Raw genomic sequence first — 144179 nt, forward strand, 5'->3', positions numbered from 1 at the left:
GGGTATATACCCAGAAATGGGATGGCTGGGTCAAATGGTATTTCTAGTTCTAGACCCTTGATGAATGGCCACACTGTCTTCCACAATGGTTGAACTAGTTTACAGTCCCACCAACAGTGTAAAAGTGTTCCTATTTCTCCACATCCTCTCCAGCACCTGTTGTCTCCTAACTTTTTAGTGATGGCCATTCTAACTGGTGTGAGATGGTATCTCATTTTGGTTTCGATTTGCATTTCTCTGATGGCCAGTGATGATGAGCGTTTTTTCATGTGTTTGTTGGCTGCATAAATGTCTTCTTTTGAGAAGTGTCTGTTCATATCCTTTTCCCACTTTTTGTTGGGGTTGTTTGATTTTTTTCTTGTAAATTTGTTTAAGTTCTTTGCAGATACTGGATATTAGCCCTTTGTCAGATGGGTAGATTGTAAAAATTTTCTCCCATTCTGTAGGTTGCCTGTTCACTCTGATGATAGTTTCTTTAGTTTCTTTTGCTGTTCAGAAACCTTTAGTTTAATGAGCTCGCATTTGTCAATTTTGGCTTTTGTTGCCATTGCTTTTGGTGTTTTAGACATGAAGTCCTTGCCCATGCCTATGTCCTGAATGGTGTTGCCTAGGTTTTCTTCTAGGGTTTTTTTTTTTTTTTCTTGACATTTATTAAATAGACTAAATTTATTTTAATGGCAATACAAACAAATTACAAGGCTAATTAGTCTTCTACTTTAGTATTTTTACATTATTTAGTGCATTTATAAGTGATCTAACAATTTTAAGAATTTTACTACATAAAAAAGCACTTTGTAATAAAATGTGAAAATAAAAGAATGAATAAGACATGATTCTCGCTTCACTCATTTTCTACTCTTCTAGGGTTTTTATGGCTTTAGGTCTAACATTTAAGTCTTTAATCCATCTTGAATTAATTTTTGTATAATGTGTAAGGAAGGGATCCAGTTTCAGCTTTCTACATATGGCTGGCCAGTTTCCCCAGCACCATTTATTATAGGGAATCCTTTCTGATTTCTTGTTTTTGTCAGGTTTGTCAAATATCAGATGGCTGTAGATGTGTGGTATTATTTCTGAGGGCTCTGTTCTGTTCCATTGGTCTATATCTCTGTTTTGGTACCTGTACCATTCTGTTTTGGTTACTGTAGCCTTATAGTATAGGTTGAAGTCAGGTAGTGTGATGCCTCCAGCTTTGTTCTTTTGGCTTACGATTGTTTTGGCAATGTGGGCTCTTTTTTCGTTCCATATGAACTTTAAAGTAGTTTTTTTCCAATTCTGTGAAGAAAGTCATTGGTAGCTTGATGGGGATGGCATTGAATCTATAAATTACTTTGGGCAGTATGGCCATTTTCACAATTTTGATTCTCCTTATCCATGACCATGGAATGTTCTTCCATTTGTTTGTGTCCTTTTTTATTTCATTGAGCAGTGGTTTGTAGTTCTCCTTGAAGAGATCCTTCATATCCCTTGTAAGTTGGATTCCTAGGTATTTTATTCTCTTTGAAGCAATTGTGAATGGGAGTTCACTCATGATTTGGCTCTCTCTTCGTCTGTTATTGGTGTATAAGAATTCTTGTGATTTTGGCACACTGATTTTGTTCCCTGAGACTTTGCTGAATTTCCCTATCAGCTTAAGGAAATTTTGGGCTGAGACTATGGGGTTTTCTAAATATACAATCATGTCATCTGCAAACAGGGACAAATACACTTCTTATATTGACTAGTTTCTGTTTGTATTACATTTTAGTTTTTTACCTTCAATCCCTGTTGATTTTATTCATTCCCTCATTCATTCATTCAACTTGAAGTGAAATATTAACACTTCCAAAAGTGAAACCTACCCAAAATATATACTCAGAGAAGTATCACTCCACTCCCCTATGCCTTTCACTCACGTGCATACTCTCTGTTCCTCTGATCTGATCCCATTAATTCCCTGTAGGCAACCAAGCTCACTCTTTTCTGAAATTTCTCTCTGTGTTTCTTTTTTGTAATGTGAAACACATCCTTACTTGCATTCTTATTTCTTCATTTTCTTACATAAAGGTTAACTATAATTAACATTTTTAACTTTTTTAAGTTAAGCATATATTGTGGCAATCTCATCAGTTCATAGAAAGCTTGCTCATTTTTTTATACAGTTGCATAGTTCTCCATTGGTGGACATCTCATAGTTTACTCAGCTAATCACCTATGGTACAGTATTTTAAGCTGTTCCTAATATTTTACAATTACAAACGATGTTGCATTTAATAAACTTAAGCATGTATGTTTTTGTGTTCTGAGAACTGTGTCTTCAGAGTTAATTTCTAGAAGATGATTGCTAGGTATTTTATATTACTAGATTTTTTAAAAATTGAGTCCATTATGAACTCCCTAAATAAATCCTACTTGTGTATAATTTATTACTTCACTAATATGGTATTGGATTCTTTTTATTAATATTTTATTTTGTATTTTTATAATAATAATATTCACAAATGACATTAGTCTGTAATTTTCTTTTATTGTACTAACCTAATCAGATTTAAATTTCATTGTTATACTTCCTACTAAAAAAGAATTAAGAAATATCCCTTTATTTTCTATGTGCTAATTCACTTAGCTTTGGGACCATCTAGTTTTTGAAGGTTTAGTGGAATTTTCCTGTGAAAATATCTGACAATAGTGCTTTTGTGTGAAGTATTTCCTAAACAATTTTTTCTGTTTCTTCTATAGAAGTTGCTATGTCTTCTAAACACAATATCCAACCATCTAGGTTTTCAGATTTTATTTGTAGGGAATGTCAGCAAATTAGTTTGGTATGTGTTTAATTTAATCATTTTAAATATTTATTTCACCCCTTGTTATGTATTATGTGAGATTAGGATTTTCTTTCATTTTCCTCTTAGTGATTTGTTTTGTTAATTTTTCTCAAAAAGCAAAACAGGATTTTGAATACAATAGATACACTGTTTTCAATCTATCTCATTTATTTTCTGTTTGTATACTTATTTCTGTGTGTGTGTATATGTGTTGCTTTGTTTTGTGCTCTTTTACTAGCTTCTGGGGCTGGAAATTATATAATATTCATTCTTTCATTTTCATTAATACAATGGGATGTTTTCTGAGATACGAGTTATTAGGGACCAGGCACGGTGGCTCACACATTGGGAAGCTGAAGTAGGTGGATCAATAGAGGTCAGGATTTCAAGGCCAGGCTGGGCAACATGGCAAAACCTCCTCTACTAAAAAATACAAAAATTAGCCAGGCGTAGTGCCGGCCTGTAGTCCCATCTACTCAGGGGGCTGAGGTATGAGAATCACTTGAACCTAGGAGGTGAAATTTGCAGTGATCTGAGATCATCCAACTGCATCCCAGCCTGGGTGTCAGAGTGAGACTCTGGGAAAAAAAAAAAAAGAAAGAGAGAGAGAGGAAGGAAGGAAAGAAGAGAGAGAGAAAGAAAGAAAGGAGAGGAGAGAAAGAAAGAGACAGAGAGAAAAAAGAGAAAGAAAAAGAAAGAAAGAAAGAAAGAAAGAAAGAAAGAAAGAAAGAAAGAAAGAAAGAAAGAAAGAAAGAAAGAGAAAGGAAGAGGGAGGGAGGAAGGAAGGAAGGAAAGAAGAGAGAGAAAGAAAGAAAAGAAAGAAGAGAGAAAGAAAGAAAGAGAGAGAAAGAAAGAAAGGGAGGGAGGAAGGAAGGAGAGAAAGAATAGAGAGGAAAGAAAGAAAAAGAAAGAGAAAGAAAGGAGAAAGAAGAAAGAAAGAAGGAAGAAGGAAGGAAGGAAGGAAGGAAGGGAAATGAGTTGTTAGGTGATTCTGTCATTGTGCAAACCATATAGAGTTTACTTACACAAACCTAGATGGTATAGCCTACCACACACCTAGGCTATGTGATATAGCCTATTGCTCCTAAGGCTACAAACCTGAACAGCATGTTTCTGTACTGAATACTGTAGACAATCATAACACAATGATAAGTATTTTTGTTTCTAGACATAGAAAAGGCACAGTAAAAAAAATACAGTATTATAATCATATGAGACCACTGCTATATATGCTCTCTGAAGTTGACAAAGATGTCATTATACAGAGCATGACTGTATAAGTATATAAAAGTTATACATTTTCTACTGGCTATTGCTTTAAATGCATATCACAAATTTTGAGATGTAATTTTTTAAACTTCTGATTATGAGATAATTGTAGATTCACACGCACTTGTAATAAATAATACATAGATCCAGAGTATCCTTCATTTAGCTTCCTTCAATGCTAACAACTTGCTCAACTGTATCACAATAGCACAACTAGGAAATTAACATTAACAGAATCTATTAACCGTATTCAGATTTTACCAGTTTTGCATACATTTCTGTGTGTGTTTGTGTGTGTGTGTGTGTGTGTAATGGTTAATTTTATACATCCATTTGACTGGGCTGAGGGCTGCCCAGATAGCTGGTAAAACATTATTCCTGGGTATGTCTGCTAGGGTGTTTCCTGGAGAGATTAGCATTTGAATCAGTAGATGAGTAAAGTGGATCCACCCTCACCAATGTGGGAGGGTGTCATATAAAACTGTTAGGCCCAGATAGAATGAAAAGGTGATATGAGGGCAAATTCACTTTCTCCTCTTGAGCTGGTGCATCCATTTTCCCCTGCTCTCACACATTGGAACTCCTTGTTCACAAGCCTTCAGACTCCAGGACTCACACCTGCAACTCCCTCCCCTGGCTCTCAGGCCTACAGCTTTGGACTGGAAGCTGTATCATTGGGTCTCGTGGTTCTTAGGCCTTCGCGCTCAGACTGAATTACACCACCAGCATTCCTGGTTCTCCAGCTTGCAAATGGCATTTAATGGAACTTCTCAGTTCTCACCACCATGTGAGCCAATTCTCATAATAAATCCCCTTCTATAGGGATGTGTGTGTGTGTGTGTGTGTACTTAATTCAATTGATTCTGTTTCTCTGATGAACCCTGGGTAATGCAGTGTGTGTGTGTGTGTGTTTGTTTAATTCTATGAAATGTTATCACATATATTTGTATGATTGTTATTAAAGTCAAGAAACTGAAAAGAAACTGAACAGTTCCCTTAGCATCTCTTGTGCTACCATTTTACAATCACAACAAACTAGATTTCTCCCTGTCTCCTTACCCATGGCAACACATAAATCTGTTTAGTGAGTGATCCAGTTTCTTTGCATCCTTGTCAGAATTTGTTATTATAACTATTTTTTTTTTAATTTCAGCCTTTCTGATATGTGTGCAGGGCTAGCTCAGTATGGTTTTAATTTGCATTTCCTTAATGGCGAATAATGCTGAACATCTCATGTGCTTATTTGCCATCTGTATATCCTCTGCTGTGAAATCTATGTTCATGTCTCTTGTCAATTTTCTATTTGGGTTTCTTATTTTTATAGTTAGATTTGATAATTTTATTTTACATATTCTAAATACAAGTTATTTTTTACATATGTGGTTTGCAAATCTTTTCCCACAATCTATAGCTTGTCATTTTATCCTTTTCACAGGATAGAGCAAAAGGTTTTGTACAGTAAAACTTTTTTGTTTAGCAAGGTTTATAACTTTGATGAGGTCTATTTTTATCAATTTTTACTTTTATGGAATATGCTTTTGGTGTCAAGTCAAATAATTTTCACTTAGCACCACATCCCAAAGATTTTCTCTTATGTTTTCAGTAAAATTCTGTGGTGTTACATTTTACATTTAAGTTCATAAGCCACTTAGGTTAATTTTTGTAAAAGGAGTGAGACTTTAGATTGAGATTTTGTTTTAGTGTTTTTTTTCTACAGTGCTCAATTGCCCCAGCACCATTTATTAAAACATCTATCTTTCCTCCATTGTTTTTTGTCTTTGTCACTAATTAGTTGGCAAAATATGTCTTTTCCTTTACCAACTCCACCAACACCACACAATCTTCATTACTCTAGCTAGACAGAAAGCCTTAGTATCAAACAGGATCATTCCTTCCACTTTATTCTTTATTTTTCCAAAATTCTTTTGGCTATTTCAGCTCCAGTACCTTTCTATATGAATTTTAGAATATGTTTATGTCAACAAAAAGTTTACCTGGGATTTCTTATAGGAATTGCATTATACCTACAGATCAGTTTGGGGAGAATTAACTTTTTTTTGTTTTGTTTTGTTTTTTACTGTAAGGAGATTTCAAAACAATGAACATGGAATGCCTCTTTACTTATTTAGACCTTGTTTGATTTTTTCATCAGCATTTTGGAATTTTTACCAAACATATATTGTAAATTTTTTAGATTTGTATTTAGGAATTTCATTTTCTTTGGAGCTAATGTAAATGATTTTGTATTTTTTTTCAGTTTCATTCTTTGTATATGAATAAATTTTTGTCTGTTGAGCTCGAATCCTGCAACCTGAATGACCTGAATGTACTTGCTAGATCTAAGAATCTCTTTTTGTAGATTCTTGAAACTATTTACATAAACAATTATAAGTGGGTATAATTTTAGTTTTCCTTTTCACCTATAAACATTAAATTCCTTTTCTTACCATATTGCACTGGCTGGGGGTGTCTTCATTATTATTATTTTAGTTGTGCATCTCCTTTCACCAATGTATTAATTATGTCTTTTTATTCCATATTTTTGATATCTTGGGGCCTTGCTGAACCTGGAGGAACTGCCCCTCTCAGGGCTAATTCTTAGACAAGGCATACAACTCATCTCTGAACACACCTGTCATGTGCAACCAACCAACCCTCATACCCCCAAACCACCTCCTTCATTGGGCTCTCTCACACTTTAGGCAAGTATCCACCTGCCCTTATCACCTCAGGGCCAGGTACCAAACAACTTGGGGCAGTCCCTATGTCCCAGAGCCCACTAGAATTACTCAAATTAGCCCAGGCTAAACCTGCTTACCTTGCCTTGCCTGTCTCTTTCTACAGAAACCACAATAAAGTCTCTTGCCCATATTTTCCCACTCCACCTGCATCCTGACCATTCTGGTGCTTCCCCATGTGGCCTCCCCATGGCAAGGCATGGCCCCTCCTCCTGGGATCTGTGTATATAACAAGCTGTCTTTCCAACGGCAGTCATCTCTTGATCTCTTTGCCTTGCCATACCTAAATAACAATAAAACTTTTATTTTTAAACAACAGAAGAGTTTATCAACAGAAGATTTTTATTCCTGTTGGAAATACCCTTTTGATTTTTAAGTCCTGTAACTACTTTCTAGTTTTATTGCATTGTTAGAAAGTGTTATTAGTCTATTCTAGTTTGTCAGGGCATAGAGATCAATATCTAACTATAAGATGTATTTAGTTGATTTTGTTGTGCAGGTCTATATACTTACTTGTCATCTTAATCTTAGAGAGATATATAAAAGTCTCCAATATTCAGTATGTTTCTACCAATGTCTTCTTATATTGCCTGTAGTGCTTGCTTCATAAGGGTAGTTATTTGGTCCATCGGTGATCATAACTATTATATTTTTTATTTTGAAATGAAATGTGCCTTTCTTTGTCCTATATAATAACTTTTGACTTGAATTCAACTTGTCTGATATCAGAATTGCAATCTACACTTTCTTATTATTTCCATTTGCCTGTAATTCCTTTGTCCATCTCTTTGTTTTGAACCTTTCCAAATCCTTTTGTTTAGGTTTGTTCTTATATGCATTAAACAGTTGAATTTTGCTTTATGAGTTAAACTGAGAATCTCTTCCTTTCAATAAGTAAGTTAAACCCATACACATTTATTAAGATGATTGATATGCTTAGTCTCTACCCTGCCCAATTATTTAAGTTATAATTACAATATCTGTTCTATTTGCTTTCTCTATGTAATATGTTCTCTTTACTTGTTGATTTTAAAACTGAAATAACATTTTATTTTTTGTCCTAATGGCTATCTTTACACTTTTAAAGTGCCCCTTTGTTCTTGTTTTCTTATCTAACCTTTTACTGGCTGGTCAGTTTGTGATGCTATACTTTGACTACACCTATTGCCTATACAAAAATTAATGAATTTATTCTACTTGCCTCTTTTCCACTTCCTTGTCCCCTTTTTAGCTGTATTATTTCTTCTGTCCAAAGGTATATTAGTATATTATATTTTAATACTCATCTCCACCCTTGTTTTAGTTTCAGATCATCAATTTAAAATACTAAATACATATCAGCTGGGTTTTTTGGCTGAAATTTCCTCCATTATCCTTTGATTTGATAAAGCTCATCTTCTCTTAGAATGCTCAAGAAATAAACCTCAATATCTTGAATGTTTTAAATTTTTTATTTATAGCCTTCACACTTGAAGGATAGCTTACCTAGGTAAAAAAGCTTTGTTCAGACATTCTTTCCTTGAGTGTCCTGAAAATGGTGTCCTGAAAATGTTACTCGTTGTTGTCTTTATTTATATGCTGTTTTGAGAAGGCTGATAGTCTAATTTTCATGATGGGTATTTATTTGTTTGCTTGTTTATTTAGGCTGAGGCATGGGGGGCCTTGGTCATATTTTATTTTTAAAGTTTAATAGTTTTATAAAAATATGTCTATGGTTGGATTTTTCTGAATCAATCTCCACAGGTAATTGGGAAGCCCTGATGATTAATGTCATTTTATTTCTTGAAATTGTTCCTGTCTTATATATTATATATACTAGTTTTGTTTCTGTGTTTTATTTTTCTTCTTCAATAATTTCAAATTAAGCTTATGTGGATCTTCTTTGCTTGCATATTTCAACCACTTTTTCTCTGGCCCAATTTACTTCTTTCTTATCTCAATTTTTGTTCTCTTTGATGTTTTCCTACTTTTGTTTCTCAGGCATCTTGTAATTTAGTCTTATTATTATAAAATTTTCTCTTTTTCTTCTATATCTTTCCTAAGATCAATCAAATACCATTTTATTTCTTGATGGTTTGGGTACATTTCTGTCCTTTCTAAAATTGCTAACCTAAGATTGTTGGGTTTTTTTAATATTAGCAAATGTTTGAGAATATGTAATTTATTTCACAATATTGGTTACATTTCTGCTGTGTGTGGTGGGAGGGAGAAACTTTCATTAGCTAAAATAGTTTGATTCTTGTTTTTAATTTTCTCTGATAGTGTCTTTCTGGAAGTCAAAATTTATTTTGCCATGAATTTCATGGACAGGACTCTTGATTTAGGGTGATTTAAGACATTCTTAAAGAAGGCCTACCCCACTCTTTGTCATGGTGAGAAAGTGCAATTTCTTTAATTTATGGCAGTTAGAGGACAGGTTTCCTGTTTTGTGCTCTGTTATTTTATTTATTTATTTGAGACCGGGTCTTGCTCTATAGCACAGGCTGGAGGGCAGTGGTACAATTGTAGCTCACTATAGCCTTGAACTCCTGGGCTCAAGCAGTCCTACTAACTCAGCCTCCCAAGAAGCTGGGAATACAAGCACCACCACACCTGGCTAACTTAAAAAAAAATTTGTTTTTTGTAGAGACAGTCTAGCTATGTTGTCCAGGCAGGTTTTGTTCTGTGATTTTTGTCTTTTCTTTTGTCTTTCAGTATTTTAAGTCCCTACTTGCTCTGTTTGTCTCTTCACTGCACAATTTTCAAAGTCTGACTCTATCTTCTTTCTTCCCTTATTCTTCCCAGAAGAAATAGCTTTCCAAGACTGTATCCTTTTTATATCCCTTATCTGTAGCCAATGTACTGATATACAAGGCTTTTTTTCAGTATTTTGGCACTTAACATGGACTTTCTTTTTTCTAGTGATAATGTTAGCTCAGTCATAAGCCCTCCTTTTGCTTCTCCTATCTTCCACTTGGTTTTTCAAGATGCCTACCGCTTACTCTCTGCAAAGGTCGGTGGAAGCTCAGCAAACAACTCTATGAAAGTGATGTTTATAGTTCTATTTATAGGTAATTTGAAGCAGTGGTGTTCCCTGTTTTTTACTTGAGATTTGTGGGTTTCTCTGTTGTTGTTCATATTGAATTGTATTGTTTTGAAGACTATGTTGGGACATTTTAATTGAGATGGCCACCATTACTTTGGCTATTCCAATTCCATCAGTTTACTTGATGTGGTTTGGCTGTGTCCCCACCCAAATCTTATCTTGAATTTTAGTTCCCATAATTCCCAGGTGTCATGGGAGGGACAGGGTGAGAGGTGATTGAATCATGGGGGTGGTTACCTTCATGCTGTTTTCATGATACTGGGTGAGTTCTCACATGATCTGATGGTTTCATAAGGGGCTTTTCTCCCTTTTGCTTGGCACTTCTTGCTGCCGCCCTGTGAAGAAGGATGTGTTTGCTTCCCCTTCCACCATGCGTGTAAGTTTCCTCAGGCCTCCCCAGTCATGCTGAACTGTGAGTCAACTAAACCTCTTTTCTTTATAAATTACCCAGTCTCAGGTATATCTTTATTAGCAGTGTGAGAACGGACTGATACAGTACTTTTTAAAAAGTTGTGTTTCATCTATAGACTCTTAATTATTGCAGAAGAAAATATAAGCTTCTCTAGATTTTATTCAAAATTCTTCACAATATGTCTTAAATTTAATTTTCCACCTTCATCAGCCAAATCTTGCTCCTAGCCCTGCATACCTATCTTCTATTTTAATAACTTATGCCACAGTTTTTTACATTCCTTAATTTTGCTATGTATTTCTCATCTCTATACTTTTGCTGTGCTCTCTCCTCCCCTAAAACTGCCCTCCATTAACTTATTCACCACTTAAAAGTATTATTTGTTTACTAGGTTTCTGCCCTTTCCTCCTAGATTTAATTAAATTTTTACTCTATGATTATATGAAGAGAAATCAAATCAGGAGTCATTTCCCACTCTTGAGATTGGTACCATGGGGTGGAATAGCTAGATGCAACATTTAAGCGAGATAATCTTTTTCTCTATTCCAAAACTAATTTCAAAGGAAGGAACAAATTCAACTAAATCAATCATTTATGATTCATTAAAACTGACTCCCACTTAGCATTTTGGCAACATATGCTAACCTTTTCCTTGGTAAACATTGTGATTATGAAGTTTCAATTTCTGTGATATTTCGTATTCTCCCAAAGAGAGGTTTTTAAAACATCAGACATTTTAAATAATTAAAGGTGAATTTTTCACAGCATAAATATTTTCTTTCCTTGATTAACCATTACATGAGACATAATTAGGAGGCTGGATGTCAATTTTAAATTTTAAAAAGAAGATATGCTTTTTACATAAAAAGGCACTTTGATATTTTCCAATTCATAACTGCAGGTGTTGACTTCTACCATCACTTGTCTTCATAAACTAGAGTGTCCTTTGAATTATATTTAAACATCTACAGCAGAATATGGAGGAAATGAAACTTTGGGGAAGTGTCATTCACCGACAACCCATGAAGTACCTTATCAAGAACTTCTGAAGAATCTATTGCCTTTCAGTTCCTAACATTTCTTATACTGTGGGGATTGGCCTACTCTAGTTAAACTAAATTTATGAAGCCCTTGTAGTTCCAACTTGATGTTGTAAGTTTGTTGCTGATTTGGGCATATTTTGCTTACTGAGGGACTTATTACTGAAATAATTTGGCTAAACTTTGACGTAAAATAAAATTAAATATAGAAATATTGAAACCTTATTCCTCATAGGCAATATATTTAGGTAAATACCACATTATCCACCACATTGCCCCTTAGAAAACTGACATTCGGAGTTCTTCCCTTTATGTGCCCATGACCCTCTAAATGGTATTTTCCCAAATGAATGATTTCACTGAAGGAGTGGAGGAAATATTTATAACCAATGGAATTTTCCTAATACACCTTATCAGACTACTGTGCAGATAGCTGGCCTTAATATCAAGATACCAAACACATCAAATAATTTTGGAAATCAAATTTAATGCTCTTTAGCTGATGACAAGGTAATGACTTCTTCTCTGGCTTCCTTTCCTACTTATACATTTCTGTCCCTCTACTTTGCCCTCAAGTATGTGCAACACAAATTGGATTTTCTTAGTCAGGTTGGAAGATACCCCTGTCCAGAAAACAAACTTAATTGTTTTCTTTGATGAAAAAAGTCTGTACATTAATGAGAACATTTTGTAGAAGTGATTAATATGAAAAATTAGAGTGAAGCAGTCACAACTCTTACTTTTTCAAGGTTATCTTTCCTGTTGCTTTTATCCATGGCCCTCCATAAGGATGACTGTCCCTTTTCCTTCCTTCTTTCTCTCTCCTTTTCTCCCTTCCTTCCTTCCTTGCTTCCATTAAGCAAGATAAACTTTTTCTCTCTTCCAAAACTAATTTCAAAGGAAGGAACAAATTCAATAAATCAGTCATTTATGGTTCATTAAAACTGACTCCCACTTAGCATTTTGGTAACATATGCTAACCTTTTCCTCTCTCCCTCCCTCCCTTCCTTCCTTCCCTCCATTCCTTCTTTTTCCTCCCTCCATCTCTCTCTCTGTGTCTTTCTCTCTCTCTCATAGTCTGACTTCTCACTGAAGAAACATTTATATTAGGTGGAAATTATATTTGAAAGCCTAGTTCATCTGGGCTGGCAAAAGAATGATGAAGAAATGTTTTGTCACGAGATCGTTCTCTGCAGTGGAAAACATTGATTTCAATGATTTGTCTATCAACTGCCAATATACCAAAAGTGTATTAATTTGTTTTGTCATAAATTCTGCACATTTCATATTTAATATAACAATAGATTTTTTTTCAAAAAGATTTGATGAGCATCTCATTGGAGTACGGATACAGAAAAAGATTTCTATGTGTTTTATTGACTGTGTTTTTTGAAGCAAGTAGTGAGTGAACAATCGAGGAAATAAAAACTTGAGGAAGTAATGTCTGTAACTGATATTTAGCTAGTTCCAAGGTAAACTTTATAACTACAAATCCATCAAACCATTACTAAGATGACCTTAATAGAATTTAGATTATCGTCATATACTTTTAACTTGTCTCCCCACTTTGACTCTAGACTCCTCCATTCTTCACACAGCAGTCCAAGGGATCTTTTCATAATCTAAATCAATTCATGTCATGCTTGTGCTCAACACCACCCAATGGCTTCTTATGTCAGAGCCTACTCATATTCCACCAATGCCTACTAACTATTTTGGGGGAGTAATTGGACCCCTGATGTATTCATGACTGATTAGAATAAAAACTACATTTTCTTCTTTATCTCAGACCTAGAGGTAACCATGAGATGAAATGAAATTCTATTCAATGGAATGGAATCAGAAGTGTCTTAAACACTTTCTGGGACATAACTTTTTAGATAGAGGTATTTTCTTTGCTCCTTTGTATTTTATGATTGTTGAAATACGGAGTTGATGACTGGAGCTCATTCAGCCATTTCAGTCCCTGAGGCAGAAGTCATAGTCTGAGTATGATTGAACAGCAAGAGAGAGGATATTAGGTCCCTGACAATTTTATGAATTTCAACAGGATGCCTATATCTTGATGTCTTTATATGAAAGTGAATGAATCTTTATCTTTCCTGGAAAGAGACAGAGAGAGAGGGAGAGGGAGAGAGGGAGAGAGAGAGAGAGAGAGGGAGGGAGAGAGAATATACATTATATATATATATATATATATATATATATATTCTAGTGCTTCTGCTTACATTCCATCGAATAAACTTCTGCTTACACTTCTGCTTACATTCCATTAAATAGAATTTAATCTTGCAGCTAACTCTAGCTCTGAGACAAAGTAGAAAATGTAGCTTTTGTTCAAATTATTTGTGAATACATCAGGTGTACAATTTCCCAAAAAGAATAGTAACTATGCATTGGACGAACATGAGTAGACTCTGACATAAGAAGCCATTGGGTGGTGTTGAGCACAGGCATGACACTAACTGATTTAGATTATGAAAGGATCCCTTGGACTGCTGTGTGATGAATGGAGGAGTCTAGAGTTGAAGCAGGGAGACCAGCTAGAAGTCTATGATAGTAATCTAAATTCTATCAAGGTCATCTTAGTAATGGTTTAATAGGTATCTAGTTATAAGGTATATAAATTATAAGGTTTACTTTGGAACTGGACAAATATCAGTTACTGACCCTACTTCCTCAAGTTTTTATTGCCTTGATTATTCACTTAATATTTATTTCAAAAAACACAGTAAATAAAAAATGTAGAAATATTTTTCTGTACCCCTACTCTAATGAGGTACTCATTGAAAGATAGAAGATTCATTCACTTCCATATGTGTGTGTGTGTGTGTGCACACGCGTGCACATATGTGCGTTTGTATACATATATATTTCATTGATGCCTAATTCTAACTTTTCACAAAATTGAGAGGGAAATGTAAAATCTTCTTCATGGCTTGTATGTTCCTATCTGACTCAGTCCTTGGCTTTGTTATTTCCTAACCTTCATCCTCATTCATTCTAGTACAGCTATGCCAAACTTCTTGCTGCTTCTTAGAGCACACCACACCATAAGTTTGTCCTTTCTCCCCTTCAGACTGCAATGCTGTTTCCCCAGATACTCACATAACTTTAGTCTGAATTCTGCTTGGATCTTTTCCAGAAATGCCTTCTAGTCACCATATATTAAATAAAAGCACAAGTTAGTCTTTCTTTGCCTGCTACTTCTTTTGTGTACTTATTAATCTCAGCTAATATATTATATATTTTATTTGTCTTTTACTTTATCTGTCTTCTCTGTTAGAAGGTAAGTTCCATAAGGGTAGGCACTTCAATTTGTTTACCATGCTATCTCCTAGACCAATAACTGTTCCAGGTACAGGTGTCCAATATACATTTATTGGCTGTAAAAATGCATAAATAATTGATTATACATTAACTTACCCATAAAATGTTCTTATACTATTCTTATAATGTAACAAAGTATGCATCCTATGTACTATACCCAGGACATCCAGGATACAGTTAGGCTGGTAAACTGATAAGACACTGATCATCATTTGGATGGTCAGTTTGTTAAAGGACCCCTTAAGAATCTTCAGAGTGTTACTTGGTGAATTCTTATGTTGTTCTGTGAGTTTTACATACAGAAAACAGGAAGAACTTTGCTGATATTACACCCTAAGTTCAGTTTTTTTAATGGGAAAGTGACTGTTACACCACAACCTGACCTGGACAATTTTTGACTCAACATGATCCTATCTAACATTATATAATTCAAAATTCTGGAAATATACTGATTTCACACTACTGTGGGATTGTTTGGATATAAGTGTGTTATTGATGGGAGTAGAACTTTCCCTCATGAATATTCCCACAGTCAATTATACTGGACAAGTTGTCAATCCTGGGGAAGAAAATTCCTCAAGAGCCTCAAGAGGTGCACCACAGCTGAGAAGTGTGAACATCTTTCATTTTCTCTAAAGGTTTTGGACATTTGGCCTAGACTCAGTGAGACACAGGTAGTTCCCACATTGGTGGAGGCAACCTGGATGTAAACAGGAAGAAGTGGGGTTGATAAAAACTCTGCAGTATAGGGCTGCAATTGCATAATAATTGTGAATTATTTTCTATGCTGTATTTTCTTCTAGTGTGTGGTCAAGCCTTCGGTAAAATCTTGATAAATGTTCCCTATGACATGAAGAAGTAAGGAAAAGGGACTATTCTACATATTAGGATAAAGCAGTCAGAGAGAAAGTAGAGTCCCTTTCCGAAATTCAGAGAGCTGGTCTCTTGGTATGGATGTGCCCAAAATAGTGGCAATTAACCCAGGTGATATAGCTGAGACAGCAGTGCCATATAATAATAACAAAATTGGAGGGGCAAATCAGAAGGACCTGAAACAAGAGCCAGAACTCTGAAAAAATTTTAGAAATTGTTATGCCTCAGAATTTGATAAAGTGTTCATTTCTGCACTAAAGCCTGTGGGAGGTCATTCCATTTTAAAGAAGGCTACCTAGGTAAGGTCTCCTTTATATATTCTTTTCTATTTATATACCAGAGATCATTCATTTAAAAAAAAAAAGAACATTTTTCACATTATACTGAAAATTATTGCTTTTTACCCAGCACTAGCCCATACATTCTTTAAAGACAGGAACTGCCTCATTTATCCATGTATTCCCAGTAACCAGCACACTGCTAAGCAAAGTGAACCCTCCATAAATATTTGTGGAAGGCAGGAACAATTTTTTTTTTTAGAATGGCTACTGTTTTGTTTTGTTTTTAATTTTATTATTATTATACTTTAAGTTTTAGGGTACATGTGTACAATGGGCAGGTTAGTTACATATGTATACATGTGCCATGCTGCTGTGCTGCACCCATTAACTCGTCATTTAGCATTAGGTATATCTCCTAAAGCTACCCCTTCCCCCTCCCCCCACCCCACAACAGTCCCCAGAGTGTGATGTTCCCCTTCCTGTGTCCATGTGTTCTCATTGTTCAGTTCCCACCTATGAGTGAGAATATGCGGTGTTTGGTTTTTTGTTCTTGCGATAGTTTACTGAGAATGATGATTTCCAATTTAAATAGCATTTACACTCATTCCCATGATTTGAATGAAATAACATATACAAAATATGTGTCTTAATAATGTTAATTGAATCTTAAGTTCTGCCAAGGGCCTTGTATAAACAAAAACTAAAAAAAAAAAAAAAAAAAATCAGCAAGGAATATTTTAGAATACCTTTATCGCAAAAGCACTTGTGCATTGTTATAGAATAAGAGGTTAAATGACATGAAAATAATGCTCTACATCATTAAAATTCAATAATTTTCTTCTTCACATTTTTACAATTCCTACCCTGTCTTTCAAAATTACAAAATGAGAATTTGGAGTAGAGAAGAGCCTATGGAAGAAACATGAGAACAAAAAGGTATTTTTCTCTCAATCCAACTGTGACCTAATTCTAAGAAAACACACTAACTCTAAATTATGATCTCTCTAAATACGTAATTTTCTTCCTCAAGTGTAAGTTCTTGGGTTTTTTTTTTTCTTTTTTTTTTTTTTTTTTTTTTGAGACAGAGTCTCTCTCCACCTCCTGGGCTCAAGTAATTCTCCTGGCTCAGCCTCCCGAGTAGCTGGGATTACAGGCACATGTCACCATGCCCAGCTGATTTTTTTATTTTTAGTAGAGACAGGGTTTCACCATGTTGCCCAGGCTGGTCTTGAACTCCTGACCTCAGGTGATCCACCCACATCGGCCTCCCAAAGTGCTGGGATTAAAGGAGTGAGCCACCACACCAGGCCAGTTGTAGGTATTTCTAAGGCTAAAGCAAATGATGGCTGATGCCCGATCCCTCACTAGATACTGGTTAGCAACAGTTCTGACAGATATAATGTACCAAATGCAACCACATTCTATTGTGTGTAGTGTAAAAGGAAAATTGGTAAAAAAACAAACATCTAAGTTCTTATTTATGATCTTAGCAGTTCAAAGGTTATGAAAGGAAAACATTTTGCCACAGTTCTCAGGAATTTGCAAAAATTCAATTGTGTCATAGTTCATTCGTTTGGCATCCTTCTTTCTTAAGTCAGCCAAATGCAAGGACATTCAGCTCCTGTCTTCTTTTAACAGCAATCATTTGGGCTGAGAAGCTTCCAGCCTAAGCTCTATCTTATGGATATTGATTGCTTTTCTGAAACATACTATTGCATTAATTGAAGCCCATTTACTCTGTGTACACACGGATACACAGACATAAACATTTAGTACTTTGGCAAATTGATATGATTAAAACAGAAAAGTAAGAATGACAGATGAATTTCATATGTTTTAGAGTCAGATTAATAGCCAAAAATGAAATAATGCCTGATCCCATTATATAAGGGAACATCATTGTTTCTTTCTACAACCGATTTTAATGAACAAGTTTTGGGATCTGAGCTCGAATTGTACTTCACCAGGAATTATTAAGCTCAGAATAACAGAAAATAGTAAGGCACTACTTAATAAGTGTAAGAACAGAAATTGATGTTTCATTGCCAAGGATTAATTTTCTTAACTGTGGTTTCCTCTGTATAAATAGATTTACAGTTTCTGTCATCTCTATGTACTTTTATAACATTAAAAATAAACTTGGAAAGAGTGATGCCCACAAGATGGAAGAATAGGAAGTCCCAGCGTTTAGTTCCCCCACAGAAAGAGCAAAGAATAATATATACACGAAAATACCGTTATGAGACGTCTACAATGTAGGTAAACAGTTGCAGCACACCACATGAGCACAAAACCAAGAAGAGCCACACTGAAATGGATATGAGTAATTTCACTTTATCCACATCAGCCTTTCCCCCAAACTGGCACAGCTCATCACAGAGAAAGATCGCCTGGCCCATGACTTCTACAAAGGGAGTAAAGAGAGGGTGAACCATAAGCCTAGCTTCCCAGCTTTTCAATATGCTCCACAAGAGGCTAGTTTCAGTGTTACCTCATACAAAGTGCTGAAGGAAGCAGCATACCTCAGATTACTGGAACAGCTTGGAACAAAGAAAAAGGGGTGGGCACGGCCCTACAGCTAGCACAGATCTGCAATATTGGAAAGAGTACAGAACTGAGACTTCTCCCTCAGGAAAGAAGATGAGTGGAACGTGACTCCAATGTCCCATGACTCCAATGTCCCTGGCCTTTCAGCACACTACTCAAGGAGTCAGTGCCTGTCTTGCCTTACACTGAGCACTAAAGGAACTGACATAGTCTAACACCAGCAGGAGCAAGAAATCATGGGCTTTAAAAATAAAAACACTGGATGCCCGAGCAGCTAGGAACACAGGCCTGGAATCCCTAGCCAGGCTGATCAGGAAATTTTTTTCTGTCAAAGCCAGTCTATGGAGAATTGCTAGAAGAGTTAGTTGTTTCCTCAAATGTGTAGATGTCAATATAAAGTTACAAAAAATATGAAAAGATCAGGAAAGCATGATACAATCAAATAAAGAAAACAAATCTTCAGTAATGGATCCTAAAGAAAGGGAGATATAAAAACTATTTGACAAAGAATTCAAGACAGTCACCTTCAAGAGGCTCAGGAGTTGCAAGAGAACACAGACAATTAAACAAATTCTGAAAAATAATACATAAGTAAATTAAGAATGTAAACAAAAAAATAGAAATAATTTTTTTAAGAACCAAACAAAAAATCTGAAACTGAAGAATATAACTGAACTAAAATATTCAATGTAAGTGTGCAAGAGTATATTTAATCCAGCAGAAGAAAGAATTAGTGAACTCAGAGGTGTGGAACCAAGATGGCCAAATAGGAACAGCTCCAGTCTACAGCTCCCAGCATGAGCAATGCAGAAGACGGGTGATTTCTGCGTTTCCAACTGAGGTACTGGGTTCATCTCACTGGGGAGTGTCAGAAAATGGGTGCAGGACAGTGGGTGCAGTGCACCGAGTGTGAGCTGAAGAACAACGAGGCATCACCTCATCCAGGAAGCAAAAGGGGTCAGGGAATTCTCTTTCCTAGTCAAAGAAAGGGGTGACAGATGGCACCTGGAAAATTGGGTCACTCCCAACCTAATACTACACTTTTCCAACGGTCTTAGCAAACAGCACACCAGGAGATTATATCCCATGCCTGGCTCAGAGGGTCCTATGCCCATGAAGCCTGCTCATTGCTAGCACAGCAGTCTGAGATCGAACTGCAAGGTGGCAACAAGGCTGGGGGAGGGGCGCCTGCCATTGCCAAGGCTTGAGTAGGTAAACAAAGCAGGTGGGAAGCTCAAACTGGGCGAAGCCCACCGCAGCTCAAGGAGGCTTGCCTGCCTGTGTAGACTCAACCTTTAGGGGCAGGGCACAGCCAAAGAAAAGGCAGGAGAATCCTCTGCAGACTTAAATGTCCCTGTCTGACAGCTTTGAAGAGAGTAGTGGTTGTCCCAGCATGCAGCTGGCGATCTGAGAACAGAGAGACTGCCTCCTCAAGTGGGTCCCTGACCCCTGAGAAGCCTAACTTGGAGGCACCCCCCAGTAGGGGAAGAATGACACCTCACATAGCCGGGTACTCCTCTGAGACAAAACTTCCAGAGGAACGATCAGGCAGCAACGTTTGTGGTTCACCAATATCCAATCTTCTGCAGCCTCTGCTGCTGATGTCCAGGGAAACAGGGTCTGGAGTGGACCTCCAGCAAACTCCAACAGACTTGCAGCTGAGGGTCCTGACTGTTAGAAAGAAAACTAACAAACAGAATGGACATCCACACCAAAAACCCATCTGTACATCACCATCATCAGACCAAAGGTAGATAAAACCACAGAAATGGGGAAAAAACAGAGCAGAAAAACTGGAAACTCTAAAAATCAGAGCAACTCTCCTCCTCCAAAGGAATGCAGCTCCTCACCAGCAACGGAACAAAGCTGGATGGGGAATGACTTTGACAAATTGAGAGGAGGCTTCAGACGATCAAACTACCCTGAGCTAAAGGAGGAAGTTCAAACCCATGCCAAAGAACTTAAAAAGCTTGAAAAAAAAATTAGACGAAAGGCTAACTAGAATAACAAATGCAGAGAGGTCCTTAAAGGACTGATGGAGCTGAAAACCAAGGCAAGAGAACTATGGGATGAATGCACAAGCCTCAGTAGCCAATTCCATCAACTGGAAGAAAGGGTATCAGTGATGGAAGAACAAATGAATGAAATGAAGTGAGAAGTTTAGAGAACAAAGAATAAAAAGAAATGAACAAAGCCTCCAAGAAATATGGGACTATGTGAAAAGACCAAATCTATGTCTGATTGGTGTACCTGAGAGTGATGGGGTGAATGGAACCAAGTTGGGAAACACACTGCAAGGTATTACCCAGGAGACCTTCCCCCATCTAGCAAGGCAGGCCAACATTCATATTCAGGAAATACAGAGAATGCCACAAAGATACTCCTCGAGAAGAGCAACTCCAAGACACATAATTGTCAGATTCACCAAAGTGGAAATGAAGGAAAAAATGTTAAGGGCAGCCAGAGAGAAAGGTCGGGTTATCCACAAAGGGAAGCCCATCACACTAACAGCTGATCTCTCAGCAGAAACTATGCAAGCCAGAAGAGAGTGGGGGCCAATATTCAACATTCTTACAGAAAAGAATTTTCAACCCAGAATTTCATATCCAGCCAAACTAAGCTTCATAAGTGAAGGAGAAATAAAATACTTTACAGACAAGCAAATGCTGACAGATATTGTCACCACCAGGCCTGCCCTAAAAGAGCTCCTGAAGGAAGCACTAAACATGGAAAAGAACAACCGGTACCAGCCACTGCAAAAACATGCCTAATTGTAAAGACCATCGAGGCTAGGAAGAAACTGCATCAACTAACGAGCAAAATAACCAGCCAACATCATAATGATAGGATCAAATTCACACATAACAATATTAACCTTAAATGTAAATGGGCTAAATGCTCCAATAAAAAGACACAGACTGGCAAATTGGATAAAGAGTCAAGACCCATCAGTGTGCTATATTCAGGAAACCCATCTCATGTGCAGAGACACACTTAGGCTCACAATAAAGGGATGGAGGACGATCTACCAAGTAAATGGAAAACAAAAAAAGGCAGGGGTTGCAATCCCAGTCTCTGATAAAACAGACTTTAAACCAACAAAGATCAAAAGAGATAGAGAAGGCCATTACATCATGGTAAAGGGATCAATTCAACAAGAAAAGCTAACTATCCTAAATATATATGTGCCCAATAGAGGAGCACCCAGATTGATAAAGCAAGTCCTTATGAGAGGTGGCAGCTTGCTGGCAGTCCTCACAGCCCTCACTCACTCTCAGCACCTCCTCTGCCTGGGCTCCCACTTTGGCGGCACTTGAGGAGCCCTTCAGCCCACCGCTGCACTGTGGGAGCCCCTTTCTGGGCTGGCCAAGGCCAGAGCCGGATCCCTCAGCTTGCAGGGAGGTGTGGAGGGAGAGGTGCGAGCAGGAAATGGGGCTGTGCAAGGCACTTGCGGGCCAGCTGGAGTTCCAGGTGGGCGTGGGCTTGCTGGGCCCCGCACTCAGAGCAGCTGGCCGGCCCTGCCAGCCCCAGACAATGAGGGGCTTAGCATCTGGGCCAGCAGCTGCAGAGAGTGTACTGGGTCCCCCAGCAGTGCCAGCCCACCAGCACTGTGCTCGATTTCTCACCAGGCCTTAGCTGCCTTCCCATGGGGCAGGGCTCAGGACCTGCAGCCTGCCATGCCTGAGCTTCCCACCCCCTCCGTGGGCTCCTGTGTGGCCTGAGTCTCCCCGATGAGCACCGCCCCCTGCTCCAGGGTGCCCATTCCCATCAACCACCCAAGGGCTGAGGAGTGCAGGTGCACGGCATGGGACTGGCAGGCAGCTCCACCTGCAGCCCCAGTGTGGGATCCACTGGGTGAAGCCAGCTGGGCTCCTGAGTCTGGGGGGGACATGGAGAACCTTTATGTCTAGCTAAGGGATTGTAAATACACCAATTAGCACCCTGTGTCTAGCTCAGGGTTTGTGAAGGCACCAATCGACTCTCTGTATCTAGCTACTCTGGTGGGGCCTTGGAGAACCTTTATGTCTAGCTAAGGGATTGTAAATACACCAATCAGCATTCTGTATCTAGCTCAAGTTTTGTAAACACACCAATCAGCACCCTGTGTCTAGCTCAGGGTTTGTGAATGCACCAGTCGACACTCTGTATCTAGCTAATCTGGTGGGGATGTGGAGAACCTTTGTGTCTAGTTTAGGGATTGTAAACACATCAATCAGCGCCCTGTCAAAACATACCACTCAGCTCCACCAATCAGCAGGATGTGGGTGGGGCCAGATCAGAGAATAAAAGCAGGCTGCCTGAGCCAGCAGTGGCAACCCACTCGGGTCCCCTTCCACATTGTGGAAGCTTTGTTCTTTCGCTCTTTGCAATAAATCTTGCTACTGCTCACTCTTTGTGTCCACACTGCTTTTATGAACAGTAACACTCACCACAAAGGTCTGCAGCTTCACTCCTGAAGCCAGTGAGACCACAAGCCCACCAGGAGGAATGAACAGCTCCAGACACACTGCCTTAAGAGCTGTAACACTCACTGTGAAGGTCTGCAGCTTCACTCCTGAGCCAGCGAGACCACGAACCCACCAGAAGGAAGAAACTTTGAACACATCCGAACATCAGAAGGAACAAACTCCAGATGTGCCACCTTAAGAGCTGTAACACTCACTGCGAGGGTCCACAGCTTCATTCTTGAAGCCAGTGAGACCGAGAACCCACTAATTCTGGACACATTTTGGCGACCATGAAGGGACATTTGCTTATCACTAAGCGGTGAGACCACCGCCTATAGCTGAGTGGCGAGACAATCACCTATCGCCAAGCAGTGAGTACCATCGGACCCCTTTCACTTGTTATTCTGTCCTATCTTTCCTTAGAATTTGGGTGCTAAATACTGGGCACCTGTCGGCCAGTTAAAAGTGACTAGCGCGGCCACCATACTAAAGACACGGTGTCAGTCTTTCTGGGAAAGGGCTTTCTAACAATCCCCAACTCTTTGGAGTTGGGACCATTGGTTTGCCTAGAACCAGCTTCCACTTTTCCTGTACTTCGGGGCTGAGCCGAGGGCCGACAGAGAGGAAAGCCATGCAGCTCCAGGGTCCCGACAACAAGTTGGCCAACCCTGCGGCCATGAGTGGAACTCTCAAAGGCATGTCGCCCAAGTGAGACTCGCCCATCTATCCTATCTATCCTGACCCTTGCCCCCTGGGTCCTAATGCCTGCCAGACAAACTTTCTCTTGCCTCTCTTCTCTGAGGCTAGTCCCACTTCTAAGAATTGCTACCTGTCTCTTGTGCTTTTCTAGTTTCTCCTATAAGAATGATTTCTAGTATAAACTCCAAGACTCTGTTACCTTCTTTAGGCACCCGGGCTCACTAATCAGAAAGACATAACTTTTGCCCAAAGACCTGTCATAGTGGGAACTACCTGGAATTTTAGGATCCCACCTCAGACTAATAGGCCTAACAAAAGCTATTCCTGAAGCCAGAATATGAGGAGCCTCAGAAATTGTATCCTTCCTATTCATATAAGTGAGGACAAAAGGTGTCACACTTCCAACCCTGGAGATCACTTCCCTCCCTCAAAGTATGGCCCTCTACTTCATTTCTGGGGCATAACATCCTTATAGGACAGGGGTAAAGTCCCAATACTGACAGGAGAATGCTTAGGACTCTAACAGGTTTTTGAGAATGCATTGGTAAGGGCCACTATATCAGATTTTTCTTGGTCGGTCCTCCTTGTGGTCCAGGAGCTGGGGCAAGTGCCAGCTCATGTCATCACCCTCACTGAGCCCCGGGTATGTTTAACTATTGAGGGCCAGGAAATTGACTTCCTCCTGGACACTGGTGCGGCCTTCTCAGTGTTAATCTCCTGTCCTGGACAACTGTCCTCAAGGTCTACTAAATCCGACCTTCCTCGGTCCTCCATGTGGTCTGGGAGGAAAACTAGTGTTTCTGCTGCTGCGTCGGTGAGTGCAACTATTCCGATCAGCAGAGTCCAGGGACCGTTGTGGCTTCTTGGGCAGGGGTTGTTTCTTCTGCTGTGTCGGTGTGCACAACTATTCTGATCAGCAGGGTCCAGGGACCGTTGCAGGTTTTTGGGCAGGAGGAGAAACAAAACAAACCAAAACTGTGGGCAGTTTTGTCTTTCAGATGGGAAACACTCAGGCATCAACAGGCTCACCCTTGAAATGCATCCTAAGCCATTGGGACCAATTTGACTGGCAAACCCTGAAAAAGAGGCAGCTCATTTTTTTCTGCACTACAGCTCAGCCCCAATATTCCCTTTCTGATGGGGAAAAATGGCCACCTGAGGGAAGTACAAATTACAATACTATCCTGCAGCTTGACCTTTTCTGTAAGAGGGAAGGCAAATGGAGTGAAATACCTTATGTTCAAGCTTTCTTTTCATTGAGGGAGAATACACAACTATGCAGTTTGCAATTTACATCCCACAGGAGGACCTCTCAGCTTACCCCCATATCCTAGCCTCCCTATAGCTCCCCTTCCTATTAATGATAATCCTCCTCTAATCTCCCCTGCCCAGAAGGAAATAAGCAAAGAAATCTCCAAAGGACCACAAAAACCCCTGGGCTATTTGTTATGTCCCCTTCAAGCTGTAGGGGGAGGGGAATTTGGCCCAACCTGGGTACATGTCCCCTTCTCCCTCTCTGATTTAAAGCAGATCAAGGCAGATCTGGGAAAGTTTTCAGATGATCCTGGTAGGTACATAGATGTCCTACAGGGTCTAGGGCAAACCTTTGACCTCGCTTGGAGAGATGTCATGCTACTGTTAGATCAAACCCTGGCCTTTAATGAAAAGAATGCAGCTTTAGCTGCAGCCTGAGAGTTTGGAGATACCTGGTATCTTAGTCAAGTAAATGATAGAATGACAGCTGAAGAAAGGGACAAATTCCCTACCGGTCAGCAAGCCATCCCCAGTATGGATCCCCACTGGGACCTTGACTCAAATCATGGGGACTGGAGTCATAAACATCTGACCTGTGTTCTAGAAGGACAAGGAGAACTAGAAAAAAGCCCATGAATTATTCAGTGATGTCCACCATAACTCAGGGAAAGGAAGAAAATCCTTCTGCCTTCCTCGAGCAACTATGGGAGGCCTTAAGAAAATATACTCCCCTGTCACCCGAATCACTCAAGGGTCAATTGATTCTAAAAGATAAGTTTATTACCCAATCAGCCACAGATATCAGGAGAAAGCTCTAAAAGCAAGCCCTAGGCCCTGAACAAAATCTAGAGGCATTATTAAATCTGGCAACCTCGGTGTTCTATAATGGGGCCCAAGAGGAGCAGGCCCAAAATGTAAAGTGAGATCAGAGAAAGGCCACAGCCTTAGTCATGGCCCTCAGACAAACAAACTTTTGTGGTTCAGAGAGAACAGAAAATGAAGCAGGCCAATCACCTGGTAGGGCTTGTTATCAGTGTGGTTTACTAGGACACTTTAAAAAAGATTGTCCAATGAGAAACAAGCTGCCCCTTTGTCCATGTCCACTAGGCAGAGGCAATCACTGGAAGGTGCACTGCCCCAGAGGATGAAGGTTCCCTGGGTCAGAAGCCCCCAACCAGATGATCCAACAACAGGACTGAGGGTGCCTGGGGCAAGCGCCAGCTCATGTCATCACCCTCACTGTGCCCCGGGTATGTTTAACTATTGAGGGCCAGGAAATTGACTTCCTCCTGGACACTGGTGCGGCCTTCTCAGTGTTAATCTCCTGTCCTGGACGACTGTCCTCAAGGTCCATTACCATCCGAGGAATCCTGGGACAGCCTGTAACCAGGTATTTCTCCCACCTTCTCAGTTGTAATTGGGAGACTTTGCTCTTTTCACATGCCTTTCTTGTTATGCCTGAAAGTCCCACACCCTTATTAGGGAGGGATATATTAGCCAAGGCTGGAGCTATTATCTACATGAATATGGGGAACAAGTTACCCATTTGTTGTCCCCTACTTGAGAAGAGAATCAACCCTGAAGACTGGGCATTGGAAGGACAATTTGGAAGGGCAAAAAATGCCCTCCCAGTCCAAATCAGGTTAAAAGATCCCACCACTCTTCCTTATCAAAGGCAATATCCCTTAAGGCCTGATGCTCATAAAGGATTACAGAATATAGTTAAACATTTGAAAGCTCAAGGCTTAGTAAGGAAATGCTGCAGTCCCTGCAACACTCCAATTCTAGGGTACAAAAATCGAATGGTCAGTGGAGACTAGTGCAAGATCTTAGACTCATTAATGAGACAGTAATTCCACTATATCCAGTTGTACCCAACCCCTATACCCTGCTCTCTCAAATACCGGAGGAAGCAGAATGGTTCATGGTTCTGGACCTCAAGGATGCCTTCTTCCATATTCCCCTGCACTCTGATTCCCAGTTCCTCTTTGCTTTTGAGGATCCCACAGACCACACATCCCAACTTACGTGGACGGTCTTGCCCCAAGGGTTTAGGGATAGCCCTCATCTGTTTGGTCAGGAACTGGCCCAAGATCTAGGCCACTCCTCAAGTCCAGGCACTCTGGTCCTTCAATATGTGGATGATTTACTTTTGGCTATCAGTTCAGAAGCCTCATGCCAGCAGGCTACTCTAAGACTCTTGAACTTTCTAGCTAATCAAGGGTAAAAGGTGTCTAGGTCAAAGGCCCAGCTTTGCCTACAGCATGTTAAATGTCTAGGCCTAATCTTAGCCAAAGGGACCAGGGCCCTCAGCAAGGAACGAATATAGCCTATACTGGCTTATCCTCACCCTAAGACATTAAAACAGTTGAGGGGGTTCCTTGGAATTACTGGCTTTTGCCAACTATGGATCCCCAGATACAGCAAGATAGCCAGGCCCCTCTACACTCTAATCAAGGAAACCCAGAGGGAAAATACTCATCTAGTCGAATGGGAACCAGAGGCAAAAACAGCCTTCAAAACCTCAAAGCAGGCCCTAGTACAAGCTCCAGCTTTAAGCCTTCCCACAGGACAGAACTTCTCTTTATATGTCACAGAGAGAGCCGGGATAGCTCTTGGAGTCCTTACTCAGACTCATGGGACAACCCCACAACCAGTGGCATACCTAAGTAAGGAAATTGATGTAGTAGCAAAAGGCTGGCCTCACTGTTTAAGGGTAGTTGCAGCAGTGGCCATCTTAGTGTCAGAGGCTATCAAAATAATACAAGGAAAGTATCTCACTGTCTGGACTACTCATGATGTAAATGACAGACTAGGTGCCAAAGGAAGTTTATGGCTATCAGACAACCACCTACCTAGATACCAAGCACGTGGGTGGCCCTCAACCCTGCCACATTTCTCCCAGAGGATGGGGAACCAATCGAGCATGACTGCCAACAAATTATAGTCCAGACTTATGCCGCCCGAGATGATCTCTTAGAAGTCCCCTTAACTAATCCTGACCTTAACCTATACACTGATGGAAGTTCAGTTGTGGAGAATGGGATACAAAGGGCAGGTTACACCATAGTTAGTGATGTAACCATACTTGAAAGTAAGCCTCTTGCCCCAGGGACCAGTGCCCAGTTAGCAGAACTAGTGGCACTTACCCAAGCCTTAGAACTGGGAAAGGGAAAAAGAATAAATGTGTATACAGATAGCAAGTATGCTTATCTAATCCTCCATGCCCATGCTGCAATATGGAAAGAGAGGGAGTTCCTAGTCTCTGGGGAAACCGCCATTAAATACCACAAGGAAATTATAGAGTTATTGCATGCAATGCAAAAACACAAAGAGGTGGGAATCTTACACTGACAAAGCCATCAAAATGGGAAGAAGAGGGGAGAACAGCAGCATAAAGAGTTGGCAGAGGCAGCAGAAAGGAAAGAAGGAGACAGGAAGTCAAAGAAAGAGGCAGAGAGGAAGAGACAAAGAAGAAGTCAGAGAGAAAGAGAAACAGACATAGAAATTCAAAGAGAGAGTTAAAAAAGAGATGAAGAGACAAAGAAGAAGTTGAAGAGAGAAAGAGAGAGATGGAAGTAGTAAAGAAAAAACAGTGTACCCTATTCCTTTAAAAGCCAGGGTAAATTTTCTACCCAGCCAAGGCATATCCTACTTATGTGGGTCTTCAACCCATATCTGCCTCTCTAACAGTTTGCAAGAAATAACGAAATCCTTCCTTACTTTACAATCCCAAGTAGACTCTTTGGCAGCAGTGACTCTCCAAAACTGCCGAGGCCTAGACCTCCTCACTGTTGAGAAAGGAGGACTCTGCACTTTCTTAGGGGAAGACTGTTGTTTTTACACTAACCAGTCAGGGATAGTACAAGACGCCACCCAGCGTTTAGAGGAAAAGGCTTCTGAAATCAGACAATGCCTTTCAAATTCTTATACCAACTTCTGGAGTTGGGCAACATGGCTTCTCCCCTTTCTAGGTCCCATGGCAGCCACCTTGATGTTACTTGACTTTGGGCCCTGTATTTTTAACCTTCTTGTCAAATTTGTTTCCTCTAGAATTGTGGCCATCAAGCTACAGATGGTCTTACAAATGGAACCCCAAATGAGTTCAACTAACAACTTCTACCAAGGACCCATGGACCAACCCACTGGCACTTCCCCTGGCCTAGAGAGTTTCTCTCTGAAGGACACTACAAATGCAGGGCCGCTTCTTTGCCCCTATCCAGCAGGAAGTAGCTAGAGCGGGCATTGACCAAATTCCCAGCAGCAGTTGGGGTGTCCTGTTTAGAGGGGGGACTGAGAGGTGACAGTGTGCTGGCAGTCCTCACAGCCCTAGATCGCTCATGGCACCTCCTTTGCCTGGGCTCCCACTTTGGTGGCACTTGAGGAGCCCTTCGACCCACCGCTGCACAGTGGGAGCCCCTTTCTGGGCTGGCCAAGGCCGGAGCTGGCTCCCTCAGCTTGCGGGGGGTGTGGAGGGAGAGGCATGAGCAGGAACCAGGGCTGCACATGGTGCTTGTGGCCAGCTGGAGTTCTGGGTGGGTGTGGGCTTGGCAGGCCCCGCATTCAGAGCAGCCGGCTGGCCCTGCCGGCCCTAGGCAATGAGGGACTTAGCACCTGGGCCAACAGCTGCGGAGGGTGTACTGGGTCCCCCAGCAGTGCCAGCCCACCAGCGCTGTGCTCGATTTCTCACTGGGCCTTAGCTGCCTTCCCATGGGGCAGGGCTTGGGACCTGCAGCCTGCTGTGCCTGAGCCTCCCACCCCCTCCATGGGCTCCTGGGCTGCCTGAGCCTCCCCGATGAGTGCCACCCCCTGCTCCATGGCGCCCAGTCCCATCAACCACCCAAGGACTGAGGAGTGTAGGTGCACAGCATGGGACTGGCAGGCAGCTCCACCTGCAGCCCCAGTGTGGGATCCACTGGGTGAAGCCAGCTGGGCTCCTCAGTCTGGGGGGGACATGGAGAACCTTTATGTCTAGCTAAGGGATTGTAAATACACCAATCAGCACCCTGTATCTAGCTCAGGGTTTGTGAAGGCACCAATCGACTCTCTGTATCTAGCTACTCTGGTGGGGCCTTGGAGAACCTTTATGTCTAGCTAAGGGATTGTAAATACACCAATCGGCACTCTGTATCTAGCTCAAGGTTTGTAAACACACCAATCAGCACCTTGCATCTAGCTCAGGGTTTGTGAATGCACCAGTCGACACTCTGTATCTAGCTAATCTGGTGGGGACGTGGAGAACCTTTGTGTCTAGCTCAGGGATTGTAAATGCACCAATCAGTGCCCTGTCAAAACAGACCACTCAGCTCTACCAATCAGCAGGATGTGGGTGGGGCCAGATCAGAGAATAAAAGAAGACTGCCCGAGCCAACAGTGACAACTGGCTCGGGTCCCCTTCCACACTGTGGAAGCTTTGTTCTTTCACTCCTTGCAATAAATCTTGCTACTGCTCACTCTTTGGGTCCACACTGCTTTTATGAGCTGTAACACTCACTGTGAACGTCTGCAGTTTCACTCCTGAAGCCAGCGAGACCACGAGCCCACCGGGAGGAATGAACAACTCCAGACATGCTGCCTTAAGAGCTGTAACACTCACCGTGAAGGTCTGCAGCTTCACTCCTGAAACCCACAGAAGGAAGAAACTCCGAACACATCCGAACATCAGAAGGAACAAACTCCAGACGCGCCACCTTAAGAGCTGTAACACTCACCATGAGGATCCGCGGCTTCATTCTTGAAGTCAGTGAGACCAAGACCCCACCAATTCCAGACACACTTAGATACCTACAAAGAGACTTAGACTCTCACACAATAATAATGGGAGACTTTAACACCCTACTGTCAACATTAGACAGATCAACGAGACAGAAAGTTAACAAGGATATCCAGGAATTGAACTCAGCACTGCACCAAGCAGACCTAACAGACATCCACAGAACTCTCAATCCCAAATCAACAGAATATACATTCTTTTCAGCATCACACCACACCTATTCCAAAATTGACCACATAACTGGAAGTAACGCGCTCCTCAGCAAATGTAAAAGAACAGAAATTATAACAAACTGTCTCTCAGACCACAGTGCAATCAAACTAGAACTCAGGATTAAGAAACACTCAAAACTGCTCAACTACATGGAAACTGAACAATCTGCTCCTAAATGACTACTGGGTACATAATGAAATGAAGGCAGAAATAAAGATGTTCTTTGAAACCAATGAAAACAAAGAAACAACATACCAGAATCTGTGGGACACATTCAAAGCAGTGTGTACAGGGAAACTGATAGCACTAAATGCCCACAAGAGAAAGCAGGAAAGATCTAAAATGGACACCCTAACATCACAATTAAAAGAACTAGAGAAGCAAGAGCAAACACCTTCAAAAGCTAGCAGAAGGCAAGAAATAACTAATGTCAGAGCAGAACTGAAGGAAATAGAGACACAAAAAACCCTTCAAAAAATCAATGAAGCCAGGAGCTGGTTTTCTGAAAAGATCAACAAAATTGATAGACCACTAGAAAGACTAATAAAGAAGAAAAGAGAGAAGAATCAAATACATGCAATAAAAGACGATAAAGGGGATATCACCACCAATCCCACAGAAATACATACTACCATCAGAGAATACTATAAATACCTCTATGCAAATAAACTAGAAAATCTAGAAGAAATGGATAAATTTCTCGACACATACACCCTCCCAAGACTAAACTAGGAAGAAGTTGAATCTCTGAATAGACCAATAACAGGTTCTGAAAGTGAGGCAACAACCTGCACATTGTGCATATGTACCCTAAAACTTAAAGTATAATAATAATTAAAAAAAGGAAAAAAAAAAAAGAAAAACAAGCAAAGTAAGAAATAAACCTTAAAAAAATAAAAAATAAAAATAAAAAAATAAAGAAATTGAGGCAATACTTAATAGCTTACCAACCAAAAAAGGTCCAGGACCAGATGGATTCACAGCTGAATTCTACCAGATGTACAAGAAGGAGCTGGTACCATTCCTTCTGAAACTATTCCAATCAATAGAAAAAGAGGGAATCCTCTCTAACTCATATATGGGGCCAGCACCATCCTGATACCAAAGCCTGGCAGAGACACAACAAAAAAAGAGAATTTTAGACCAATATCCTTGATGAACATTGATGCAAAAATCCTCAACAAAAAAGTGGCAAACCGAATCCAGCAGCACATCAAAAAGCTTATCCACCATTATCAAGTGGGCTTCATCCCTGGGATGCAAGCCTGGTTCAATATACGAAAATCAATAAACGTAATCCATCATATAAACAGAACCAAAGACAACAACCAAATGATTCTCTCAATAGATGCAGAAAAGACCTTTGACAAAATTCAACAACCCTTCATGCTAAAAACTCTGAATAAATTAGGTATTGATGGAACGTATCTCAAAATAATAAGAGCTATCTATGACAAACCCACAGCCAATATCATACTGAATGAGCAAAAACTGGAAGCATTCCCTTGAAAACTGGCACAAGACAGGGATGCCCTCTCTCACCACTTCTATTCAACATAGTGTTGGGAGTTCTGGCCAGGGCAATCAGGCAGGAGAAGGAAATAAAGGGTATTCAATTAGGAAAAGAGGAAGTCAAATTGTCCTTGTTTGCAGATGACATGATTGTATATCTAGAAAACCCCATCGTCTTAGCCCAAAATCTCCTTAAGCTGATAGGCAACTTCAGCAAAGTCTCAGGATACAAAATCAATGTGCAAAAATCACAATCATTCTTATACACCAATAACAGACAAACAGAGAGCCAAATCATGAGTGAAGTCCCATTCACAATTGCTTCAAACAGAATAAAATACCTAGGAACCCAACTTACAAGGGATGTGAAGGACCTCTTCAAGGAGAACTACAAACCACTTCTCAATGAAATGAAAGAGGACACAAACAAATGGAAGACCATTCCATGCTCATGGGTAGGAAGAATCAATATTGTGAAAATGGCCCTCCTGCCCAAGGTAATCTATAGATTCAATGCCATCCCCATCAAGCTACCAATGACTTTCTTCACAGAATTGGAAAAAACTACTTTAAAGTTCATATGGAACCAAAAAAGAGCCTGCATTGCCAAGTCAATCCTAAGCCAAAAGAACAAAGCTGGAGGCATCACGCTACCTGACTTCAAACTATACTACAAGGCTACAGTAACCAAAACAGGATGGTACTGGTACCAAAACAGAGATATAGACCAATGGAACAGAACAGATCCCTCAGAAATAATGCTGCATATCTACAACTCTCTGATCTTTGACAAACCTGACAAAAACAAGAAAAGGGGAAATGATTCCCTATTTAATAAATGGTGCTGGGAAAACTGGCTAGCCATATGTAGAAAGCTGAAACTCGATCCCTTACTCACACCTTATACAAAAATTAATTCAAGATGGATTAAAGACTTAAATGTTAGACCTAAAACCATAAAAACCCTAGAAGAAAACCTAGGCAATACCATTCAGGACATAGGCATGGGTAAGGACTTCATGTGTAAAACACCAAAAGCAATGGCAACAAAAGACAAAATTGAGAAACAGGATCTAATTAAACTAAGGAGCTTCTGCACAGCAAAAGAAACTACCATCAGAGTGAACAGGCAATCTACAGAATGGGAGAAAATTTTTGCAATCTACCCAGCTGACAAAGGGCTAATATCCAGAATCTACAATGAACTCAAATAAATTTACAAGAAGTAAACAAACAACCCCATCAAAAAGTGAGTGGAGGATATGAACAGACACTTCTCAAAGGAAGACATTTATGCAGCCAAAAGGCACATGAAAAAATGCTCATCATCACTGGCCATCAGAGAAATGCAAATCAAAACCACAATGAGGTACCATCTTACACCAGTTAGAATGGCAATCATTAAAAAGGAAACAACAGGTGCTGGAGAGGATGTGGAGAAATAGGAACACTTTTACACTGTTGGTGGGACTGTAAACTAGCTCAACCATTGTGGAAGTCAGTGTGGCGATTCCTCAGGGATCTAGAACTAGAAATACTATTTGACCCAGCAATCTCATTACTGTGTATACACCCAAAGGATTATAAATCATGCTGCCATAAAGACACATACACACGTATGTTTATTGCAGCACTATTCATAATAGCAAAGACTTGGAAACAAGCCAAATGTCCAACAATGATAGACTGGATTAAGAAAATGTGCCACATATACACCATGGAATACTATGCAGCCATAAATAATGATGAGTTCATGTCTTTGGAGGGACATGGATGAAGCTGGAAACCATCATTCTCAGCAAACTCTCACAAGGACAAAAATCCAAACACCGCTTGTTCTCACTCATAGGTGGGAATTGAACAATGAGAACACATGGACACAGGAAGGGGAACATCACACACCGGGGACTCTTGTGGGGTGGGGGAAGGGGAGAGGGATAGCATTAGGAGATATACCTATTGTTAAATGATGAGTTAATGGGTACAGCACAACAACATGGCACATGCATACATATGTAACTAACCTTCACATTGTGCACATGTACCCTAAAACTTGAAGTATAATTTTAAAAAATGGAGAAATATTTTCATTTAAATGATAATAAGAAAACAAAATATATTAAAATTTATAGGGTTCCACTAAAACATTCCCTAGAGGGAAATTTATGACATTAAATGAATATGTGTTCTTGGTGAGTATTCATGCAAAAATCCTCCACAAAATGTTGGTGAACCAAATCCAGCAGCACATAATAAAGCTGATACACCACAACCAACTCAGCTTTATCCCTAGGATGCAAGGTTGGTTCCACATATCCAAATCAATAAATGTGATTCATCACATAGAGATAACTAAAGACAGAAACCACATTTTAATCTCAATAGATGCAGAAAAGGCTTTCAATAAAATTCAACACCTCTTCAAAAAAAAGAAAAAGAAAGAATTAGTGAACTCAAAGATAAGAAAACAACAGACTTGAACAATGCTACAGGCCAAATTTACCTCAGAGATGTGTAATAAACATTCCTCTCACTAGTGGCAGAATCTGCATTCTTCTCAAGTAAACACGGAATATTCTACAGGATATGTCACATATTAGGTCACAAAACAAGTTTTAACAAACTCAAGGTTGAAATTAAACCAAGTATCTTTTCTGAGCACCATGAAATTAAACTACATACTATAAATGGTAATAAAATAAATGGTACACACACAAAAAATGAAGTTATCCAATGCTCATGAGTTGGAAGAATCAATAGGGTTAACTTGTCCATACTACCCAAAGTGTTCAACAGATTCCATGCAATCCCCATCAAAATTCCAGCTGAATTAATTATATTTTTTTACTGAAGTTAAAACAGAAATATAGATCAAATGGAACAGAATAGAGAGCCCAGAAATAAAATCATGCATATACAACCAACCGATCTTCAAAAAGGGTGCCAAGAATCCACAATGGGGTAAAACAGTCTCTTCCACAAATAGTGCTAGGAAAACCAGATACTCACATGCAGAAGAATAAATTGGACTCTCACCTCACACCATATATAAAAATCACCTCAAAATAAAGACTTAAATGTAAGACCCCAAACTGTAAAACTCTTAGTACACATAGGGGGAAAGCTTCTGGATGTTCGTCTTGACAATGATTTCCTGTATATGACAAAAGCCCAGGCAATAACAACAAAAATGAACAAGTGAAACTCCTTTAGACTAAATAGCTCCTGTATAGCAAAAGAACCAATCAACAGAGTAAAAAGGCAGCCTATAGAATGGGTTAAAATATTTGCAAACCACATATCCAATAATGGGTTAATCTCCAAATATATAAGGAACTTCTACAACTCATTATCAAAAAATAATTTTTAATGGGCAAAGGATTTGAATAGACATTTCTCCAAAGATGACATATAAATGGCCAAAAAATATATAAAAAAGCATTCAAACTGGGCTCAGTGGCTCACACCTATAATCCAACACTTTGGAAAGCTGAGGTGAGAGGATCACTTGAGCCCAGGAGTACGAGACCAGTCTGGGCAACATAGTGAGACCCTATCTCTACAAAACATTTAAAAATTAGCCAAGCATGGTGGTACATGCCTGTAGTCCCAGTTACCCAGGAGGCTGAGGCAGGAGGATCACTCAAGTCCAGGAGATTGAGGCTGCAGCAAGCTGTGTTTGCACCACTATACTCCAGCTGGGTGGCACAGTGAGACCCTGTCTCAAAAAAAAAAAAAGAGTTCAACATCAGTAGTCATCAGGGAAATGTCAATCACCTCACACCTTTAGGATGACTCTTAAAAAACAAGTGCTGTTGAGGATGTGGAAAAGTTGGAACTCTTATACACTGTTGATGGGAATAGTTGATGCAGCCACTATGGAAAGCAATATGGAGGTTCCTCACAAAAGTAAAAATAGAACAACTATATGATCCAGCAACCCCACTTCTGGGTATATATCCAATAGAATTGAAATCAGGAACTCAAAGGAATTTCTGCATTCTTATGTTCACTGCAGCATTATTAGCAACACCCAAGATTTCAAAACAATCTAAATGTCCCTCAATAGATGAATGGATAAAGAAAAGGTGATATATACATACAGTGAAATATTATTTAGCTCTTAAAAAAATTCTACCATATATAAGAACATGGATAAATCTGAAGGATATTGTGCTAAGTGAGATAGCCAGAACAAATGCTGTATGATGCCACTTATCTGAGTTATCTAACGTTAAGTCAATCTCATAGAAAGTAAAATGGTGGTCACTAGGAGCTGGGGGAAGGGTAAATGGGAAGTTGCTGACCAAAGTTTCACTTATGTAAGACAAATAAGGTATAAAGACAAATAAGGTGAGACCCTGTCTTTACAAAATATTGTAAAAATTAGCCAGATGTGGTGGCATGCACCTGTGGTCCAAACTACTCAGGAGGCTGAAGTGGGAGAACTGCTTGAGCCCGGGAAATTGAGCCTGCAGTGAGTACTGTTCACTCCACTGCACTCCAGCCTGGGCAACAGAGCAAGACCCTGTCTCAAAAAAAATAAAAAATAAAAAAAAGAGATCCGGTGTACAACATTGTGCCTATACTTGACAACACTGTATTGTGCACTTAAAAATTTGTTAAGAAGGTAAATCTCAAGTTCAGTGTTTCTGCCACAATAAAAAAATAACTAAAAATTAAAAACAAACTTTGGTTTCTCTTTAGATAAACATACTTATGTTTATATTTTAAATTACCATATTTTATATTTAGGCTAAAGGTTTTTGATTGCCCCAATTCAGGAGACTTCAGAATGTAAAGCAGAATTAGAGTATCAATTGATAATTGTTTTCAGAATCTCAAAAGTTTTAGAAGCATAACATTTTTTCACTGCACAGAATTTTAATGCTTTCAGCACTACCTGCCTCAGCAAAGCACACAGGCTGGCTCATGGTACTATCAGACAGGTGTCCATCTCACTCATAAACATGTGCTGCTGAATGATATCTCTAGCCACAAACTGTCTCTTGCCATTGGAAATCATTGTGAACCTTGATTAAACACTCTTGTCTCCTGCACCACATTTTAGCTACTATAATGGCTCCAGAACCCCTATTCACAGAAAGAAATATATGAGTAAATGTAGTTATTATAGGGAGGTGACATGAATATGAATATTTACTCTGGTGTTTTGTGTGTACAGATATATTTTAGTAAGTGTGAAAGGTTTTGATTCAAACTTGAAAATGTACTTATTTCCAAAATAAAATAACCTTTTTTTTTCTCGCTATAAAGCAGCTATTGTAGCTATGGCTAGATACAATGAGAGATTTAATATATATAATTTCTTTCTCTTATGTAGCTATAGTAACACAAAACAAAGATTATTCTCAAATGATCTTTATCAAGTTTATACATAAATATTGTCAATCATTCAATGATGAAAGGACATTTTAAAACCTGTATTGTCATTTAAATAGAAATAAGAAAGACTTTTTTTTTTTTTTCTCGTAAGGACTATCTGGTAAGACATCTGAGCACGTGGGCTTGTAACTGACTCTGTACTTTGCTTTTATGCCAATAGTTTGAGCTGATAGTCTAGGTTGATTTTCTACCTAAACCAATAATAAAGAAGTAAAACAAAAATCCATATTCTTTTCTAATACTAATCATTTAATGCTTAGACTAATGAATTGATTCGAACATTTTAAAATATTTTGTTTTGAAAAAATTACAGATTCATAGAAAGTTGCAAAGATATTACAGAGAGATCTCATTTTCACCTAATTCAGTTTCTCCCCTCATTCAGTTTCTCCCCATGCTTATATTTTAAGTAATTATAGTACAATATCAAAAGAAGGAAATTGACATTGGTTATAATGTATATGTATTAGTTCTATCTATTTTATGACATATGCAGATTCACACAACCAAGATACAAAACTAACCCATTCCCACAAAGATCTCCCTATTAATATCTCTTTATAGTCACATCTACTCACACTTCCCTGCCCCCGCCCCCCCCAGCATTCCTAACCCATGGTAACCACTAATTTGTTTTCCATCTCAGTAATTTTGTCCTTTCAAGGACATCGTATCAATGGACTCAGATCTTTTGACATGGGCTTTTTTTTTCACTTAGCATAACGTCCTTGAAATCCATCCAAATTGTTGCATGTATCAACAATTCATTCCTCTTTATTACAGAGCAATATTCCACGATATGGATGTACCACAGTTTGTTTAAATGTCCTCCTACTTTAAGATATTTTGTTTACTTACAGCTTTAAGCTTTTATAACTAAAGCCGTTATGAATAATCATGTACAATTCTTTGTGTGGACATAAGTTTTCATTCCTCTGAGATAAATGCCCAGGAATGAGATTTATTGGCCAGATAAGTGTATGTTTATTCCTTTAAGAAACTGCTGCAGCTGGGCGTAGTGGCTTACGCCTGTAATCTCAGTACTTTGGGAAGCCAGGGCGGGTGAATCACCTGAGAGCAGGAGTTCAAGACCAGCCTGGCCAACATGGTGAACTCCATCTCTACTAGAAATACAAAAATTAGTTGGGCATGGTGGCAGGCGCCTGTAATCTCCGCTACTAGGGAGGCTGAGGTAGCAGAATTGCTTGAACCAGGGAGGCGGAGGTTGCAATGAGCCGAGATCGTGCCACTGCACTTCAGCCTGGGCGAAAAAGCAAGACTCTGCCTCAAAAATAAATTAAGAAAAAAAAAAAAGAAAAAGAAAAAGAAACTGCTGAACTACTTTTCAGCGTCTGTACATTTCCACAAACAATGTATGAGAGAGATAATTTCTGTGTATGCTTACCAACATTTGGTATTGTCAGTAGTTTTAAGCTATTCTTATATGTATGTAGTGACATTCATTGTGGGCTTCATTTGCAGTTTTTAATCGCTAGTGATGAACATCTTTGCATGTGCTTATTTGCCATCTATATATCCTCTTTGGCCTGTTTATGTCTCTTGCTCATTTTCTAGCTAGAATTTTTGTTTTGTTGTTATTGTTGAGTTTTGAGAGTTCTTTAAATATTCTAAATGAATCATCTGTAAGATATACGGTTCCCAAATATTTTTTCCCAGTGTGTAGATTGTCTTTTCATCCTCTTAACAAGGTCCTTCAGAGTAAAAGTTTTAAGTTTTGATGAAGTGTAATTTACAAATTTTATTTTTATGGCTTTTTTGATGTCAAGCACTCTTTATCAAGCCCTAGATCTTAAAGCTTTTTTTCTTCTGAAAAATGTATAGGATTTTTTATCCTATCACTTTTTAAATTATAATTTTAAAAACCATAAGACTTGCCATGGTTAAGATGAACTATTTTTAAGTGTACAGTTTAGTAATGTTAAGTATATTTGCATTGTTGTGAAACAGATCTCCAGAACATTTTCTTGCAAAACTTAAACTCTATACCCATTAACCAATTACTCTTCTTCCCTCCCCCATCCCCTAGTAACCATGTCCTTCAAGTTCATCCATGTGACAGGATTCCCTCCACTTTAAAGACTGAATAATGTTCCATTGTATGAATATACCACATTTTGCTTATCCACTCATCTGTCAATGACATTTGGACATGTGCATTGCTTCCACCTCTTGGCTTTGTGAGAAGTGCTTCTATAAACATGGGTGGAACAGGTTTGTAGTTTGCTTTAAAATGAAATCTATAATCCAGTTTGAGATTATTTTTGGCTAATGTGTGAGATTTAAGGTGAGGGTCATCTTTCTGGATATACAATTTTTCCAGGAACATTTGTTGAAAAGACTCTTTGGCAATACTTGCGTGGAACTATTTCTGGTTTCCTTTTCTATTTCATTGATCTGTTTTTCTATCTTTCAGCTAGTACCACACAGTCTTGATTAAGATAGTTATATAATAACTCTTAAAATAAGATGAAGTGATTTCTCCAACTTCATTTCTATTTTTCAAAAATTGTTTCAGCTCTTCTATTTCCTTTTCCTTTCCTAATAAACTTTAAAATAACTTTAGTTTTGTCTTTAAAAAATCTTGCTAAGATTTTTATAATAATTGTGTAAAATATGTGTATTACCTTGGGGAGAAATGACGTTTTTACTCTGTTGAGTGTTCCAATCCATGAACACTGGATGTCTATTTATTTAAACCTTCTTTCTTTCACCACTGTTTTGTAGTTTACATTATAGTAGCCCTGTACATATTTTGTTAGATTTCTACCTAAGTACTTCAGTGTTTTAAAAAGATTATATGTAGTATTGTATTCTTAATTTTAGTTTCCACAGGACAATTGCTTTCATGTAGGAATACAATTAATTTTATATGTTTTACTTGGAACTTTTGGCATCGCTGAACTCATCAGTTCTGGGAGTATTTTTATAGATCCCTTATTTTTTATGTAGACCACAGTGGCATCTGCAAGTAGGAACAGCTTTACATTTTCCCTTCTAATTGATGTCTTTTATTTCCTTTTCTTACCTTATTGAGCTTCCTAGAACTTCCTGTAATATGTTGACTAGCAGTGGGACTGGGAGACATCACTGCATTGTTCTCATCTTAAGAGGAAGGCATTCTACTTTCACCACTAAGTAATATGTTAGCTATAAGATTTTTGTAAATTTTCTTCATCAAGTTGAAGCTGTTTCTTTTCCTTATTTTCTGGGCTTTTATCATAAATGAGTGTCAAATTTTGTCAAATGCTTATTTTGCCTCAATTGATATGACAATGTGATTTATCTCCTTTACATTGGTAATATGGTGAATTACAATAATTGCTTTGAAATATTGGACCAATTTTACATCTCTAGGATGAACTCCAAATGGGCATTATGTATAACTCTGTTTATATATTGCTGAATGCTATTTTCTAATAATTCATAAAGGATTTTTGCTCTATATTCATGAGATATTGGTTTATAGTTTTCTTCATTTTGTATTTTTATTTGGGTATAAAAGTAATATTGGTTTCATAAAATGATTTGGAAAATGTTCCCCCCTTTCATTTTCTGGAAGAAATTGTGCAGATCTCATGTTATTTCTTTTTTAAATGTTTAATGGCATTCTGAGAACCGATCCGGACTCAGATATTTCTTTTTTAGTAGTTTTTAAATGATGAATTTAATTTCCTTAATAGTTGTAGACCTATGCAATTACCTTTTGCATACTGAATAATCCTGGGTAGTTATGTGGTAGTTGTATAGTCCATTTCATCTAAATTGTCAAATTTATGTGTGTAGAGTTGTTCATACCATTTCTTTATTATCCTTTTGATATCTATAGGGTCTATAATTATATTGCCTGTTTCATTTCTGGTATTGGTAATTTGTCTGTCTTTCTCTGTCTCTCTTTTTTTGCTCTGTCAGTTTTGTTGGAGCTTTGCCAATTTTATTGTTATTTCCAAAGAACCATCTTTTTGTTTCATTGATTTTCCCTGCTGTTTGTGTATTTAATTTCATTGACTTCTGCTCTTATATTCATAATTCTCTTCCTTTAGCTTGCTTTGGATTTTTTTTCTTCATTTTCTAGTTTCTTGGTGTGGGAGCTTAGGTGAATTTGAGGCCCTTTCTATTTTTAACATAAGAATTTAACACTATAAATGTCAGCACTGCTTTAGCTGCATGCCCAAATTTTTGATGTGTTAAATTTTAATTTTCTTTCTGTCCCATTTACTTTTAAAATTTCCCCTAAGACTTCCTCCTTGACTCAAGAGTTATTTACAGGTGTGTCTTTTAACACCCAACTGTGGATATATTTGTTATTTCTATTACTAACATCTAGTTTGATTCCATTTTTGTCAGAAAACATACTCTACGATTTCAATTCTTTTATATTTTTTGGTGTTAAAGTCCAGGATATAGTCTATCTTGGTAAATGTTCTATATGTATGTGTGTATTCTGCTGTTTTTAGTATTCTAAATATATAAATTAGATGACGTTCATTGATGGTGTTATTTTATATACTGTGTTCCTGTCTAGTTGTTCTAACAGTTGTTGGAAGAGGCTTGTTGATGTATCCAAACATAATTGTAAATTTGTCTATTTATTATTTCAGTTCTATCAGTTTTTGCTGATGGTCTACCACATATTTTGCAAACTCTATTGTTTAGTCTATATTTTCTTGGTGAGTTGATTCTTTTATTATTATGTAATGTCCCTTTTTGTTCCTGGTAATTTTCTGTGCTCTAACATCCATTTTATCAGGTATCAATATAGTCACTCTTGCTTGCTTTTGATTAATGCTTATATGGCAAATACATTTCCATCCTTTTACATTCAACCTACCTATATTGTTCCATTTGAATTGAGTTTCTTGTAGGCAGCTTATAGTGGGGTTCTTTTTCAACCACTCTACCAATCTCTGTCTTATTGGTATAAGAAGCTTATTTAGATTTAGGGTAATTATTAATTTATTAGAACCTAAGTCCACCATTACTTTTATTTTCCATTTCTTCTGTTTTTCCTTACTGTTTTCCCTTCATTCCTGTTACTAGAACTTTTTTTAGAATTCCATTTTGATTTATCCATAGTAATTTCATTATATTTCTTTTATAGCTTTCTTAGTGGTTGTTCTAGGTATTATATAACTGATTATGTAACTTTAAATATAATTTGTTACAATCTATTGATATTGAAATTTTACCAATTTGAGTGGTTTAAAAACCTTACCTACTTTTATGTCCCTTTATCTTGCTCCTTTATAAGTATCTTCAATATGTCCTTTACATTTACATTACATTGAGAACCAGATCAGTGTTGTAACTTTTGCTTTAGTAGTTAAAAATTATAGAGAAAAATCAAGAAGGGATTTGATGCTTCTACTCCCTCAAGAAAGTGTTATTTCTCCCTTCCTGATGTTCCCCAAATCCTTCTTTTATGATTCCCTGCCTCTTTGAAGAACCTTCTTTAACCATTCTTTTAAGGTAGGTCTGCCAGTTTCTTAGTTGTTTCCATTAAGGATATCCTGATTTCTATTTCATTATTCAGAGCTTCTTTCATCAGATATAGAACTTTGGATGGCCTACTCTATTTTCCTAGGAGCATTTGGAAAATGTAACACTTCTTTTGTCTTCCATAGTTTCTGATGTGAAATCCACTGTCATTCATTTGGTTGTCCCCAGTAGGTGAGGTGCTGTTTCTCTATCTCTGCTTTTAAGGTTCTCTGTCTTTAATTTTCATAATTTTGATTATGATGTGTTTTAACGTGGATTTCATTCAGTTTATTCTGTTTGGGGTTTGCTCAGTTTCTTGAATGTGTAGGTTAATGGCACTTGTTAAAGTTGGAGGAATTTTCAATCGTTATTACTTCGAATATCTTTTCAGCCCAATCTTTTATCCTCTCCTTCTGCAATACCAATAATACAAATGGTATATCATTTGTTACAAGTCTCACAGGGCCTGAGGCTCTGTGCATTTTGCATTTTTTTTCCAGTCTATATTACCTCTGTTATTCAGAATGGATAATCTTTATTTTATTTTTTACATCATCTATTTATTTTCTGTCATTTGCTATTTGCTGAGGTTATTTTTCATTTGTTCCTAGTTGCTCATGAGGCATTTTGATGATGGCTGCTTTAAATAATTGTTAGATAATTCTAACATTTGATTCATTTTGGTTTTGGCATCTATTGGTTTTTTCTTAATCGAGAATTTCATGACTCTTGGTATGTTTTTTATTGAAACCTAATATTTTAGATATTATGAGATTCTAGATCTTATCTAAATCGGTTTAGTAGACCTCCTCTGACACCACATTACTGGGGAAAGAGATACTCACTTCACCTTATTACTGTCAGGTAGAGTTAGAAATCTAAATTCCTCATTCTGCCTCCGTTAAAAATCCAGGGTAAGAGGGGTACCTGGTTCCTCCACATCCACAGTGGGAGTTCAGGCTTCTTACTAGGAATGAAAGGGGTTCCTTTTCACCAGTTCAGGTGACAGTCTTGGATCCCAGCTCCCTACTTGGGGAGCCTTTGCTGCTGGAGGTGGAGGTGGGGACAAAGTAGCTGTGTAAATCAGAATCTTTTACTGTTTGTTTTATAAGACCTAATGTTGTTAGCTGTACTTACCAGGAGGAGTGGGGGAAAGCATATCTACTCGATCTTTCCAGAAGTTGATCTCCCAATTGTTTTCTAATGCAGTCACCAAAAAAATACAATTACTCACTTCCTTTAAACTGGCCTCACATGCTTTAGAACACAAACACTTATTTACCAGTCATTAATAATTTTAGCATATAATTATTTCAAATAAGAGTCAAATAAAATACATAGTGAAATATCGTATATCCCCCCTAATATTTTTTCCCCTTAACTGTTAGAAACATTAAAATGCCCTACTTGGAACATTGATTCTCTTTCGTAGCAGTAGACATTTTCATAGAATATAAATTTTGAAATATTTTGCAAGCATTTGTGCTGAATCAACCTAAACTAACATGGCAAAATTAAAAAAAAAAAAAAAAATGTACCCAGAACAGCAGGAGTCTGGCAATATGGCAAAATAGGAAGAGCTTTGGTCTGCAGCTGCCAACGAGATCGATGCAGAAGGTGGGTGATTTCCACATTTCCAACTGAGTTACATGGTTCAATCTCATTGGGACTGGTTGGACTGTGGGTGTAGCCCAAGGAGGGCGAGGTGAAGCAGGGTGGGGCATCACCTCACCTGGGAAGTGCAAGGTGTTGGGGAACCTCCTCTCCTAGCCAAGGGAAGCCATTAGGGACTATACCGAGCACTCTGGCCCAGATACTGCGCTATTCCTACAGTCTTCACAACCTGCAGACCAGGAGATTCCCTCTGGTGCCTACACCACCAGGGCCCCTGGGTTTCCAGCACAAAACTGGGTGGCTGTTTGGGCAGACACTGAGCTAGCCACAGGAGTTTATTTCTCACACCCCACTGGCACCTGGAAAGCCAGTGAGACAGAACCGTTCACTCCCCTGGCAAGCGGGCTGAGGCCAGGGAGCCAAGTGCTCTGGCTCGGCGAGTCCCACCCCCACGGAGCCCAGCAAGCTAAGATCCACTGGCTTGAAAGTCTCACGGCCAGCACAACACAACAGTCTGAGCTGGACCTGGGACACTCGAGCTTGGTGGGGGAAGGGGCATCCACCATTGCTGAGGCTTGAGTAGGCAGTTTTCCCTCACAGTGTAAACAAAGCCTCCAGGAAGTTCAAACTGGGTGGAGCCCACTGCAGCTCAGCAAGGCCTCTGAGGCCAGACTGCATCCTCTACATTCCCTCTCTGAAAAAAAGGCAGCAGCCCCAGTCAGCAACTTATAGATAAAACCCCCACCTCCCTGGGACAGAGCAACTCTGGGAATGGGCGGTTGTAGGCGCAGCTTCAGCTGACTTAAACGTCCCTGCCTGGTAGCTCTGAAGAGAGCAGCAGATCTACCAACACAGTGTTCAACCTCTGATAAGGGACAGACTGCCTCCTCAAGTGGGTCCCTGACCCCTGTGTATCCTGATTGGGAGACACTTCCCAGTAGGGGCCGACAGACACCTCATACAGGAGAGCTCTGGCTGGCATCTGGTGGGTGCTCCTCTGGGACGAAGCTTCCAGAGGAAGGAATAGTTAGCAATCTTTGCTTTTCTGCAGCCTCCACCGGTGATACTCAGGCAAACAGGGTCTGGAGTGGACCTTGAGCAAACTCCAGCAGACCTGCTGCAGAGGGGCCTGACTGTTAGAAGGAAAACTAACAAACAGAAAGGAATAGTATTAACATCAACAAAAAGGACGTCCACTCACAGACACCATCTGACTTCAAAGACCAAAGGTAGATAAATTCGGGAAGGACAAAAAGGCTGAATATTCCAACAATCTGAACGCCTCTTCTCCTTCAAAAGATAACAACTCACCAGCAAAGGAACAAAACTGGATGAAGAATGAGTTTGATGAATTAACAGAAGTAGGCTTCAGAAGGTGAGTAATAACAAACTCCTCCCAGCTAAAGGAGCATGTTCTAACCCAATGCAAGGAAGTTAAGAACCTGGAAAAAGGGTTAGATGAATTGTTAACTAAAATAAACAGTTTAGAGAAGAACATAAATGACCTGAAGGAGATGAAAAACACAGCATGAGAACTTCATGGAGCATATACAAGTATCAATAGCCGAATTGATCAAGTGGAAGAAAGGATAACAGAAATTGAAGATCAATTCAATGAAATACAGTGAGATGACAAGATTAAACACACTGAAAAGAAAAGAACAAAGCCTTGAAGAAAGACGGGACTACGTGAAAAGACCAAATCTACATTTGATTATTGTACCTGAAAGTGATGGGGAGAATGGAACCAAGTTAGAAAATACTCTTCAGGATATCATCCAGGAGAACTTCCCCAACCTAGCAAGACAGGTCAACATTAAAATTCAGGAAATACAGAGAACACCGCAAAGATAATCCTCGAGAAGAGCAACCCCAAGACCCATAATTGTCAGATTTACCAAGGTTGAAATGAAGGAAAAAATATTAAGGCCAGCAGAGAAAACAGTTGGGTTACCCACAAAGGGAAGCCCATCACACTAACAGCGGATCTCTCAGCAGAAACCCTACAAGCCAGAAGAGAGTGGAGGCCAATATTCAACATTCTTAAAGAAAAGAATTTCAACCCAGAATTTCATATCCAGCTAAACTAAGCTTCATAAGCAAAGGAGAAATAAAATCCTTTACAGACAAGCAAATGCTGAGAGATTTTGTCACTACCAGGCCTGCCTTACACGAGCTCCTGAAGGAAGCACTAAACATGGAAAGGAACAACTGATACCAGCCACTGGAAAAACATACCAATTGTAAAGACCACCGATGCTATGAAGAAACTGCATCAACTAACAGGCAAAATAACCAGCTAGCATCATAATGGCAGGATGAAATTCACACATAACAATATTAAAAATGTAAATGGGCTAAATGACCCAATTAAAAGACACAGATTGACAAACTGGATAGAGTCAAGACCCATTGGTGTGCTGTATTCAGGAGAGCCATCTCACATGCAGAGACACACATAGGCTCAAAATCAAGGGATGGAGAAATATTAACCAAGCAAATGGAAAGCAAAAAAAAAGCAGGGGTTGCAATCCTAGTCTCGATAAAACAGACTTTAAACCAACCAACAAAGATCAAAAGAGACAAAGAAGGGCATCACATAATGGTAAAGGGATCAATGCAACAAGAAAAGCTAACTATCCTAAATACATATGCACTCAATATAGGGGTACTCAGATTCATAAAGCAAGTTCTTAGAGACCTACAAAGAGACTTAGACTCCCTCACATTAATAGTGGGAGACTTTAACACCCCACTGTCAACATTAGACAGATCAATGAGACAGAAAATTAACAAGGATATCCAGGACTTGAACCAAGTTCTAGACCAAGCTGACCTAATAGATATCTACAGAACTCTCCACCCAAATCAACAGAATATACATTCTTCTCAGCACTACATCGCAGTTATTCTAAAATTGACCACATAATTGGAAGTTACCACTCCTCAGCAAATGCAAAAGAAGGGAAATCATAACAAACAGTCTCTCAGACCACAGTGCAATCAAACTAGAACTCAGGATTAAGAAACTCACTCAAAACTCCACAGTTACATGGAAACTGTACAACCTACTCCTGAATGACTACTGGATAAATAACAAAATGAAGGCAGAAATAAGTATGTTCTTTGAAACCAACGAGAACAAAGACACAATGTACCAGAATCTCTGGGACACATTTAAAGCGGTGTGGAGAGGGAAATTTATAGTACTAAATGCCCACGAGAGAAAGCAGGAAAGATCTAAAATCGACACCCTAACATCACAATTAAAAGAACTAGAGAACCAAGAGCAAACAAATTCAAAAGCTAGCAGAAGACGAGAAATAACTAAGATCAGAGCAGAACTGAAGGAGAGACAAGAAAAACCCTTCAAAAAAAAAAGCAATGAATCCAGGAGCTGGTTTTTTGAAAAGATCAACAAAACTGATAGACTGCTAGCAAGACTAATAAAGAAGAAAAGAGAGAAGAATCAAATACATGCAATAAAAGATGATAAAGGGGATATCACCACCAATCCCACAGAAATACAAACTACCATCAGAGAATACTATAAATACCTCTATGCAAATAAACTAGAAAATCTAGAAGAAATGGATAAATTTCTCGACACATACACCCTCCCAAGACTAAACCAGGAAGAAGTTGAATCTCTGAATAGACCAATAACAGGCTCTGAAATTGACACAATAATTAATAGCTTACCAACCAAAAAAAGCCCAGGACCAGACAGATTCACAGCCAAATTCTACCAGAGGCACAAAGAGGAACTGGTACCATTCCTTCTGAAATTATTCCAAACAACAGAAAAAGAGAGAATCCTCCCTAACTCATTTTATGAGGCCAGCATAATCCTGATACCAAAACCTGGCAGAGACACAACAAAAAAGAAAATTTCAGGCCAATATCCCCCATGAAAATCCTTGATAAAATACTGACAAACCAAATCCAGCAGCACATCAAAAAGCTTATCCACCACGATCAAGTCGGCTTCATCCCTGGGATGCAGGGCTGGTTCAACACACGCAAATCAATAAACATAATCCATCACATAAACAGAATCAATGACAAAAACCACATGATTATCTCAATAGATGCAGAAAAGGCGTTTGACAAAATTCAACAACGCTTCATGCTAAAAACTCTCAATAAATTAGGTATTGATGGAACATATCTCCAAATAATAAGAGCTATTTATGAAAAACCCACAGCCAAGATCATACTGAATGGGCAAAAACAGGAAGCATTCCCTTTGAAAACTGGCACAAGAAAAGAATGCCCTCTCTCACCACTCCTATTCAACATAGTATTGGAAGATCTGGCCAGGGCAATCAGGCAAGAGAAAGAAAAAAGGGTATTCAATTAGGAAAAGAGGAAGTCAAATTGTCTCTGTTTGCAGATTACATGACTGTATATTTAGAAAGCCCTATTGTCTCAGCCCAAAATCTCCTTAAGCTGATAAGCAACTTCAGCAAAGGCTGAGGATACAAAATCAATGTGCAAAAATCACAAGCATTCCTATACACTAATAACAGACAAACAGAGAGCCAAATCATGAGTGAACTCCCATTCACAAATGCTACAAAGGGAATGAAATACCTAGGAATCCAACTTACAAGGGATATTAAGGACCTCTTCAAGGAGAACTACAAAGCACTGCTCAAGGAAATAAGAGAGGACACAAACAAATGGAAAAACGTTCCATTTTCATGGATAGGAAGAATCAATATCGTGAGAATGGCCATACTGCCCAAGGTAATTGAAACATTCAATGCTGTCCCCATCAAGCTACCATTGACTTTCTCACAGAATTGGAAAAAACTACTTCAAATTTCATATGGAATCAAAAAAGAGCCCACATAGCCAAGCCAATCCTAAGCAAAAAGAATAAAGCTGGAGGTATCATGCTACTTGACTTCAAACTATACTACAAGGCTACAATAACCAAAACAGCATGGTACTGGTACCAAAACAGAGACATAGACCAATGGAACAGAACAGAGGCCTCAGAAATAATGCCACATATCTACAATCATCTGATCTTTGACAAACCTGACAAAAACAAGCACTGGGGAAAGGATTCCGTATTTAATAAATGGTGCTGGGAAAACTGGCTAGCCATATGTAGAAAGCTGAAACTGGATTCCTTCCTTACATCTTACACAAAAATTAATTCAAAATGGATTAAAGACTTATATGTTAGACCTAAAACCATAAAAGCCCTAGAAGAAAACCTAGGCAATACCATTCAGGACACAGGCATGGACAAAGATTTCATGACTAAAACACCAAAAGCAATGGCAACCAAAGCCAAAATTGACAAATGGGATCTAATTAAAGAGCTTCTGCACAGCAAAATAAACTATCACCAGAGTGAACGGGCAACCTACAGAACGGGAGAAAATTTTTGCAATCTATCTATCTGGCAAAGGGCTAATATCCAGGATCCACAAAGAATTTTAACAAATTTACAAGAAAAAAAACAAAACGTTTTTTTTGATGGTGTATATGTGCCACATTTTCTTTATCCAGTCTGTCATTGATGGGCATTTGGGTTGGTTCCAAGTCTTTGTTATTCTGAACAGTGCCACAATAAACATACATGTGCATGTGTCTTCATAGTAGAATGATTTATAATCCTTTGGGTATATACCCAGTAATGGGTATATAAAAGTGGCCCATCAAAAAGTGGGCCAAGGATATGAACAGACACTTCTCAAAAGAAGACATCTATGCAGCCAACAGACACATTAAAAAAATGCTCATCATCACTGGTTATTAGAGAAATGCAAATCAAAACCACAATGAGATACCACCTCACTCCAGTTAGAATGGCGATCATTAAAAAGTCAGGAAACAACAGATTCTGGGGAGGATGTGGAGAAACAGGAATGCTTTTACACTGTTCGGGGAGTGTAAATTAGTTGTGGAAGACAGTGTGGCGATTCCTCAAGAATCTAGAACTAGAAATACCATTTGACTCAGCAATCCCATTACTGGGTATATACCCAAAGGATTATAAATCATTCTACTATAAAGACATATGCACACGTATGTTTACTGTGGCACTGTTCAGAATAACAAAGACTTGGAACCAACCCAAATGCCCATCAATGATAGACTGCATAAAGAAAATGTGGCACATATACACCATAGAATACTATAGAGCCATAAAAATGGATGAGTTTATATCCTTTGCAGGGACATGGATGACACTGGAAACCATCATTCTCAGCAAACTATCACAAGAACAGAAAACCAAACACCGGCATGTTCTCACTCATAAGTGGGAATTGAACAATGAGAACATATAGACACAGGGAGGGGAATATCACACACCGGGGCCTGTTGCAGGGTGGGAGCTAGGGGACGGATAACATTAGGAGAAATACCCAATGTATATGATAGGTTGATGGGTGCAGCAAACCACCATGGCATGTGTATACCTATGTAACAAACCTGCACATTTGGCACACGTACCCCTGAACTTAAAATATAATGAAAAAAATTTAGCCGGAACAACAAGAAAATTTGTTCTCTGCATCATTTTGACTTAAAATATCTATTTTTATGAAGTTCATTACTGCCTTTTAAATTGTTCAAATATATTTTGGGGCACTTTGAAAATCCCTTTCTGAAAGACCTTTGGCTTGATGTGTTAAACTAGAGTCCCAGCTCTAGGTGCACTTTTTCACTGGGCTTGAGAAGGACATATTGTTCAACATGATTTAAATTACTTGTGAGTATACACAAAGAAAAAAAAACTAGTGTTTTCTGTTTAGTGCCTTTATATTCTCTTTTAAACCACTATTAAAAATAAAAAGCATGACAATGTTTTTCAATACTTAAATTTTTAATTCACAAAGTACTATTTTATTCAATTTAATTGCATATTAGATGTATCTTTTGAGTTACACGCAACAGAAAATGTTTTTTAAACATTCCTATATAGACATTTTCTGTGCTATTTACACAGTACAGAAAGCCCTCAATGAGAATTTAGGCACATATGTTTACAAAGGAAAACATTGTAATTATTAGAAAGTATGTCAAAATAAATCCATGATCCTTGATTTAAATAAAACTAAAGATTATGATCATATTTCTTTCTTTAAAAGTACAAAGACAGTTAATAAAATGCTATAGTTATAAACATGTGCTATGATTTTGCAGCATTAAATAATATTAAGTTACATATGTAATAAATCTAACATTGTGCTACATTATTTTCTAAAGTAAATTAAAAATTAAATAGCAAAATCAGTTTTTATAAACAAAGTTTTTGAATATAATAAGCCAATACATAAAAATAATATACATAGTTGTTGCAGGTTAATCTTGTGATTAAAAGTAATTTTGACAACGTTATTCATGAATTATTTTCACTGACTTCATAAGCAAATTTTATTGTAAAAGCACAATCACGCATTCATGATTCACTGAGAATCACTCAGACATTATTATGATGACACATGAATCAGAAGATATGCAAGCCCAAAGAATTATCCAGTGCATTCCATAGGCCAGCAAAAACATGACTTTCTTTGCCAGCTTCTCTTACAATTTGTGAATCACACTTTTGAATGCCAATAAATCTCAACCTATTAGATGCTTTTGGAAATTAATAAAACTTTAAGCTTACTAAACTGTCTCATTATAGGCAGTTTATAGTGAGACTCACCTGACACTTACTTAAAATGGCTATTTCCCTATGTTTACTAAAAATGGCTATTTCCTTGAAAGTTGATTTTCGTTTATCATTTACTTGTTGCAGATGCTACTGCTGTGTCTATGGCAGACTATCCATAATGTACTTAAATTCTCTCTGCAGGCTAAATGTACGACCAGAGAGTATTTTCTGCCAGTTGTCCTGGGGAAATCATAAATAGCACCTTCTTTCACTTTCAGTGGTTGGATGATAAATTTTATGGCCACCCTCCCAATTTATAAGTAAAATTACAAAAAAAAAAAAAAGAAAGAAAGAGTGCTAAGGCAAATAAATGTGTCTTGATTCCCCAGCACCACTATAGGGATACAAGAGTGGCAAAGAATGGGTTCCATAAAAATTCCATGGAATTTATGATATAACTGACCAGTTGAAAGGAATAAAATTGATATTAAAAAATACAAATTATAGATAATAGCCTCATTTTCTAAGAAGCATGTAATTTGCAGGCCAAAGCTGTTCAACGTGGTGGTTAATCCTAGGTTCCTCAGGAGGACTCCGTGAATGTGAATCTCAGCTCTAAACATTTACAGTCAGGGTGACTTTAGGCAGCTTACCTAATCTCTCTAAGCTGCAGTTTCCTCATCTATAAAAAAGTCGATATTAACTGTTTTTATAGCATAGGACCATTGTGTGAATTAAATGAACAAAACATGTCACAGCAATTTGTACAGTGCCCATCATATGCCATGCACTCAATGTCAGTTATTATTATCCTCAGTGAAGCAGAATTCAATTGGTAAACAGGGCATGTAACTGACCTTCTGGATACAGTGCAGATACATTCCTAAGTATCATATGAAAGAAGGGTCCATAGTTCCATTTTCTTTTTCTCAATACTAGAGTAGGATAAATTCATGGTTAATTAATAAAAATCAAAATAGACATTACATAAATCTGTATAACTTAAGATTCTAAAATAATTGAGTCATTCTTCTATTTTTCATTCATTCAATAAGTATTTATTCAGAATATAGTACAAGTAGGTCACTTTGCCTTTAATTAATACTGCAACACACACTTGAACTTTTTTCCACCTATAGATGAACAATACTAATGAGGAATAAGTCCCCAATTCTTTGCATAAATTCGTTCGATTAGACAAAATGAAAGAAATGCTTTCAGTGATCAAAACTAAACTATGAAACTGTGAAAATAATTATACCTTTTAAGATTAAATTTTGAATTGGATCTGAGATATTCTGAAGTATACTGGCAGGGGAAAGTGGAATGAGGTTAGTGGAGTGAACACAAACATCAACTCTCTACAGTATGATGTAAAGAAATACAATCACTAAATTTCGGGGGGAACAGATACAGGGTCTTCCTCTGTCTCCCGGGCTGAAGTGCAGTGGCAATCATAGCTCAGTGCAGCATCAAACTCCTGGGGTCAAGTAATTCTCCTGCCTCAGCCACCCAAGTAGCTGGAACTACAGGCAAGTACCATGCCTGGCTAATGTCTTTTTTATTTTTAGTAGAGACAGGGTCTTACTATGTTGCCCAGGCTGGTCACAAGTTCCTATCCTCATGTGATCCATCCTCCTTGGCCTCCCAAAGTTCTGAGATTATAGGTGTTAGCCACCACGCCTGGCCTAAAATTCTTTACATTTAAAATCAATGCATTATCTTATTAGAATAAAGGATAAAAATAAGGTTTGCATTTGTACTGTCCATGAAACATGAAGCACAAGGGAAATTTAAATAAGTTGAAAGCAACATAATCTGTGAAATAGTTTAGGAATTAGAACTCGTTTTGCTCACAAGACACTAATTCATTATTACAGAAAATATGACTGGACCTTTATACTATTCTATGTGTTTTTCAAAGTAAAAGAAGCAAATACTGAAGTTATAAAAAGCTTGTTTTACTTTATTAGAATATTTTTTTCAATTCTGATTTGTCACAATTTAGATTGTTTTTCTAAGAATAAGTAGAAATTTACAAAATTTAATTTTTATTTATACATTCATCCATTCAATAAACATTTCAAGACAGCTGTATTGCACCCTTTCAGTGGTAGTTACAGGACAAAGAAAGAAAATAATCCAAGACAGAGACCAACAAATGTATATTTATAACGCAGAGTAATAAACACAAATAAATGTGGAGTTATTTAAGCATGTAAGATGGTACACGCTCTACCAGGTATGGGGGCTTCTCTAAGACACAAGATCAGATTAAGTCTTGAAAGATAATCTGGGGTTAGTCAAGCAGGTAGAAGTGTGAAGAGCACTTTCTGAGCGGAATCTCCATGTGCCAAGCCTAGTTCAAGCGACTGGATAGAGATTAGCAATTTGGAGAATGCAATATTAAGAAATGGCAAAGGTGAGCCTACAGAGATTCCAAAGTTGCATAGTGAGGTTTGTGTTTGAGAAAGTGGACTCAGGCAGCCATGCAAAAGAGGGATTAATAGAAAAGGAGACTGAGGTAGGAAAATCAAGGCATTAGCTGTTGCAGCGGGTGTGGGCAGAGTTGGGGAGGCAACGGGGTGGATTCATGAGCTATTAAAAAGGTCAAAGGAGCAGGGATTCATGACCCATAAGTATTAATTAATACAGAAGAAGAAAATATCAGAATGAGTTCTAAATTGGGGCCTGAGCAGCTAAATGTTGGGATAATAACAAAAAGACTGCAAAAGGAGAAGATTTACACTTTGGCAAAAAATGTATATGAAAGTATCTGGGAATTTTATGCCATCATTAAATCTATTTATTATGCTGAAAATCCTTGCTAGCTGGAAAGACTAAGAGAATTCCCCAAGGTGCCTAATATATAAACTTGGAGTAGTTTTCCTACTTCAGCTTTTATGCGGCTTATTATTTGCAGTCAGTTTATAGTTGGTCAATATTAGTTAATCCATTTATCATCTCTGTAAGATTGGTTAATGGAAGCAGATTAAAATCCAACAGTGGTAATTTTCTAGAAGTCCTCTAGAGAGACTACAAAAAGCCAAAAATCAACTTTAGTTTTTGAGTACTTTTCCTATTTAAGGTTACTGAGATAAATTGTCTTTGCTAGAAAAAAATAAACAGTATTGCCAATTAAAAATTCAATTTACTATGGAAATATTTCTGATCATTTTACCTTTGGGAAGCAATGCTTCTTGCTTGAAAACTGTATCAGCCTCAATGGTTAGTGGTGGTAAAATGGAAGAATGCATACTGCAGATGGGCTACACATTTGTTTCCTTGTGTTCTATATTCCAAGTCACAAATATACTGCTTTGAATTGTATTTAGTCAAACACCAGATTTGACTAATATTTCCCTGAATTCAAATAGTTTAGATTAATTAAGCTAACTGGTTATCTACCATTATATAGATATTACCCAAGTAATGTTGTCAAAATAATAATTAATTAAACTAAAATAAATGTATGGCCCTGAGATCAGAATAAAATGAAAACCAAGAATAAAATAATGTTTGCCATTACCGGGATGTATTCAAGTTCAGCAAACTTATATGTGTAGTTAAGATGCTTTACAACAAAATATTGCATTTTGTTATAGCAACAAAGTATTGAGCAGCTTCCAAGTCATTACCTTATGTGTATTATTCATACTAGTAATATTGGTAAACATTAGTGATACAATTTTCACTACCAAAATTTTATTATATTTTTCTTAGCCACTACATGGAGCAAATTTTTATAAAGTATTTCTTTTCAAATCATTGAATTCCTCCTCCCCAACCTTTAAATCCCCTAGTCGCCAAGAATCTTGGGTTCCACATCACCACTCTTTGCTTCTGTTCTTAAAGTTGCTGCCCTTTGAGCAGTGGGACACTGCACCCACCAGCTCCAAGGACACATCATGGTCATTAATGTTATCTAGTATCCTGTGGCATGATTTTAGTATTTCATTCAAGCATTGACAACTTTTCATGTCGATTCAGATTTTATAAGATTTGATTACAGTGAGTTTATAAAATATTTCAGTTATATATGCAATAGAAACGAAGTATCCTATTTTTGAAGATAAGTCTAAGGCATTCACAGCAATAAAAAAGAAGTACTTTAGTATTTCTGGACTTCAGTCAAGGGAATTATTATTGTAAAGCACTAATAATGCAGGTTTAGATATTTAACCAGCCATAGATACCAGGAAGCCAGGTGTTAAATCAAAGACACCAGGAAACCATGAGCCACAAAAGCATCAGTGTAGCAGTGTTTTAAGTATTACGACTATATGGACCTGCACCCTAAAACATAAACAATGGTGTACCTTATGAAGTTCAAAACACTACTTAAAGATTAAGAAGCACTTTAGCCTGGTGGGGAAAGCAGTGGTTATGACTGGAATAAAGACTGGAAAATTTGCTTTTGTAGTGCAGAGCTTTAGAGCAAGCACAGTTTTATTTATTTGCCTTAAATCAATATTTCCAGATAAAAGGTATATTTTTCTTGTGGAGATTGTAGAATAACTATCATTAGCAAAGGCAGAAAGTATTCATTTCAACTTAGTAAGGACATATTTTTTCACTATCACAGAAAGATGACCTTTACATAAAAATTGTTACATATACTTCCATAGATACTAATAGTAAGCATGATTTTTTTAAAAAAATAACTTTCTGAGACAAATGGCAAAGGTTTTCTTTTTCATGAATTCTTTGGTTATAAACAGGTTTTGAGTGATTTTTGTTCTATGAAGTATTAAGTGATTCTGCTGATATCTGTTCTGTGTGTCCTTTGAAGACCAGAATATAATTAATTTTATTCTGGTCTAACATATTTATTCTGATTTACATTGCTTTTATGAAACATAATTACAGAATGAAAATATACCTTTAGATCTGAGATAGCATATATCAATGATGAAGCTCCTGCTGAGCATGTTGCATAAGCTTTTCATCCTTTTAGAACTAAAAACTCAGAAGCTCTTAATAGGAAGGATAAACAAAGCTGAAATACGAACTCTGTATATCTTCCAATGATTCTCGACATGATGTTTTGTATTCACTGGCCCAGAGAATCCTGAGTTAAATAAAGCATAATCAAATATAATTAGTATGTTCTGGTTATTTTATAGTAACTTACTATCACTTTAGCAAAGCAAAAAATACTGGGAAGTGAGGGATCCAATCTACTGCCAAAACAGAGCTCCTATTCTAATGCTGATGAACTAAAAATTTTGAATGTAATCAGCAAAGAAAGTTAGCTTATATGCATAAGTTTACACCCCCAAATATATGGGAATATATGAAACTAAAATAACAGATAATCCGGAAAATTTTAGAGGAAAACAAATAAAGCTACATGAAAAATTGTAAAAGAAACTAGTCTGTGGTGATAAAATAAAACATGTAGCCATTGCAAAAGATTTACTTCTAGATTGGTTGCTATGTGTCCTCTGGTAGAAAAGGAAAGTATTTATTTTTGTATAACTATACTGTATATTTTCCCCTATATTAGTGTTAACAAGCATATTTGAGCACATCATAAATGACCAGATCTTTTATGGAACTAAAAACAAGTAACTGATTAATAGATAGCCTATGTATATTGAATTTTACCTTTTATTTGGAATATCATTCAGAAGTAACTTACATTTTTTCTATGCCTGGGGACATTATTTTCTATACCATTGCTATCATCTGATTTCCTGTACAGAAAACAAAAAAGAAAATTACTAAATGCTTATATTACATAAAATTAAGTCAGTACATCACTGATATGGCTATCAGGTTAAAATGTAAAATGTCAATACAGACAGAATTCTTTCTTCCTAAAACTGTTTTACTTACAATGTTGAATTTATTTTATGGCATTGCTTGAAGAGGAGCTGTTACCACAAATGATAGTGACAAAGGCTTGTCGATTTTACGCACAGGGAGAATTGCTTCTCCCCAAACATGAGTGAGGACTTGGGCGTAAAGACCATAACTTATGTGTGGTTTTGGAAACATGCAAGGTAATAGCCAATTTGGAGGTCAGCCAACATGTGTGATATTGGTGCTATACGTTTGTATGCTTATTACACTGAAATAGAGGTTAAAAATGGTTCTTTTTCTACCCAAAGTTTATCAGAGCAGGACTACAAATGTGGGCCTCAGATTCTAAAGATTGATGAAAACTAAATAACCAGTATGCATAATGAATACCTTGCCCTTCAAGGTCTTGGGGGCAGGCTTCAATTATCAAATCATAATGCATATCATAAGACAGTGTTACTTACAATTAACTGATAATTAATATTTTCTAAAAAACAAAGAAATCCCACATGAGTGCTTCTTTTTCGTGTGTGTACTCTTCAAAATAATGGCCACTAAGAACATACCTCAGCAACTATTGCAAGAAATGGTTTGAGGGACACCAAAAAGCTCATTGTTCTGAATGAGTTCAAGTGCCCTTGATATTTGTATACAATCTAAAGATAGTGAAATAACCTAAAGAAAAACTAAACACCTTCAGTGATCCTTATGGTGCTGTACAAGATGAGCAAAATGATGTACATTAATCCAATTTTCAGAAAAATAATTCATCTTTTACACTATATATTGAATCCATTTTACATTGTTCAGAAGTGATGGTCCATTCCACACTGTTCTGGCACCATCCTTTCAGAGTGTGTTTTAAATCAGAATGCAACTTCCAAATGTGGGCTCAGAGGAATGGTTAGAGACAGTGGGAGGCAGAGCTCGGAGAATAGAGGAATCCGAGCAAGGTTCTGTTTTCAAATACGTCAATGACTGTCACGTTTGTTATATGATGCTAAGAACAAGAAAAAGGCCAATACGTGGAAATAGGAAAGATTAAAAGTTCAAATCAACATAAATAAGATGTCTATGTTCTCCAGAAAGAGAAGGGATTCTCTTGGGAGAGATACAATTCCCTTCCAACTATGGGAGTCTATGATTCTAAGACAACACTGCTTTTCTCTATCTGGTGTTATAGGATTTCTGATGTAGTTATTTTGTGCCCTTAACTTGGAAGCTCATATCATGTTGGTTTATTTTACCAGCCTATGTGAACGGAGTGAACATGATTATTTGAATAATGTCTACAAACATCTAAATGACAACTGTCTGCTCCACTCCTGCTATCTGTGCCTATAACACTCACTCCATAGAGCTCCTGTTGGCTGATAAACTCAAAGTGCCATTTTGTGTTAGTTACAGTTGCTCAGGCCTTCCACTTCTCAGGTTTCTTGCAGCAACTTTAATCTAGCCTCGTTTTCCTGGCCCCCAGCCGTTGGCTCTATTGCTCAGGCTTTAATCTCAGTCTTAGACACCTCTGTCACTGGCCTCCGTACTCAGTTCTCTGGCTTGGAGGAATTCGGAACTCCCATCTTTACCAAACTAAATTACATCCCTGGTGATTTTATTTCCAGACCTCCTCATGCTTAACTCTAAACAAAGGCTGTGTAAGAGAACCTGTGGCACAATTTGTGTTCTCTGAATAATAATAACTAATAGAATTCTAGGCCAGTGATTTTCAACAGACAGAGGATTAAAAACATTTGTAGATGTTTTCAAGAAATACAGATGCCATAGCCCCAACCCAAGAGGTTCTGATCCAGGAGACTCAGCAAGGTCTGAGCAACTGTATTTTTTTAAAGAGACTCTTAAGTGATCAAAAATTGCCAGGCTTGAGAACTATTGCTTTAAAAAAATGATATTAAATACTTCCTGATGGTTACTGCACACCTTCTGTGCACCATAACCTATGCTATGCATTTACACATATATAATATTCATTGCATCCAACAACCTCATATGGTGAGTACTATTATTAAATCCATTTTGTAGAGAAGAAAGCTGAAGTACAGAGAAGTGCAGGTAGTAAGTGATGAAGAAGAATTCTCACGCAGGCAGGCAGACTTGGAAAGCCACTTTCCACCACCACATGGACATATACAGAAAATACTCCTCTGCCTTTACTCCCCCAACTGCAAACATTTCATTCAATTTTATATTTCCCTGTATTTTACTCAAGTGAAAATTAATCTGTAAAAAATAATACTTACAGCTGTTCAATCTGCTCAAATTCTTTCCCCTCATCTGTGTAACAAAAGAAAAATTTGACTATGAAGTTGGTTTGTCATTTTTATGGAACATATATGCTCAATTAAACCTCCTTCCTAAGTAAGAAAGTACTATGCTGTTTCTCCTGTTTGGAACGAAGGAGAGACATGCTACCTTAAACACCTACACCTCCTTTATCTGCACTACAGATCTTATCTGCATTTCTGATCAAACATAGTTTAGCGTCCTGGTATTTTCAAAAACATGACTGCTTAGTTTGTCATTATTTAAATCATTAAAAATTTAGTATAAAATCAGGAAAGAATACAGGATGTAAGGTCAATTTTCTAGAGGATTACTGCTTTATCAACCTGTAACCCATCAGGCACAGGCCGCAAAAATAGGAAATGACAGGACGGTCTCTCTTTAATGAGAACTCTGGAATGGTTAATAAAATATTTTTTTAAATGATAATCTAAGTGAAAGAAAAATTGTTTCTTTGAGACTTTTTATATTAAGCTAGCATAGATTTTTCTAATATTCCAGTGCCAGAATACATATCACCTAATTGGTACTTAGGTACCAGTAGCACCAAAAAAAAAAAGGGGGGGGGTGGTGGGGGAAGAGAAAGAAAAAAGGTATTTGTAATACAAAGTTTTTTCAGGAATTGAAACAGGAAGACCATGGATATATGTTTCCAGCTCACTGTCACCATTGTTGTAAACCTAAATACTGCTCCAAATAAGAAAATGAAGATTTTCCCCAAAAATCCTAAAGTCATTGCAATGTATCAAATCATAATCCATATCATAAGTAAATGATACTTATAATTAACTGATAATACTTTCTAAAGAAAACAAACAAAAAAAAGAAATCCCACCTGAGTGCTTCTTTTTCTTTTGTGTGTACTTTTCACAAAGCAGAATGGTGGCCACTAAAAGAATCACCTCAGCCACTATTACAAGAAATGGTTTGAGGGGTACCAAATAGCTCAGCACCACAAGCTCAATGTGTTCTTCACTCTCGCCTAATTGGAATAGGGCATGGCACCAGTAAGATCCCCCATCTTCCTCCAAAAGTTGTGGTATCTTCAGCTTTGTTTCGTTAGCATATGTTCCATTGATCACATATTTATTCATTTGAACACCAACAGGAACCTAATATGAGGAGACATTAAAATCCATTCCTATCATAGTACATAAAAGATACATGATATAGTTTTTCAGTGAAAGCTATAAGATAATGCCAACAATATTGCTTACTAGAGAAAGGCATATTAAAATTTGTGAGAGATTATCTATAACAGACTTAAGTCTTATCAGAGTTTGATCTCCCAGGGAGCAAACAAAGAAAAAATGTATACATTGCTATAAGGATTTAACACTGAATGTTTAAAACTACAAAGAAGCAAATGGGTCATCATGGCTAAATATTATAGAAGAATTAAAAACAGAAAAATCCTAATCATCTGAGTCTCACATTCCTATCCTTGCCTAGTGCTTTAAAGCACTTTTTCCTTCACAAGCACAGGCGCATATTCAAACAACTACCACCCCGGAAGCTACTATTTCTGATCATTTCTATAAAGGAAAATTGCTCACTCAGACAATGTGATTTCCCCAGGCTAGAAATGAAGATGAAACTTTCAGGCCTTTGGAGCTGATGTAGATAGAATGGAGGGGACCCTCTGTGAGCCTGGGATCCGAAGTGAACTGCACACCTTCTGTCTTTTCATATCTGAATTTCTTTCTCTCTCAGATAAGCTGGCTTCTAAGATTTGCTGGGTTTTCCACAGCCTCACAAGGTGCCATACTAAGCTATTTGGGGCTGTTTTATTTAATCTATTTAAATTAAATTTTATTCCCAAGCCATTTGATGCTTTTCCTGCTCCATCACTCAACCGCGCTGTTCAATAAATGCTAATCTGCATACAAATATTCTCAGAGCTTATCCAAGGAAGAACTATCTGTGAGTATATTATTCGTGCAAAAAAAATTACAGCAACCTGGCACCATGTGCACAACACTGCCTGGAATGTTTCGTACCGATTGGTCAGAGCTAATCAATCAAAGTACCATATTTTTAATAAGTACCCAGCTGATTCTGATGCACATGGTTGGTCTACATTTTGAAAAGGCATTTGTGCTTGAGTTTTGACCTGCGTCCTATTCCCCAAACTTTTCTCACACCCTAATAAGACTCATGCTTAGAGTCAAATTAAGAGGATAATGACTAGTATAGCAATGGACAAAAGCATTGGTATGTCTAAAATGACTTTTTCAACATCTGATATAATTAGATGAAAGCTAATGTTTTTCACGTATTGTTGTACCACATACACATCAATAAATAAAGCTGGGTATTTCAAATACCACAGTTGACATTTGTTTTTACAAAATTACACTTTTTTAAAAAAAATTACACATACACAATGATTGCCTTTCCTCGTCATCCATCAGAAGACAAGCAGGAGTAGGAATGGCTTCAGTCTGCATCCATGGGATTTGGTTGGAACTATTTCATTGAAAAACTAAACCTGTTAGCAAAGAATAAGTCACACTCCCTTCTGAACCATCTGTCATCCTTCAATAGTCTATAATAACACCAATTTTGTCTAAGAAGGAATTTAATATTTCATTGTAACATCTACACTGTCTCACATGTTCCTTCTACAATTATAGCTTGCCTTTAACGGGACTTTAATTGTAATGCTAATTAGTGCCAGGGCAAAAGAAGGGTGTCTCCTAAAGGACAATGTCCTAAATTTTCCTGCCATTAAATGAGGCTATTTGGGGAGAAGGAAGGAAACCAGAAATTATTTATAAAATACTCATATTTTTCTTAATATCAGCTCTTTGAATAGCGATTTCTCTTAGTAAAAAAGGAATTAAAAGTATTTGGCTTCTCTCAGGTAGTTTGAAAAGGCCAATGACACTTTCTGATAGAACCTAAGATGTAAGATAAAGTTACAAAGTTTTCATTATTTTCTCAAATAGTGCCATTATTTTGCATTCTAACACAGATGTTTCAGGAGACAGAAGCCCAAAAAGGTGTCTAGCATTTTTTCTAGTTACTTTCATGGAAAGATTTTTAAAAAGGATATTTTCTAATGGGGTTATTTCTAAACTAGGCAACTACACACAAAATGTAATTTCTTTTCAAAGAATGTAATTAAATTGTTAAACCTAAAAAACAAACTACCAGCTAATGAAACGTTAAGAGTATCTTCATATGTATAATGTAAACATGCCAAAAACCATCAAATGACAGCTCCATTTGTCACTGCTCTTTCTTTATGAACATAAGCTAAACAACAAGATAACAAAAGTATAAATCATCTTAGGAATGCTGAGTCTGTTGCAATCTTGTTATTTTTTAAATAAATGTTTTTTGTTGTTGTTGTTTTCTTCAAATCAAGGAACTATCTTACCTTTACACTCCCATTACTACTGTACCAGGTCCAATTTAAAGGAAAACAATTTTGACATTTACATGTCAAGACAGTAGAATCCCCTACGTAAGAGATCAATGGCTTGTTTTTCCTATGAAGTTCAGGGACTGAGAATAAAATAGAGAAACGTATGTTACTGAAAGAGTTTAGGTAAAGGAAATGTATTAAATGTGCAGATATTGTCTCCTTTCATTTTTTCATTACATTATTTTACATACTTTCAGTTATATATAAATGAAACTAATTTATAGTAGTTAGGGTGTAGTTTGTAGTAATAATAATAGTAGATAGATTCAATATAATTGTCTCCAATGTATAGAAATGGAAGGTCTTCTATTATTGAGCCTAACAACAAAGAGGCTTCATGTTTTCAAACCCCGGTTCTTTCTTCCCACCTACTAAGATACCTTAGAGTAATTATTTTCTTCAAAGTTTTAACCTCAGGTAGCATTTGAGTGAGAAGATAAAATTTCCAGGATAGGAAATCTTTAGGTGATACTAATTTATGAAAAGCCAGCAAAAAGTTAGAGAAGGTGGGAACAAGAAACAAACAAAAATTAACAGAAAGAGAACAGCGTAAGAAAGAAAATAAGATTTAAAAATGCTTTCATGTGGTTTTGTAAAATATATATATACTAATATCCATTATGATAAATTTCCCAGTCAAGGAAGTTTAAAGTAGATTCCATTAGAAACAGAATACAAATGAGCACTGAATTTAGAAAAAAAATAAGTTTTAAGGATGTAAATAACTTGGTAAAGAATATTAAAAGATAAGAGCATAAACAGTACAATAAAAAGCCTACATGGTGCAATCAGTTCCTTCTGATTGACCTTGAAAGATGTATTATAGAAGGTACACTTACATTGAAGATGTAGACTCATCAACTAAGATTATTTTGTTAATTTTTTTCTTTTACTTTTTTCTATTTTAGCAGGTTTTTTGCTTCTTTTGGTTTTGTGTGTCTGTGTGTGTGCACATGCGTGTGTTTGTGTGTTTACTTTTTTCATTTAGATGTTTAGTTTGCCAGTAGGGAAAGAATGGATGAAATCATGTCAACTAAAGACCTGCAGATAAGCAGAGATTGGAGCTTGGCTAAAATAGGGATTCTTTGATGAAGCCACAAGGTTCCCTACAACCTGAGAGGAAGAGCAACCACACTTCCTGAGTTCCATCTGAAGAGGCATAAGATGCATTAGTGCATTACTAGGGCAATGACCTCTACAGCCCTGTTAGGCTCACCTTAAAACAAACACTGTTTTGGAGTGCAGGCTTTGCATAGACACTCAGTAGTTAAGGACACAGTTTCCGCTTTCCCAGGTTGTTTATCTCTCAGATATCCTATTTCTCAATCTCTACATGTTTCTTTCTGGCAATTGAGTCATGCTTTAGCATGAAAATGTGTTGAATAGCATGAAATAGGTTCAAAATACCAAAATTTACCCACAGGCTAAGAATAAAATGTGGAAGGAAGGTAATTCTTGGGGAAAAACCTGGCAGAATATACACTGCTTTTCAGTATTCCTCGAAGAGCTACCTGCTTGGGAAGCATACTGGAAGCTGCAAGGGGCTTTTCAAGAAAGTTAAGTATTCTATGAGATTTGATGAGGAACACATTAAACCATCCCAACTAAATATTAAGATCAGGCTGTAAATTGCAGGTAGCTGACAATGACTGAGTGACAACATGGAAAAGCTGAAACCAAAATTCTGTTTTCTTGCCATCTCTTCAGTTTTCTTGATTATCCCGTAGACTAATGACTAAAATACCATAAACCAAGCTTTTGTTCTGCTATATATGGCTAATAACAGCAGTGTGGATTTAAATTATAAAATGCACTATGTTCAGGGAACATGACATTTGTTTGAACTATTCTGGGGTTCAGGGCCACAGCTTATATTTGGAAATATTTATTAATATAAGGACAGTGAGACAGTATTCTAATGTGCCCTGTTGACCTTTTAAGACTTTGCATAAAGTAGGATGCATAGAGTGCTAGGGTTGGAATAAACCAGGTTTGAAGGTGGTGAAATTGCTGATTCAGGCTAGTTTCTAGGAAGATGGGGTTTGGATACACCCAGTGAAAGTAACAGCTCTCTGGAGTTGTAAAATTGGAGACTATATTTGTATATTCATGAACTAGAACAAATTGGCCTAAATGTCATATTGGTTCAAAGACTTTTAGGTACACCAAATTAGGAAAAAAGATTACTCCATGTAGCAAAAGAATGCTAACTATGCTTCAACACTGAGATCCAGGGCTGAAGTCCCAGCTGATTCTATTATGCTACCTTTCCATAATTTATATTTTTAGATACTTCCAGGGGAAGACAGATAATTGAGCTATGACAGGCTTCACTACATTTGGTACTATCAAAATCTCATCATGACTTCCAAAAAGTTCTTGTTCTTTACCAATTAAATTTCTGCCTACTTTCTACTAAGAGATTTTAACATTGATAAATATTATGGAAGCTTTCAGCAACCACTCAGAATATTTGATCCACTACTGAGAAACACTATAGAACATCACTCATCTTTCTCTTTCTCGGGTGGCAAGTAATCAGCAACATGTTAGCAGTCACAAACTTCCAGTGTACACTTTTGCTGTCTCCTCTGTCCTGGCATCAACAGTGAAACACATAAAGTCAGCAGGTTTTTGTGCATTGAACTAATCAGTAATCTTGAGGGCCTTTTACAACCTTGTAGTAGTAAATAAACCAGCACCCATAAAGACAGCAGCAGGGACTTTGCTGATGAATTGTTCTGAAGACTCAGGCTCATGTTCTATAGGTGGCTCATGTAGTCAATGGCAGAAAAATTTATCTTTGGCTCAATTTAAAATAGAGAATAAAACAGCTTTTTCATCTACATGCAGTTGTAAGTCTTCTAAGGAAAGATAATTATTCTTCTTAGGAAAAACCATTAAGTAAATCATATGGAGAAATAATATAATACGACATCTATAAAAATACACACCATTTTATAAGCCTTTCAGACCTGTTACATAACTATAATATCAATAATGTACAGATGTCTTTAAATACTACTCAAGTAAAATTATTTCTCTAAGCAATATTCAATTTAGATGAATTATAGAGAATTTTTATTTTACCAAGGAAGATTTGAAAGGACCCAACTTATTAATTTTATAAATATCTTCAAGATGTAATACATACTTAAAAGTTATATTAATGTTAAAAGGGCATTAAAAACAAATTAGCTAACCTAAACTGCTTCAAGACAGCTAGAAAAGAAAAAAAAGTAAATGTTCAGTGATTCGTTGCTTTCTTTAAAGCCTTGATTTAAATCCTAGACCTTGAGTCAGAGCTGCTGACACCAGCCAAAATCAGCTTAGTTATCTCAAAACAGTTGGAGAATCAAGAGGCCTTCCGTGTGAATACTTGCAATTCAATGTATTGGTATGTTGAAAAGTAAAATGCTTGTTAATCTTCACATTAGACACAAGAATGATCACTTCCACATAATAATTTAAGTATTATCAAAACTAATGAGAAAAATGTGTTATCTTCAATATTGAAAGCAGGTATGACTAGTATATATTTCCAGAGCACAATGTCTTAGAAAAAAAAAGAAAAAAGTGTTTAAAGTTGAATATCTTGGGAGCACTTTAAGTCACAAGATTCTGTGAGCATTTCCTCAGAATTTGTAGGCCTTCTTTACATAATTTTTAAAAACTCAATAAAACATGTTTGCTGAAATTTTGTGTGTTTAGTATTATTTTTTGCTCATTGGGAAGAAAAAGAAAGAGAAAGGGAGGAAAAATGGAAGGAAGGAGGAAGGAAGGGAAGGAAGGAAATGAACTCAAAAGGTGGGAGGGAAGAAAGGACAGAAAAAGGGAAAGGAAAAGAGAGATTAAGGAAAGAGGAGGGGAAGGGCAGATGGGGCAGGGGAGGGAAAAATGAAATGCGTAAGGAAAAGGAAACTGAAAGGAAATGTATATGGTGTTATCTAGTCCTTCACTAAGTTAAAGGCAAATGAAGGGAAAAAAGTTAAGAAAGAATATACATGACTAAAATAATCAAAGAATGATACTAGTTTCTGCTTTTGGAGAGACTAAGATATATAAATACAAGGATTTATTATATTCACCACATTGGAACAATTACAAAGCCATAAAAATAAAATGACTCTGTGAGTGCAGGAGGGATGCAATGAGGGACACAGGAGTGAACCATTAGATCATGGCAATGGTGAAGCAAGCCATTCTGCTATTGATGGAGCCTTGAGAATAGCATCCACATTCTGTCACAGCAGACAGTCTGGCTTTAGGAGTTTTAGGAAAAGTTACAACAATTTACATGTTTCCTGGGAAATTAGTGCAAAGCAGAGTCCAACGTAGTTAATATGGCAGATTGCATTTCCCAAATACCAGCACGATATTATGGTTCACTAATCACCACAAAATACTGGGTTTTTCATAATGATAATAATCTAACTCAAATAACTAGTCTTTATTATGAGATTGAGACCTTCTTGAGTTTTGGTTTAATGATGGTAACAGTAAAATATTTTAATTCATTTGTTTCCAAGGAAAAGAAATGTGGATGATATTCTGTGGCTTGTATATATCTTTAAACCTCCTTACTTGGTGAGATAAAAAGTAGGCAACCCTTTGTGCATCTCCATATTATTTTTAAGTTTTATGGATCCTAAAATCCCATGTCCTGGAGCTATGGATATAGAACATCAACCCACACTCTCAGAGGCTGGGACCACAATAACTTAGAAATGTGCAGGACTATTATAAAAGCTATGAATTTACAGAGATAAATAAAGAAATGCAGGTAACTGATATAATTCACTAATAATGTGGTAGGCTGGCCTTTTGAACTAAAACCTGTGCTTTAAATTGAGGAACAGAAGCAGGAAGGAAGTGGACTTGGGGGATACAAGACCATTTTCAAGGCTGCCTCTTGTGGCTCTGGAAAGCATATGACTTTCTTTCAGCTATATTATGTTTATTACTGTAAAAATAATTTCAAAATTACAGGATTGAGAAATCTAAGAACATAATGCTGAAGTTATTAACTATTCCTCAAGTTATTAATACTGACCTTTGAAATTAAATGTTCCCCTTTGTTCCTTTTCCTCTCGAAAGAAACAAGAATAACTTCCCATTTGTTTGCTATTAATGATGGTGAACCTAAAGATAATTCAAGTTATTAATATAGGCTTAGTTCTCAAAACCTTCTTAATGAAAATGAAAAGACTTAGCCATTAATAAAAATTTAAAAAGATAAATAATTCTGTAAATATGCAAATTAGAATATTAGCATAACATTCAAGTGGCTGCAGAGGAAAGAATGCTCAGTTAGCAAAAATATTTAGAATTAAGCTACTTTTGATGAGCAAGGTAGGTTAAAATTTGTATACTCACCTGTATTGGGTATACAAGGTGCTTCCTGTTGCACTGACAAGATAATTATTCTCAAGTTGTTCACCATCTTTTTTCCAAGTCACATTTACTGCATTCAAATCCCCAGATGTTGTGAAATGGCATGTGAGATTTACATTAGAAGGCTTTTCTAAAGTGATATTTTTTTCTACTGGCATACTAAAATGTTCTATTAGCACAAAAGAGGACAAAATGTGAAAGTTATATTCAGAGGAATCTAATACATAAAACTTTTTATATTAACAGTAGTGTTTCATTGATAATTTCTTAATGTAACATTCATTTGAAGAATTATTCCTCTATCAACATATAGTTGGTTCCCTTTCTTATTCCCTTTTATATGCACACCTAAAGAAAAGTTTTGATTCAACATTAACACAATTAAAAAAAACCTAAAGCTGTGATAGTTATCTCCTTAAGCTCTGTACTGAGCAGAATATAGGGTAGAGAGTACCCTATAACATGTGCCATATGCTCTGACAGTGTGAAAACAGCACAACTGTAAATACAAACACACACTCATGGGTGAGAATGGAATGCCTGTTTCAATAATTTTGAGTAATCATGTTGTTGGTAGTTATTATGAGAATGTTTTGTGTGTAACATGGATTTGAGTGATATATTATATTCTAACCATTCCTAGTCTTCTTCAGAACCTGTAGGGACTGTATATAAACATAGGTACAGGACAGAGAATTTAAATAAGCATCCAGTAGTTCTGAATTTTAACTGAATTTCAATATCACTATGAATTCATGAGGTGTTTATCCTTCTTTTTGACTTTCAAAATAGATATTTATTTTGGATTGATTGATTATCATAAGAACACTTAACATTAGACCTTCCCTCTTAGCAAATTTTTTAAACTTGTACCTAAAAAGTAGTCTGAAAGGTTCTCAATTAATTACTCTTCCCATCTACAGGTGGGAAGAGAAGGAGCTAACCCTTAGAGAAGCTTTAGGGAAGTTGAGGTGTTTATCTTGAAAACAATACACACACACACACACACACACACACACTGAAGGGGTCCAGAATATGCCAGGATAGCATACAAATTATTTTGAGCAGAAGGCATTTGAGTTCCTAAAATAGCTACTCTGACTAAAAGCAGAGCCTTTCAAAGGAACTCCAAAAAACCTCCATTGTCATAAACGCCCTCCCTAGGAGCAATAAGGAGAATGGACTCTTATCAGTGAACATGAGAAATCTTCACACCACAGCTAAACAGACACCGTCACAAAACTATATCTTCCACCTGTTACCTAATGGGCTCATTTATCTTTCCTAAAACTCATTTCGTTTTTCCATAAGCGGCCTTTCTCTCCTCCTCTCCTTACCCTACTAAGATGGTGTATAAGCCCCCACTGTTAACTGCCCCTTTGAGCTAAATGTTTTTGTAACTTTTGTCCATATGTGATTAAATATGCTTTTTGTTTTGCTAATCTATCTTTTGTCAGTTTCATTCATGGAGCCTGAAATTGTAGAGAATTGCAGAGAAAAAGTTTCTCCCTGACAGTTTGGCAAGGAATATGGAATGGTTAGGACTTCCCACCCTTCCACTCCAACTCCATTTCCAAAGCCTGAGATTTCAGGACCTCTGACCCAGCAGGTAAGTACAAGCTTTTTTTTTTTTTTCACCAGTATCCCAGAAATCCCAGATTTCTGGGATACTGGTGTAAAAAAAAAAAAGGGTGCACTAGAGCAAGAACAGTAAGAACCTCTACTTGTCTTTTCTTTCTTCAGTTTAACCCTCAGGTTCCCAACCATTAACCAACAATACACACATACACACACGCGCACGCGCGCGCACACACACACACACACACTTAGGGAAAACACAAAAAAGCTAACTTTAATTTTGAACAGTGGCAAATAAAGAAAAAATATTAAGCATGTACTTTGTTTGTCCTACCCTAACTGTATCACTGGCTAACCAAACAGTAGAGAAAGTAAACATTCTCTTTATAGAAAAATTCCAGCAAATGAATAAAAAAGAAATCATACAAATATACCATAATGATGCTGCAACCCCTAGTGAATCATGGATCTAGGCATTTTGCATCAACTGCTGCAATAATTTCAAAAACAGAATTATGTCTCTCTTGAGGAAGAATACCCCACTACCTAGGATATAGTCTTGTCAAAAAAGGTGCTGGAGGAGGTTCTTGAAACTGGTTAAGTCTCTGGATCCAATTCCCAGTTTACAGGAAATATGGATCATGGAAGAACACATTAACCTACATTTCATGAAAGTAATCAACAAAATCCAGATTCTGGGAAAAATCTACAAATAAATGATCTGTTTTTTTCTTTTTCTTTCTTTTTTTTTTTTTTTTTTTGAGATGGAGTTTCATTCTCATTGCCCAGGCTGGAGTGCAATGGTGCTGTCTCAGCTCACTGCAACCTCCACCTCCCAGATTCAAGCGATTCTCCTGCCTCAGCTTCCCACGTAGCTGGGATTACAGGCGCCTGCCACCATGCCTGGCTAATTTTTTTTTATTTTTAGCAGAGATGGGGTTTCACCATGTTGGCCAGGCTAGTCTCAAACTCCTGACCTCAGGCAATCTGCCTGCCTTGGCCTCCCAAAGTGATGAGATTACAGGCATGAGCCACTGCACCTGGCCTGGTTTTTACAACAGATAAATTTTAAAAGGGAGAGAGATGTCTTTGTATTGGATGTCAGGTGCTATGTTTGGGGCACCTGAAGATTATAAGATACTCAAAAAATACCATTAAAAGAAAAGCAAAACTGAACTGTAATATTTAGGGATGCATACCCTGGGTAATAAAACAATATAGAAAAGCAAGAAAGTGACTGCATAAAAATCAGAATAGTGGTAATTACTCTTAAGGGGAAGAGAAGGAGTTGTGTTTGGAAGACGGTAGTGTATCATATAAACAAATTTCTCAAGCTCTTCTCATTCTCAATAATGGTATAGTATGATTATATGTAGAATGCAGAGCCAAAATGTAGAAAGAAAAATAATACAACTCAAATAAAATGGTCAGGTGCAATGGTTCATGCCTATAATCCCAGTAATTTGGGAGGCTGAGCTGTGTGGGATTGCTTGAGCACAGGCATTCTAGACCAGCCTGGGCAACATGGTGAGACCTCATCTCTACAAAAAAAAAAAAAAAAAAAATGAAAAAATTAGCCGAGCTTGGTAGTGCATGCCTGTGGTCCCATCTAGTCTTAGGCAGAGGTGGGAAGATCTCTTGAGCCCGAGAGTTGAGGCTGCAGTGAGCTAAGGTGAGACCACTGCACTCCAGGCAAAGTGATAAAGCAGGGCCCTGTCTCAGGCAAAAAAAAAAAAAAAAATTCTATCACTTTTAATTACATTTGAAACTTTGCGAAATGCTTCCATAAGCAAGGACCAGATGCAAGGTTTGCAGATAGTGAAGTACAGCTTGTGCAAAGTGCTTTGTGAGCACATGCTTGAAATAACTGCTTGCATAATTGCAAAATTGCTGAATTGATTTAATGCTCAAAAAGAAAAATAACATTTGATGTCTCTAGAATACATATATTGCCAGAGACTACCTTATTCCTTGCAGTTCCCTTTACTGTGCTCTATTTCACTATCCTAGTGTATTTTAAACATTTTCCTAGCCACACCAAATTATTCCAACTACCTTTTAAACGTCGGTGCCCATCAGGATTTTGCTCTCTGGTCTCTTTACTTCTCAATTTGGCACTCCTTTGTTGGATTCAACTATTAACTCTAATGCTCTTTACTTGCAAAATTAGAACCTCCACTGAAGTCTTTTATTTTACAGCTCCAGGTGTCTACAGAGCATCTAAATCTGGATATCCCATGGGAACTTCAAACTCAAAATATCCAAGAGAGATCCATTAATATTCCCTTGCGCTGACCTATAACACTGAATCAGATGCAGTAGTATTTAGTTGATTCTACCGCTAAAATGTCAAACAAATTTGCCCAGTTTTATCCAACCCTCCTATTATTGGCCTTCATTATCTTTCACCAAGACCAGGCAAATTATCTAATTTCTCTTGGCCAGCTTCTCTTGCTCCAACCAAAGTTGTCCTTTGGTTGGAGCAATTTAAGCAAACCTCAAATTGTTTAACTGCCTTGATTCTATACCTTGCATGTGCAAATCAAAGTATCTTTGTATTAGACATCAGTTTCCTTATTTGTAAGGAATTCATGAGATTGTAAAAAGTTCTATCATAAGAAACGCCAACAGTAATATAATATAGCAATTAATAAATGCCCACTTACTTCTTCTCACCATTATCTCACTGGGGAATATTATAAAAACTATCATATATGGTGCTAAGGGTTATATGTTGATTAAATCATTTAATCTTCACAACAGCTTTATGAAGTAAGTATCACTGTTACGATTCCAACTTTAGAGATGAGGCAAAGAGAGGCTATTTTGTCTAAGATCACACATCAAGACAAAGGCAACACTGAATCTCAGATTTAGGTATGCCTGAGTCCAGATTGTGATAACCAACAGAATATACCAACTCTCAAACATATTAAATTCTCATTACAATGGAATTAACTTCATCACCTTCAAACTGTTGAAACAAGATTTAAAATAAAAGAAAATATTCATAGAAGATTAAAGAAATGTACAGTGTAGCTATATACCAATGTGAATAGTGCAATCAAAATATTTTAAAAACACACATTTTCAACTAAACATAGTTTTACATAACTTAAAGTGGAACACAGTTTTTCTTAATGGTAGGCCATCCTCCAAGCCCTAATCGTTGTCTCACTGTTTCCTATAATACTTTGCAGGTGCTTCTGCAGTTTGCTTTCCTTCCTGTCAAGAAATCACAGCATCAAAAACATGCAAAAAGCTCTACCTTTGTACATATTTTGTGGTTAGCCAACAAACTACTGTGAGCTCAGTCAACAATGTTTCAACATCCTTAATACCGCACAACTGCAATGCATTTTTGCTGCTTTAGAGTGCTGCAAAAACATCTATGACCTCTGCATTTCTAAAACGATAACTATTTGTTGTTTCTGAAACATATTTTTAAATGTGTTTAAAACCATATAGTAATTTATACCTGTCTAAATAATTTATTTTCATAGGTAACATTTTTAAAGTATATGGGCCTTTCAACAATTTGCAGTCTTCAGAGAAATGACATTTAGATTTTCTTGGGTCTATTCAGGACCCAATCTTGTAAACCATTTCACTAGAAATAAAAGTCTGCTTTGTTCTTTATTAAGAAAAAGAAAATATGGAAGAAGCCAATTAAAATTTATTGCATAGGATAGTGTTTCCAAACATGCTTTAAAGATAGAAACTCTTACTAAAAACAGTTAAGTGAACTGTGACATATACAACGCATTAGATGGGACAACTCTGATAGAAGCCAAGATAGAAAATACAGAGCCTATCAGCCTGACTTTTCATTATTCATAATAAGGTAGGAGGTGGAATGTGACTCTGGACCAGATTGAAGACTGACAGAAACAAGGAAGAGGCAACGAAAGATCCTCTCCATAAGACACACCCACCAGCACCATGACAGTTTACCACTGCCATGGCTACTCCCAGAAGTTACCACCCCTTTCCATGGCAAATGACCCAGAAGTTATCTTCTATTTTCTAGAAATTTCTGAATACCCTGCCCTTTAATTTGCACATAATTAAAAGTAGTATAAACATGGCTGCAGAACTGCCCCTGAGCTGCTACTCTTGACACACTGCCCAGGGGGTACCCCTGCTCTGAAGAAGTCACAGAGCTGTAACACCCCTGCCTCAATAAAGCTGATTTTTCTACCACCAGCTCACTCTTGAATTCTTTCCTGAGCCAACCTTCTCAGGCTAAACCCCAATGTTGGGATTCACCTGCCCTGTAACAATTTCACCATAAAAGTCAATAAAGCTTCATGATGCAACCCAAAATGTCTATTAAACATCCAGAATCCTTACAGAAACAGAAGGCCACACTAACATGAGGCCAACACCCCTATATAAAAATGATACAATGGATCTTATTTTTATCATTAATGTTGTGTGTCTTAAACACATGGAATTAACTTATGAATAAGAATAAAATTCTCAAAGTTTATATCCAAAATGTATAAAACATAATACTAATCCCTTGATTCTTGTAATTTCACTTCTCTCCCAAATAAGTCTCACATGGATTGAAGAATCATGATGGTTTATTAAGTGATCCTATCAACAAGTTATTTACATGCCATCTCATTAGTGCCACACCAATGTGATACAGCCTAAAACACACGTGCTTCCTGAATCCCATAAACTTAAAATGTGAAATCACCAATGTGCACAGAGAAACCTGAAATTATATAAACCCAACTTGAGTAAAATGTAGTACATATACACTTTGATATACTTTTTTATATGTATATAAAATCTCCAAGTAATCCCTAGAGACTCCCTCAAGACCTATGAACTATGTGGCTGGTGTTATATGAGCTGAGCCTATTTTCAAACTTTTAGATTTTTTTTACACAGACATCCTCAAAAGAAAGAGAAATACCAGAAAACATGAATGGCTTCTACACAAATGAAGCCAGGTTTTCCAAAATAATTCATCAAAGATTTGGCAATATTTTGGAAAATATGTTAAAATTATTTAAGAGGAGATGCTAGTTGAATTTCACTAAACAAAGCTTCTATCAGTCACTGTTTTCCTCCACTTCAATTAGTAACAGAAATTAAGGCATGTAATGGTTATTTCTCTACTTTCTAAACTGATTTAACATCATTTCAAAGAAAAACAAAAACAATTCTGTTTGAATTCCAGAATTGCATCTCTTGTTTCAACAATGTAGTATTTAATTTGAGACAATAACATTGGGTAATAATCCAATAATTAAATATATTTTTCTACAACATAGAGAACACTGCAATTATTGTTTACATCAGTTACAGGAAAACCATAGTAAATGGTTACATTGTTTTAGTAACCAAATACATTTGTTGCCACTGTTTCCAAACAATTAACATGAAGTTAATCCAACACCATAGTGGGGACCACTGATCATATTTTTGGACAACCAGAATCCAAACACCCTTCCCATCCGTGTAAGGTTTGGTGACAGGCAAAGTACTCACTCACTGCGGAAACCTAAGAACAGATATTTCTTCTCTCTGCCCAGCTGAGCACTAGGGTTTGGCCACTTTAATTATAACCTTCTACTCATGGCTTTAAAGTTAGAGGGAGGGAGTTAGGTACCTAGACAGAACTGAAAATTAATCACAATAGCAATGGCAAGTGTCTAGCAGTGATTGTGCCTCATTATTCTTTCACTCACTCATTTAACGCTTATTTACTGAACACCTACCACGTGCTTTTTATTTATCCACTCGTTCAACAATTTTACTAAAAATATATTACGTGCCTTTATTCTAGGCTCTAGTATCAAAAGTCCAGTGCCTGCAGAAATATCTTAAGCAGACTCTTCCAGTAATCCTTGCTGTCTGTCATCCTGAGGTCCTTGGCATTGCCAGAACTTGATTTCCAGTTTTCTCATCAATTCTGCTAGCCAAAATCCTTTATTCAACAAATTATTTCCTGCTTAACTAGCTATAGACTGTTTCTGGGCTTGAGATCATTAACCTAATCCATATACACCTATCAAGATTTACACTAGATACTTCATCTATGCACTCCTTCCATTTGATTAAAACTACATAGCACTGATGTCACTTGGCAGCTCACAAATATCTAGAACATATGATATTTGGTCCCCAGAATGAATTCTGCAAAGTGGTAATCATAGTACCAGTTCAGTACATCTGAAAGACAATACCTGAGGTTACACAGGGGACAAGATCCAGGCTGAGGTAGCAGTCCAGGACTCAGATCAGCCAGTCCCTGGCCCTGTATGCTCCCCTCCATGGCCAGTCCTGCCCTTTTGTTCTTGTAGCTATAAATCACACTTTAGTATTTTTTCCATCTCTTCTACATTTACAAATCAAAATCATCTCAAGCCGTAACAACTTGCCTCCAATCTTTATATCTAATTTCTGCCTTCTCTACCTTGATAAAAAGCTTTCATTTATTTTGAACCATTTTGCACACATCCACTTCAATATAATGGAAGAAAGGAACAGCAAATGACAATGTCATATCATTTGATTCCCCAGTACAAGAACCATTTAAATTTTGAAATGGATTATTCTAATGGATTTCAAAATTATTTTAGTAGAATTGTTTCAGAAATAAATCACAGGAAAACTTACACAGAACCCCCACCTACATACACACACACACACACACACACACACACACAGAGATAACTGTATAAAACTGATAAAAAATGTTGCTACAATTAGTGAAGACTGGAGAGGGTATGGAAAGCATTCAAGATTGGCCTATTCATCCCTTCATCTTCTTTCCCCATCATGGTTACTTCGCATGGAACAAAGGATTTAAAAGTGACACAAGCACACGTATGTTCATTGCAGCACTATTCACAACAGCAAAGACATAGAATTAACCCAAATGCCCATCAATGATAGACTGGATAAAGAAAATGTGGTGCATATACACCATGGAATACTATGCAGCCACACAAACAAACAAGATCATGTCCTTTGCAGGGATATGGATGAAGCTGGAGGCCACTATCCTCAGCAAACTAACACAGGAACAGAAAACCAAATACCGCATGTTCTCACTTATAAGTGGGAGCTGAACAGTAAGAACACATGGACACAGGGAGGGGAACAACACACATTGGGGCCTGTCGATGGAGAGCAGGGGGTGCAGAGCATTAGGGAAAAGAGCTAATGCATGCTGGGCTTACTGCCTAGGTGATGGATTGATAGGTGCAGCAAACCACCATGGCACACGTTTACCTATGTAACAAACCTGCACATCCTGCACATGTACCCCAGAATTTAAAAAATAAAATACAATAAAAGTAACTGGATTTCATCAAAGGAGAGGTAAACACAAGCCTCAGTACACACCAGTTCAAGATAAGGGCTCATAAATACCTAATGTAAACTGAAAGCATGGCCTGCTACCTTGGTAATGAATTTCTCCAAACTGCAGGTGTTTACACCCTGATGCCAGTCCTTGATATTTAGTCTTACAATGGTTTATGTCTCATGGTATCAACTTCTAAGGTGCTAACCATGCAGACACTCAGGGAGTCAGTACATACATTTTGTACACACCCCAAGTGACTGATTGTCTCAGGTCACATGCCTCCTTTGCAGAAAGGGCTCCTCTAACCTTACAACACTGGTAACAACAGACTCTCTCTATCACACTTCCTTTATATACTTCCTAGCGTTTGGCACTGTCCGGTTTCACTTTTCATATTAATTTGTTTACTTACTCATTCATTGCCTTTCCCACTGAAACATATACTGTATGACATGGGGGGAGGAGGGCAGAAAGGGAAGTCTGCCATGTTCACCACTGTAAACCAGGCTTTCAATAAATTTTTGTTGAAGTTGTTGTACCTCCTGAAATATAGTATTTAAAACATGAATCACTTCTTTAGACAGATAAGGCACCTTCCCTTAGACTGAAGGTTCAAGCATATTAAAATTCTGCCTCATGATTTACATGAGGAATTCTAGGCGGAAAGTACTTTATGGGATATGCAAGAAATGCACAAGAAGTTCTTGTCTCACACAGTTGACTCATCCATTGGCCAAAACAAATTTTTTTAGTACTTTTATATGCTATATGTGATATAGAGGGGATTTAAAAATTATTAATCTAGCAGGGGACATATAACTCAAACATAAATATCTACAATTAAGTTTAACTACAACAGATACTATAAATCAAATGAGATCTAAATCACAGATGGCAATAGTATAAAAACATTAATTTTCCCCAAAATAAATCTATAGAGTCGGTGAAGAATCAGTCAAATTCCAAAAGTACTTTTTACAGAACCCAATTTTAAGAAATGCAACCATCAAAAAGTGGGAGAAGCATATGAACAGACACTTCTCAAAAGAAGACATTTATGCAGCCAACAGACACATGAAAAAATGCTCATCATCACTGGCCATCAGAGAAATGCAAATCAAAACCACAATGAGATACCATCTCATACCAGTTAGAATGGCAATCATTAACAAGTCAGGAAACAACAGGTGCTGGAGAGGATGTGGAGAAATAGGAACACTTTTACACTATTGGTGGGACTGTAAACTAGCTCAACCATTGTGGAAGTCAGTGTGGCGATTCCTCAGGGATCTAGAACTAGAAATACCATTTGACCCAGCCATCCCATTACTGGGTATATACCCAAAGGATTATAAATCATGCTGCTATACAGATACATGCACACGTATGTTTACCGCAGCACTATTCACAATAGCAAAGACTTGGAACCAAGCCAAATGTCCAACAATGATAGACTGGATTAAGAAAATGTGGCACATATACACCATGGAATACTATGCAGCCATAAAAAAGGATGAGTTCATGTCCTTTGTAGGGACGTGGATGAAGCTGGAAACCATCATTCTCAGCAAACCATCACAAGGACAAAAAACCAAACACCACATGTTCTCACTCATAGGTGGGAACTGAACAATGAGAACACATGGACATAGGAAGGGGAACATCACACACCGGGGCCTGTTGTGGAGTGGGGGGAGGGGGGAGGGATAGCATTAGGAGATACACCTAATGTTAAATGACGAGTTAATGGGTGCAGCACACCAACATGGCACATGTATACATATGTAACAAATCTGCATGTTGTGCACATGTACCCTAAAACTTAAAGTATAATTAAAAAAAAAAGAAGTGCATGTGAAAGAATGAAAGTCCAAGAAAGAAAACCTGTTTTTTTAAAAAGTACAGATAAAAAGATATAATGTTTTTAAAAATAATACTAACATGTTAATTACACCATAAAATACCAAGAAATTAATGAAATAAAATAGGCAAAACTTTTTAGACTGCAAGCAAAAATCTATTAGTGAATCAGGAAATCAATTTAATAGTTATCAACACATTTGTTTTTTAATGGATTGGAGTAAAAGAGAAATTATCAGAGTATAACAAGCCTACTAGGTGTAAGTGTTATTCGATGAATACTTTGTTTCATATGTGTGTGAACATGCAGTTGGTGCATCAGGTTACAAAGTAAAATGTGCTTCTTACTTTGGGAAGTACTTTAATAACTTTGTAAAACAATGTAACAGTAGAGAAACAGAACAGAGTTTGGGAACTGAAATATGATTAGAGTGCTATTTCAAAGCTATCAGGAAAAGGAGAACTATTCAGTTAAGAGGGTTGAGACGCAGGCTAACAGTACAAAATAATAAACATAAAATTAGTTCCTTCTCACATACAAAACATAAAACTAAATCATAAATGGGTTAAAAAGTGAAAGGTGAAAAAGTATGCAAATAATAGGAGGAAATATAACGAAACTTCTTCACAATTAAAAAACACCACATAAAAGTCTAAAGTGGGAAAAAATATTCGCAACTTCTATAAAAAGTAAAAATTCAGTATCCAAAATTTATGCCTACCTCATTTAAATTAATTCAAAAAATAAAATATAAGCCTAGTATGTGGGTCAGGGGAAGGGGCTAACTGTCAAGATGTTTTGAAGGCCAATCTGGAAGTATATATCAAAATAAAGATGTGCATAATTTCTAACTGAGCAATTCTACTTTGTGGTATTTATCATAGAGAAACATTCACAATTATGCCCAGAGAGATACATGTAGGGTAACCCTTGCTACATGGTTTATAACAAAAAATATATTAGCCAACTAGGGTCCATTAGGAAAAAAATGTCTAAGTAAGCTGGTGTATTTATATTGTGCATACAAGTTAAAAAAAAAGCTAGATTCATATGCAATATGACTAGATCTCCAAAAACTAATGTTGAATGACAAAAATCAATTTTCAGAACAATATATATGGACTAATACCACTAAAACTAAAGAAAACAAACAATACTACATAGTTTTTATGGATGCACACATACACACACACACACACACACACACAGAGCATGGGAAAGAAACACATTGAACAGCGTATACCATTGGAAAAGAGGAGAGAGAAGAGAGATAGAAATGGTGGGTAATTCAATGAGACCTGAACCTCATCAGTCAAGTTTTTTATTTCACCTCCTGAAATTCTATTTGGATATTTTTCGAACCTCCTTTGTCTTTTTAAAAAACAGTATAATATTCATTCTCATGTTTTTAATATTTCTTTTATTTTTCTACCTAGTATTTCTATAATCTGAAGCTCTGGAATGTCTAATCCTACTGCTCCTTAGCTCTCTTAGGGATTGTGTGCTTGTTTTTTATATTTTTGTTTTGTGACATGTTGAGACATGTAACAGCAGGGATTATGTCACCAGGACGGACAATGCATTCTTCCACAGATGGTTTTTCATTGCTTTCCTGTGGAAGTACTACCTGCCAGGGTCATCTTTGTGTTATTTCTCAGCTCGGAGGCTGTACAGTATAATGCAGGTAATGTAAATTTGCATTTAAACTATGTTGAGGACAGGCCCATGTCTTTAAATAATAAGGGAAATCTTTGGGGATTTGAAGGTTTTTTAAAAAGATTATTTTTATTCATATTATTTTTAATTGGCAGATAACACTGGGAATCTTTTGGTTTAAATGCCTAACAAAACTTTAAAAGAAAGAAGCCAACTTGACATCTTGTGCTGTCGGCTGATTTTCTTCCCTAAATCAAACCTTTCCCTACATTTACAGCCTAGGAAGGATAGTTTTCTGCAGGTTTTCAGTTCCGACTCTCCTCCTTGCATGAACTCAAGGCCTTGTTTTTTATATTTTTGTAGCTCTTAAAACTCAAATATCTTGGCAACAAACACAGGAAACCTAACACAATATCAGTTAACGGGTTTCATGCCCTGATCACCAATTTTGATCAGTAGAAACTTCTTTACTTTTGTGTACATTGCTATATATTTAAAAGAATGTTTACTGTATTTTAGATATTCATAGGTGTGGCAGGAGAGTTTTCAGATTTTCTAATTTACTCTAATGCTGAAAGTAATGTTTAATATTTTCAAAACAGAACTCATTTTTACTCACAGAATTAAAAATTAACAAAAATACAGTAAATACATATCAGAGAAGCAGGAACATATGTGCTTCTCTGATATGTGCTTTATTGAAGGTGGGATCTTGGCTCCATTCTTAAAGAGAGGAAGGATTTGAACACCAGTAGGAGGGAGGGAAGAGACAGGTCCCACTTACAGAGTGTGAGGTCCTGTGCCTGTGATTCAGCACCATCATCTAACTTTATGGTGCGATTCTTTACTAAATGTTAATCACAAGATTATTAAATCATGTGTATTCCCAAGATAAGGGGATGGGAAACATGTGCAGGACTCTCATTTTTAATGTATAGAACAGTAGGGATAATTTTCAAATGGGGAAAATTTTGTCCCCCAGGGAATGTTTGACAATATCTGGAGACATATCCAGCTGTCATAATTTAGCAGGTGTTACTCACATCTAGTGGGTAATGGCTAGGAATGGTGTTAAACAACCTACAATTCTGCAAACAACCTCCTATAACCAAGAATCATCCAGCCCCAAACATCAATACTTCTGTTAATAAAAATAAAAACAAAAACAAAAACAAAACTGATATAGAACAAAAGTTGATCACAGCCACTGCCACTTGTGTTGCTATGGGTAGATCCCTCTTCCATCTTCACTTTCTCTGACTCGCTATGAATGTTAGGTCTCAATTTTTTTCTCTGTACATCAAGTCTACATATAAAGTTTGATGAGTACCTCTGAGAAAATATCCTAACATTTGCAGCATTGGAGTCATGCTAGAATCTTTTCTGCAATAAAGTATTTTCACTTCTTTTCTTCTTCTCAATCTTCTCAATCACCTGCCCCTAGAATCTGAGTGGTCCTAACCTAGACCTCTTGCTGGCCGAGATTTAGACAATGTGGTTGTTTTTCCTTATCTTGACTAATCTTCCCGAATCTTACATTGTGCCTTAATTTGCACATCTGCCCCTCTAATGTCTGCTTATATTATCTCCTTGGCTCACAAGAACCTTGTGGGACAGCTGCTCACATCTCAACATGTAAATAAAATGTGCCATTGGGTCAACACAGGAGAGGTGATTCCAACGTTAACAAGTTGGTCAAGGAAACTGTTAGCTGTTTATTTTTATTTCAATCTCTTCCGTTAAACTATAACACACTGATTGAGAAACTAAACACTAATATGAAGAGAAGAAAAAAACAAAAATAAAAATATATTGTGGTAATACAAACAATACAATGAATTCCAAATACTATGGACATTGGAAAATTAAGTACAGTGATATAAAAATAGTCCATAAAAATGGACTATTTTTATATCACTGATATAAAAGATCTGTTTATCAAAAGATCTGTTTTAAAACCTCTGAAAGAAAAAGTACTTTTAGTTATCAAGATAACTTTTGATAACTAAAAGTTTGATAAACTAAAAATACTTTTTTTGATAATATTTTATTTTAGATAAGTATTTTGATAAAATACTTTTAGTTTATCAAAAGATCTGTTTTAAAACCTGAGAGCAGAAAAAATACTTTTAGTTTCGGACAATTACTTTCACAAATTTATGATTAAGGAAGTACAATTTCTTTTTTTCTGGAGGGCAGGGGAGATGGACTCTTGCTCTGTCACCCAGGCTGGAGTGCAGTGGCACAATCTCGGCTCACTGCAACCTCCGCCTCCCAGGTTCAAGTGATTCTCCTGCCTCAGCCTCCCAGGTAGAAGGGAATACAGGTGCCCGCCACCACACTTGGCTAATTTTTGTATTTTGGGTAGAGACAGGGTTTCACTATGTTGGCCAGGCTGGTCTCGAACTCCTGGCCTCAGGTGATCTGCCTGCCTCGGCCTCCCAAAGTGCTGGGATTGCAGGCAGCAAATCCAACTTCTAAAGCAATAGTTTTGTTACTAAATAAACCTAGAAATAGCAATAAACCTAGAAAATAGCTTTATTTTCATTACTACATCATTTCAAAACTAATGTCATTCTTCTAAAAATAAATATACTTGATTAATTAATGCTGTTAAAAGAAACAAGTAAATGGGCATTATGCCCAGAGAGAAAGGCTGCAAAGCATAATGGTTAATAGCACAGACTGGGCACTAAGCTGCCTGCATTTAAAACCATAAGCTCCAACTCAGGAACTGTGATCCTGGTCAGTTCACTTCGTCTCTTTGTGCCTCTCTTTCCTCACCTGCAAATTACAAATAGTAACAGTACCCACACCTCATTGAGCTGTTATAAGAATTAAGTTATTTAGAAATACAAACATGGTACACAGTCAATATCATGAGTTTAAGTAAATAATTAGCAATATTTTAAAAATATTAAATAAGTAAGCTTTTATGAATCAAAAGCCATGTTTTCATTCTCCCAGGCACAAGAATCCATATGTTTTCCCGTCTCAAGAATCTTTGGATAAGTATGCATGTCAAGAGCCAGACCAAAATCTTTCTGGTCCAAAATTTACAATTAACGTATTGTAATTGAATCTCTCTACAAGACACATTTTATCCTAACAGAGAGATTAACTTCGACAATGGCCAGAGGGAAAGAGAAAATAATAAGTAACAACATAGAAATGCTATAAGTATTGTTTCTAGACAACAATGAGTAATGATAAAATCAATATTGATACATATCAATGTTATGAAAATATGAAAACACTCCATTTACAAATAGTAGGTTAAAAATCTTAACAGCAATAAGAAGAAAGTCTATGGTTCATAAGGTAAAAATTGATAATCAGGAATTGGAGTTATCTTGTCATATTCAACTAAATTAGAGTCCAGAGACCCAGTAAAAAAGAAAAAAAAAAAAAAAACACTTGGGACACAAAGCACCTGCCCAGGGCTAATGCTACAAGCTAGCTGCTGAAATGACCTGGTATAACTTTAAGACCAGTTTTACCTAGCAGCTTCTGAAACAAACCGCCATGACTCTAAGACTAATTTACCCACCACCATCACTCACCAGTCAGAGCTTCTCAGCTCCCAAAAACTTTGCTAGTGCTAATGAGTTTTCTTCCAAAATAATATATAACATTTCTCTCTAATAAAACCTCTAAACTTCTCTTTGGTTTTCAGTCATACTGAAGACCATTCCACTCTCTGTGTATGCCCTGAACTCCAATTCTGTTCTACCAAATAAAACATTTTGTTTAGAGATTCATCTCGATATTTTTATTTTACATTGACACTAAAAATTATAAATATATCTTCAAATTTAAATTCTGTAGTTCAGCAAAGGTAGTTTCTAAGATCAAACTTTTTGATGGGAAGGCACTAGAGCAACAACCTACATGGAAATGTAACCATTCAGTGCCCAACTCTGAGATCTAATGTTTCTAAATTAATGTCAAATCTTTTGTCGAAAACAAATCCAAAGTGAAATGAAGACTATTATTATTATTATTATTATTATTATTATTATTATTATTATTTGATAGAGTCTCACTCTGTCCCCCAGGCTGGAGTGCAGCGGCTCAACTTCGGCTCACTGAAACCTCCAACTCCTGGGTTCAAGTGATTCTCCTGCCTCAGCCTCCCAAGTAGCTGGGACTACAGGTGTCCACCACCACCCCCAGCTAATTTTTGTATTTGTAGTAGAGACAGGGTTTTGCCATGTTGGCCAGGCTGGTCTTGAACTCCTGACCTCAAGTGATCCACCCACCTTGGCCTCTCAAAGTGCTGGGATTACAGATGTGAGCCACCCTGCCCAGACTGAAGACATTATTTTTAAAAAGACTATTGCAATAGAGAAAAACCTTCAAACTTAAGATCTGCAAGCATCCCAAAAGTAAACAGAAAAGCCTATCTTTTAATATGGAGAGGGATAAGCAGTAAAGCAGGAACTTTTTCAGGGAAACTGGGCAAATGAAAGAGTGTACACAGACAGCATGATAGGGCTACAGTCAGCCAATTCTCAAGATGTTCTTCATTTTAATGCTTGCTCATACTTAGGGCAAGCCACGTTTCAGGGGTCTGTAAGGAAGAAAAAAGACAGACTAAAGTTTAACCAAGCCAAGGAGGGGGTAAGTAATGGATAATTGCAAACAATTAGTCTCTTTATAACAGTGGGAATACGGCTTTAAATAGCACTATTTAGAATAAAAGAATAGGAGTTAAACTCTCCAAACAGGTTAAGTAAGTAAACAACCAGCCTGATAACAATTAAAAAGTCCATTTTTTGCTCCTGCCCTGAGCATTGACCGTTTCGTTTCCAGGCCCCAGCTGTACTGGTTGAGTAAGCAGTGCCCTGCTGCCAACATTGCCAGGCTGGTTAAAGAACGTGCAAATTGCTTTCTCACATGACTCTCTTAAAGAAACATTTCATCTCAACAGAGGCAACCAACAACTAGAACTTGCAAAAAGTAAAAGAACATAGGAAAGTTATAATAATTATTTTTTACAAGAATGAACTCCATATATTGGAATGGGGACATTTGGGAACAAACAAAAGCTACACAAAGTCAAAAAATGCTCCCCCAAAAAGCTCAATGCAAACATTTCCATTGTTATCAGATTGGGAAACACACAGCTGCGCACACACACACACACTTTCTTTTCATATTAAACAGAAATAGAGAAACAGTTCATAAGACTAGAAGACAGTTAAACACTAGATGTGTATTTGGAAAAACCTAACTATTGATTTAATAATAGGTTTGTGATGTTTTAAATTCTAATTATACAATTTTAATATTGTTCCTAAAACAGATTAATGACTCTTAGGAATTTAAAAGACTAAGATTACTTTGGAAACATGGAATCCAAAACTGTGAAAGAAAAAGCAGAGAAAGCAGGGCTGGGTTAATTTTGGAGTTCCTTGCTTGCTTCTCCTTAGCACAGTGACTCATTTGATATCATCTTTAATTTCTCTGGCTAAAGGTTTTCCAACAGATACACAAATTCTCTTCTTGACCTAGAGTGATGTAATGGATGTACCAGCAAGAATTAATGAAAATATAAGAGTATCTGCAAATCAAAATTGATTCTCCCTTTTCTCAGGTATCCGTTTTCTGGGGAGCCATTCTTAGCCTTAGCATGTCTGGAATATTTTCCTCCTTTGTGCATCCCCAGTAAAACGTCCTCACCACATTAGATTCTCAGCTCACTGCTGGTATGTTTTCCCACCGGGCCAGGAACAGGGATTACCACTTCACAAAGCAAAAAGCAATAGCTTTGTTTAAGAAAAATTGCTTAAACCCTTTTTTTGGAATTGCATTATTTGAAACATGATACATTTACCAGTCAGTGATATGTTATGACTCTCCAAGGAAAAGTTATTTGCCATCATTTCTTCTCTGAGAGGTGGACTTGTAAAAGGCGAATCTATAAGAGAAAGAACACGTGATTACACACTCTTACCAAGAGTCAATGACTATCCAAAAACTACTTTGAAACAGCTAAAACACTGTTGTGAACTATTAATGAAAAACTGTGTTTTCAGGAAGCTCAAAGTCTTATATACTTCAAAGACATTTAGAGATATATTAGGCTATTAAATGTAAAAAAAATTCTGATTTTTTTTTTCTTTTTTAACCTAAAAATCCCTACTGACTTACATCAGATGGCTTTTTTTAAATAACGCCTTCCATTTTCATTCTACTATTATAGTTTCTTTACAAAACATAAATAAACTGAAGATACCAAGGAATTAGATGAGAGAGCCAGAAAATGGAAAGACATGAAGAGGCAGAGAGAGAAGATGAAAGAAGCGCGACCAGCAGACCTTAATAAAGGGAATTAAAAAAACAAAATAGATAGCATTGGGCACCAGGGAACAGAGAAGATAAAATGGCTGACGGGCCAGTTTGGGTTGCTATTTGTTTTCTAGCTACGGTTACCAAGAGGCATGCCCTCTTTCATCTGACTTTCAGTTTCCTCTGCCTCTGTCACTTCTCTCTCCTTTTGAAAACTTTCATTAAAGAAACAAGGTTTCTATTTCCACCTCTCTCACTCTCCTCGAAGTTACTTTTTTTTTTTTTTTTTTTTTTTTTTTTTTTTGAGATGGAGTCTCACGCTGTTGCCCAGGCTGGAGTGCAGTGGCATGGTCTCGGATCTCTGCAAACTCCGCCTCCCTGGTTCAAGCAGTTCTCCTGCCTCAGCCTCCCCAGTAGCTGGGACTACAGGCGCCCGCCACCACGCCCAGCTAATTTTTGTATTTTTAGTAGAGACCGGGTTTCCCCACGTTGGCCAGGATGATCTCAATCTCTTAACCTCGTGATCCGCCCACCTCGGCCTCCCAAAGTACTGGGATTACAGGCATGAGCCACCGCACCCGGCCGACAACATGGCCTACTGTTCCTTTCGTTTTAGAGTGCCAGACCTTACCTTCCAGGAAACTACTCAAATATATCAAAGAAGTCAGAGAAGGGGGAAAAAAGGCTTATTATTGTAAACTTGGCTGCATTATTTAAATTAAATCCCATTCAATTTAAATGAAACCTGAGCCATTTTTATTACACTTTTTAAAAATAATCTGCTCAGAAAGTTATTTCTAGTACAAGATTAGATTTCCAGTTCTTTCATTTTCTTATATGTATGAAAAATGTTATCAAAGTTAGTGATCACTTTTGTTACTTTAGCTTTAGAACATTGCTTTTTACAATATCGCCTAGTAAAATAACGTACCTAGCAGAACCTAACTCTCCAATAGGCTGTGTTCCAAAGGTTTAATCACTTCTAAAACAGCTTTGGAAGTTTAATGCACTTTCTAAACCACCATGGCACATGTATACCTACATAACAAACCTGCACATTCTGCACATGTATCTCAGAACTTATAATAATTTTTAAAAAAAGAAAAAAAGTCCTTAAATAACATATTAAATGAGACTACCCTCTCACAATGATTATATAGGAAAATATGTCCTGAGTTTCTCACTGGGCTATCAAGTATACGAAACCTTTCCTCCAGTCACATCTAGTATTCATTCATTCATTCATTCATTCACTCATTCATTCATATTCGTACCCATATTCTCCCATTCTCCCTCTCCTCCCATCACCCTCCTTCTCTGTCTTTTCACCCCTTTTCTCTCTTCCTCTTCCCTCCCACCCTCCCCAACTCTCTCTTTTTTTCTCTCTCTCTCTCTCACACACACACACACACACACAAACACACATATACACACTGCTTAAAAGAAAGGCTTCCATAAATGTTATTTTCCTAATGAAAATTCCTTGTTTCCATTCTTGGGGCTAGCATACTTAGAGGTTATATTAAAGACAGAATATTTCAGGAAGATCAAGGCAGATGCTATTCACTTAAGGACAGGAAGCCAGGCGGGGGTGGTTGAGAAGGAAACCGCTATTCTACTATATCATCTGTTCTGTGAAACCTGCAAAACGTAAGCTTTGATATCTTTGCTTTTCTCCCCAGGGATACCCCACTGTACAGCAGAATACAATCTTAAGGGTTCTTATTATACTCTTTATCCCTGAAACAAGCCCATAACCTTTTTGAGATTTCCAGCATCATTTATTATTATGGTTCACAGTATCAGTAACAATAAGAGTGACATAAACTAAAGAAAAAATGATTTCTGTCATTCTTATTCCTATTCCACTTAAGCAAGTGAATATACACAGTATCTCATGCACACTTGGTACTGATGGGGAATATGAAGCTGGGCAAACTTGGTCCTTAAAGGGCTATATGGATCATAATAGTAGGGGTTTGGGCCCACAATTTGAGATTGAGAGTCATTAAAATTTTGAGCAGCACCCATTAATGCATAGTATTGACTATAACTAGCCAGTATATTTTATACAAATTGGCACATGAGCTAGAGTGTGAAGCCTGAGCCTGGAGGTGGAAGGAGGGTGAAGATAATTCCAGGAAGATGAGCTCCAATGCTGGGGCTATTCTCTCTTACTGATCACTAGGACTTGTCATGGATGGGCTCAACAGGGACCGGTGTTAGAATAAGGAGAGAAAATGAGTCTAAGTTTGGCTTTGGCAGAATCTAAGCTGATGACAGTTGAAGGACAGGAAAGGAAGGAAACACCAAGTTTCCAGAGGTAGGGAAGTCTGGGTATTTCCAGAATATACTAGCTGTTGAGGCCATTACCAATTGCTGGCTCACATATTAAAAATACAATCAGACATCCATAAACCAAACACCACCAGTACCTTAACTTCATATTCCCTTTAAGGCCTTAATCTTGATCAAGCTTCAGGTTCCACTGAAAAAGCCCCAAGTGCAAAAGAACACATGTAACTGCTATGTGGCTTTTGCCTTGGGAAAAGTCCCTTAAAGAGGCAATATACAGAAATGCCTTAAGTGGAAAAGCAGGGCAGCCTACAGAAGGTATTAGGGCAGTAAAAGAAGTTATTTGTTTAAGCAAGGTATTTTTTAAGCAAAAAAGTGAGAATGTAAACCGTATTGCTTTTAGTTGGAAGACAGGTGGCAGGAGGCTGATTCAGCTAACATTGGGGTTTAAAGGAAATTGGCAGGAGACTCAGGCAGATGTGGTTTGAATACTTCCCTAAAAGGATTAGGCTGAGTCACAAAAAGAAGTATAAAATGGAGAGGAAGGAATTTGGGGTCTTAATCCAAATTCTGTCACTGACTGTTACTTAGGGTTTCTAAATGCCATATGCCCAGCTCAGTGCTTTGAAAATATGTCTCCACTGTAAACCTCATCTGATAGGGAAAAAAAATGAGGATCAGAAAAGTTGTATAAATATGAGTGATGATGCCAAGATCATAACATGCATTTCTCAAGTTATCAAACTCACCCTTTCTTAATCATTGCTGAAAAATTTCCATATAGCATTCTTTTACAGGTAGAGACAAAAATATCAACATGAAAGAGTAACATCAAATAGTTGCTCAAGAGATTAAAAGACTTTTTTCTCTCTTTGCCGGGCAGTTGAGGCATGAGACTACTGCATCAAAGAAGTGAGTAACATCTTAATTTTCACCTGTTATAATTTTCTGTGAAATAGCAAAATGGTCTCTACTTAAATGTTTTTCAATATTATATTTTAAAATATGTGTTGCTAGAAGGGCCTATAATTTATTCTATTAACACTTTCAAGTGAAATAAACATGCTATAATTCTACCTAATGGTATTAAGGTAACATTTTCACATATTTCATTTTGAGGGCTTCATTTAATTGAAGTAAGTTGGGAAGAAAAATAAGTAACACTAGAAAACTGCATTGGGTCTTAAGATTTGCTTTTTTAAATCAGGAAATAAATGCAACTACATCTCTGATTAAGAATAAACATTCTCTCTAAAGCCCCCAAAATCCCTTTATTATATGTTAAAATCTTGGAAGGGTCTGAACTTCATTAAGAAAAAAGTGTAAGAAGCAACTACTATTAGAATAAATATTATTCTTTTTCTCATCTCTATACTGATTGCTATCAACATGCAGTACTTAATCTTAACATTCTGATATACAGCATTATAAATGTGCAACCCAATTACAGAAACACTGATAGGAATGAATATTACATATTATTCATAAAATAGAGATTTGGAAATAAGAATATATTTCTTCATGGAAGCAATATTATATATAACCATGTGATCCCATGCCAAATTGTAAAGGCCATTAAGCCATGATATGGTTAAACCTTAGCTTTAAAATACCTAATTACTCAGTAAAATACTGATTATACACAACACATGGAGAATTATGGGTTTTAGGAGCAGAGTAGCCCTATCCCTTGTCCATAAATGCAGCAGAAGGAGGAAAAAGGAAATAAGGCATCTCTGAGTCCTGGAAATTATACTCCAGAGAGATTCATCCAAAAAAGAAGAAAAACAAGGGGAAAAAAAAAAAACTTGTCAAAAAATTCTAGTTATCGGGGCCAGGCACGGTGGCTCACACTTCTAATCTCAGCACTTAGGGAGGCTGAGGCAGGCAGATCATGAGGTCAGGAGTCCGAGACCAGCCTGGCCAGCATGGTGAAATCCCATCTCTACTAAAAATACAAAAAATTAGCCAGGCATGGTGGCATGTGCCTGTGGTCCCAGCTACTTGGGAGGCTGAGACAGGAGAATTGTTTGAACCCGGCAGTCGGAGGTTGCAGTGAGCTGAGATTGCATCATTGCCCTCCAGCCTGGATTGCAGAGTGAGACTCTGTCTCAAAAAAAAAAAAAAAACAAAAAAATTATAGTACTCCTGATGGGGACATTTATAAGTCAGACTTTCTAAGTCAGGGATAGATAATACTCCACACAGAGAACTCTTGAACTCTTGATATTTTCTGCATAGTATGGAAGCTATTGGACAAGAAGCCTTCACAGACAAGGTTTTTTTTAAGGCCTTCTGACAAGTACAATGTACACTTTTACCAGTCTTGTAAAACTATTTTAAAAACCAGATGGTATAGGAATGGAAATAAATTGATCTTTTTAAAAATATATAATTTTGGCAATAATATACATTTCAAAGGGCAATGTAAAAATTCTGTTTCAAATCACCTCTACATGGGTCACTAAGATACTTTAACAGTAAATTATGCCAAATAAAAACTTATTAAAAAATAAAACCCCAAAAGTTAATAACTAAGATTTCTATTCTTTCTAAAGACTGTACATTTGTTAAATGTTTCAATTGTTAGTCTATTGGATAAGAGTTGGGATTTTGTTCAGTGGCTCTCAACTGAGGGTAGTTTTGCCCCACAGGAGATATTTGGCAATGTCTGAAAGCATTTTGCTTGTCACAACTGGGGGAAGATTACTACATTTATTTAGTAGGTTATATAAGTTTCCACAACAAATTACCACAAATTAGGTGTCATAACAAATGACTACAAATTTGGTGGCAAAAACAACAGAAGTGTATTCTTTCACAGTTCTGGAGGCCGGGAGTCTGAAATCAAGGTGTTGGCAGAGCCTTCCTCCTCTGAACTCTTGAGTGAAGAATCCTTCCTTGCCTCTGCCTAGCATCTGGGAGTTGCTGGCAACCTTGGCATTCCTTGGCTGGTGGTAGCTGCATTAGTCCAATACCCGCCTCTGTCTTCACATGATCATCCTCCCTCTGTATATGTCTCTGTCTCTATGTTCAAATCTCCCTCTCCTTTTTTTATAAAGACCACAGTCATTAGGTTTAGGGTTTACTCTAATTTAGTATGACCTTATTTTAGTTCATTACATCTGCAAAGACCCTACTCCCAAATAAGGTCACTTTCACAGGCACCAAAGATCAGGGATTAAACACATCTTTTTGGGGTATACAATTCACCCACCACCTATGTGGAGGCCAGGGATACTGCTAAACATTTTAGGATAACAGCTTGCCACGACCAAGAATTATCCAGCGGAAAATGCCAATAGTACCAAAGTTGAAAACCTTGATTTTGAACAGATACATTGGCAATCCTGATTCTTCAATGTGATGATTCTTAATAATCTTCCAATGGCCCTGTGGCCCTAAATTCCTGTTCTGCATAGTTTAGGTGCAGACATTTTTAAAGTGTGAACATTTTTTGCCACCCTTCCCTCCCAAGAACACCCTCCTGCCAGGGGCCTATTTTGAGGACTTTTTATGAAGAAAAGCCACATGCTGGATGGACGCTGAAATGCAAACCAGGAAAACAGTTATAGCTATTAGCTATCTCATTGCTTTTGGCTAAGTTACAAAAGCACTTTGGGCTTCAAGATCAATCAAATGAGGTATCTAAATTCCCTTTCAGGTTCTCAGAAGTATATAATTGTAAGGCTATTAAAAGCTTCTGGTTTGGGATTAGGGACACATTAGTACCATAACTTCAAAAATGCCAGGAAAATGCTATTTTCAAAGAAAAGAATAACAACTCTTTAAAGGTAACATTCATTATTTCTATTCTAACATTATTTGAGATGTTCTATGTTTAAGTAGCGGCAATTTTTATTTGGAGTAGAGTTTATTTTTAGCAAAGTGTTGTGAGGTTTGTTCTCCTACATCAGCATATATGTCATAAGTTGTTAATTTCTAACGTTCACTTTATATTGTGCAATATGTGAGACCAGCTGTACAAAGTTAATGTGAAAAGATTACACTTTAGAACAAATAGCCTCAACACGTGTGATTTGTTTCTGTTGGAGGGTATATACACCTTTGGAAAATGATACCTAAGAACATTAACAGATTTCTCAAGTACTGTTTTAGTTTAATGCCTATGTAAACTGAAGCTTTCTCAGGTAAACTAATTATTTTTGTTTCTTTTCAAACAATCTCAAAGTAGCAGAAACATTTCAAGAACAGAAAATTTTCTCCTCTGAACCATGTGAGATTAAGTTTCTGACCTGATGTTTCATGCCCCACTAAAACATTACCATCTATTTCCTACAAAGGACATTCTCCATACCATCACAATACAGCCATTAAAATCAAGAAATGAATATATATGAAGCACCATCTCATCCCCACACCCCATCTAAGTTTCAAAAAAAGTCCCTATAATGCACTTGGTAGCAAAAGGTTCCAGCTCAGAATCACACATTACCATTGGCTATCACTTCTCTCTAATGTGGCTTCACTCTGGAACTGTGACAGTCTCTTCTGACTTTTCCACAACCGTGACACTTTTTAAAATTCCAAGACAGTTCTGCTGTAATATGATTATATTTGAGGTAGGCACCTTTGGCAGGAAGATCATAGAAGTGATGCTGTGCTCTTCTCACCAGATCGTCTCAGATGGCACACCATTTTTTTGGTCTTTGATCATTTGATCAAAGTGCTGTCTGCCAAGCTTCTCCACTATAAAGTTACTCTTTTTCCCTTGATATTAGTAAGCATATTCTGAAGAGTTACTTTGAATCTTTAGTACTTTGTACCCCATCAAAGTTTTCATTGATTCATTTTTTAATTTGCATCAGTTGGTACTCATGAATCCCCATATTATTAAATGGGTTACAATCCACTAATATTATTATTTATTTTGATGCTCAATTTTGTCCCAGATTTGTCCAGTGGGAACCCCTTCATGTTGGCTCCTGTATCTTTTTGACATGACTCATTATCCTTTGAGCACTCCATTGCTTTCTGACACAAGATGTTCTAGGCTTATCTGCTACTTTCCCACACTAGCCCTGAAATCAGCCATTTCTCCAAGAAGCCTTGGTTACTATTAGTAAAGAATGGTATTTAGAACCCAAGATCTGGGTGCTAAGTGTACTCATCACTACTGGAAATCACTGCTAAGAATACATGTGCACATATTCGTATACACATACAACTTATATATCATATACATTTATGTATATGATATGCATGATATGTATTCATCATACATATATTTACACATATACTTGTTTAAAGCTATATACCTATATAGACTTAAGTAAAGAGATAGGGATTTAATGTCATGGATTCCCATGGATACTGCCAACTGCAATCCAACACCACAGGGTTCATTCTACTTTTTCTCTATCTTTATTTCATTATTCTCTAGTGAAAAACCTAGATCCTATTATCTTTCCCAGATTTAATGATTTGATCAATCACCCTGTATACTGCTAAACTCTCGTTGCCACTGCCACACCTGTCCCCACAGAGATGTCTCCTTACCCACTCAGGCTCCAACCTCCATCGCTGGTCTGACCCTCCTACATGCTTTCCTCCACATCTTGTTTGGGATCAAACATCACCCATCTGCTGCTCCTGCACAAAAGCTTTGTTAACTTGCTCAACTCTGGGACGCTGTGTCAAGCTGCCCGCTGCAGGAGCACCCATTCACTGTGCTCAGGCCCTAATACTCCACACCAGGCTACCCTCCTACCTGATGCCATCCTTACCAGGGTCAGCCTCAGATATCCTGATCTGGGCCCCTTGGGCTCCACCCACTTAGTGAGGATGTCTCCTTGTTCTTCCCCACCAAATAACTATAGGACCTACGGAGGGAAAGATGAGAGGGAGGAGGGAAGGGAATGACGGTGACAGAAGATGAGGAAAAGTCAGTTGCCCTAATTCTTAACAAATGTTTTAAACATATAATTTTTTCGTGATGATAAATTTAGGGTAAAAATGTTCATGCATCAGAAACATCACTATTAAAAGTAGGCTTAGGCTGGGCACAGTAGCTCTCGCCTATAATCCCAACACTTTGGGAGGCCGAGGCAGGAAGATCGCTTAAGCCTAGGAGTTCAAGGCCAGCCTAGGCAACGTAGTGAAACCCCATCTCTACAAAAAATACAAAAATTAGCCGGGTGTGGTGGCATATGCCTATAGTCCCAGCCATGTGGGAGGCTGAAGTGGGAGGATCCCTTGAGCCCAGAAGGTCAAGGCTGCCCTGAGCCATGCGTATGCCTCGGTACTCCAGCCTGAGTGACAGAGTGAGACCCTGTCTCAAAAATTAAATGAATGAATGAACGAATAAATAAATAAAGGTAGGCTTATGGTTAATCTGTTCCATTTAAACAGATTTTGGTCTTTGATCATTTGATCAAAGTGCTGTCTACCAAGCTTCTCCACCATAAAGTTACTCTTTCTCCCTTGATATTAATAAGCACATTCTGAAGAGTTACTTTGAATCTTTAATACTTTGTACCCCATCAAACTTTTCATTGACTCCTTTTTAAATTTACATCAGTTGGTACTCATGAATTCCCATACTATTAAATGAGTTGCAATCCACTAATATTATTATTTACTTGATGCTCAATTTGTCCCAGATTTGTCCAGTGGGAACCCCTTTAAATGTCCTTAAAGGTAAAAACTGCTAGCATGTTCTACTGAGATATGGACTAACAATGTCAGACATATGTGGGTGCTTTAATAGTATTTGCTTCAAAAATATTTATTACTAGAAAGCTGCTGTGTTTGGGGTGAGGGGTTAGTAGGGAAGGGAGTTCATAAACGGTATGCAAAAGCCACGTCCTCTGGAAGTTAAAAGGATCATTTTAAATGATTCTACTGCAAACATTTTTCAAAAGATAAACATGACCCATTTCTCCAATTTGTGTCATGTAATAGTAATAATGATATTTAAATACTCGCACTGATATATCCTTTACAAAGATACATTACATGTCTTATTTAATCAAAAAACCTTAAAAGAGTCCTTGTACCTAATTTTATTCCAGGACTCAAACTGTGTCAGCATGTCATTCAGTGCAAATCAGACATTTAGATGCATAGGCTATGCTGTCAGTAGTTCTGAACTTTCATAGACATTTCCAATTAGCTCGGAAAGACAACTGGATATTGTGTTTAAGCACTGTGTTTAAGAAAACAGGCACTGGATGGACCAATGCCAAATTTCCTGCTCTGCTGCTTAACTAAGTATCTGTACTTGGGCAATTATTTAAGCCAAGCCCCAATTTCTTCATCTTGAGCCCAGAAGGTCAAGGCTGCAGTGAGCCGTAAATGTTCCTCTGTCCTCCAGCCTGAGCGACAGAGTGAGAATTCCCCAGGAGTGCAGAGGTTCTCAGAACTGCAATACTCTTGAGATGAATTTTGAAAGATGAATCAGGAATAGAAGAATTGGGGATACCCAGAAGGGAGAAAAATGTCCTGGACAATTCTTTATTTTTTTCAGCTGGAACTAAAAAAAATGCTAACTCATAGGGCTATACATTTATAACTATTCTTATTATTAAAATTTGACTCAAAGTCTTAGGTTAACAGAAAACCTGTGTCCAAGTATGTAGGTCTATACATCTAGGTCAAAAATATCCAGTAAACCTCACAATATCCTTTGGCAAAGAGAAAACTGAAATTTCACAGAGATCAATACCGAATCTAGAAAACAAGCTGAGAGTGCCTGACAATTTTTAATTCTGGCTTAAATTCGATGCTAACTTCATAACTTTTGTCTTGTACATTATTCCACAATTTTAGCTTAAGTGGAGCTAAAAGGACAGAACTTATACCATATAAAAGGCATAGAGCGACATCCCCTCCCCCATTCATCTTATTGATTTATACCTTCATTTATTCCACTTTCATTTGTTTCCTACCTTTTTTTTTTTTTCTCTTTAGAGATCTTCTCTGCATATCAACTTAACCCTGATGCCTATGGAATAAGTATTTACCTAACAGTGCACTCTCTAGGCCATATCATTTTAAAGCTGTGGTTTCTAACCAGCTTAAAATCACATTTAAAGCTACATGGGGAGCTGATAAAACTTCTTAATGCCCACACTGAATCCCAAGCCAAATGAACCAGAGTTTTGCAGGGAAAGATCCAGGTATCAGGATTTTTCAAGCTCTCTGGTGATTCTGACATACAGTCAAGTAGAGAATCAAAGTTCTACAATGAATCTAGAATGCACTGGTTCTCAGAACTGCAATACTCTGAGGTGAACCAGGGATAGAAGAACTGGAGATACCCAGAAGGGGGAAAAACGTCCTGGACAATTCTGTTTCTTTTTCTTTCTTTTTTTTTTTTTTTTTTTTTGAGACAGTTTTGCACTGTCACCCAGGCTGGAGCTTAGTGGCACCATCACCATCATAGCTCACTGCAGTCTCAAACTTTGGACTGAAGCAATCTTTCTGCCTTGGCATCCCAAGCACCTGGGACTACTGATGTACATCACCACAACCGCACTTTAAATTTTTTTTTTTTAATGAAGAAGGGACCTTGCTATGTTGCCCAGGGTGGTCTTGAACTCCTGGATTCCAGCCATCCTCCCACCTCAGCGCCCAAAAGTGCTGGGATTACAGCCCTGGACAATTCTTTATAAGTGGTATTATGGAAAAGAGATGTGGCACAAGGAAATGTGTGAAGCAACCCAAGATGTTCTGTCCAAGTTGTTAACAACTAGACCTTTTAAAAGGCATTTATAAAAATTAATAGTCTTACCTTTTGATTATCCTTCGTTCTCTATGGTGTGTTACAAAAATTCCACATATTACAAGCCCATGAAAATAAATTCCCAGGAGAGTTTGAAAACTTTTTGCAGAATAATGTCCCAATTTTAGTTACTGGTGGCCAATATTTACCAGCTTGAGAGGTGGAGTTTTATTACCCTTACTGGCTGCTAACATTTATGACACAGAAACTTGCAATAGGTTGGATGGAATCCTTTCAATATGAAAAGTAATTATAAACAGGTGAAGGTAAAATGGCAACTTTCGTGTTGGCTTTGGTAATGTTTTGCATGTAATCCCTCTGTCAAAGTGTCTTAAACAATAAAACATCAAGCAAAAATCTCACACACACACACATTTTGTTTTCAAAGACCACGGTGTAAAATGAAGATACACACACGTTATCCTGTAAGTTGTGGATCTTTGGTTGGCTAGTTGGTTATGATGTTTTTACCCCTACTCAGATCTAAAAAAACATCCACGGCAAGGTAAGGGGGCTCACGCCTGTAATCCCAGCACTTTGGGAGGCCGAAGCGGGTGGATCACCTGAGGTTAGGAGTTCGAGACCAGACTGACCAATGTGGAGAAACCCAGTCTCTACTAAAAATATAAAATTAGCCGGGCGTGGTGGTGCATGCCTGTAATCCCAGCTACTCTGGAGGCTGACAGAGGAGAATCGCTTGAACCCGGGAGAAGGAGGTTGCGGTGAGCCGAGATCACGCCATTGCACTCCAGCCTGGGCAACAAGAGTAAAACTCCAAATCCTCAATGCCAACCCACCTGCCAAGAGGAGGGAAGGAGGTGATACTCGAGCCTTACTCTCGAATCAAGAAAAGGGAGTAGGCCTTGGGGAAATGTGGCTTTCAAAATTCATGCCACATTTGCCCAAGCCAAGTCGCTAGCTGGTCCCTGCAACCACCCACACACCCCACTGCCGTCTTCCTAGGAAAAACCAGACTCTGCCCTGTTACCTACGCGCCCGACTCGCGGGGCGCTGTTTGTTCAAGACTCGCCCCAAAGAGCGCAGGAGCGCGAGCCGCAGCAGCTCCCGGGTTCAGCTTAGGTGACACAAACGTAGCCAATGGGAGGCCGCCGCCGACTCTCGCCACCCGCCCTTACCAGCATCCCCGCGCCTCTCCCCGCCACCCTTGCCCGGCGCGCCGGCGATGCCCTCTGCCCGCGGGGACCCGAGCCTCGCGCGCCCTCCGCCCTCCCTACCCTGGACCCTGTACCCATCACACCTGGGGCACTGCCGTCCGCCGAGCTTGGGCGCGCGGCGGCGAGAAGGCACTGGAAGAGGAGGAGCAGCCGGGGCGTACGCGCCCTAGTCCCCAGCAGGCCGGGGAGGGCGCGCATGGCGCCCGAGGGTCCGCCTCGGTCCTCGTGAAGACTGCTCCCTCAGCTCGCCGCCGCGGGTGTCCGGAGTCCCTGCGCACACTCGCAGGTGGCCCGGCGCCCGCAGCCAGTGCCGCGGGCAGGACGCTGAAGAAAAGGCGGAATGGGATGGGCCCCGCCGCCTTGCCCTACTCCCCCTAGACGCTCTTACCGCGCCCGGCCCTCCATTAATTATGCAGCCCTCAGCCGGCTGCTGGCGTTCCCGGATGTGCGGTGCTACTTCCCGGCTGCAGCCTCTCCGGCCTCCGCCCTCTCGGCTTTAGCAGGTCGGGAGAGAGCTTGGGCAGGTGATGTCTAGCCCATCTCGTGGGGAGAGGTTGAAATTCTCCTTACAGACTGGCCTTTGCACTTCACCTGAGGCAGGTTTCACTAATTTGCTTTGATGGGACAGATGAGAGACACTTTTCTCCTCCCCGACCCCGGACATCTTTGGGCTTTCTTAATGAGGGAGGCTTATTTTTTGCTCAGGTGTAAGGTTTTATCCAGCTGCCAGACAACTTGTGCTAATCTTTCCTTGCTTTGCCTACCAATCACACACATTCTCTCTTCTAGCCTCTGAAGGCTTAACTGATTTTCTCCGGATGAAGGTTTTAGAGTCCCAAGGCCCCATACCGTGTCTGATTTTACTTTATTTTTGTTTGTTAAGGCTAACAGCTTCTGAGGAGCCACCTAGAGCTCAAGAAGCAAAAGCTACTGAGAGTAGATACTGTGTAAACTGCACAAGACATTGATCTTTGTTAAATCCGAACACTGTTTAAGATAATGCTATCTCTTACCTACAAGGCTGTAGCTTGGAATATTCAGTGCTCTGAACCAAATTAAGTAAATTAGTGCTTTATCCGGGAGGGGAGGAGAAATCTATATTGTAACATTGAAACACATTGATTTGATTTCTCTCCAGGATATTATAACGCATTAAAAGATATTTTAAAGATTTTTCACGAGCTTTGTTTCCTCTCCTTTTATTTTTTGAAGTTCAGCTTTCACATTCGTAAATTCAAAATATATCAGCGTTAAAAAAAAAGGATTGGAAATAACATGAAATAACATGAAATAACAATTTTCAAATTTTGAAAATTGAGCTATTTAACAAAACCTATGTTTATTCCAGGCAGGAATGGTTAATTTGTAATTGGTACGTATTACTAAAACACGTACGTTTCTGGTTTAGCATTATATGCGCAAAACTTTGGAAACAGAATGTAGATTCTTCAAATTGGCAGTGAGATAATATGAACAATACAATTCATTCAACAATATTATCTACCAGGTGCCAGTCATTGTGTTCAAAAGAGGCTAGATAGGCACACATGCACAAATGCACGCATGCACACATGTACACACACACACACACAAATTAGACAACTGTTTATCTGTGAATGACAAATCTCAGAAAAGCCTCTTCTCAGAAAATTATGGTCACAATGATTAAAATCTTTTGAATGAAACTTTAAAAGATGCCTTCAAGGACAAATCTTATACACTGTTGACCCTCTGAGGGCATTGACTGGGCTTGCTAAACCCAAATTGCCTGATCAATGGCTGCTACATCACACCTCTTTCTTTCAACCCTGAATCTGGTCTCAGGAATAACTGCACACATTTCCCTATAATTAGGTAGAGTGTCAACAGTAAGCACTTCTCACCTCAAACTAAACTCTGATTGACTTTTCCCAGTTAGTCTCATAAAATCCTTAGACACAAATTCACCCTTCTTCAAATGAGCTGAACTTACTTAAAGAAACATTTTTTTCAGTTGAATCAGCCTATTTATGACCAGAAAAACTTACTTGCCCAAGTTGATGCTGATCCCCACTGTTGCTTTTGCTGTTGGAACAAAAAAGTTGAGAAAGAAATATAATTCTCATTTTGCTAAGCATTTTGAAAGTCTTTTCATCATTGTTCCTGTTCTATATTTAGATATTTGATATTTCCAGCCTTATGTACATTCCACTTTTTCAAATGCTCCATATCCTTTAAAACCAGCTTATCAACTGCCTTCCCTGTATAACTTTTTCTGACCTTTCTGGTCCAAATTGACCTTTTCCTCCTTGGTGAAATAAATATTGCAACAAGCACTTTGATACTCTCATCATCATGAAGCATATAAAGGGGGAATAAGGGTCCTTTGTTTTCTCCCCTTGAGTTGGGTGGGCTCTGTGACTCCCCTAACCTACTGAATATTGCTGAAGAGATACTGTGTGGGCTGGCCAGGTGTGGTGGCTCCCGCCTGTAATTCCAGCACTTTGGGAGGCTGAGGCAGGCAGATCACAAGGTCAGGAGCTCGAGACCAGCCTAGCCAATATGGTGATACCCCATCTCTTCTAAAAATGCAAAAAAAAAAATTAGCTGGGCATGGTGGTGCATGCCTGTAATCCCAGGTACTTGGGAAGCTAAGTCAGGAGACTTGCTTGAACCCAGGAGGCAGAGCTTGCGGTAAGCCAAGATCGCACCACTGCACTCCAGCCAGGGCAACAGAGCAAGACTCTGTCTCAAAAAAAAAAAAAAAAGAGAGAGAGAGATTGTGTGGGCTTTCTGTTCCAGACCACAAGAGCTTCCACTTCCTTTCTCTTGGAGACCTTGCTCATAGAAGACACCTGCCTGGTGAAAAGTACTACAGTATTATCCTGAGACTGCCACACTGTGAGAAACCCAAACGCCATGGAGGACCCCGTAAAAATAAAGTCAGGTCAAGTAAAAAAGGAATATGAAGGTTTATTATACGTACAAAAGAATAGTTCACAAAGCGGAAGACTTCAAATCAAAAGTAGTAAGAAACTTGACATGAGAGTTACAGTGCAGCTTATAAAGCATCAATGAGGAAGTGCATTGACCTCTATTGTGACTGGCTATTAAAAACTTATATTCCTTTTTGGGCAAGTAAAGCTGTATAAACTTATTTATCTGTAACAAATTGGTTCAATTTCATCATACTAACAAGAAGGGAAAGCTTAACTTGTGTTAGTCGTTAGAAATTGCATTTCAGAGAAATCAGGATAGCTTAAATTTTGGTTATGTGGCTATGAGGGTTGACCTAAGAATATACTGTGGCCTCCATTTTGATTATACTTTAACAAATCCCCCATACAGGACCTTAAATCATTGTTGATTGTTTCCTTTGCTGTGCAGAAGCTTTTTAGCCTGATTCAATCCTATTTGTCTATTCTTTCTTAGTTGCCTGTGCTTTAGAGGTCTTACACAAAATATCATTGCTCAGTCTAATGTCCTGGAACACTTCCCCAAAGTTTTCATCTAATTGTTTCATAGTCATAGTTCCAGGTATTAGATTTAAACCTTTAATCCATTTTAATTTTATTTTTGTGTATGGTGAGATATAGGGGTCTAGTTTCATCCTTCTACATGTAATTACCCAGTTTTCCCAGCACCATTTATTAAACAGACTCTCCTTTTCCTGTTGTATGCTCTTGGTGCTGTTGTTTAAGATGAGTTGCCTGTCAATGCATCGATTTACACCTGGGTTCTCTATTCTGTTTCATTGGTCTATGTGTCTGTTTTCTTGCCAGTTCTATGCTAATTTGGTTACTATAGCTTTTTTTTTTTAATGTTTAATTTTTGTTTTAAGTTCCAGGGTACATGTGCAGAATATGCAGGTTTCTTATGTAGGTAAATGTGTGCCATGGTGGTTTGCTTCACAGATCATCCCATCACCTAGGTATTAAGCCCAGCATGCATTAGCTATTCTTCCTGATGCTTTCCTTCCAGCAACACCCCACCCCCAACAGGCCCGGTATGTGTCCATGTGGTCTCATCATTCAGCTCATTCAGGTGAGAATATGTGGTGTTTGGTTTTCTGTCCCTGCATTTGTTTGCTGAGGATAACAGCTTCCAGCTCTGTCTGTGTCCTTACAAAGGATATGATCTTATTCCTTTTTATGGCTGCATAGTATTCCATGGTGTATATGTACAACATTTTCTTTATCCATTCTACCATTGATGGGCATTTTGATAGATTCCGTGTCTTTAATATTGTGAATAGTTGGTTACTATATCTTTGCAGTAAATTTTGCAGTCAGGTAATGTGATGCCTCCAGCTTTTTTTTTTTCTTTATTTGCTCAGAATTGCTTTGGGTCTTCAGGGTCTTTCTGGTTTCATATAAATTTCAGCATTTGTCCTATTTCTGTGAAGAATGGCATTGGTCTTTTAATAAGGATTGCATTAAATCTGTAAATTGCTTTGGATAGTATTGTCATTTTAGCAATATTAATTCTTCCAATCCATGACATAGAATATCCTTATTAATGTTTTGTTCAATTATTTTAATCAGTTTTTTATAGTTATATTTGTATAAATCTATCAGTGCTGGTGCACAGATGTATATAATGGTCACATTTTCTTGCTGAATTGACCTTTTTATCATTATGTAGTAACGTTCTTTATCTCTTTTTACAATCTTTGATTTGTAGTCTATTTCCTCTAATATAAGTATAGTTACTCCCACTCTCTTTTAGTTTCCAGTTGCATGCAATATCCTTTTTCACCCCTTCACTTTCAGTCTATCTATATCTTTAGAGGTGAACTGGGTTTCTTATAGGCAGCATGTAGTAAGGTATTGTTTCTTTATCCATTCAGCCACCCTATGCCTTTTAATTGGAAAATTGAGTCCATTTAAATCCAGTGTTATTATTGATAAGTAGGGAATTGCTACTGCCATTATGTTGCTTGTTTTCTGGCATTTTGAAACTCCTCTCTTCTTTTCTTCTTTTTTCACTCTCTTCTTTTGTGGTTAAGTGATTTTCTGTGGTAGTATGTTTTAATTTGCTGCTTTTTAGTTTTTGTGAATCTATTATAGGTTTTTGCATTATGGTTACTATGAGGTTTACAAAAAAATCTTGTAGATATAACAAGTTATTTTTAAGAGATGACAATTTATCTTAGATCACAAAGAATAGAAACAAACAAAAAACAAAACTTCCACATTTTAACTTCATTTCTCTCTCATTTTGAATTTTAATTGACTTTACATATTTTTATATTAACTATCTCTTAACAGATTTCTGTAGCTATTATTGTTTTTGATAGATTTGCTTTTTGGGGCTTCATATTAGAGTTATAAGTGGATTGCACACTACAATTACAGCATTAGAGTATTCTGAGTTTGTGTCCGGAATTTATTCCTTCTGGTGGATTCTTGGTCTCGCTGACTTCAAGAGCGAAGCCGCAGACCTCATGGTGAGTGTTACAGCCCTTAAAGGTAGCATATCCAGAGTTTGTTCCTTCTGGTGGGTTTGTGGTCTTGCTGACTTCAGGAATGAAACCACAGACCCTCGTGGTGTTACAGCTCATAAAGGTAGTGTGGACCCAAAGAGTGAGCAGCAGCAAGATTTATTATGAAGAACGAAAGAATAAAGCTTCCACGGCGTGGAAGGGGACCCAAGCAGGTTGCCACTCCTGGCTCTGGTGGCCAGCTTTTATTACCTTATTTGGCCCTGCTCATGTCCTGCTGATTGGTCCATTTTACGGAGTGCTGATTGGTCCATTTTACAGAGTGCTGATTGGTCCATTTTTACAGAATGCTGACTGGTGCATTTACAATCCTCTAGCTAGACAGAAGAGTTCTCCAAGTCCCCACCTGACCCAGAAGCCCAACTGGCTTCATCTGTCAATCCCCCCTCTAAATAGGACACCCCAACTGCTGTGGGAATTGTGCGATGACCACTTTAGCTACTTCCTGCTGGATAGGGGCAAAGAAGGGGTCCTGCAGTGGTAGTGTCCTCCAGAGGGGAACTCTCTAGGCCAGCCAAAGGGCCAGTGAGTTGATCCAGGGGTCCTCAGTAGAAGCTGTTAGTTGAGCTCATTTAGGGTTCCATTTGTAAGACCTCTATAGCTTGATGGCATCAATCCTGGAGGAAACAAATTTGACAAGGAGGTTAAAAACACAGGGCCCGAAGGTGAGTAATAGCAAGATGGCTGAAACAGGACCTATAAATGGGAGAAGCCACGTTGTCCAACTCCAGAGGTTGGTTAAGAGTTTGAAAGGCATTGTCTGATTTCAGAAGCCTTTTCCTGTAAATGCTGGGCGGCGTCTTGTACTATCTCTGACTGGTTAGTGTAAAAACAACAGTTTTCCCCTAAGAAAGTGCAGAGTCCTCCTTTCTCAGCAGTGAGGAGGTCTAGGCCTCAGCAGTTTTGGAGAGTCACTGCTACCAGAGTCTATTTGGGATCGTAGAGTAAGGATAGATTTTATTATTTTTTGCAAACTGTCTGAGAAATCCTTTGAGAGTGTGTGGTAGTAGGATAATACATGTTACACTGTTAACTTTTAGCAAACTTTACTTTTGTTGAAAACCTTGTAAGTTTGGGATTTCAATTATTCTTTGCTATTAATAAGACCTCGTTCAGTCCGTATTAACTTAGAATTGGTATAGATGGCTCCTTCCTGATTCTGTAAGTACTTTAAGTTTTAGCTGAATGCAAACAACTGGCATGTTTGAGCAGACCAATTATCAGGCAATTTTCCTAACTCTGCTTCTACAAGAGTTTCCTTATCACTTACTGAATACCCATTGTGTCTTTTTCCCTTAATCTCCCGGGAGGAACCATCTATCATCCCATCCTGAAGGGAGTACTTCCTAGGTCTGGTCGGACCTTTTTATGGTAATTAATTAAGATTTAGATCCCCTGTTAGGAAACCTGCTGGGTTAAGAATTTTTTATAGGAAAGCTACGGTTTTGATAGGAAGGCTATGGGTTGTCAGAGGCCTCAGTGTTTTGGGGCTACACCCTTGTTTACACTGACAACAAGGTGGTTTGGAGTGTTATAGGGTTATGAAGAAGACTTTCAATGATCAATTATGGGTTTAAAATTTACTCTGGCTTTTACAGGAATAGGATGCACTGTTTCTTCTTTACTACTTCCATCTCTCTTTCTCTTTGACTTCTTCTTTGTCTCTCTCTTTCTCTCTTTCTGACTCCCTCTTTGTCTCTTCCCCTTTCTCTGACTTTCTATCTCTCTCTTTCTCTCTCTCTGACTCCCTCTTTGTCTCTGTCTCCTCCTCTCTCTCTTTCTCTCTGACTTTCTGTCTCTTTCTCTCTTTCCTTTCTACTGGTCTTTGCCTGCCTCTGCCAGCTGCTTATGCTGCTGCTGTCCCCTCTCCTTCCCCTTTTTGATGGCTTCAGCAGTGTAAGACTGCCACCTCCTTGGGTTTTTGCAGTGTGTGCAATAACTCCATGATTTCCTTGTGGTATTTAATGGGGCTCCCCCAGGGGTTAGGAACTCCCTTTCTTTCCATATTGCAGCATGGGCATGTAGGATTAGATAAGCATACTTACTGTCTGTAGCAAAGTCTCCCAATTAGAACTGAGGAGGTGGGAGAAATACCTGGTTATAGGCTGTCCCAGGATTCCTCGGATGGTAATGGACCTTGAGGACAGCTGTCTGGGACAGGAGATTAACACTGAGAAAGATGCACCAGTGTCCAGGAGGAAGTCAATTTCCTGGCCCTCAATAGTTAAATGTACCCGAGGCTCAGTGAGGGTGATGACATGAGCTGGCGCTTGTCCTGGGCACCCTCAGTCCTGTTGTTGGATCATCTGGTTGGGGGCTTCTGACCCAGAGAACCTTTGTCCTCTGGAGCAATGAGCCTTCCAGTGATTGCCTCGGCATAATGGACATGGGCAAGGGGGCGGCTTGTTTCTCGTTGGACAATCTTTTTTAAAGTGTCCTTGCAAACCACACTGATAACAAGCCCTACCGGGTGATTGGCCTGCTCTATTTTCTGTACTGTCTGAACCACCAGGGTTTGTTTGTCTGAGGGCCATGACTAAGGTTGTGGCCTTTTTCTGATCTCACTTTTCCTTTTCAGCCTGTTCCTCTTGGTCCCTATTATAGAACACTGAGGTTGCCAGGTTTAATAATGCCTCCAGATTTTGTTCAGGGCTCAGGACTCGCTTTTAGAGCTTTCTCCTGATATCTGTGGCTGATTGGTTAATAAACTTATCTTTTAGGACCAATTGACCCTCAAGGGAATCAGGTGACAGAGGAGTATATTTTCTTAGGGTCTCCTGTAGCTGCTCAAGAAAGGCAGGATTTTCTTCCTTTCCCTGAGTTATGGTGGACTTCATTGAATAATTCATGGGCTTTTTTCTAATTTTCCTTAGTCCTTCTAGAACACAGATCAACAGATGTTTGTGACTCCAGTCCCCATGATCTGAGTCTGGGTCCCAGTGGGGATCTGTACTGGGGATGGCTTGCTGACTGGTAGGGAATTTGTCCCTTTCTTCATCTGTCTTTCTATCATTTACTTGACTAAGATACCAGGTATCTCCAAACTCTCGGGCTGCAGCTAAAGCTGCATTCTTTTCATTAAAGGCCAGGGTTTGATCTAATAGCATGACATCTCTCCAAGTCAGATCGAATGTTTGCCCTAGACCCTGTAGGACATCTATATACCTATCAGGATCATCTGAAAACTTCCCCAGGTCTGCCTTGATCTGCTTTAAATCAGAGAGGGAAAAGAGGACATGTACACAGCTTGGGCCAAATTCCCCTCCCCCTACAGCTTAAAGGGGACATAACTGATAGCCCAGGAATTTTTGCAGTCCCTTGGAGATTTCTTTCCTTGTTTCCCTCTGGGCAGGGATATTAGAGGAAGCTTATCTTTAATAGGAAGGGGAGCTATAGGGAAGCTAGGATATGGGGGTAAGCTGAGACGTCCTCTTGTGGGATATAAATTAGAAGCTTTGCATAGTTGTGGATTCTCCTTCAATGAAAAGAAAGCTTGGACATAAGGTATTTCACTCCATTTGCCTTCCCTCTTACAGAAAAGGTCAAGCTGCAGGATAGTATTGTAATTTATACTTCCCTCAGGTGGCCATTTTTCCCCATCAGAGAGATGATATTGGGGTCAGGCCATAGTGCTGAAAAAAACGAGCCACCTCTTTTTCAGGGTTTGCCGGTCAAATTGGTCCCAATGGCTTAGGATGCATTTCAAGGGTGAGCCTGTTGGTGCCTGAGTGTTTCCCATCACTTGGTGAAAGTCCCATCTGGGTCAGCAAGATGCATCCCGAATTTATTCCTTCTAGTGGGTTCTTGGTCTCGCTGACTTCAAGAATGAAGCCACAGACCTCATAGTGAATGTTACAGCTCTTAAAGGTGGTGCATCCGGAGTCGTTCCTTCTGGTGGGTTTGAGGTCATGCTGACTTCAGGAATGAAGCCGCAGACCCTCACAGGGAGTGTTACAGCTCATAAAGGTAGTGCAGACACAGTGAGCAGCAGCAAGATTTATTATGAAGAGTGAAAGAACAAAGCTTGCACAGCATGGAAGGGAACCTGAGTGGGTTGCCACTGCTGGCTCAGGTAGTCAGCTTTTATTCCCTTATTTGGCCCCACCCATGTCCTGCTGATTGGTCCATTTTACAGAGTGCTAATTGGTCCATTTTACAGAGTCCTGATTGATCCATTTTTACAGAATGCTGATTGGTGCGTTTACAATCCTCTAGCTAGACAGAAAAGTTCTCTAAGTCCCCACCCATCCCAGAAGCCCAGCTAGCTTTATCTCTCAAGTTTATTCATGAACATAATTTTACCAACATGTTTTATACCTTAATTTTGTTTTTGCACATTAATGGTTTTTACTTTCAGAATGAAGAACACCCTTTAGCATTTCTTGTAGGATGAGTCAGGTAGTGGTGAATTCTCTCAGGTTTTCTTTGCCTAGAAAACATTTTATATCATCTTCATAATAAGTTTGCTAGATACACCATTATTGAATGACAGTTTTGTTTGTTTTTTAACTTTTATTTTAGGTTTGAGGATACATGTGAAATTCTTGTCATCGGAGTTTGTTGTACAGATTATTTCATCACCCAGGTATGAAGCCTAGTACCCAGTAGTTATTTTTTCTGCCCCTTTCCCTCCTCCCACCCTCCACACTCCAATAGGCCCCAGTGTCTGTTGTTATCTTCATTGTGTTCACGAATTCTCATCATTTAGCTCCCATGTATAAGTGAGAACATGCAGTATTTTGTTTTCTGTTCCTGTGTTAGTTTACTAAGGATAATAGCTTCCAGCTCCATCCATGTTCCCACAAAAGACTGATCTCATTGTTTTTATGGCTGCATAGTATCCCATGGTATATATGTAGCACGATTTCTTTATTCAGTCTGTCATTGATGGGCCTTTAGGTTGATTTCATGTCTTTGCTATCATGAATAATGTTGCAGTGCACATTTGTGTACATATATCTTTATGGTAGAATTATTTATATTCCCCTGGGTATATACCCAGTAATGTGATTGCTAGGTCTAATTGTAGTTCTGCTTTTAGCTCTTTAAGGAATCACCATACTGCTTTTCACAATGGTTAAACTAATTTATACTCCCACAACAGTGTATAAGTGTTCCCTTTGCTCTGCAACCTCACCAGCATCTGTTATTTTTGACTTTTTAATAATAGCCATTCTGACTGGTGTGAAATGGTCTCTCATTGTGATTTTGATTTGCATTTTTCTAATGATCTGTGATATTGAGCTTTTTTTCATATGCTTCTTGGCCACATGTATGCCTTCTTTTGAGAAGTGTTTGTTCATGCTCTTGGCCCACTTTTAAATGGGATTGTTTTTCTCTTGTAAGTTTGTTTAAGTCTCTTATAGATGCTGGATATTAGATCTTTGTCAGATATATAGTTTGCAAAATTTTTCTCCCATTCTATAGGTTGCCAGTTTACTCTGTTGGTAGTTTCTTCAGCTATGCAGAAGCTCTTTAGTTTAATTTGATCCCATTTGTCAATTTTTGCTTTTGTTGCAATTGCTTTCACTGTCTTCATCATGAAATCTTTACCCATTCCTATGTCCAGGATGATATGGTCTAAGTTATCTTCCAGGATATTTACAGTTTTGGGTTTTACATTTAAGTCTTTAATCCACTTGAGTTGATATTTGTATATGGTATAAGGAAGGGATCTTCTCATATGACTAGTGAGTTATCCCAGCACCATTTATTGAATAGGAAGTCTTTTCCCCATTGTTTTTTTTTTATTAATTTGAACTTTATTGGTTTTATACATTTCTTATGGAATTACTTTTTAGACTCACATAACATTGTGGTTTTTTTTCCTCTGTGCATATTGCTCTTTTCTAAACTTTAAGTTCAAGGGTACGTGTGCAGGATATGCAGGTTTGTTACATAGGTAAAATGTCATGGGGGTTTATTACACAGATTATTTGATTACCTTAGGTATTAAGCCTAGTATCCATTAGTTATTTTCCCTGATCCTCTTTCTCCTGCAAACTTCTACCCTCCAATAGGCCCCAGTGTGTGTTTTTCTCCTCTGTCTGTCATGTGTTCTCATCATTTAGTTACATTTATAAGTGAGATCAGGCCTTATTTGGTTTTCTGTTCCTGCATTAGTTTGATAAGGATAATGGTCTCCAGCTCCATCCATGTTCCCACAAAAGGCATGATCTCATTCCTTTTTAGGGATGCACAGTATTCCATGGTGTATATGTACCACATTTTACTTACCCAGTCTGTCTTTGATGGTCTTTGCTATTGTGAATGTCTTTGCTATTGTGAATAGTGCTGCAATGAACACACACATGCATGTGTCTTCATAATAGAATGATTTCTATTTCTATGGGTATATACCCAGTAATGGGATTGCTGGGTCAAATGGTATTTCTGTCTTTAGGTCTTTAAGGAATTTCCACACTGTCTTCTACAATGGTTAAAGTAATTTACACTCCCACCAAAAGTGTAAAACTGTTCCTTTTTCTCCATAACCTCACCAACATCTGTTATTTTTTGACTTGTTAATAATGGCCATTTTAACTGGTGTGAGATGATATCTCACTGTGGTTTTGATTTGCATTTCTCTAATAATCAGTGATGTTGAAGCTTTTTTCATATGTTTGTTGTCCACATAAATGTCTTCTTTTGAAGTGTCTGTTCACGTCCTTTGCTCACTTTTTAATGGGTTTTTTTTCCTTGTAAATTTGTTTAAGTTTCTTATAAATGCTGGATATTAGGCCTTTGTCAGATGCATAATTTACAGAAATTTTTGATGTGCTGCTGGATTTGGTTTGCAAGTGTTTTTGTTTTTTGTTTTTTGAGGATTTTTGCATAGATACTCATCAAGGATATTATTGGCCTAAGGTTTTCTTTTTTTGTTGTGTCTGTGCCTGGTTTGGGTATCAGGATGGTGCTTCATAGGATGAGTTGGGGATGAGTCCCTCCTCCTTAATTTTTGGAATAGTTTCAGTAGGAATGGTACCAGTTCTTCTTTGTACATCTGGTAGAATTGAGCTGTGAATTCATCTGGTGCTGGGCTTTTTTGGTTGGTAGGCTATTTATTACTGATCCAATTTTGGACCTTATTATTTGTCTGTTCAGGAATATTGTCTATTCCTGGTTCTGTCTCAGGAGGGTGTATGTGTCCAGGAATTATTCTTTTCTAGGTTTTCTAGTTTGTGTACATAGTGGTGTTTTTAGTAGTTACTGATATCTATTTTTATTTCTGTGGGGTCAGTGGTAACATACCCGTCGTCATTTCTAATTGTGTTCATTTGGATCTTCTCTCTTTTCTTCATCAGTCTAGCTAGGGGCCAGTCTGTCATAACTTTTTCAAAAAACCAACTCCTGGATTCATTTATCTTTTGAATGGTCTTTCATGTCTCTATTTCCTTCAATTCAGCTCTGATTTTCGTTATTTCTTGTTTTCTGCTGAATTTGGGGTTGATTTGTTTTTACTTCTTTAGTTCTTTCAGTTGTGATGTTAGATTATTAATTTAAGATTTTTCTGCCTTTTTGATGTGGACACCTAGTGCTATGAAATTCCCTTTTAACACAGCCTTAGCTATGTCCAAAAGATACTGGTATGTTGTATCTTTGTTCTCATTTGTTTCAAAGAAGTTCTTGATTGTTGCTTTAATTTAATTATTTACCCAAAAGTGATTCAGGATCATGTTGTTTAATTTCCATGTAATTGCATGGCTTTGAGCAATTTGCTTAGTCTTAACTTATATTTTTATTGCACTGTCATCCAAGAGTGTGTTTGGGATGGTTTTGGTTCTTTTTCATTTGCAGAAGATCATTTTATGTCCAATTATGTGGTCAGTTTTAGATTAAGAACCATTTGGTGATGAAAAGAATGTATATTCTGTTGTTTTGGGGTAGAAATTTCTGTAGAGGTCTATCAGGTCTATTTGGTCCAATGTTGAGTTCAGATCCTGAATATCTTTATCAATTTTCTGCCTCAATGATCTATCTAATACTCTCAGTGGGTTGGTGAAGTCTCCCACTATTATTATGTAGGAATCTACACCTCTTTGTAGGTGTCTAAGAACTTGCCTTATGAATCTGGTTGCTCCTGTGTTGGGTGCATATATATTTAGGGGTATTTAGGTCTTCTTGTTGAATTGAATTATTTATTGTTATGTAATGCCCTTCTTTGTCTTTTTTTTTTTTTTTTAGTTATTTGCAGTTTTAATATAATTTTAAAATCCTGGATCCCAAAAAGTCTTGGTTTGAATTTGTTTTTCTTTATAACAAGCAATTTTATTTCCCACCTTAAATTCTATATTTTCTTCATCTAAATTGATATCACAATCCGTTCCAGTTCTGACAATTGAAACGTCATCTTTATGGTGTTTCAGTGAGGTTAATGATCCCTTCCAAATTACATGTCCATTACGGGTTAATTTAATTTTTTTTTTTCTAACTGTCCCTTTTGGACTCTGCAGCAATTCACAGGAACTTTTTTCTTCCCTTCTGTTATAAAGAAGGTAGCTAGTATAGATGCTTCAACTACTGGGTGCTCTTCCACAGCACAGGGTAATCTGCTGCTCACTTCCTCTTGCAAATCTCCAACAAGATGGTAAATTATTTTGTGAAGTTTAATTTTTACTCCTTTTTTGCAATTGACTGTTGGATAACATTGCCTGTATTCACATTAAAGCCATATATAACACCATCAAATCTTTCAACAAGGTTAACATCATTTGCACTTGTATCACCCACTCCAAAATATACTAATTGTAGTTCACACTCGTGTGATGCATCATAGGTATCTATAATGTTCAAAATGGCCTCAACAGATCATCAACATCACTTTTAGTAATCACTAGGAAGTACATTTGGATCTCTTTCCATTTTCTCTTTTGGCTTTAAGGATGTTTGTTCTTTTCTGTCTGAATACTTTAGAAATGATCTCTCCTTCCACTGCACATTGCTATACTTCTCACGGGCTTTCTGATGTGCTTCTTGGTGTTCCTTTGACTTTTCTTCTATTATTTTCAGATTCTCTTGACTTTTCTCCTGCTCTTGTTCATACTTCCTCCAGTCAAAACTTTACGTGCCCTTAGCTCAGATTCTACTTCAAGAATTTCATCTCCTTCAGAAGGAGGGTCTCTCCAGCCTATAATTCCCTCTGCCATGCTGGGATAGGGCTCATCGATTGTTTTTCCATTTTCATCAAACATTAAGTGTAGTTTTGCCCAGCTTTTTCCAGCAACCAGAACAGAGTCTTCTCTTAAAGTTCCTCTCTGAATTATAGCTGTAGTAACAGGACTCTTCCTTTGTGACTCTTTACTGTTCCTTACACTGGACCAGTGGGCTCTGCTTTCAATTCTAACATTTCTGCAGTTGTTCTTCTGCCAAAGCCATCAGATTATTGCCCACAAGTGCAGAGGCAAGCAGTGTTTGAACATCACCTCCATAATCTTCACACACCACATCATAAGCCAGTAGCTCTTTTTTCAATTTCTCAGGATCAGCCTCAGTTTTGTCACATTTATTTATGGCAAGGACAAAGGAACTTGAGCATCTTTGGCACACTGAATAGATTCTAAACCCCATTATCTGCAGCTACAACCAAGATGACAATGTCAGTGACTTGAGCCCCTCTGCTCTCATTGCTGAGAAAGTAGCATGTCCTCGAGTATCAGGAAAAGTTATCTTTTCCCCTGAAGGCAGAGACACAAGAAAGGCACCAATGTGCTGAGTGGTGCCTCCAGCTTCCATTGCTGCCACTTGAGTTTTTCTTTTTTTCTTTTCTTTTCGTTTCTTTTTTTTTTATTTAGTATTATTATACTTTAGGTTTTAGGGTACATGTGTGCAATGTGCAGGTTAGTTACATATGTATACATTTGCCATGCTGGTGCGCTGCACCCACTAACTCGTCATCTAGCATTAGGTATATCTCCTAATGCTATCCCTCCCCCCTCCCCCACCCCGCAACAGTCCCCAGAGTGTGATGTTCCCCTTCCTGTTTCCATGTATTCTCATTGTTCAATTCCCACCTAAGAGTGAGAATATGAAGTGTTTGGTTTTTTGTTCCTGTGATAGTTTACTGAGAATGATGATTTCCAATTTCATCCATGTCCCTACAAAGGACATGAACTCATCCTTTTTTATGGCTGCATAGTATTCCATGGTGTATATGTGCCACATTTTCTTAATCCAGTCTATCATTGTTGGATATTTGGGTTGGTTCCAATCTTTGCTATTGTGAATAATGCTGCAGTAAATATATGTGTGCATGTGTCTTTATAGCAGCATGATTTATAGTCCTTTGGGTATATACCCAGCAATGGGATGGCTGGATCAAATGGAATTTCTAGTTCTAGATCCCTGAGGAATCGCCACACCGACTTCCACAAGGGTTGAACTAGTTTACAGTCCCACCAACACTGTAAAAGTGTTCCTATTTCTCCACATCCTCTCCAGCACCTGTTTTTTCCTGACTTTTTAATGATTGCCATTCTAACTGGTTTGAGATGGTATCTCATTGTGGTTTTGATTTGCATTTCATTTATTTTTTATTACACTTTTAGTTCTAGGGTACATGTACACAACGTGCAGGTTTGTTACATATGTATACATGTGCCGTGTTTGTTTGCTGCACCCCTTAACTCATCATTTACATTAGGTATTTCTCCTAGTGCTATCCCTCCCCTATCCCTCCACCCCATGACAGGCCCTAGTGTGTGATGTTCCCTGCCCTGTGTCCAAGTGTTCTCATTGTTCAATTCCCACCTATGAGTGAGAACATGTGGTTTTTGTTTTCCTGTCCTTATGATGGTTTGCTGAGAATGATGGTTTCCAGCTTCATCCATGTCCCTACAAAGGACATGAACTCATCCTTTTTTACGGCTGCATAGTATTCCATGGTGTATATGTGCCAATTTTCTCAATCCAGTCTATCATTGATGGACATTTGGGTTGGTTCCAAGTCTTTGCTATCGTGAATAGTGCTGCAATAAACATACGTGTGCATGTATCTTTATAGTCACATGATTTATAATCTTTTGGTTACATACCCAGTAATGGGATGGCTGGGTCAAATGGTACTTCTAGTTTTAGATCCTTGAGGAATCACCACACTGTCTTCCACAATGGTTGAGATAGTTTACAGTCTCACCAACAGTGTAAAAGCATTCCTATTTCTCCACATCCTCTCCAGCACCTGTTGTTTCCTAACTTTTTAATGATCACCATTCTAAATGGTGTGAGATGGTATCTCACTGTGGTTTTGACTTGCATTTCTCTATGACCAGTGATAATGAGCATTTTTTCAGGTGTCTGTTGGCTGCATAAATGTCTTCTTTTGAAAAGTGTCTGTTCATATCCTTTGCCCACTTTTTGATGGGGTTGTTTGATTTTTTTCTTGTAAATTTGTTTAAGTTATTCATAGATCCTGGATATTAGCCCTTTGTCAGATGGGTAGATTGCAAAATTTTTCTCCCATTCTGTAGGTTGCCTGTTCACTCTGATGGTAGTTTCTTTTGATGTGCAGAAACTCTTTAGTTTAATTAGATCCCATTTGTCTATTTTGGCTTTTGTTGCCATTGCTTTTGGTGGTTTAGTCATGAAGTCCTGGCCCATGCCTATGTCCTGAATGGTATTGCCTAGGTTTTCTTCTAGAGTTTTTATGGTTTTAGGTCTAATATGTAAGTCTTTAATCCATCTTGAATTAATTTTTGTATAAGGTGTAAGGAAGGGATCCAGTTTCAGCTTTCTCCATATGGCTAGCCAGTTTTCCCAGCACCATTTATTAAATAGGGAATCCTTTCCCCATTGCTTGTTTTTGTCAGGTTTTTCAAAGATCAGATAGTTGTAGATGTGTGGTGTTATTTCTGAGGCCTCTGTTCTGTTCTATTGGTCTATATCTCTGTTTTGGTACCAGTACAATGCTGTTTTGGTTACTGTAGCTTTGTAGTATAGTTTGAAGTCAGGTAGTGTGATGCCTCCACCTTTGTTCTTTTTGCTTAGGATTGACTTCACAATGTGGCTCTTTTTTTGGTTTCATATGAACTTTAAAGTTTTTTCCAATTCTGTGAAGAAAGTCATTGGTAGCTTGATGGGGATGGCATTGCATTTGTAAATTACCTTGGGCAGTATGGCCATTTTCACAATATTGATTCTTCCTATCCATGAGCATGAAATGTTCTTACATTTGTTGTCCTCTTTTATTTCATTGAGCAGCAGTTTGTAGTTCTTGAAGACGTCCTTCATATCCCTTGTAAGTTGGATTCCTAGGTATTTTATTCTCTTTGAAGCAATTGTGAATGGGAGTTCATGCATGATTTGGCTCTCTGTTTGTCTGTTATTGGTGTATAAGAATGCTTGTGATTTTGGTACATTGATTTTGTATCCTGAGACTTTGCTGAAGTTGCTTATCAGCTTAAGGAGTTTTTGGGCTGAGACGATGGGGTTTTCTAAATATACAATCATGTCATCTGCAAACAGGGACAATTTGACTTCCTCTTTTCCTAATTGGATGCCCTTCATTTCTTTCTCTTGCCTTATTGCCCTGGCCAGAACTCCCAACACTATGTTGAATAGGAGTGGTGAGAGAGGGCATCCCTGTCTTGTGCCAGTTTTCAAATGGAATGCTTCCAGTTTTTGCCCATTCAGTATGATACTTGCTGTGGGTTTGTCATAAATAGCTCTTTTTATTTTGACAGATACTTCCCACCAATACCTAGTTTATTGAGAGTTTTTAGTATGAAGGACTGTTGAGCTTTGTCAAAGGCCTTTTCTGCATCTATTGAGATAATCATGTGGTTTTTGTCTTTGGTTCTATGTATGTGTTGGATTACATTTATTGATTTGTGTATGTTGAATCAGCCTTGCAAGTTGGATGAAGCCAACTTGATCTTGGTGGATAAGCTTTTTGATGTGTTGCTGGATTTGGTTTGACAGTATTTTATTAAGGATTTTTGCATCGATGTTCATCAGGGATATTGGTCTAAAATGCTCTTTTTTTGTTGTGTCTCTGCCAGGCTTTGGTATCAGGATGATGCTGGCCTCATAAAATGAGTTAAGGAGGATTCCCTCTTTTTCTGTTGATTGGAAGTTACTGGTTCCTTGTTTTGTTCATTTGAGGAGAACATGGTTTCCTGTTTGCTATTGTTTTTTGTGGATGTGTATCTGTGTCTTTGCATTGAAAGATTGGTTATGTATTCCAGTCTTCCTTGTCTGACTTGTTTAGGTTTTTACTGGATATATTTGCTTAGAGGTTCTTTGTTGCCAGGTCATTGCCTCCTTTTCAGTTCTAGATGGCACCTTTATTCCAGGTTCACCTCAGCTCTGATAAACAATCAGAGTGCTGCCCTTTGCTAATGGGAGAGATCCAAAAGGGGATATCCCAGCAATGTAGGAAGGCTAGCTAGCGGATCATGCCCAGGGCACATGTGGGACAAACTTCTGACAGTGTTGTGCTGCTGAATAGCCAATCTGATTTGGCATCTCCTTTGGCTGAGTGACACAGCAGAGTTTCCAGGGCTGGGCATGGTAGACATTGCTGAGCTCCTTTTGAAAAGTCTACCCACCAATACTTCACCAGGGCTTGAATCATTTTATCAACTCCATGGTAAGTAAAAGAATAAAAAGCTCAGAAGAACAGCAACTTTAGGGATTCAGGAAGTACTAAACAGCTATCTGGGTGCCCCCAGAACCTCTCAAGGATTTCACATCCTGTATTAATCCAATCTTTTCTTTTCTGTTTCTAGGACATATTTTTACCATTCTTGTAAGTTCTGATTTTTTTTAATGTCCTTTGGATGGATTTCACTCAAGGTGCATAGTTTATTAGTTGAGACAGTTTTGAAGTTTGTTTTTTCTTTGTTTGTTTTTTTGGTGGCAGCTTTAGCATGAAAATCAGCCATGGAATTTCCCTGATATTCAGGGTCTCTTTTATAAGTAGGAGTTTTAATTTTTATGATAGCTACTTATGATGGCAGCAATAATGCAGCGATTAGCAACCTGAGACTCATTTGTATAGGCATATCATTCGACGTTAAGGATCCTCTCTGTTTCTACAACATACTAAAATCACGGACTACTGCAAGAGCATACCTGACATCAGTCTAGATATTTACAGTCTTATCTTTTGCTCTTTTACAATCTCAAGTGAGGGCAAATAATTCTGCAGATTAGGCTGAATTAAATTGGGGAGATCTCCTTTTTATCATAGTTCATGTTGGATTGTAACAGCATGCCCAGCTTAGTATTTTCCTTCAAAATTTTTGGCATAAGAACCATCAGCATAGAGCAACAGTTCTGGAAGGGTGAATGGAATTTCTTGTAAATCCAATCTTGGAGTCAAATTTTGAGAAATCGGTTTAACACAATTATAAGTCTCTCTTTTGTTGGGTAAAGGTAAGATGGTAGCAGAGTTTAAAGAAAGAATTGCAGCAAAGAATATGCAGATTTGAAGGTGATATGAGCAGAATCACATAAAATGTTATCCTGCTGGCTGAGAAATGCTGGGTACATTCAGGATTTAGCAAGCTTTCTATGGCATGTGAAAGGTGTAGACATAAGTTATTGCTTTGAACAAGTTCTGAGAAAGATTGTATAATTTGGCACCTGCAACTACTGCCTTTAAACAATTTGGATATGCTGTAGCAACCAGACATAACTGTACACTATGCTAGTCTATGGGCCTATTTTGTCCTACGAGTTTTTGAGTGAGGACCCCAGAGTCTGATTGTTTCATTCATGAATAAACAATGTGAATGGTTTAGAATAATTGGAGAGTCATAACACAGGAGGATTTTGCAAAACCTGTTTTAGTTCAGTAAGGGCCTCCTACTATTTTGCTTTCCAAAGAAAAGGGTTCTGATTGCTATTTTTAGTTAGTTCATGGAGTGGAGAGGCCAGTGTTGTGAACTGGTCTATTGTGAAAGTCTGAGGAATCCTCTGAGTTGCTTTTTAGTCACAGGTCTAGAATAATTTTGAATAGTATTTATTTTTTCTGGAGGCAGAAAGATTACTTTTGCAGAGAAGTCATGACCCAGATAATGTGCCACTTCTTGTGAGAATTGAAGCTTATCTCAAGAGGTCTTATGGCCCTTGTAAGCTGGTTGTTATAGTACATATATTTGGTCAATTTGTACGTCCTCTTTAGATGAAGAACAAATTACGTATATATTGAATCAAGGTGGAATGTCTGGGAAACTGCAGTGTTCAAATCTTGATATAAAATTTGTGAGAAATATGAAGGAGCCTTTAATCCTTAAGGTGTTACTGTCAAAGTACATGGTTGATTTTTCCAAGTGAAAACAAATACTAACACTCTTTTTGTCTACTGGAATGCTAAAATATACATACAAAGTATAAGTCTACTACCGTAAACCACTCAGATTCAGTTGATTCCTTTGACAACAAAGTGTTTGGATTTGGTATCACTGGGAATCTTTTTTTTTTTTTTTTTTTTGAGGCAGAATCTCGCTTTGTCGCCTACGCTGGAGTGCAGTGGCGCGATCTCGGCTTACTGCAAGCTCTGCCTCCCGGGTTCATGCCATTCTCCTGCCTCAGCCTCCCAAAGTGCTGGGGACTACAGGCACCTGCCACCACACCCGGCTAATTTTGTTTTTGTATTTTTAGTAGAGATGGGGTTTCACTGTGTTAGCCAGGATGGTCTTGATATCCTGACCTCATGATCCACCCGCCTCAGCCTCCCAAAGTGCTGGGATTACAGGTGTGAGCCACAGCGCCTGGCCGGGAATCTTGATATATAGTTTTATTTGTAGCTCTAAGGCCCTTTACAAATCTCCATCCCTGTCCATGGGATTTCTTGACAGGTAAGATAAGAAGGTCACAAGGACTAGTATACGAAATAATTACTCCTTGATTTATTGGGTCCTCTACTCTTAAAGTGAGTCCCTGCGTTGCTTCAGTTTTCAGAGGGTATTGGGGTAACTTACAAAGCAGTTTAGGCCGGGCATGGTGGCTCACCCCTGTAATCCCAGCACTTTGGGAGGCCAAGGTGGGAAGATCACCTGAGGTCAGGAGTTTGAGACCAGCCTGGCCAACATGATGAAACCCCATCTCTACTGAAAGTACAAAAATTAGCCGGACATGGTGGTGCATACCTGTAATCCCAGCTACCCAGGAGGCTGAGGCAGGAAAATCCCTTGAACTCGAGAGGCGGAGGTTGCAGTGAGCCGAGATCACCCCACTGCACTCTAGCCTGGGCAACAGAGTGAGACTTCATTTCAAAAAAGAAAATAAAGCAATTTAAAATGGTCAATCACAATTTTAATGGATCTGATGTGTTTGATCTTTCCCACATCTGTAGAGTAGAAGCCCATAGAGTATCAGGAATTTCAGAAAGATGTATATCTATACATTTATGGAACTTAATAGTTTCCTTAGGATAGTCAATTTGGGCTTGGAGAACCCACAATGTTTTATTGTCTGATAAATCTTAGATTTCTAGGGTCATTTCTCCAGAGGATAATTTTATTTTGACTCCTATTTAGGAAAATAGATCTTTATCTAGGAGATTCAGAGGAGCAATATCACATAAAAGGAAGGCATGATTCTCAGAAAAAGGGCCAAAGGTGACAGTTGAGAATTCTATTAAGGGAACCCTTTGAACTTGATTTGAAACTCCTGCTACTGAGATAACTTTTATTACCCTTAGAAAGTTCTTGATATATCATGGTGGACTCTAAAGTAGAAAGAGTTGTTCTGGTGTCACAGTACAAATTTCTTCATTTAAGTTTGGTTTCTTCTCATTGATTTAAAGGAATTATTGGAAGCAGCTTACTGGGCAATTCCTTGGAACCCTATCAACATTAAGAGTTGTTAAAGGATGTGGGGGTTGTTCCAATTTCCCCTTATTTAGCAATGGGTAGTCTTTTTGCCAATGCCCCTTCTGCTTCCAGTAACCCTAAGCATCTTTATCAATGGAGGCAAAATTGGGAATAAGATTTTTTAAAGATAGGCCAAATTCCCTGCAACTGTTGTAATTGTAGAGTCATTGGTTTGCTTACCCGATGGCTTCTTTTTTTTATCTAATATCCCTTCAACATGCTCTACTAGATTTTGCAGTTCTGTGAGAACTACCTCTCATTTTAGTTTAAATTTCTTCAGTAAGTCACTTATTTCTGTATGCAATCCAGGAACAAAATGTGCTTGTATAGCCACTTTATCATCCTGGCCTTTAAAGCCAGTATTATGTGAAAACTGTCTACAGATGGGCATGATAGTCTGCAACAGATTCATTTCTTTATAATGTTAGATTACGGTCCAGCCTATTCTCATTGGAAGTGCTTCAGGAATAGCGTCTAACAGTCATTGGCCCATTTTCCTGTCCATCTGCACTTCTTATTTAAAAGCATGCTTAGCAGGATCCTCAGTATATCCAGATGGATTATCCCAATGGGGTTTTTCTAGCCATTTTCAGTTACCTCCTGTGCGTACTATCACATGGACAAATTGGTACAAATTAAAAGCATGGATTAAAGACCCCCTAAAAAAATTTTAAATTCTTCTATAAATTTCATAGTATTTTTTAATATCACAAAATCTTTTATAATGGCTCAGAGTTCTGTATAAGGCCAAGGTTTAAATTCAGCCGTAACAGGTACTCCTGGCTCATTTGAGTGTCTAATTTTTTAAAGGAAGCTGGTGTGAAGAGGTTTAGGTGGAAAAGCCAAAACATTAAAGGGGTTCGTAGGTTCAGAAAAATCAATTACTGGAGGATAAAATGAAGCAGAGGGATTCACAGAAGGATCTATAGAGTCAGGCTGAGTTTTAGCTTTTAAATTATTATTTGCACACTGGTAGAGATTATTTTGGAGAGGTTATTGTGAGTCATTCTGTCTATTAAAAGCCTCTGCCTACCAGTCCAACACTGCATTCCATTGTCTTTGAGAGGTTCTGGGTCATTTCTTTTCAAGAGTGCTTTCAGAATGAACTATTTTGTCTAAGTTGAAGGTTACCCAAAGCAGCCACTACAACCTCACATTGTTCTTTATAAAGTTCACCAATTTTTCACACACAAAAAAAAGACACAAGATCCTGATCCATAGCTGTTATAAATATAGGAAGCAGGGGTTTTAGACAGATGTAGGGAAGGGATTATGGACAAGGTGGAAAGTATCTTTGCCTTGGATTTCCTCAAATGAATGAATCTATAGGGAACATTGTACTTGTACTGCTGTCCAGAAACCCAATGGAATGGCAGGTTGTCTCCTGTTACAGACACAGGGAATAATGGGTTTTATCCTCTTGCAGACGTAAGGATGACTTATCAAGAAGCTTTCACACAGCACAGGTATGCACAACAAAGTTGAAGAGCTTGAAATGCAGAGAGTACAACTTGGATCTGAGAGTACCCTTGAGCTCCGTGTTCAGCAAGAAAGCAGTGAGCACCGTGGGCTCTGTGGTACTGGCATCAGGTTACTCACCTGTCTTGGAGCTTATCAACAATCTACTTATCAAGGATCTAGTTTACATCTCATATTTGACACCAGAAACTGTTTAAAATAAAATCAGATCAAGTAAAACAGAAATATAGGAGTTTATTGTGCCTACCAAAGAACATTTCAAAAACCAGGAGATTTCAAACTGAACGTGTTAAGAAGCTCATCTCACAAGTGTTACAGCACAGCTTATAAAGCATCAGTGAGAAAGACATTGAACTCTATTTTAAGTGGCAACTATAAATTTGTATCCTTTTTAGAGCACATAGAGCTGTAGAAGCTTATTTTTCTGTAGCTGATTGACTCAACTTTATCATACTGACATGGAAGAAAAGCTTATGGTTTGTTTATGGTTAGAGTTTGCATTTCAGAGAGATCAACATAGCCTACATTTTGTTATGGCTATGGTTGGTTGTTCTGAGAGTATATCCAAACAGTGGCCTTCGTTTTCAATTTTTTTAACATCCCTTAACATCCCTTAACAATGAGATGCCATGCAAAGAAAGAAAGAGAGAGGCCAAGAGGCCAAGGAGCAGTGAGGTGTCAGATTTGTGAGGGACCCTTCTTGGAGCTTTCAGGCAAGGCAAGCCTCCAGCTGAGTACCGTACAGTGATCCAGTTGATGCCACTTGAAGCAGAAAAACCGCCCAGCTAAGCTCTGCCCAAACTTCTGGCCCACTTAACTGTGAGGTGTAATAAAATTGCTGTTGTTGTAAGCCACTAAGTTTTGGGGTAGCTTATGTCACCACAATAAATAATCCAAACATTCTCCTCTAAACTTAGATTGTCTATAGGATTAATGTGACAAGTAATAACTTATAGCCTTGTGACTTGACCTCCACTGTTGGCTTAAATTTCAATTTAAATATTTTATTGTTATTCAGTTTGTCGTGTGAGTATATCTTCTGCCCCAGTGAGATTACAATTCTTTTTTATTACCTACAAATAGCCTTATACATAGTATTTTTGGTGAACTCTGCTTTTATTCTTTAGAAAATTAGTATAGGAAAAACTCACCTTTTTTTAACCGAAATTTGTGTTGTGTTTGTATAATGCTACAAACATCTTTATTTGTTTTTCCTTTTAGTATATGAACCATCTTTGAATAAAAGTGAGTGATAAGGTGCTGGGAAAATATGGAAATGAGAGTGGGAATGTGGATGTAGGTTATCTCTTATTAAAAATAGTATTTGATTAAAAATCACTAGAGAAAAACATACATCAGCCATGAGTGGTATATAAAGTAATAAAATAAAGGTGAGAATTTACAAGTGATCCATTAGTAGAAAACAAACAATAAAAAAAAACCAAAAATACAAACACAAGTCCTGGGATAGTATAGCCAAAATTCTGTGATAACCCCCAAGATTACTGACTTATATAATATATATCATGTATTATAATATATATCATAACTTATATAATTCATTCCCCTTGAGCATGGAAAGCCCTGTGAATATATTGGGGTAGTCACTCCTTGATTAGGTTATATTTGATAAGACTCCATTTTAGCCAACTGAATGGAGAAATTCCTAGTGAGAGAGAGGCCCTCATGCTTGTCTGGAAGAAGTAAATAGCCACATTGTGAAATGCCTATGAAAAGGGGTAACCTTCAAAAGCTGAGCACCTTAGTCCTACAACCCCAAGGAATTGAATTCTGCCAACAACTAATGAACTTAGAAGAGGCCCCCAAAGTCTCAGATGAGATCACAGACCGAGCTAACACCTTGATTGCAGTCTGTTGAGACTCAAGCATAACACCCAGTAACTGTGCCTGAACTCTACTCATAAAATCTGTCAGATCATAAATTTCTGTTGTCTTAAGCCACTAAGTTAGTGATAATTTGTTACACAGCAATAGAAAACTAATAGAGTGTGATTCTACTTACACTGTAAAAAAAAAAAAAAACTAAAAAATGGTTCTATACTTGAACAAGGTCAAGAATGAGTGTGAAAGGAAAAGAAGAAACCAGGTTCCTTGATGACATTATTGAACTGAGCTGCCAGCCCTGAGATGCTTACTTCCAGACCTTCTGTAAAACAATAATAATAATACCAGTAACTGTTAGTTACAGCACTGTTATTTGGGTTTTTGGATAAAGGACAACTGAATGCATTGCTATTTGCTCTAGGACTTTCTGTGGCCTGCCTTAATTTAAATAAATATAAAGCCTTGTGCTATGCCTTAGAATTGCCATTTGAAGTCCCCACACAGAATTCTCTTTCTACCTTCTAGCTTTAATGGCTCATCCCTGCTATAAGGATAATATCCAGTATCTAAGGTATTTCATTATGTGGGCCTTAAATAACTCTTTAACTTACCTTTCAACATCTTCCCGCACCCAAACTCGAATTATCAAGAGATACTTGAAGTTCCTCCAAAGTTGGCTGTCCTATGTACCTCATTGATTTTACCTCTGATTATTTTATTTTTCATCTTCATTTTTACATGTTTGACATAGCTTTGCCTAAAGCTCTGATGACTAGTTCTCAGTTCAATTCCTGTGCACCCTTCCCTTTGGAAAGCTTTTCTGATTGTCCTTCTTCAAGAGCTTCTTCTCTGGCTTCCCCAGCATCTGGCGTACATCCTTATCCCAGCTTTTAACCCATTATGCTATAATCATTTTTATCTCTATCAATTAACCCCCAAATGCTGAGGCAGTGTCTGGGTTACTTTTGTGTCCTATGTGCCACGGTATCCAGCACACAGCTGTCATTCCATAGTTATTTCTTACACAGAAGGAAATAATGAAATTCAAAAGCCACAAACAGGTATACGTTGAAAAGCAACCATCTCCTGGAGTTCCTTCATCAAGCTTCCCTCCCTAGAGATAACAGTTAACAGTTGCACCTCCTTCCAGAGATCTTCCAAATCTATGCATGCATTTCTTTTTTTTATGTGAATAGTTCACTATAGTTTTATTATTATTATTATTATTATTATTATTATTATTATACTTTAAGTTTTAGGGTACATGTGCACAACGTGCAGGTTTGTTACATATGTATACATGTGCCATGTTTGTGTGCTGCACCCAGTAACTCATCATTTAGCATTAGGTATATCTCCTAACGCTATCCCTCCCTGCTCCCCCCACCCCACAACAGTCCCCGGTGTGTGATGTTCCCCTTCCTGTGTCCATGTGTTCTCATTGTTCAATTCCCACCTATGAGTGAGAACATGCAGTGTTTGGTTTTTTTGTCCTTGCAATAGTTTGCTGAGAATGATGCTTTCCAGTTTCATCCACATCCCTACAAAGGACATGAACTCATCATTTTTTATGGCTGCATAGTATTCCATGATGTATATGTGGCACATTTTCTTAATCCAGTCTATCATTGTTGGACATTTGGCTTGGTTCCAAGTCTTTGTTATTGTGAATAGTGCCACAATAAACATACATGTGCATGTGTCTTTATAGCAGCATGATTTATAATCCTTTGGGTATATACCCAGTAATGGGATGGCTGGGTCAAATGGTATTTCTAGTTCTAGATCCCTGAGGAATCACCACACCAACTTCCACAATGGTCGAACTAGTTTACAGTCCCACCAACAGTGTAAAAGTGTTCCTATTTCTCCACCTCCTCTCCAGCACCTGTTGTTTCCTGACTTTTTAATGATTGCCATTCTAACTGGTGTGAGATGGTATCTCATTGTGGTTTTGATTTGCATTTCTCTGATGGCCAGTGATGATGAGCATTTTTTCATGTGTTTTTTGGCTGCATAAATGTCTTCTTTTGAGAAGTGTCTGTTCATATCCTTCACCCACATTTTGATGGATTTGTTTGTTTTTTTATTGTAAATTTGTTGGAGTTCATTGTAGATTCTGGATATTAGCCCTTTGTCAGATAAGTAGGTTGCAAAAATTTTCTCCCATTCTGTAGGTTGCCTGTTCACTCTGCTGGTGGTTTCTTTTGATGTGCAGAAGCTCTTCACTTTAATTAGATCCCATTTGTCAATTTTGGCTTTGTTGCCATTGCTTTCGGTGATTTAGACATGAAGTCCTTGCCCATGCCTATGTCTTGAATGGTATTGCCTAGGTTTTCTTCTAAGGTTTTTATGGTTTTTGGTCTAACATGTAAGTCTTCAATCCATCTTGAATTAATTTTTGTATAAGGTGTAGGGAAGGGATCCAGTTTCAGCTTTCTACATATGGCTAGCCAGTTTTCCCAGCACCATTTATTAAATAGGGAATCCTTTCCCCATTTCTTGTTTTTGTCAGGTTTGTCAAAGATAAGATACTTGTAGATATGTGGCATTATTTCTGAGGACTCTGTTCTATTCCATTGGTCTATATCTCTGTTTTGGTACCAGTACCATGCAGTTTTTGTTACTGTAGCCTTGTAGTATAGTTTGAAGTCAGGTAGTGTGATGCCTCCAGCTTTGTTCTTTTGGATTAGGATTGTCTTGGCAATGTGGGCTCTCTTTTGGTTCCATATGAACTTTAAAGTAGTTTTTCCCAATTCTGTGAGGAAAGTCATTGGTAGCTTGATGGGGATGGCATTGAGTCTATAGATTACCTTGGGCAGTATGGCCATTTTTGCAATATTGATTCTTCCTATCCATGAGCATGGAATATTCTTCCATTTGTTTGTATCCTGTTTTATTTCATTGAGCAGTGGTTTGTAGTTCTCCTTGAAGAGGTCCTTCACATCCCTTGTAAGTTGGATTCCTAGGTATTTTATTCTCTTTGAAGCAATTGTGAATGGGAGTTCACTCATGATTTGGCTCTCTGTTTGTCTGTTATTGTTGTATAAGAATGCTTGTGATTTTTGCACATTGATTTTGTATTCTGAGACCTTGCTGAAGTTGCTTATCAGCTTAAAGAGATTTTGGGCTGAGACAATGGGGTTTTCTAAATATACAATCATGTCATCTGTAAACAGGGACAATTTGACTTCCTCTTTTCCTAATAGAATACCCTTTATTTCTTTCTCTTGCCTGATTGCCCTGGCCAGAACTCCCAACACTATGTTGAACAGGAGTGGTGAGAGAGGGCATCCCTGTCTTGTGCCAGTTTTCAAATGGAATGCTTCCAGTTTTTGCCCATTCAGTATGATACTTGCTGTGGGTTTGTCATAAATAGCTCTTTTTATTTTGACAGATACCTCCCACCAATACCTAGTTTATTGAGAGTTTTTAGTATGAAGGACTGTTGAGTTTTTGTTGAAGGCCTTTTCTGCATCTATTGAGATAATCAAGTGGTTTTTGTCTTTGGTTCTATGTATGTGATTGATTACGTTTATTGATTTGTGTTTGTTGAACCAGGCTTGCATCCTGGGGATGAAGCCCACTTGATCATGGTGGATAAGCTTTTTGATGTGCTGCTGGATTCAGTTTGCCAGTATTTTATTGAGGATTTTTGCATCAATGTTCATCAAGAATATTGGTCTAAAATTCTCTTTTTTTGTTTTGTCTCTGCCAGGCTTTGGTATCAGGATGATGCTGGCCTCATAAAATGAGTTAGGGAGGATTCCCTCTTTTTCTATTGAAAAAGAGGAATAGTTTCAGAAGGAATTGTTCCAGCTCCTCCTTGTACCTCTGGTAGAATTTGCTGTGAATCTGTCTGGTCCTGGCTTATTTTGGTTTGTAGGCTATTAATTATTGCCTCAATTTCAGAGCCTGTCATTGGTCTATTCAGAGATTCAACTTCTTCCTGGTTTAGTCTTCGGAGGGTGTATGTGTCAAGGAATTTATCTATTTCTTCTAGATTTTCTAGTTTATTTGCATAGAGGTGTTTATAGTATTCTCTGATGGTAGTTTGTATTTCTGTGGGATCGGTGGTGATATCCCCTTTATCATTTTTTATTGCGTCCATTTGATTCTTCTCTCTTTTCTTCTGTATTAGTCTTGCTAGCAGTCTATCAATTTTGTTGATCTTTTCAAAAAACCACCTGCTGGATTCATTGATTTTTTGAAGGGTTTTTTGTGTCTATGCCTTCTGTTGTTATCTGATCTTAGTTATTTCTTGCCTTCTGCTAGCCTTTAAATGTGTTTTCTCTTGCTTCTCTAGTTCTTTTAATTGTGATGTTAGGGTGTCAATTTTAGATCTTTCCCACTTTCTCTTGTGGACTTTTAGTGCTATAAATTTCCCTCTACACACTGCTTTGAATGTGTCCCGGAGATTCTGTTATGTTGTGTCTTTGTTCTCATGGGTTTCAAAGAACATCTTTATTTCTGCCTTCATTTTGTTATGTACCCAGTAGTCATTCAGGAGCAGATTGTTCAGTTTCCATGTAGTTGAGCGGTTTTGAGTGAGTTTCTTAATCCTGCATTCTTGTTTGATTACAATGTGGTCTGAGAGACTGTTTGTTATAATTTCTGTTCTTTTACATTTGCTGAGGAGTGCTTTACTTCCAACTATATGGTCAATTTTGGAATAAGTATGATGTGGTGCTGAGAAGAATGCATATTCTGTTGATTTGGGATGGAGTGTTCTGTAGATGTCTATTAGGTCCACTTGCTGCAGAGCTGAGTTCAATTCCTGGATATCCTTGTTAACTTTCTGTCTCATTGATTTGTGAGGTGTTAACATCTCCCATTATTATTGTGTGGGAGTCTAAGTCTCTTTGTAGGTCTCTAAGGACTTGCTTTATGAATCTTGGTGCTCCTATATTGGGTGCATATATGTTTAAGATAGTTAGCTCTTCTTGTTGAATTGATCCCTTTACCATTATGTAATGGCCTTCTTTATCTCTTTTGATCTTTGTTGGTTTAAAGTCTGTTTTATCAGAGACTAGGATTGCAACCCCTGCTTTTTTTTTTTGTTTTCCATTTGCTTGGTAGATCTTCCTCCATCCTTTTATTTTGAGCCTACGTGTGTCTCTGCATGTGAGATGGGTTTCCTGAATACAGCACACTGATGGGTCTCGACTCTTTATCCAATTTGCCAGTCTGTGTCTTTTAATTGGAGCATTTAGTCCATTTACTTTTAAGGTTAATATTGTTATGTGTGAATTTGATCCTGTCATTATGATGATAGCTGGTTATTTTGCCTGTTAGTTGATGCAGTTTCTTCCTAGCCTCAATGGTCTTTACAATTTGGCATGTTTTTGCAGTGGCTGGTACCAGTTGTTCCTTTCCATGTTTAGTGCTTCCCTCAGGAGCTCTTGTAGGGCAGGCCTGGTGGTGACAAAATCTCTCAGCATTTGCTTGTCTGTAAAGTATTTTATTTCTCCTTCACTTATGAAGCTTAGTTTGGCTGGATATGAAATTCTGGGTTGAAAATTCTTTTCTTCAAGAATGTTGAATGTTGAATGTTGGCCCCCATGCTCTTCTGGCTTGTAGAGTTTCTGCCGTGAGATGCATTGTTAGTCTGATGGGCTTCCCTTTGTGGATAACCCGACCTTTCTCTCTGGCTGCCCTTAACATTTTTTCCTTCATTTCAACTTTGGTGAATCTGAAAATTATGTGTCTTGGAGTTGCTCTTCTCGAGGAGTGTCTTTATGGCATTCTCTGTATTTCCTGAATCTGAATGTTGGCCTGCCTTGCTATGTTGGGGAAGTTCTCCTGGATAATATCCTGCAGAGTGTTTTCCAGCTTGGCTCCATTCTCTCCATCACTTTCAGGTACACTAATCAGACGTAGATTTGGTCTTTTCACGTAGTCCCATATTTCTTGGAAGCTTTGTTCACTTCTTTTTACTCTTTTTTTCTAAACTTCTCTTCTCACTTCATTTCATTCATTTGATCTTCAATCACTGATACCCTTTCTTCTAGTTCATCGAATCAGCTACTGGAGCTTGTGCCTTCATCATGTAGCTCTCTTGCCATGGTTTTCAGCTCCATCAGGTCGTTTAAGGACTTCTCTACACTGGTTATTCCAATTTGCCATTCATCTAATCTTTTTTAATGTTTTTAACTTCTTTGCATTGGGTTCGAACTTCCTCCTTTAGCTCGGAGAAGTTTCATCATCTGAAGCCTTCTTCTCTCATCTCATCAAAGTCATTCTCCATCCAGCTTTGTTCCATTGCTGGAGAGGAGCTGCATTCCTTTGGAGGGGGGAGAGGTGCTCTGATTTTTAGAATTTTCAGCTCTTCTGCTCTGTTTTTTCCCCACCTTTGTGGTTTTATCTACCTTTGGTCTTTGATGATGGTGATGTACAGATGGGGTTTTGGTGTGGATGTCCTTTCTGTTTGTTAGTTTTCCTTCTAACAGTCAGCACCCTCAGCTGCAGTCTGTTGGGGTTTGCTGGATGACCACTCCAGACCATGTTTGCCTGGGTATCAGCAGTGGAGGCTGCAGAACAGCAAATATTGCTGAACAGCAAATGTTGCTGCCTGATCGTTCCTCTGGAAGCTTCATCTCAGAGAGGTACCTGGCTGTGTGAGGTGTCAGTCTGCCCCTACTGGGGGATGCCTCCCAGTTAGGCTACTTGGGGGTCAGGGAGCCACTTGAGAAGGCAGTCTGTCTGTTCTCAGATCTCCAGCTGCGTGCTGGGAGAACCACTACTCTTTTCAAAGCTGTCAGACAGGGACCTTTATGTCTGCAGTGGTTTCTGCTGCCTTTTGTTCAGCTAGGCCCTGTCCTCAGAGGTGGATTCTACAGAGGCATGCAGGCCTCCTTGAGCTGCACTGGGCTTTATTTACCTACTCAAGCCTCAACAATGGCAGGCGCCCTCCCCCCCAGCCTCGCTGCCACCTTGCAGTTCGATCTCAGACTGCTGTGTTAGCAATGAGTGAGGCTCCATGGGAATGGGACCCTCCAACCCAGGCACGGGATATAATCTCCTGGTGTGCTGTTTGCTAAGACCATTGGAAAAGTGCAGTATTAGGTTGGGAGTGACCCAATTTTCCAGGTGCAATCTGTCACCCCCTCCCTTGGCTAGGAAAGGGAATTCCCTGACCCCTTGCACTTCCCTGGTGAGGCAATGCCCCACGCTACTTCGGCTCACACTTGATGGGCTGCAGCCACTGTCCTGCCCCCACTGTCCAATGAACCCCAGTGATATGAACCCCTGTACCTCAGTTGGGAATGCAGAAATCACCTTTCTTCTGCGTTACTCATGCTGGGGCTGTAGACTAGAGCTGTTCCTATTCTGCCATCTTGGAACTGCCTGCCATATGTCCCCATTCCAATTTTCACAGCCCAACTCTCTGTCAGTAAATACATTTCCTTTCACATAAGAGAACTACAGAGTATTCAAATTCAACTCTCTATAATGCAAAAACTCCAAAGTTAAACCTTTTAGTTTGATTTTTAGTTACTTTAAGTTTTGAAGCTGCAAATGACAAAGTATTATTCAGCATTAGATGGAAACTTTTGTTTTTCTAACATTGACTTCGGCCAAGATTTCAGAACTTTACATGATCATACTCTTTCTTTAGGCTCTCCAGCACAGTTGGAAATAAGCAGACAATCTCACAGTCCTTGAATTCTCAAGCTTACCAAGTTCCACACTTAGCAGCACTTGAAATCTAAGGCCTTCCCATCAATGACACTTCATTCTAAATGATATTTGAATTAGTTGCCTGGTCATTATATGCTTTCAAATGCCATTAGCTGTATCGTCCCAGCCTTTCTCTTTGATGAAGAAATTCCACCATGCCTCTAGAATAATCCCACTTTTTAATTTTGTGGATGTCCTTTCTCTTTGACTACCTACATACTACCATATCAATTGTGACTGTTAATAGCAAAGAAGAGAATCCATTCTGGCAAGTTTAGCCAGACAAGAAAACAAATCATCATATGAGCTAGAGAAGAAAACAATTCTACGCAGCCAAGATCAACATTGTAAAACTACATTTAAAAAAACAAACAAACAAAAAACTGACCTAAAGAGTATATTACCACTGTAGCCATTGCCTCCACCAAGCATAAGATGCCAGGAATCCAAAAATATTAAAATTATCAGCCAGGTGCATTGTCTCATGCCTGTAATCCCAGCACTTTGGGAGGCTGAGTTGGGAGGATCACGAGGTCAAGAGATCGATACCATCCTGGCCAACATGGTGAAACCGCATCTCTACTAAAAATACAAAAATTAGCTGGGCATGGTGGCACACACCTGTAGTCCCAGCTACTCAGGAGGCTGAGGCAGGGGAATTGCTTGAACCTGGGAGGCCAAAAAAATAAATAAATAAATAAAAATAAATAAAATTTTCCTACAGCAAGCACCAATGCCTTTTTGTATCAGGAAGTGAACCTTGAAATCACTGCAACTCACAAAATTCAGAGGCCTTTATTATCACCTATATTAGCAAAACTGGAAAATCCTCAGAGCCCATTTTCTCTTCATATTAACTGATGAATCAGGCTGTTAAATGGGTGCTTGTGTGACTGTCAGAGGCTAGCTTAAGTAGTTTTGTTATACCTGGGTGGGAAGACATAACACATAAATCAGTTAATTTCCCAAATATAAAAGTAGGAGAAATTTACATAATAGCATATGTATTTCTTTTTTAATGAACTAACTGTTCATGTCATTGATTTCCATTGTCTATTTAGAGTTCCTTAGTAACATTTCCCAATTTGTCTTTTGTCTTGTGACATTGTTTATAACCAAAAATTATTTTGGTTTGTAGATTAACTAGTCTTAAAAAAAATCTTATGCTTTTGTTTAAAAATATTGAAAATAAAGATATATGTTTTCTTCTAGTATTTTTTGCTTTGTCTTCTTATGTTTGAATCTTTGATGCATTTGCAAACTTAATCTAATAATTATGACTCACTTTCCTTTGAAATTAAACCATCCTTTATTTCAGAATTTCATGTTGCTTCCACATTTTTGGCAATAAAGTAATCCAGTCATTTAAATAAATTACTTATGTATTATTTTAAAATATTCTGTACTGTTTCTCTTATTTCAAACTGCCTCAAAGAAGTGACAATATCTAATTAAAGTTATGTGGAAGGGTGGCTAACAAAACACACAAACAGAAAAGGAAAATTAAGTACTCTGAATATTTAGCCTGATGGAAGTAAAGATTTCATAGCTGAACTGAATCTCTTGAGATCCAGTTTGTGTTTGCATTTTAGAGATGAAGCAATTTATAGAAGGTGAAATCAGAGATATAAAAGTCCTTATACATGAAATTTTATCTCAACCTTTACAAGGAGGGAGGGGGGAAGGGATGAGGGAGGACATTTTTCACAATAATGATATAAAAGTCTTAATTTTTATTCAAGTGTTTGAATTTATGCAGTTTTATCTCCAAATAGAGTCAATATATTATTTTACATGGCATTTTAACAGTTGTGTTTAAATATTTAAAGGAATAAATTTTAAAAGTTATATAAAACTTGGCCAGGTGTGGTGGCTCACACCTGTAATCCCAGCACTTTGGGAGGCTGAGGCGGGTGGGTCACCTGAGGTCAGGAGTTTGAGACCAGCCTGGCCAACATGGTGAAACTCTGTCTCTACTAAAAATACAAAAATTAGCTGGGTGTGGCAGTGCATGCCTGTAGTCCCAGCTACTAGGGAGGTTGAGACATGAGAATCATTTGAACCTGGGAGGTGGAGGTTTCAGTGAGCCAAGATTGCACCACTGCACACCAGCCTGGATGACAGATTAAGACTCTGACTCAAAAAAAAAAAAGTTATATAAAAGTAACTAGTCTCTATTATATAGTTTGGCAGTGTCCCCACCCAAAGCTCGTCTATCTCATCTAGAATTATAGCTCCATAATTCCCACATGTCATGGGAAGGACCCAGTGGGAGGTAATTAAATCATGGGGGTGGGTCTTTCCCATGCTGTTCTCATGATAGTGAATAAGTCTCATGAAATCTGATGGTTTTACAAAAGGAAATTCCCCAGCACACACTCTCTTGCCCACTGCCATGTAAGACCTCCCTTTGCTCTTTCTTCATTTTCTGCCATGATTGTGAGGCCTCTCCAGCCATGTGGAACTGTGAGTCCATTAAAATTATTTCCTTTATAAATCACCCAGTCTTAGGTATCTTTATTAGAAGCATGAGAACAGACTAATACAATAAATTGGTACTAGTAGAGTGGAATGCTGCTTTAAAGATACCAAAAAAAATGTGGAAGTGACTTTGGAACTGGGTAACAGGAAAAGGTTGGAACAGTTTGGAGGGCTCAGAAGAAGACAGGAAAACATGGCAAAGTTTGGAACTTCCTAGAGACTTGCAGGACACAGAAGACAGGAAAATGTGGGAAAGTTTGGAATTTCCTAGAGATTTGTTGAATGGCTTTGATCAAAATGCTAATAGTGATTTGAACAATAATGTTCAGGCTGAGGTGGTCTCAGATGGAGATGAGGAATTTGTTAGGAACTGGAGTACAGGTGACTCTTGCTGTGCTTTAGCAAAGAGACTGGCAACATTTTGCCCCTTCCCTAGATATCTGTGGACCTTTGAACTTGAAAAAGATGATTTAGGGGATCTGGCGGAAGAAATTTCTAAGCAGCAAAGCATTCAAGAGGTGACTTGGATGTTATTAAAAGCACTCAGCTTTATGTATTCACAAAGATATGGTTTGGAATTGAAACATGTTTAAAAGTGAAGCAGAACATAAAAGTTTGGAAAATTTGCAGCCTGATGATGCAGTAGAAAAACAAACAAACAAACAAAAACATTTTCTGAGGAGAATTTCAAGCCAGCTGCAAAAACTTGCATAAGTAATGGGAAGCCAAATGTTAATCACCAAGACAATGGAGAAAATGTCTCCAGAGCACATCAGAGACCATCCCAGCAGCCCCTCCCATCACAGGACTGGAGGCCAAGGAAGAAAAAATGGTTTTGTGGGTTGGGCCAAGGGCCCCCTGCTCTGTGCAGCCTAGGAACTTGGTGTCCTGCATCCCAGCTGCTCCAGCCATGTCTAAAACAGGCCAAGGTACAGCTTGGGCTATGGCTTCAGAGGATGCAAGCCCTAAGCCTTGGCAGCTTCTGCATGGTGTTGAGCCTGCAGGTGCCCAGAGTCAAGAACTGAGGTTTGGGAACCTCTGCCTAGATTCCAGAGGATGTATGGGAATGCCTGCCTTTACAGGCAGAAGTTTGTGGCAGGTAGGAACCCTCATGGAGAACCTCTGCTAGGGCAGTGTGGAAGGAAAATGTGGGGTTGAAGCCCCCACAGAGTCCCTGCTGGGGAACTGCCTGGTGGAGCTGTGAGAAGAAGGCCAGCATCCTCCAGACCCCAGAATTGTAGATCCACCAACAGCTTGCACCATGTTTCTGGAAAAGCCACAGACACCCAACACCAACCCATGAAAGCAGCCAGCAGTGGGGCTATACCTTGCAAAGCCACAAGGGCAGAGCTGCCCAAGACCATGGGAACCCACCTCTTGCATCAGTGTGACCTGGATGTAAGACATGGAGTCAGAGGAGATCATTTCAGAGCTTTAAGATTTGAATGCCCTGCTGGAATTTTGTCTTGCATGGGGCCTGTACCCTCTTCATTTTGGCCAATTTCTCCCATTTGGAACAGGTGTATTTACCAAATGCCTACACTCCCATTGTATCTAGGAAGTAACTAACTCCCTTTTGATTTTACAGGCTCATAGGTGGAAGGGACTTGCCTTATCTCAGATGAGACTTTGAGCTGTGGATTTTCAAGTTAATGATGAAATGAGTTAAAACTGTGGTAGACTGTTGGGAAGACATGATTGGTTTTGAAATGTGAGGGCATGAGATTTGGAAGGGGCCAAGGGCGGAATGATATGATTTGGCTGTGTCCCCACCCAAATCTCATTTTGAATTGTAGCTGTCATAATTTTCACATGTCATGGAAGGGACCACCCGGGAGGTAACTGAATCATGGGAGCGAGTCTTTCCCATGCTGTTCTTGTGATAGTAAATAAGTCTCATGAAACCTGATGGTTTTATAAAGGGGAGTTCCCTGCACACGCTCTGTTGCCTGCCTCCATGTAAGCCTTCCCTTTGTTCTTCCTTCGTATTACAGCATGATCGTGATGCCTCCAGCCATGTGGAACTGGAGTCCATTAAACTTCTTTCCTTTATAAATTACCCAGTCTCTGGTGTGTCTCTATTAGCAGCCTGAGAACAGAGTAGCACACTCTAAAATTAGATATTTATCCATTTATAGTATTAATAATATCCTCATTTCTGTTTCATTAAAGGTTGCAGAGAAAACATACTTTAGTTTTACCAGCATGGTAGGTGCTCTATATGTCTTCTTGAAGATGTGGCAAAATAAAGAAATAAATAGCAACATTATTCTAGGTTCTGATACAAAGCAGCTTTGTTTTCATTCTGGACAATTAATGGTTGCTAAACAAAGTGGTTAAGTAATAAACCTAGGCATTGTTATTTATGGAAACTGATAACCAAAAGGGAAAGGCAGATAGATTAGCTTCCCTTGATGAAGAAAATTAGCAAAAGTAAAGAGGTAATGAAAAACAAAAACAGAAAATCTTCTGCCTGGAGATGAGACAGCTTTGCATATTCACACTGGTAAGAGGATGTTTGGAGGCAGCAATTTTGAGACTCAGCACTATCACTTACTCCTTTTGTGAAACCGAGAATAATCACTTAACCATTTACTCACTTTACAGGAGTTTCCTTTCCTGTAAAGTAGGTAAATAATACAGTCTGCCAGTGTTGCACAGTTCAAAAGAAAAGTTTTGGCAGTGCTACAAACTATAAAATAAAATATGTGAATATTTGTTGTAATGATTGTTGTTGGTGTTGTTACTATTATTATATATGAAAGTAATATTTTTTCCTTGACCAAAATGTGCAAAATGAATCCATTTGGAGCTGTGTCTTGTTGTAAAGTGGAGCTCAGGAAGAACATTACCAAGTCATTCTAATGGGTTAATGAACAGATTTTAATGGCAAAACTTACAAAGTATGTGTTCACAAAAAAGAAAAGCATGTGTTTCCCAATACCTCCCTTGATTACACAAAGAGGCATGGAAGGTCAAGGTGCTCTATTAGACACACAGTGTGGAATCACCATTCAAGGACCTCATCCCACTGTTGATAGAGAGGAACATTTTTCACAGGAGAATCAAAGATGGCTCACCAACAGGCAGTCTGGATTTCAGCCACCAGCCACATTTTGGAGTGGTAGAGGAAACTACCCAGGTTGCAACCTTGGTATCCATGGAAAGCTAGATTTAGGCACAGCTGCCTTATTGGAAAGGGGAGGAAAGAAAAGTGAAATTCAGTGCTAGAATAAGGAAAATTGTGTGAAGTTCAAATTACAAACAGTGGAGTCCCTACCTTCATTTTATGCTGTTGGGCAAATGTCCCTCTCCCACCCTCAGAGAAAACTGGAGAGGGTAAAACCAAGGGTCTTTAGTCTTAGAACTTCAGACTTGATGATACGGGTACCCAGGACTGGATACATAATTTGTGGAACCCAGTGCAAAATTAAAATGTGAGTCCATCATTCAAAAATTACTAACAATTTCAAGATGGCATTAGCAGATAATTAAATTAAGCATGAGGTCCTTCCAAGCACAGGGCCCAGTGTGATATCATGGAGAGGTTGACCATACAGGAAATGTACTGAAAATAAAAAGACTAGTGTTTACACACACAATGAATGCTGAGTACTGAAGTCTTTATTAAATGACCATTACCTTTACTCTTGAGAGAGGACATTGAAGGAATATTTTCAGGTGCATATGAGCAGCCCAAGCATCCTCAAAAGCATGTTACTTAAGACAACCTTCAAGTGAAGTTCAAAGTCAAAAAGTCCCACACACTTGCTCAGAATGATTAAAATAAACTTTTAATCTCCTTAATCTTAAACAAAACAAACAAGTAAAGATTGCCAAACACCCCAAACAATTATTTAATATGGAAAGAGAAACCAAAACAGAAGAGACATGATTTGTTAGTAATAAATATACAGAGAGAAGAAATTTTACAAGAAATTATTATAAAAATCCTGAGAGTAAAAGATTATATTGCAACTATGAGAAGAATTATGATGAGGACATCCAGGGGAAAAAAAGGAGATAAGATTTTAAAACATCATAGGATAAATGAAATAGACATTTCAGAAAATAAAGTCGAGGAAATCTCACCGAAATTAGAACAGAAAGGCAAAGAGATGGCTATGAGAACAGAAAAAAGGTAGTATCAATGGTTTAGTCCAGGAGGCCCAACATCCAAATAACAGAAATTCCAGAAAGACAAAGAAAATAGAGGGACTAAAATCAACAATGAATAACTCAAAAATTCACTAAACTGAAGGCAATTCAAAGTGAAGGTTTCTGCAAGGTTCTCAGCAAAATGGATGAAAATTGACCCATGGCAAAGCACATCACTGTGAAATTTCAGAACTCTGTGGAGAAGGAGAAAGTCACACAGCTTTTATAGAAGGGGGGAGGAATATGGAATGGTCAGAAATTAAAATGGCTTCAACTTCCTTAATGGAAAAGAAACACCTCCAACATTCTGAAAGAAAATGTTTCCAACTTAGGTCCTATTGAAATGTCAGTTAAATATGAGGATAGAATAAAAACATATTAAAATATAAACTGTCTCAAAAAAAAATTCCCATGCATCTTTTTTCTCAGCAAGCTCCTGGGGAATGTATTCCCCAAACCTGAGAGAGTAAATCAAATTAAAGAGAAGGATATGGGAATAGGAATCATTTTACGTTGAAGAGAGATGCCAGGATGATAAATAGGCTCCGGAAAATAGAGCACATTCAGCTCACATTGGAGTCACGTGACTTGCTGAGGGCTCCCCTGTGCATGCCTCTGCCTTTGTCCCTTGAACCTGACCTCATGATTCACTAGGACAAAACAAGGCAAAACATCAGATAAGAGGATGGGGCCAGAAGCAACAGATCCAAGCCAGAAGAGAGGCAGAGGGAATTCAAAGCATAACAGAAAAGGAAGGTCCTAGAATGTCAGCTCCATTTCTGGCCTAGAATGCAATCAGTACAGACCCTCAGAAAGGGGCTTTCCAAGAGACTGTTTCCAAGAAAATAATTGAAATGTCTGTTTAGCCGATGTGATTGACCTTATTGAAAAGTGTACTTAAAGGCCATTGAATGATTGGGGGTTTGTGGAGGAAATAGCAATAGAAGTACACAAAAAGAAAAAGCATGAAGATAAATAAAAGGGGGGAACCAAAATATTCATAAAACACTCAAATTATCAGCTGTGAAAAATAGTTCCATAGGCCAAGTACTGTAAACATTGAATATTGACTTAACAATAGAGCATAAGGTCAAGTGGGATATATTTTAAAGTACAAGGAAATAATTCAACATTAGGAAATATATTCATGCAATTTGCTATTTTATATTAATAGAGAAAATGTATAATTATCTCCATATACGCTGGAAATATATTGATAAAAATTTAGCATCCATTTTTTATTAAGGTTACAACAAAAACTCTTCAGTAAGCTAAAAATAAAAGGAAAGTTCTGTCATATTATAGTACGGATCAACAACAAAAACATATTTAAGGGTAAAATACAATAGAAATTCCAATGAAAGTAAGAAACAAAATGAATCACACCATTACTATTCAATATATTTTAAAGGGTATGAAATGTTTTTGTTAATTTTTTTTTCTACTCAACATGTAAACCTTGATCCTATGATTTGGAAAATTTCCCACAAATAGAACTCTGAATTGTGGAAAAACAGACTTTTCCCAATTTCCGTTGCCACTTTGGCATGTGCGTATGACCTGGGCTTAGCCAGTCAGATATTCAAACACAAGCTTGAATTGGAAATAGTGCAATGAAGCAAGGACAGAAGAGAAGCCACTATGGCTTCCCAAGGAACAAAAAGGCAGTATTGTGGTGCTGGGAATGCCAGCTGTTCAATAGCAATAGCAGTAATATGTTCACCAGATGGATTCATTTTGCATTTGGTTCTGACTGCTTAGTGTACTTGTTTTCCAAATGTGGTTCAATAGTTTTCCTTTGAACTACTTTTTATGTTTTGTCAAAATTAACCAGAGTCTGACTTATCCTATTGTTTAAAATCAAGTACTATGAACATTACATGGAAGTCCCGACAAATAAGAACTTAAATAAGATATTAGAGAGAAACAAAAATCTTCATTAATTGCAACTTATGTGATTTCCTACATAGAAAAGCCTGGAATATCAGTAGAAAAACTATTGGAATAAATGAAATAATTTAAGAAAGTGGCCAGTTATAAGACAAATTTACATCTTTTTTAATTTACAGAAATAAATGACAAATACTTATTTTAAAATTCCTCTAACAAAGACAAAATAAGGGTATACTTATGAATTTATTTAACTAAAGTTGTGAAGGAAAAGTTAAAATTTTCTAAGATCCAATAAAATGGCAAGGTATTTACAAAATGGAAAGTATTCAACATTACAAAGATGCCAAATCTCCCCAAGTAAATCTTTAAATTTAATACAATTTCTATTTAAATTCCAAAAGAATTTTATTATAAAAATTGATTTTAAAATATCTGTAAAATGTAAATCAAGACAATAACCAGGGAATTTCTGAAGAACATTGAAGGAGAATTTGTCCTGCTAGATATCATAATATACTACATAGTTGTAATAACTTCAACAGTGTGATATAAGTACAGGAAAAGGCAAATAGTCTAATGAAAGAGAATAGAGAGAAAATGAAGGCATATATACACGTAAGAATTTGGCATATAGCAAATATGATATTTCAAAACAGTTAAAAAGAGTTAGATTATCCAGTAAGTAGCTGTTTGTTTAAGAATCTATCTAGTTTGATAAATAAATTTAGATATTTCTCTTATACATTTATCAAACAATAAATTCTAATTCATTAGAGTTCTAAGGATGAAACTATAACATTGTTCAAATGCTATAGAAGAATTTTAAAGTTATTTTTGGGATAGAAAAGGCTTCATAGGTATAAAATTTAAGAATACAGAGGTCTGGCACAGTGGCTCACGCCTGTAATCCCAGCACTTTGGGGGGCTGAGGCAAGCAGATCACCTGAGGTCAGGAGTTCAAGAACAGTCTGGCCAACATGATGAAACCCTGTCTCTACTAAAAATGCAAAAATATCTGGGCATGTTGGTGGGCACCTGTAATCCCAGCTGCTCGGGAGGCTGAGGCAGGAGAATTGCTTGAACCTAGGACGCAGAGGTTGCAGCCAGTGGAGATCGCACCATTGCACTCTAGCCTGGGTGACAGAGTGAGACTCTGTCTCTAATAAATACAGAAAAAGACTAAACTTTTTCATTACACAAAATTTAAAAGAAAGTTTATACATGATGAAAGATGCCACAAAGTAACAACAAAATGCAGATTAGGAGAAAATATGTGCAATGTATCACTTATAAGGGGTTAATCAGCACAAAATATAAAATACCCACTTGAAAAAAAAATGTGGGATGTGGTGCAGTTGAAACAATACATAAATGAATTAAGGTTAGTCTTAAAAATTTGGATAATTAAGTAGTCTATTGCAATTTCATAGATCTCTTTGCTAGGTTCCAAACACCACAAATCTAATTTTATAACTACCATAATGAGCTCCCGTGTGAACCAGAAATAAAAGGACAAACAGACCCATCAGCAAAATCACTGGCATAAAGACACCCAAAAAGTGACCCGTAAGTTCATTTGGATGATCGGGTCCATAGAAGAGCCAGGTGCAGAGCAAATGCTGTGGCAGTCAGTATCTTCCAGATCTTTGAGGGGATGAATTATATTTTCCATCTGTTTGTGACTCGGCAGGACTCCATAGCCAAGAAAAAAAGAGTTCTATTGTCCTGGTGATGCTTTGAAAAGCATTTTGGAAATGCTGAGTCCTTTCTTGGAGAAACAAGTCAACAGCATAAGTTTGGGGTAGGCCAGGGGAACGGTAATGAGGGTGAATGAGTTGGCCTCAAAAGCCCTGAGAGAATCTGGAGAAGTTTGTCACAATGAGGGAGTCAAGAAACACAGTCAAACAAAAACACCTGAAGCAACATCTAGAACATGTCACCAAGCTCTCTGCCATTGAGGGATCCTCTCCAGGACGTCAATCAACTGGGCTGAGACAGCTCCGTTATCTGCAGAATCCAGTTTAAAATGTAAACGTGGGCCCCTTATTCAAA

At 38.0% G+C, this 144179-nt stretch overlaps 1 protein-coding gene and 1 pseudogene across 4 annotated transcripts; both read right to left on the reverse strand.

Moving 5' to 3' along the window:
- Positions 1–44312: 44312 nt before the first annotated feature.
- EMB (embigin) lies at positions 44313–100697 on the reverse strand. Of its 4 annotated transcripts, XR_008502750.2 has the most exons (11): positions 100376–100697; positions 87622–87705; positions 69337–69523; positions 69014–69102; positions 63913–64040; positions 61363–61639; positions 60485–60518; positions 58066–58120; positions 57304–57492; positions 53279–53356; positions 44313–44380 (listed from the first exon to the last, which is right to left on the reverse strand). XR_008502750.2 is itself a non-coding variant. In XM_054489123.2 (10 exons), exons 1-9 carry the CDS (start codon positions 100488–100490, stop codon positions 57475–57477), a joined length of 987 nt encoding a protein of 328 aa, XP_054345098.1. In that variant the 5' UTR covers positions 100491–100697; the 3' UTR covers positions 51481–53356; positions 57434–57474. The 4 variants fall into 4 exon arrangements, 2 of the variants coding, with proteins under 2 accessions (XP_054345098.1, XP_054345099.1); XR_008502749.2 differs by lacking the exon at positions 44313–44380 and having other exon boundaries at positions 51481–53356; XM_054489123.2 differs by lacking the exon at positions 44313–44380 and having other exon boundaries at positions 51481–53356; positions 57434–57492.
- Positions 100698–113981: 13284 nt separating this feature from the next.
- Positions 113982–119344, reverse strand: LOC129036174 (translation initiation factor IF-2, mitochondrial-like; annotated as a pseudogene).
- Positions 119345–144179: the final 24835 nt, after the last annotated feature.

The sequence above is a fragment of the Pongo pygmaeus genome, chromosome 4 (assembly GCF_028885625.2).
Source record: "Pongo pygmaeus isolate AG05252 chromosome 4, NHGRI_mPonPyg2-v2.0_pri, whole genome shotgun sequence".
In the NCBI taxonomy this organism is placed as follows: Eukaryota; Metazoa; Chordata; class Mammalia; order Primates; family Hominidae; genus Pongo; species Pongo pygmaeus.

Coding starts and splice junctions, on each gene's coding strand:
- EMB (XM_054489123.2), bottom strand. CDS start 100,490: ATGCGCGCCCTCCCCGGCCTGCTGGGGACTAGGGCGCGTACGCCCCGG. Junction 87,706..100,375: donor GGCGGACGGCAGTGCCCCAG/GTGTGATGGGTA, acceptor TTTCTCTTATAG/ATTCGCCTTTTACAAGTCCA. Junction 61,640..63,912: donor GTAGTAATGGGAGTGTAAAG/GTAAGATAGTTC, acceptor TCCTCATATTAG/GTTCCTGTTGGTGTTCAAAT.